Genomic DNA, 122,727 nt, shown 5'->3' with positions numbered 1-122,727 from the left:
CCGGGGTCCTTTAGCTCGGGAGCCCCTCCTAACACCCCAGCGAGCAGCATCAAAGACAATTCAGGCCCACGTGCGATCAGTGTCTCATCGGAACTTTCCCCGTGTGCTCAGTACGGTTTTTCCCCACCAGAGCTGCTTCTGAGTCATTCCAGGCCATCAATATGATGGCAAAGATCTCTGCAGCACAATCAGGGGGATTGTTTTCCAAGGGGCAATCAAAGTTTTAGAACGACAACCGTCCGGCCCCGAGACTTGAGTTCTTTTCTGTGCTTAAAATGGATGTTGAACAGTACAAACAGGCAGTTTTCCCAACAAAAAAATAAAATAAACAAGGGAGGGGCAGCAAATATGTGGAGGAGGGAGAGGCTCCTTTCTCCTTTTAAACTATTTCCCCACCTTCTGGAGGAAAATAAGCCATTATCTTTGGTGTATTCCAGCAATTTTGTGTAGCAGTTAAGAAGAGCTCTAATTTGGAGAGATGGGTTTGATTCCCCACTCCCCCTCCACATGCAGCCAGCTGAGTGACTTTGGACTAGTCACAGTTCTCTACAGAGCAGTTCTCTCACAGCTCTCTCAGCCCCACCTCCCTCACAGGGTATCTGTTGTGGGGAGAAGAAGGGAAAGGGGTTTGTAAGCCACTTTGGGAATCCTTCAGGTAGTGAAAAGAGGGGTATAAAACACCCAGCTCTTCTTCTTTCCCTTAATATGGGTGAAAAGGGAACTGGGGTATTCAGAAAAACTGCATTGTCTCTCCCTCTCTCACACTTGCAGCTGCTTTTTAAAAATATAATAAGGCGAATTTGGAATGGGGTGCCTTTATAACTGGAGCACCACTGGAGGTCACCTGTGCTTTGCCTTGTGCATGCGCACATGCGTTAGCGCACACAATCATGTCCCATGTCATTGTCTGAGGAGATCTGGTTCATCTGGGTTATCTGAGTCGGTGCCATCAAATCACAGCCAATCGGACTGCCTGAATGCAAAAGGCTTCCTTGGGAAGGACAGTCGACCCACCCCCCTCCCCCTCCTGCTTCACGCACACTTTATGTGTTGTTGACACATGATAGAACCTAAGCCAGGGGTAGTCAAACTGCGGCCCTCCAGATGTCCATGGACTACAATTCCCAGGAGCCCCCTGCCAGCAAACGCTGGCAGGGGGCTCCTGGGAATTGTAGTCCATGGACATCTGGAGGGCCGCAGTTTGACTACCCCTGACCTAAGCCCTGCCTCTCTCCCCCCTCCTCTCAGAAGGTCGTTCATGCATCCATCTTTCCTTGCAGTCAGTCAGAAATGGCAGGAAGCCTCACGCAAGCTGGAGAAATGGTCTGAAAGCCCTCATGGGGGCAGTTCCCTCCCTGCTCCTCGCTCTCTGCTCAACCTGACACACGGAAGGGCAGGAAACAAATGCTGTGCACAGGGAATTTTCGCTCTGGAGCAAGGGGAAGGCTTTGTCCTACGTGACCCATGCAGCAGTGGTTCTCTCTCAGGGCCGGTAGCTTATTGAGTTTAATTCACCAAACAGAGCCAGGGGGTTACGTGTGTATGTCCTGTCAAGTGTGTGTATGGGGTCTGTTTCTCCCCCCTCCCCCATTTCTGGCTTCCCACACGCTCAACTTGCGATTGATCTTCTTGAGTCGATCCACAAGCACTGGAATTGGTTTATGGCACAATCCGAGCCCATGTCTTCTCTCCCTCCTTCCCGAATTATGAAGAGTTGGTTCTTATATGCTGCTTTTCTCTACCTGAAGGAGTCTCAAAGTGGCTTACGGTTGCCTTCCCTTCCTTTTCCCCACAAGAGACACCCTGTGGGGTGGGTGAGGCTGAGAGAGCCCTAGTATTTCTGCTTGGTCAGAACAGCTCTGTCAGTGCTGAGGCCAGCCCAGGGTCACCTAGCGGGCTGCATGTGGGGGAGGAGTGGGGAATCAAACCCAGCTGGCCAGATTAGAAGTCCGCACTCCTAACCACCACACCAAGCTGACTCTATATGTGTCCCATGGACTATGAATTGGATGCACCAAAGTCCCTTTAGAACAGCTGGAGCAGACCTCTTCCTTATCCATTGTCCTCAGCCCGGGGCCCAATGTTTCCCCCCACCCCACCGAAACACCGAGGGCCGTAAACAGACAGCAAAAGGCTTGTAGCTAAAGTCTAAGTGACTCACAGTCTGAACCGCCATCGGCAGCTGCACTGATGAACACCCCAAACCACCTTCCTCTTGCTCGGGAGTTTCTTTGCAAGGTCCCAAGCGTCCATCTGTGCCTGAAGCCTTTGGGGAACAGAATTGTGCCACCTTGGCTCAGGCAAGGGGGATCCTCGCGGAGGCGTCTGGGGGTTTAGCTCTGGGGAGAGAGGCCCTTGCATGACATCCTCCAGCAGGAGGCATCCTGTGGGTTCCAGGGGGACAGCCGCAATCCTTCCCCCTCCACGACCGCCAGGTGCTGGTTCCCGAGGTAAAGGTGGAAGCCTCGGGGGGTTGGATTTGAGGTCGACAAGGGATGCCCCCCCCCCGAGCACCAGTGCTGCACATGCATGCACACACACACATACACACACAGACTCACACAGACTCACACGCACACACTTACAACCCTCAACCGCTTGGGGTTCTATCACAGCTTGAGTCTCTTTCCGGGGTGTCTGCTCTGCAGGGCTGCTCCCGTCCGGGGAGGGGAGGGTCTCCGGAGAGCCCCGAAGCTCCTCCTCAGGCCCCTGTCCCACCGCGCCCAACCCAGCCACATCCGCCGTTCCCAGAGAGGCAAGTCCTTAGCGAGAAGTCGAGACTTCCTTTTTCTACCGAGGAGAGAGAGGTGGGCTTGGTGGACCTTTAGGCACGCAGGCTTCAGTGGAGGTAGGTGGGCTGGTTCCATCGGTACCACGACCTGTTCACAGGGCCAAAAAGAGATGGGGGAGGGGGGACAGGGGAGATGGAAAAGTTGATTTCTTGTCTCTGTTGCACGAGATAGAAGAAGAAGAGCCGCTTTTCACTGCTTGAAGCGGCTTACAATCACCTTCCTTTTCCTCTCCCCTGTGAGATAGATGGGGGCAAGAGAGCTCTGAAAGAACTGCTCTGCAAGGACAGCTCTAACAGAACCATGACTAGCCCAAGGTCATCCAGCTGGCTGCACATGGAGGCGCAGGGAATCAAGCCTGGCTCACCAGATTAGAAGCCGCCCCTCTTAACCGCTAAACCACGCTAGGAAGGTGTCATGGGCTAGTGCTGGGTGGTACTTAGAGAGACCAAAGGGACTCCTGGCTCCAAATCCTTGCATAGCCCTAACGCTTCCTGATTGGCCGTTAGTGAGTCAGTCTCTCTCACCGCCACAGAGATGGACAAACTTTTATCGAAAAGAGCTCGGTCTCTCAATCTATTTTCCTAATTCTGTCTGTCACCCAAGAAGCACAGGGGTTAAGAGGCTGAATTTCCTTACTTGGATCCTGCCTCTGGCATCAATTTTTTAGGCAGCCAGGACCAAGCTGGGCCCTCCGCTGGCAATATCAGAAGAAAGCCCTGCCTTACAAGCTCGTCGTGAGGATGTCAAGGAAACAAGGGTGGAATTTGATACACAAATGCCCATGATACCTGGTTCTGTATTTTCGGGCAGGCTGAGACCCCCCCCCCTCCCTCAGCCCTTCCCTCATGCAGTTTTACCCAGAAGAGTTGAAACTGGTCGAATTGATGGCAGCTTTGGCATTATTCTGGGCCAGGCCTGGGCTGCTGGCGTGCAGTCCGGAGCCGGGGGATGAAGGCCGGCTGGAGTTGCCGGGAGAGCAGGAAGACGACACTGCGGGAGACAGAAAACACACCGTCAAAAAGAGGACGGCACAACACCGCAAACTCAGGTTGCCAACCTCTGGGGAGTGAAAGCTTAAGGGGGTGGCAGGTGACAGTGGGTGAGCGAGAGGGTTGTGAGTGTCCTGCATAGTGCAGGGGGTTGGACTAGATGGCCCAGGAGGTCCAACTCTATGACTCTATGGTTCTATGAGTGCCTGGGGACCTCCTGCTATCCCAACTGGTTTCCAGGTGACAGAGACCAGCTCACCTGGAAAAAAGGACCACTTCGGAAGGAAGGAGGGCTTTGCAGTATTCTCCCCTACTGAAGTCTCTCCCCTTTCCAAATTCCACTCTCTTCAGGCTCCATCCCCCAAATCCCCAATTATTTATTTCCCAACCTGGAGCTTTCAACCCAGACTACAGCCCCCCCCCCACTCCAGATTTCGTTAGGAATGCTTCCAGGGCTGGCTTAGCTGTTCATGGGAGGGGAAGGGCAGCAACTGACTTTCTGGCCGAACTCACCTGCCCCGTGCATGGTGCTGTGGACAGGTGTGACAGAGAGGGGACCCAGCGATCCTGAGGTAGAAATCTGGAAGGCAAAAGAAACCAAAAGAGGATCTTATTGTTGGAGGGAGCGACTCTGTATGCCTGGACATTGGGGGGCACCACATCACTCTTGGTGTGTCTGGGTGTTCTCTCCTTGAATGGGATGTCTCTCTTTGTGGTAACCCCTTCTCCTTCTTTTCTTTTGTCCTCTCACCATTTTGACATAGCCTTTCACAGAGGCATTCGCTGGCAGGGGCTCCTGGGAATTGTAGTCCATGGACATCTGGAGGGCCGCAGTTTGACTACCCCTGCTCTAAACCTTCAATAGGTGTTATTTCCTTGAAGGGGGTGCTTCTCTTTGTCTTAATCCAGGAGCTGCCCTCTGACCTTTCCTCTCTCTTTTTCCCCTTTCCCTCTCCTTCTCTCTGAATGGCCTTCCCTGGAGACACAGGTCTCTGCTGGTCACTCCTGTAGAGACAGTGCCCTCAAATCCCACACACGGGATGCTGGACAAGCTGGCCACTTGTGAGAGGGAAAGTCTTCTTTAGATTCGGTTTCTCTCTCTCCTTTTGGCTGCAGCCTGAGTGTGAGCTGGGCCTACTGGAATAGGTGCAAGTGCATCTCTCTTTTTGCAAAATGCTTCTTGGGAGAGCTGTTTACTGTGTCCAGCATCCTGCTTCTACGACTGGGCCAGACGCTATTAACCAATAATCCCACTGATCTGGGGACAGAAGGTTTGCCTTGCTTGGCAGGTACCTCTGGCTCCTCAGAGTAAGAGGCAACAGTCCGCTCTTGTGCCAAATCAGGCTGAATCCACAGTCCAAAAAAGCTCTCCATTGTTCGCTTCACCTTGTTTGTCAGCACAGGAGAGAAGCGTATGGAGAAATCTCTTCGGCTGCCATGGGCGCATGACTGGAGGTCCCAGCGCAACCCATGCACTGAAGTGAATGGCATATGTGAAGGTGCTTGTGGGAAATCTTTTATTTTTAACTGGCAGAGATTGGATTTCATGCACGGTACAGCAGCACACCTGGGCGTGCCCTGAGCAGTCCACTCAACGGGGAGTGATGCCCAATCAGGCCAGTTTTGGCAATTAGTGTCTGGCTAGGAAACACCTTTTTGAAAATTGCCAGTTTGTGATTCATGCTTGACATTCTCCACCTTTGAGGCACGAAGGGAATGGCCTGGATCGCCGGGAGCAGCAGGGGAGTGGCTGTAGAGAAAGGCAGTTCCCCTGACTTCCCCCTCTATATTAGGGCTGCCGGCTGTGCTGGGAAATCCCTGGTGATTTGGAGGTGGAGCTTAGGGAGGGTGGATTCGGGAGGGGTGGGACGTCGTGGAGTCCACCCTCCAGAGTAAGTGATTCTCCTCCTGGGGGACAGGTCTGTGCAGTCTGGTGATCAGTTGTAATTCCGGCCCCACGTGGAGCTGGGAAATACCGGGAGTATTTGGGGGCGGGGCCTGAGGAGAATCCACCTTGCAATGCAGCCATTTTCTACACCTGCAGGGATGCCAGGCCCCAGGTGTATCCGGGGATCCCCTGGAGTTACAGCTTATCTCCAGACCAAAGAGTTCCCATGGAGAAAATGGCTGCTTGGGAGCAGCTCCACTGAAGCCCCTCCCTGCCCGAAATCCCGCCCTCTCCCAGCTCTACCGCCAAAATCTCTGGGGGTTTCCCAACCCAGAGCTGCCCCCCTTATCTCTGCTCTGTGGTCCCTGGAACAGTTTCCTGAATGGGTGGAAATTAGTTAATTTTGGGGTTCAGTTCCCCCCTGCCCCCTTTTCTCCAGCTACGGATCCTTCACCCTCAGCAAGTCGTTTGCAGAGACAAGCAGTGGTTAGCTGACGTTCCTAACTAGGGTGCCAAGGACAGGGCCTGTCTCCTTCTGCCCGAGAGGAGTGCTCCTTTCCCCCACCCAGCCACCGGCTCCCTGTCCCACCCAGAGAGAAAAGAGATGTCACACGGTTGCCGGTTGGCCCAGCCGCTCTTACCAGCCTGGAGTTGTAGAGGGGCGATTTGATGGGGGAGGGCATCGGGCAGCTGATGCGCTTCTCCTTCTGCCGCCGGTTGCAGAACCAGACCCGCACCACTTCCTTCTCCATGGACAGCTGCTCAGCGATCATCGAGATCTCCTCGGAGCTGGGCTTGGGGTTCTGCGGGAGAGGAAGGCCGCGGTGAGGAAAGCCACCCGAGTGGCAAAGCAGCCTCGAAAGGATGAAGCAGTTCTTAGCTCCTAGTCTAAGAAAAACCCACTGGGGTGTGACGGGGCCATCGACGAGCACGGCTAACTCCGGAACACGTGACTTTAAACACGTCTGCAAATGGCCTTGCAAGGCCAGATGAGGGGAAGGGGGGTGTTATAGAGAAAGATTTTAATAATAATTTTTAAAAAACAACTTTTTAACCTTATTTGGGCAGGTTGACCCGCCCTCTCCCCAAGTACCCAATGATGGGCCTGGAGGGGGTGGGGAGGGGAGGGGCCCTGGCCATTTAAACCTTTGCCACCTGAGGCTCTTCTCATTCCTGGGGGGCGTGGCAAAGAGGCATGGCCAGCTGACATCACTTCCTGGAACCTCACAGCCTAAAAACTATTCCAGTGCTACCTCCATGGTCAAAAGATTGAAAAAGGCTCAGTTAGACAGTTAGGGCTTTCTCTCTCCTCTCTCTTTCCAGAGTCATTTCTCTTCCCAGTAAAGTTACTTATTCTTGAAGGAGCAGGTGCTGCATCCTCACGTTGCATATTTAGACTCAGCCAACACCCATTTTGCTCCATGGGGCAAGAGTGAACCGTTTTCCTTACGTCTTGGAAGCGTTTCTCCAGAGTGGAGCGAATGTTGGTCTCGATGCTGGTGCGTTTCTTTCTCTTGCGCCCAAACATTTCGCTCACGGATGGGTAAGAGGTGGGGGTGTTCACAGATGAGTCTAAAGGGGAGGATTCTGTGGGTGGGGAGATAAAGAGAGAGGGAAAGAACCAGTCAGAGGAAAGGCTGGGGAGGAGGCAAAACTCAAGGGAGAATCTGAAGACACTCTTGAGTCATCTGTAGCCACATGGAGACCTGGTCAGTGCTTCCCAGCAAGCAACATACAACGTGTACCAGAATTGTCCGTAAGAGGACAAGATTCTTTGGCAGAGTAATCCTCTGAATCAAGGATCCAGGAGGCAACAGTAGGCCTCTGTGCCCTGCTGCTGACTGTCCAGAGGAACTGGGTGGCCCCTGCGTGAGACAGGATGCTGGACTAGAGGGACCCTCCCTGGTCTGATCCAGCAGGGCTCCTCTGAGGTTCTTATCAGGGGAACGCCTTGGCCTCTCTGGCTTGTTATTGAACCTGCCGAAGAAATGCTTGGCCCCTGCGCGAGACAGAATGCTGGACTAGATGGTGCCCCAAGAGAAGGACCTTGTCTCTTACTCTCAGCCTTCAGAGGGGACTACAAGAAAGTTTTAGGGATAGATCGGCCAGTGCCCAAGCATCCTCCTTATCGCTGCTTTTATTGCTGACTGCTTTAATGTGTAGAACTTCCTTCCTTCCTTCCTTCCTTCCTTCCTTCCTTCCTTCCTTCCTTCCTTCCTTCCTTCCCACTTTTTAATATTCCTCTATCGCACACATGGCCAAAGCTGTCCTTCTTTTACTTTGGGGGGAATGTGCAGAAGGCTATCCCCCTCTAGTGGCTGACAGGGGTGTTACAGTTTATGGCGGTTCTCTCCTTTTCACCATCATCTGCAGCCAAGACGGGGATGGATGTGGAGATGGGGGGGGGGGGGGCGATTAAAAGTCAGACAGACTACTGAATCCCGGGAGTGAAACAGCCCCCCGCCTTATTCTAGATCAGCCCCCCGGTCAGCCCACCTGCGTCGCTCAGCCATTTCTCCAGCAGCGGCTTTAACTTGCACATGTTCTTGAAGCTCAGGTTGAGGGCCTCGAAGCGAGAAATGGTGGTCTGGCTGAAATCATTGCCGTACAGCTTACCCATGGCCAGGCCCACATCACCCTGGAGAAGACAAGAGGAGTTATTGAGAGAGAGACAGAGACAGAGACAGAGACAGAGACAGAGACAGAGAGAGAGAGAGAGAGAGAGAGAGAGACAGAGACAGAGAGAGACAGAGAGAGACAGAGACAGAGACAGAGACAGAGAAAGCAAACACTGGAGAGAACTATAAAATCAGGGTCCAGTGGCACCTTTAAGACCAACAAAGATTTATTCAAGGCGTGAGCTTTCGAGTGCAAGCACTCTTCCTCAGAGAGGACTGGTGGGCTCTGTCACATGTCCCTGATTTCTAGGACACTTAGATCTGGCTTGAGTCAAATGTGTGATTTGCGTGGAGAGCCAGTTCACAACTGCACCACTGTACATTGGGCGAGCGTAGAGTCTGCTGGGAGACAGTTTGCGCTGCACTGAGGGTCCGGCCTCAATACATCCCCATTTGCTTGGAAAAGAGCAACCAGTTTTAGTGGCCTTCCCTGAGCCCCAGACCCTCAGCTGAGGGGGCTCAAAGCTCCAGCCCTCCCACAGAATTATCCAAGCTTGCATGTACAACTGAAATGAAGGCACTTTTCTCCCATGAAGCCCTGCCTCTGTTTTTCTCTCCTTCCTATGTTGGATGCTTCAGGCAAGTGTTGGTTTGCAAACTCCTCGGGGCAGGGACCTGCTTTCTTGTTCTCTGCAGAGCATCATGGGCATGGATAGCATAATAAGTCTCCCCCCCAGTTGAGGTTCTTTGTAGGCCTACAGCCACGCTGACGTTTAAGGATGCTTGCCCTTACCTGGGTGAACCCCAGTTTGATTCGCCTCTGTTTGAAAGTCTTGGCAAACTTCTCCAGCTCTTCCAGGTCATTGGCTTCATCTGTCGCTGCGGAGGATGGCAAGTGTTTGGCAACTTGTAAATGTTGAGGGACCTCCAGGTGGGGCTCTAAGGACGAGCTGGGGTGTCCGGGACGTCCCACGGCCTGTTAAAATACAACCCGGTGCAGAATCTTCAGTACTAGACACCTGCAGAGACACTGGAATGTCTCACGTCTAAGTGAAGGTCTCACAGCAGCCTGCTCAGACATACGTCCTTACATGGGACCCAACAGATCTACCACTTTCTCTGGTTTCATTCTCACGATCTCTCCAAATTGAATCAGAAATCAGATTCAGGGTAGCAAGGTCTGTTCTTTGAAACCCTTGCTGTGATATATAAATAAATGGCCACTATTCTGTTACAGGCCAGTCAGTCTAGGATCGGGGCCAAGCAAATTAGCAGAAACTGTAAGCAAAGACAAAGGAAGGACATGGAAGGACAAAACCTGCTCAGCATGGCTTCTGCAAAGGAAAGTCCTACCTCACCAACCTTTCAGCATGTTGGCAACGGTGGGCGGGTAGACGTTATATACCTGGACAGGAATAAACAGCTTTCAAAGGAGTTTAGGTAGGAGAGAATTTGGGCTCTTTCAAACTAGAACTATTGCTGTTTCAATCCACTTTGGTTACTGTTTGCAAGTGGATTTTGACATCTCACACAGTAAAGCCCAGTTGTAAAGGGCAGGAAGGGGTCATTATTTTGGGTGTGTGTGTGTGTGGGGGGGAAGTGACAGCCCTCTCCAGAGCTCTCCCCATTTTGAATGGGCCGGGCCTGTCTCATTCATTCATTCATTCATTCATTCATTCATTCATTCATTCATTCATTCATTCATTCATTCATTCATTCATTCATTCAATGCAGTTATTTCCTACACTCCTACACTTATATATTGCTCTACCCTTTTTACAGTGGGCTCTGGGCAGTTCACGGACCTATTTATTATAACATCCATGGTATAATTACAATGAAAACATGCATGATCAATTCAATCATTAAAATAATAATAAACATTCCTCAATCAGTTTTCCAGCAAATGGTTTTACCCGATGGCTCCATCTGTAAATGCTAAACTTAGGAAGGGTCATCCCCTATTACTGCACAAGGCCTAGGGAAAGAGGTCAGCCAAGTGGAGGAGGAGGAGGAGGAGGAGGAGGAGGAGGAAAGGGCTGTGAAGGCCCAGGGGAATTGTGAGCGACCCTGCAGGTGGCCTGCCGTGGCCTGCCTCTGCCTCCACTCCCTTAACGGACCCCCATTCCAATACTGACCAAGGCCAACCCTGCTTAACCTCCGCTTCTGAGATCTGAGGAGATCTGATTAGTCCCTGAGCAACGATGCTTAGGATCCCACAAAGCTGATGCTTGCATTTCACGGCTCTAAACCTTGCGGGTGGACATGAGATGCTGGGGAACTGAAGAAAGGACATTTTTAAAAATCCAGCCAGTCCCGATTGGACCAGGGGTGGGAGAGAGGCAGGTCTTGCCACTTTTCTCGTCTTTTGTGTTCAGCTTGGCTCTGCGAGGACGCAGCCCCAGGGGTCAGGTTCCCATGATCCTTCCCAGTGGAATATCTCATCTCGTTCCAAATCTGGCCCTGCTGCGAGTGTAGTGCTACGGCCTGTGCCTGCGTCCTCCTTTCAAAGCCCTCAGTTCCTTAAACAAAGAAAGGCAGGGGTGGTTCCAGAAAGCTTTGGGCACTGAACGGGAGCCGAAATGAATTGTGCTGAGCAAAACATTCCGCAAAATTCTCCTGTGGGAATTATGGATTCCAAAATTGTTTCCAGAGGCTCAAGTATTTAATATCGGTAAGGTGGGTGGGGCTGAGAGAGCTCTGAGAGAACTGGGATTGGTCCAAGGTCACCCAGCTGGCTGTATGTAGAGGGGTAGGGATCCAAGCCTGGCTCTCCAGATTAGGGGCTGCTTCTCTTTAATCACTGCACCGCACTCGCTTGAAACTCATTATTATTTAAGGCACGTGTTGGAGGAAAACAAACTGACTCAACCACTGGAAATACACAGAGGTAAGGCAGAAATACGGGAGGGGTCGTCCCCAAACTGATTCCAATGCTTGTGGACCAACAGCCAAGAAAACCAGGAGTAGGTTGATGGTGTGGAGAAGCCCTCTGCCATTAAACTGAAAGTCTGGATCAGGGGTAGTCAAACTGCGGCCCTCCAGATGTCCATGGACTACAATTCCCAGGAGCCCCTGCCAGCAATGCTGGCAGGGGCTCCTGGGAATTGTAGTCCATGGTCATCTGGAGGGCCGCAGTTTGACTACCCCTGGGATGGTGCCTAGCCAAGAGGTCAGTTACCTGAGAGGCTAAACCGTGTCCGTGTTGTGGAAGGAGGAGTCCGCTCTGTTGCTGCTGGAAGGAGAGAAGATTTGACTGCAGAACTGCAAAAGAAAGAGAGAAAGGAGACGATATTTCAGTCTCCACAAAATGATGTAAACCACAGAAAGAGAGTCCTGCTGATGGCTTTTGCGGTGCCACCGTCACCTGGGCCCCCTCTGGCAGGCACATTCCTCTCTGAAGTGCACACCTGCATGTGTGAATGGGCTGCCCCAGTCAAACACCCATCAGCAGAGCAAGGATGCAAACCAGGCTCTCCCAAATCTCATGGGGCACTATGCCCCAGTCAGTTATCTTGGACCATTCACTCTGTCTCACACTCTAGCCTACCTCACAGGGGCGGTGCAAGGAGCAAAATGGAGTAGAAAAATAGAATTGTTATTGCAGCTGTGAACTGTTACCCGGCTCTGGCCCCGGCTGTTCACAAATAGGAAAGTATCACAGAATGTGGAGCAATGACTAGAGATGATATGCAAATAGGATTAATTACATAGCCTAAAAAACACCTGTCTTCGTTCTGTCTCATTATGCATTCCCGGATGGGGGCTTTGGCTGCCTTCAACAGCAAGGATAATGTCATAGTATTGGGACAGGCGCTTCAGCGTGAAGTCAGACAACCTGTCAAAAGGGAAGCCACGGCAAGCTTCGTTCTTTGTACAATAGGTGTGCAAACAACAAATTGAACACGGGGGGCAGTTGTCAGTCTTCTGCCTCCCTCCCTCCCTCCCTCCCTCCCTCCCTCCCTTCTTATTTATTTATTTATTCTCTAAACATCTATCCCACCCTGTCTCAGGTGACGCAGGGCAGATTACAACATATTTTAAATTGCATTCACTACTCAAACACAACCTGAAACTGGATTGGCATTAAAATTCCAAAATAAATTAAGTTCTAATATTGCTCATAAAATCTTAGCCTGGGGGTGGGGAGGGAATGAGGAAAGTTTCCCCAGGAGAGTCGTGAGCGTGGGTCGGGAGGTCTCAGAGATCTTATATTAGCATCGTAGACTTGGCAGAACAGCTTGGCGGAACTGTCTTTTGTCCATGCCCTGACTTTGTGGGCAAACCTCAGAATTTCTTGGCTGCCTGAAAGAAGGGGACTATTATCTGATAAAATGACATTTTCCATCGGATCCCTTTCAATTGATTTTGTCATCCTAAAAAAATATATTCCTAGGTGTTGCTTATTTTACTGGCTGCTTTGTGTATTTTGCATTTTGTCAACCAACCTAAAACGTGCTATCCCCCAGTGGACACCCAGCAGGCCAGCAGCAAAGAAGCTCTACCTCAGCCTCCAATGTCCCGCCCTTGAACCTGCCTCCCTCTCCTTTCTTCCAGGGATGGGAATTTCCTTTTTTAAAAGGCAAACTGCCTGGAGCAACGAATAGGCGGAGAAGCGTGCAGGCGATGCCAGAAACAAAAGAATTCTTTTTCAAAGCTGAAACACAAAGCTTGCCTTTCTAAAGTCTGTTCTCCCCACCCCCCCAAAAAAAATCAGGAGTGAGATTAATGTTTAAAATGATCAAAAGACTCGTGATTCCATAAGGGATGACATTCAAAAAGCATTATGCATCTATGATTCTCTGCATAGGCGTTCAAACGGAGAACTATGAATTAAAATATATACATATTAGCGGGCATTGTGGGACCTTTAAAACATGGAGAAAAGGGATTGGCTGCCTGGATTGATTGACAGGCAGAAGAGAGTTGCGTCTAAAGCACATTGCTCTCTTCCATCATGTCAAGCAGCGCTTGTGGAGGGTGAAAAGTGCAAAAAGGCAGCAGACAAAAGTGACACAGTGAAAAGGAGAGGAGGGGCTGGGAGGCATGATACGATTTAGCACTACACCATTCAGCTGGCGTAACACCATTTTTACTGATGTGCAGAAATTCCCATAGTTTCAGTTGGGATTAGAGGTCAGTACTAGCAATAATAGGTTTAAATTACAGGTAGGGAGAGATGGCAGGATACTGGGGGAAGCATTTTAACTACCAGGGCAGTTCAGGATTGAACTGTTGTGGGGGGGGGGGGATGTAAGCCTCTTCGCCCACTGGGGAGAAAGACAGGGTATAAATAAAGGAAGCAAATCGCTTGCTGATAGGATCTTTCCCTGCTTGTTCTTTCTCATTCTGATGCAAAAGAGCCTAATCTTTCATTTGTTCCTTTATATCTAACCTGGAAAAACCTGGGGGGGAAAAACCCGACATGGGTTTGCAGAACAGTGAAATTCCTTGTGTTCATTCTAGACCAGGGGTAGTCAAACTGCGGCCCTCCAGATGTCAATGGACTACAATTCCCAGAAGCCCCTGCCAGCAAATGCTGGCAGGGGCTTCTGGGAATTGTAGTCTATGGACATCTGGAGGGCCGCAGTTTGACTACCCCTGGTCTAGACGGATCGTACTTGGGAGGTGGGCTGCAGGTTGCTGAGTTCAAACGTTGCTGATGGCACCCACCGAGGCAAGGGAGTGTTTCAGTCTAGTTATTGAGAACTGAGTCATCCAACGATCACATTATTGCACCGCTCCTCATTTCCTGATCTTAGCAACGCATTAGCTGTGTAATCCTGGTTCCACCGCCTTTGACGACTTCAGCAAAATCCTCACTTCACCCTGTACGTCATGTCTCCACAGGGCTGGGGCTGGGTACTGTTCCTTCTGCGAGACACCTTGCAAATTAGGGCCCCCATATGGAAATGTAATTAAGCGCACAAGCCTTTTAGTGGGTCACACCAGGCTCAGACGGCTCCCGTCGACGCATAATATCTTTGCAACATTCAGCAAGATAGGATCTAAATGAGGCAGACGAAATTAGTCAAGCGGTTTCACCTGCTACCTGCAGGGTGGGCGGTAGGCTCCCTGCAGGGAATCCTTCCCGGAATTCAAGGGGGGAGGGGGGAGGAGAGGGGATGTTGTGTGGTTTTCTTAACAGGTTGATAAAAATTCCTCTGCAAGGAAAGGAGATTTAGGGAAGACACAGTTTTGTGTGACTCCAGGAATGAGAGCAGGCAGTCTCGAAATGAACTTTGGCCTAGATTAGTGATAAACCTATTTCACTAGACTCAACCCGCTTGTAAAAAACCTCCCAGTTTTAAAAGATGGAAAACATAAGCAGTCATGGAGCTTATACAACGACGAAGGGAGGAGAGCCACTCAAGTCCTGCTAAGATGGCTACCGGAGAGTAGCCGTGGTTGAGGCCAGCTTTATTTCTCTGGGGCCGGGGACCCTCAGCAGGTTGAAGCTGCCTGAGCTTAAAGTTCTTTGGAGAGTGTAGGGAAGGAGGCTGTTATTCTTATCGAGATTTATAAGTCGCGCCTCTCGGGCCCATCCTCTTGGGGTGGCATACAACATTGAAGATAAAAACCAATAAAACGTGTAAACACAATAAAATACAATTAAGTGACTAAAGTTAGCAATAAATATCCTACGCTGAGTCACTGCTATTAATTCCCCTTAAAAGGGAGAATGGAGGAGGGGGCCCCAAACTGTTAGGGGCCCTATGTTGTTCTGTTGTTCTGGGCCTCAACCGTATGCCTGGGGGAAGAGTTCTGTCTTGCAAGCTCTGTGGAACTGTGCTAGCCCTGTCAGGGCCCTGATGTTCTCTGGGAGCTCATTCCACCGGGGATGACCAGCTGGTTGGCCTCCTCCCTCTAGAGGTAGGGATAGGATTTGGGTTGATGGTCTATTGTATTTGTATTTTTGTCCATTTTAATAGGGTTTTTAATGGTTTTTTTTAAAACTAAGGTGACCAGATTTTAACATTGGTAAAGCGGGACACCATTGACCAAGGGGGGTTCTTGATTAAAATTTGGTCTATATGGAGCAACATACATTTGCATAGAATGCATAGAATGCAAAAATAGTATTGTAATATATATTTTAAAAATTTCAACATAAGTACAATTTGCCAAAAGTGGGACAATCTGGTCACCTTATTTTTAACTGGACATCTGTAACCCACCACGAGCGTATTTGGAAGTGGTGGGTAATAACTAACTAACTAACTAACTAACTAACTAACTAACTAACTAACTAACTAACTAACTAACTAACTATAATAATAATAGTAATAATAGTAATAATAAATAAATAAATAAATAAATAAATAAACAAATAATAATAATAATTGTTGACTGCAGCATTTTCCGGGGGACATATTCAGACATGCAGTCCCTTAGATAGTCAGATCCCAGACCACGGATGGCCTTAAAAGTTCAAAAAATACAGGGGCCCCAGCCTGTTTAGGGCCTTAAACGTAACAGGCAAAACCTGATCCAGTGCAGGTGGGAGAGCACAGGTGTAATATGAGCTTTCCTTGGGGCTCTTGTCAGGAGCTGAGCATCTGGACCAGCTGCAGTTTCCAGAGCAGCCTCAAGGGGAGCCCTGCACAGAGCGAGTTACAGAAGTCAAGTCGGATGCAAAATAGTGCTTGCACTCGAAAGCTCACGCCTTGAATAAATCTTTGTTGGTCTTAAAACTGATTTTATTGTGCAGAAAAATGAGTTATCCATGTGGCAGGCCCACATAAGAGATTTGCGCAGAGTCTTCTCTTCTCTGAGGATCCATGAGACACAGTCCCTGGCACCTCCAGCCAAAGGGTCTCAGGCTTTGGAGCAGAACCAGAAACCTTTACCTGCAATTTTGTCTCTGGGAGAGCTGCTCTCAGTCAAATGGTGGGCTAGAGAGATCAATGGACGGACTCAGCTTAAAGCGACTCCCTATGTTCCTCAGAGAGAGAGAGAGAGAGAGAGAGAGAGGAGAGAGAGAGAGAGAGAGAGAGAGAGAGAGAGAGAGAGAGAGAGAGAGAGAGAGAGGCGCATTCACCTTACCTTGTTGTCCTGTTGGGGCTTGAGAAAGCAGGAAGAGGGGGACGGATTGCATGTGGCCAGGGACCTGCACCAATTGCTGTAAGGTGTGAAGAGAACTCATGTCCTGGAGGAAAAGAAAGGGGGGGGGCGGACTTGTCAAGAAGAAGAGTTGGGTTTTTTGGCCTGCTTTTCACTGCCTGGAGGGGCCTCTTGATGGCTGACAATGGCCTTCCCTTCCTCTCCCCACAACAGACACCCTGTGAAGCAGGTGAGGCTGAGCGAGCTCTGTCAGGACTGCTCTGTGAGAACTGCACTATCTATCAGGGCTGTGACTGGCTCAAAGTTACGCAGCAGGCTGTATGTGGAAGAGTGGGAATCAAACCCGGCTTGCCAGATTAGAAGCTGTTGCTAACCACTACACCAAGCAGAGTAGGAGCTCCTTGAGCTGGAGGTGACAGAGGCATTGTGTGTGTGTGTGTGTGGGGGGGGCTCCTAAGGGCACAGCGTTATTATTCTCATCATAATTATTGCTGTTAATTTATTTCTACGGTGCCAATAAAGTGCATGTTGCTTTACGGAGCATAAGTTGGCAGGTCACAGCCCCAAGGAAGATGCAATATGAAATTCCAGAGCAACCGGACAAGAAAGGAGGCCATGACAGTTACATGCGCTTCAGCGGAGCTCCTGTTGAAGAGGAGAAGTCCGACTCTAACTACAGTCCTTAAGATTTGTGAGGTCATGTTCCTGTTTGCCAGGATCACTCTTTATGCTTCAGCTCTCCAAGATAACCTACCCCTGAAAAGGACTTCCTGTTTGTGTGGAGGGGGGGGGGAGGAATTGGCTCTGTGCCAGTGTGCGTGAAACGAGGAGTGACGTCATGACAGTGCGACACTCTAGAATTCAGCTTTGCGTCCTGGAAGTGACATCACACCATGTTGGAGCACCAAACTGCTTCTTCCCCTTCCCTGCAGTCTCCCACCTGCTACAGGGGGGGGGGCAACACTGAGTTGGCATTCTCACTGGGGAGGGAGCCTCAGTACTCAAACATAGGTTAGGGTAGGGAGGTCATTCCCCTTAAGAGATGTCCTTAAGAGATCTCCAGGTGACAGAGATTCATTCACCTGGGGAGGGGGGGGAATGGCTGTTTGGGAAGGTGGGCTCTATAGCTTTATGCCCCAAACTCCGCCGTCCTGAGGCTCCACCCCCTCACGTAAATACCCAGGTATTTCCCAACCCAGGTAATTTTGCAGGGGAGGTTTTCCCCATTCTTCATGCCTCCCTTCCTTGCCGGATGTCCACGCAGGCCTCCGCCTCTTACCCCAGCGATCTGCCCTCCAGGCATCATCGAGGGCCCTTGCACTAGGTGGCTCGGCCGGGAAGAGAGGGAGCTCTGCAAGGAGTCACCGAGGTCTTCCGTCTTGATCTGCAAAGGAAAGGGCAGCGTCGTCAACACCAGCGGACCTCAGGCAGGCAGGCCGGCCGCTGCGGGGAACAGCGTTCTGAGGCTGGCAGCTGCCAAGCCTGGACTTGACCCACCGGGGACAGATCCAGTCGCCTCTCCTTCCAAGTGCTGCTCATTTCTAGGCAGCAGCAATGGAAAACCGACAGCCAAACGCTTGTCAACAGGGACGAGAGGTGAAACCTTTGCGCAGAAATCGTAATTTTCACGTTCATTTTAGGGAAGCTTGGATGCTTTAGGATGCTTAGGGCTAATCCTGCGTTGAGCAGGGGGTTGGACTAGATGGCCTGTATGGCCCCTTCCAACTCTATGATTCTGTGATTCTATGATTCTAAGCTTGAATGGGCACGCTGTGCATATTTTGCCTGTCCTGAGGTAGCTGGAGTTGGGAACTGCTTCCAGCCCTAGTAGACCATGCAGAATGAGGCAGACTCATTCAGAGGTAGCTTCCCATTTAGGGATGCCAGCCTCCAGGTGGGGTATGGGGATCGCCCGGTTTTACAGCTCATCTCCAGGTGACAGAGATCAGTTCCCCTGGAGAAAACAGGTGGTGGCATTACACTCTATTGAGGTCCCTCCCCGCCCCAAATCCCTCCTACTCCTGGCTCCACCCCCAAAGTCTCCAGGTATTTCCCAACCCAAAGCTGGCAACCGTAGCAACTCAACTTCCTCAATGGTTTCCCATCCAGTGCTAAACAGGCTTGATTTAGGTTAGCTTCTAACGTTAGCCTGTGGCCTTCCAGGCCAATAATTAAATGAAAAAAAAATAATTATACCATTAATAAAAGCAATTATCAAACTGTTAAAAACTGTAAGTCTTGATGCGTTAAACTAACGGTAAGAAGCATCAGCTGTAATGGATTTTAAAAATGCATAAAACGTGTTTATTTATTTAGGATATTTTGATCCTGCTTTTCTCCCAAAGGGAAACCAAAGTTGTGTCCAAAAACTGGACTTCAAATTGACAAAAGGCACAACATGCAAAAAGGCGAAATGCAAAAAAGTGAGCAAGACATCTTTCTGAAGCAGGACCTTCTGCAAGCCTGCAAGGAACTGCAGAAGGGGAGACAGTTTGGGGTCCCCGCCATTACCCAATTCCGTCTTCTAGGACTACAGAAGCTCTCAGGGACTGGAACAAGCTAATCCTCCCCCCCTCCTTCAATTGGGCCTCAGCTTTTCTCAACATTTGGTGCCTCCTAGACCACACTCAGTGGTGTAGTGGTAAAGAGCAGCGGATTTCCCCCTCTTCCCCATGTGGACCCCATGTGGGTGACCTTGGCAGTTCCCCCAAGGAACTCTTCGGGTTATGACACCAAGGCAAGTGGTGGCAAACCACGTCTGAACGTCTCTAGTCTGGCGGCCGGACAATCCCCAGATCTCCTGGCTCCACGACACATGTTCTATGACTAATAAATGGTCTTTGGAGGAGAGGCCACCAGAAATAACAGGGTTGCGTGACGCAGAGGCAAGGGAATGGCAAGCCATCTCTGAGTGTCTCCTGCCTTGAGAACCGCATGCTTTTTTTTTTACAATTTTTTTTTTTTTGCACAATGGGGAGTGTGTGGTGAACCTTACTTCGGTTGTGGGTGGCCCAGCTGTGTGGCTGCAATGGCTAGTAACATAAATAACATCTCCTAAACACCACAAAGCCAAGGGAAGGATTTTCCTAACAATCATCTACTTCAGGGGTAGTCAAACTGCGGCCCTCCAGATGTCCATGGACTACAATTCCCAGGAGCCCCCTGCCAGCGAATGCTGGCAGGGGGCTCCTGGGAATTGTAGTTCATGGACATCTGGAGGGCCGCAGTTTGACAACCCCTGATCTATTTGAATGATGAAAAAAAATGATGAAAAAAAATCTACCAAACCTCTCTTATCGACCACTTCAACACTTCAAAGGTATATGTTAATACTAAACAAGATTTTTAAAAAAGGTCTTATATTTTTACCTTCTGAACCTTAATGGTTGACATCTTTGGAGGCTGCCCCCAAATTTTGCCAAAGGAGAACAAACAAACGGCCACTGAGCGGTAGGAGAATCAAACCAAAAGGACAAAACCCTGCGTTGAGGCTCCCAAACAAATGGTGGTTAATGTAATTATTTATTCAAAACAACAGCTGAAAAACCACGCCGGTTGAATTGGTTATTCGGTTATCTTCCTTGGCAGCTACTCCTCAAAAGTCATCACAATCCATTTCAAAGCAAGATCCAATACTGTAGTATTCTGGAGGTTCTGGTCCCTATAAAGTGACTTCTAGTCTAACCCAATTTTTCCCAGCAAACGTCTTGCAGCTAAGATAAAAGTTCTGTTTCTCTCAGTCGCCCCCATTCCTTTCGATCCTGGAATTTGGTGCCCCCAATGCCCTACGTGGGCATCTTTCCAGCCAATGTAGAAGTCAGAAATACAATCTGGCTGGCATTACTGTACAAAACCCTTCTGATCATTTTCCGCTAAGGGAGGGTTCCAATCAACTAAAGAATGGGCCAAAGGCACCCCACGATTCTACCAGGGAGGCTAAGCAGGTCTGCAAGCCGCTTGGACAGGAAGTGATGAAGAGGATCAACAGATGGACGGACGGACGGACATACCGGGTTCAAAGGAGAGCTGCCATTGGGTTTGGAGACAGAACTGGGAATTACCGGGTCAGGGTCCAGCGGCTGGTCGACAACATTGGGGGTCCTGTCAAGGAAGATGTGCACCGTTCCCATCCCGACCCAGGCACCCTATCTGTTTGCCCCACAGTCTTTGATGATAATGGTGACTAATGATCGTTTATTCTCCTGGCAAAAGAACAGAGCAAACTCAAAAACCACAAACCGCTTGCCCAGGGCAAAAAGAAGATCAGAGGAGTTTCGCAAGCGCTGGATTGCCCCCCCCCCCCCTTTGCTGACACCAGGCTTCACAGCAAACATTTGATGATCCCTCCCCCTCCAGCTTTTCTTTCTTTCTTTCTTTCTTTCTTTCTTTCTTTCTTTCTTTCTTTCTTTCTTTCTTTCTTTCTTTCTTTCTTTCTTTCTTTCTTTCTTTCTTTCTTTCTTTCTCTCTCTCTCTCTCTCTCTCTCTCTCTCTCTCTCTCTCTCTCTCTCCTCCCTCCCTCCCTCCCTCCCTCCCCCTTAGTCCTTCCTTCCTTCCTTCCTTCCTTCCTTCCTTCCTTCCTTCCTTCCTTCCTTCCTTCCTTCCTTCCTTCCTGAAGAGAGGGATATAAAATGGCCCTCTATCTTTGGTGAATACAAAAAAGGTTGTTGGTAAATCCTTGCAGGTTTCTCCCGCTCTGTTGCACCCTTTAAACCAACCTTCCCCATTCATTATTAATTAATCTAAGAGAAAAGCTTCCCCAGAAATCTGCAATTGGTAAAATTCATTAGAAAAGGTAATGTTGCAGATAACAAGCTAAGAGTTGTTTCTGAAAAGCATGAGGTTTCCCCATTTCAAAAACGTGTCTTCATTATCTGTCCTCCATAAGATCCCCCCCCCCTGCCTGAACCCCATTTTGCACTGCTTTTTTCTTACCTCGGGATGTTTAAATGTCAGGAGTTTGGAGAATTTTTACAGTGTCCAGAATGGAAAATTAGATGCACAAATGACTGTCCCAACCCTGATGAGAGAACGTATGCAAACTCTGGAGTGGTGATGGGACACAGGAGATGCGTACACATACCTTTCAGGTGTGTGCTAGGGGGCCACCTCAGGTGAATAGTGTCATCCCATGCAGCTTCCCAGTGAACCTAACTCACTGACTCGCATGTATGTTCAGGTTCTGCTCCGGAAATCCTATTTCTACTTGCTGAAGAGCTCTGCTAAGCCTGAAAGCTTACATTTTTGAAGCACTGGAATTTACTGGATAAAATGCAAATGCTCCTTGAACTCCCTCGCATCTCTCTAAAACCTTTCGTTGAAATTTGTCTTCCAGCCAGAAGGGGGAGATGGGAAGCTTCTGAGTCTTCCGATATTAATTTACCGGCGTGTCTGTGTTCATTTAGAAAAGGGAGTTTACATACGAGACGAAACACAAACAGCAGAGGTTGAGAGAGAGAGAGAGAGAGAGAGAGAGAGAGAGAGAGAAGACACCACGAAATGTCAGCTGGAAGATTCCTCATGGGGCAGGTCCTACCCACGGACACGAGGCACTGACCAAAGACCCAGCAAGTTTCCTCAGAAAAAAAAAACAGAACAACATCTCCATCTTGTGGAGGGGTACAGTATCATCTTGCTTTGCTAAAAATTCTAGCTTCTTTTTTGGGGGGAGGAAATCATGATGCCCTCCATGTCACCAGGGCTTCCAGGATGTTTGTTGAAATGGACAACATGCAAAGGATCACCCAACAGGCTAAACAAGGACAAGTCAGACCTTTAACCCACCCTCCCCGCCCAAACTCCAACACCCGCTGAGCTCTGTTTGAGAACCGACTTACAAACTGCCAATTGCTCTCGCTTTGTAGCCACAGCGCTCGAAGACCCAGGGAGCTGCTGGAGGATTCATGTGTCCTTGTCTAACCCAGATCTGGAGTTGCAATCCCAAACAGCTTCCAAGACTTGAGAAAAGAGAGGCTGAGTCCAGGACAAATGCCCCTCTTTGCCTGGGAACTGTACGATCCTGATCGGCAATGAGGGTGGAAAGTCCTCAAGCAATTTCCAAACTGAAATCAATTTTTGCTCCTGCCAAAACACAAGGGTTTGGACACGGGCCAAGCACAAAAGGGGTGTGTTGCTGCACCCTAGCTCTAAACAACATGAGAACATGAAGTAGGGTAGGGTTGGCAAAAAGAAAAAAGAAAAAAAGAAGAGCTGCTTCCCAGTTTTGGCTTTTTAAAATTCCTTTCACCGAGCCATCTCCCTGCCTGCAATCCCAAGTTCTTAAAAATTCCATGAGGAAAATGAGAACTGACACCCAACCAAAGCATGGTGGTAACTCCCAAGGGAATGTCATTCCCCTGCACCTGGTTTCTAGGACTTCTGCCCTCCTTCCCATACAAATGGCTCATTATCACTTGGAAAGGCAACCAATAAACAGCTGTCTCCAGAGCCAACCTTTCACAAAGCCCCAGCTGCATACGCAGATCCAGAATAAAACTGTATGCAAATGCCGGGAACAAAACCCAAAATACCATTCAGCTTCCGGGGGTTTTGCCTGACTTATTGCCAATCAACATGGGGTGTGCAGGAACTGGAGATAGTTCCTTTTAGATCCTTGTGTTTTCAGTTCTTGGAAGGAAAGAAGGCATGTTTTGGGGGGGAAATCCTGAAATTGACAAAATTATTTCTGAAACTGACTAGAGCAGCCGCAAAGCCCCCTTTTTGATTGTCAAGGTCAAGTGGATGCTCTGCTGTATTATCAACCACTGTGGGAAGTGGGAGAGTAGCCACCCTCCAACATCCCCCTGCTTCATTGCCTCTTTTCCTCCCACCCCTCTTCCAGAACTTGTCAAGGGGCTTCTCGAAGATCTATCAGAGAAGCAAACTTTGTCATTTCTTTCCCCACCCTCCAGCAGTTCAAGACTAGCAATATTCTAATAAGGCTGGACTCATGCTGCTAATTTTGAAAAAGTAAAATAACCCCGAGTGACCATCAGACGGTACAGAGTAAGAAGAATGAGCTCAATGTGACCTTGGGGCGGGAAAAAAAGGTGTGTTTATGCTTTAGAACAGGGGTGGTCAAACTGTGGCCCTCCAGATGTCCATGGAGTACAAGTCCCATGAGCTCCTGGGAATTGTAGTCCATGGCCATCTGGAGGGTCACAGTTTGACCACCCCTGCTTTAAATGCTCTTGAGCTCAGAAGCAAAACAATGGGAAAACAGATACAAAACCACTCTCAGAAAACCCAGGGAAACGGCAACCAGAAAGCAAAATGACTGGTGAAGAGGGAAAAATGAATGCAGAATGAACAAGAAAACCCAACAGAGATGCATGGCAAAAGCAAAGGCCCATGCATAACAGGCTCAGGGACATTCTGGAAAGGAACAAGGGTGATGGAAACAGGGCCAGCTCCCTCTTTTCTGGAGGAGGCTCATATGCTTGCCTCCCTACAGAAGCAGGAGAAGCTACAGAATAGTTTTCCCCCTCCTGTCTCTGCCATTCCAACAGGAGCTGATACTAGCCCATGCCGACCCCAACAGGGCTTTTACGGTAAAAGTGGATTCTTCGGATGTAGCCATGGGGGCGGTGATCCTACAGGAGGGTGAGGATGGGCGTCTGCACCCCCTTGCCTACATTTCCAAAAAATTCTCCGGGCCAGAGAAGAACTGGGCGATCTGGGAAAAAGAGGTAGCAGCTGTGAAGCTCACGTTTACTACATGGTGGAATTGGCTGGAAGGGTCCGCCCTCCCCTTTGTCATTTGGACTGACCTGAGAGGGGCTGATCCTGACAATGTGCTGCACCTGTGGAATTTCTTGCCATCCTGCAGCTCTTCCAGTTGCAGAGCATTTATCAAACAGGCGGTAGAAATTTTGGGGATGGGGACCGTAGTGAGAAGGACTGAGCCCCTTAACACCTATCACACTTCCCATGAGGGTCAAGACAGGCCGGTAACTTTGACAAATGATTACAAACCGAAAGCTGTGGACTCAGGTGCGGGTCTCCCAACTCCTGCCCAACCATCCGGCATTTCCCAGCATCACTACAAAAAGACCATGGGGCATCCCAGTAACTGCCTCAACCCATTTCTTGATTGAAATGAGCCTTCACAAATACGGAAGAAACCGTCTTCCTTCATCGGTCTCTTTGGGAATCACTGCTAGGGACAGAGCCCAGGCTAGCTGGTCAGGTGGCCAACTTGTGAGTTGCAAAATGGGTGGGGCCAGTGTGGTTTGAATGGGCGAAGGGGCAGAGCCTGGTGAATTTCAGACGGGTCGGGGTGGTGCAAGAAGGGTAGATCCAAGCGTGTAGTCAATTGAAAAGAAATGATCACCCTTCCCTGACACAAAAAACGTGGTTTATTTTTTTTAATGGATGATGCTAACCAAAAAGGCAATTTCCTGGCAGTTAGCCAGCTTACGAGTTGGCCCTGCTTTCTGACCCAGCGATCCTCTTCTTATGTTTTTCAGTTCTTCAAAAACGCCACATTTCTCTTCCCTTTAAGTCATCTGGGAGCTCCGCAGAAGAGAACACAGAGACACTTCCAGATATCAGTACCCGCACACACTTGGGAATCTGGCAATTGGTAAAAGGCGAGGTGTGTACAAGAATACGGTGTTCTCCCACTAACCCTCTAGATGTACAAATCCCACAGGCTTTCAACATACCCCTCATTATGTCTTTTTAGATTCTGTGTTCTCAAGAATCTCATCATCATCGTGAGAATGGATCTTCAGGAGGCCAGGCAATCAGAGAAGCAGGTAGTTGCTCGAACTGAGGAGCTCGGCTGGAATCCAGTGGGACCTTGTTTGACCCAGCAACCTCTGATTTCTGCTGGGCTGGAAGATGTAGTAACCCTCTCCAGCCATCTGCAATGGGGGCACTGTGGCACTGCAAGTCTATGGTGGCTGCTTGCTGCAGTGGGAGATGGAGAAGGTGTCTCAGCTCCTACGGGTGACCTTTTGGGGACATATGATCGGCCCCCAGTGCTAGACACACCTGGGTTGTGAATTGGTGCCGAAGTCTCCACTTCAGGATTGCTAGTGCTCTTAAAAATGTAAAGGTAAAGGTATCCCCTGTGCAAGCACCGGGTCATGTCTGACCCTTGGGGCGACATCCTCTAGCGTTTTCATGGCAGACTCAATACAGGGTGGTTTGCCAGTGCCTTCCCTAGTCATTACCCCCCCCCCCCCCCCAGCAAGCTGGGCACTCATTTTACCGACCTCGGAAGAATGGAAGGTTGAGTCAACCCTGAGCCGGCTGCTGGGATCGAACTCCCAGCCTCATGGGCAGAGCTTCAGACTGCATGTCTGCTGCCTCACCCTGTGCCACAAGAGACTCATGCGCCACAAGAGACTCATAGTGCCTTTAAGAAGGTTTTAAATGGGGGTCAATGGTCTCAAATGGGGGCCAAGCGTATGTCCCAAGAAGACCATGTATATGGTAATTTGGGGGCTCAAGCCCCTGTTGTTCTTACTCAGAGGTAAATGGAGTTTCCATTTCACTTGCTTGGCTAAAATCAGGGTCATAGAATCATAGAATAATAATTATGATTCTAACCCTATCACCCATCCACTGTAACCTGCTGCCCCCTTGAACCTTCACAGAATCAGCCTCTCCATCAGATGGCTATCCAGCCTCTGCTTCCTAAAAATCTCCAAAGTTGGGGAACCCACCACCTCCCGAGGAAGCCTGATCCACTGAGAAACCGCTCTGTCAGGAACTTCTTCCGGAGGCTAAGATGGAATTTCTTTTCAATTAATTTCATCCCTTTGGTTCTGGTCCGTCCCTCTGGGGCAAGAGAGAACAACTCTGCTCCATCCTCTCCATGGCAGCCTTTTAAATACATGAAGATGGCTCTCAGATCCCCTCTCAGCCGCCTCCTCTCCAGGCTAAACAGACCAAGCTCCCCCTATATATCCCTTCCCTATGAATATGTATCCCTTCCCTATCCTGTTTTTTAAAAAGTCGTCCAAATTAGTCACTATCATTGCAAACTTTATAAGCTAAGTCATGTGCTATGTCAGTGGTAGTCAAACTGCGGCTCTCCAGATATCCATGGACTACAATTCCCAGAAGCCCCTGCCAGCATTCGCTGGCAGGGGCTTCTGGGAATTGTAGTCCATGGACATCTGGAGGGCCGCAGTTTGACTACCCCTGTGTTATGTAAAGGCCTGGTCTGGATCTCCTACCAAACCAAGTTATTAGCAGAAAACCACATCCTCCACGTCCCTTTCTCTCTCCTCATGTCTCTTTCTTTCTGTGCCCTTTCTAAAAAAAATTCAGCAGGCCCCGTGGCTCCCGAGGGCACCACATTGGGGAATTGTCTTACCACTCATTCAGTTTCATGTAGAGAGATTGCAGGGCCACTCGAGTTAAAGGGGTGTACAAGTAATTGGGTTCAGGTCTATAAAACAACCCCCCAAATCTCCAAAGGTAAGGTTCTCAGGCCCCCTTGGCTACTGGCAGGGCATGGGGGGAGAGGGTGGCCAGATCTCGGGTGGGAGGGATTCTCAGAGTGCCATGAAGCCGACCCTCCACATAACCCATTTCCTCCAGGGATCCGATTGCTGTCGTGTGATGGAGAAAGTGAGCAGAGATCAGCTCCCTCTGTCACCCTGACAGTGGAATGATGGGTATCTCACCTCAGCCCCATGGGGGGAAAAAAACCACACCGTTCAGCAACAAAAGGTGGGTGACGGAAGGTGATCAAAGCTCTCCTGCCCGGTTGCCTAACTCGTTTGGGGAAGGTGTTTCATAAACATTTCACAAGACGGGAGAATGATGAAGAGAGAACATCTCCCAACCTGCCTGCAATTATTGCTCGAGTAATAGAGAGATGGTAGGAATAGCCATAAGAGCGCTAATAATAAAAAAAGAGAGAGGGAGAGAGAGAGAAACAGCAAGTCTGTTCTGGAACCGATCTAGACCCATTTGGCTGGCGTTCTAGCAACTGTACCGCTGCCGCCTGGGAAGAATCTCAGCCATGCTCAAAGGGATCGGGGCCACTTAGCGTCAGGAGGCCCAGGTCGTGAGTGTGGCAGAAGACACACCAATGGAGGAGGCGATAATCAGATGCAGAGACGCATGCCTCCCCGACCTGTCAAGCCCAGCAGAACATCTTCTTCTGCTCTCCTACTCACAAGTGACTCTTCTTGCCTAACATCGCTGCAAACTAATCTCCCACAAAAGCCCTGCTGGGTCTTCCTGGAGCCACTTTCTGACTGGGCCTCCCTTAGGGAGGCCAGCCTCCAGGTGGGTTCCTCAATGTGTTCCACAATTGTCATAGTAGTAGTCGTAGTATCACACTGGCAAAATGCTCATAATGGTCTGGGGATTTCATAAAGTGCCCGCTTTATGGGCACTTTATGACATCCCCAGACGATTATGAGCATAGTAGTAGATTACTACTATGACAATATATTGGAAGAGCAACCACTGACGAAGATAGAACAGAAAGCGGGTCACTTAACCGAGGATCCCGTTTTGGTTGACTCTTTATGTTTGATCATATGTTGGACCACTTAGACTTTATGTCGTAACCTTTTCACCTATAAACAGAGAAGACCACTATATCATTGTGCCTCGCGATTTCCTTTTTTCTTCTGAGCCTCCAGGTGGGGCCTGGGGATCCCCTGAAATTACAGCTCAGCTCCAGGCTACAGAGATCAGTTCCCCTGGAGAAATGGGATGATTGGGAGGGTGGGCTCTGTTGGCATCAGACTCCATTGAGGTCCTCCTCAGGCTCCATCCCCAAATCTCTAGCATTTTCCCCAACCAGGATCTGGCAATTGTACCCTTTTCTCCATCCCCTGTCAGGTACCTGGCAACCTGTCTCTCCGACTCTCATACCACTGGACTTTTGCCCAGGCTTGGATCTGACATTTCTCTCAACAATGTCCTCCCCTTTCCCCAGCTTCCTTGAATTGTCCTTGAAGGATCTTCATGCTTGACCTCTCCTGCAGGCCTTATTTCCCCAGGATACCCTTACTCATCACTTTGGCTTGGCGGCACGCATCACCTTCAACTCCCCACCCCCCAAAGGTCTGCTCTTTTTCAGCCTCCATACATTTCCTCTGCTGGTTGCCTGCTGGTTGCTCTCTGGTAGCTAGCATTAAATAGGTTAGTGAATCCATTTGATGCAATTCCTCAACTCGCACTTTAAAATCGAGGATGTAGCTGGCCGGTTACTGCCCAGATGCTGGATGTTGGCGACATCGTATGGAGGAGCCAGAATATAACAACTACATTAGGTAAGCATTTCACTACATTTAATGGGTGCGGAAATGCCCTTAGATTCAAGCCTAATAGCATCTTTGAGACCAACAATGATTTATTCAAGGCATGAGCTTTCGAGTGCATGCACTTTAGTCCTGACTATGCCTTCGTTGTAGATGCTTTCATGTTTCTTAAATAAAGAAACTTTCATTCTTTGAGATTCCTTATTTAGAAATCAAAGTTTCTCACAGTTTCTACTTCTAAAGTGCATTGGAAGTGCATTGCTGTTGTATACCACCCTGAGACACTAGGGAGGGTGGGATATAAATTTAATAATAATAATAATAATAATCCAATGTGTGCATAGTAGGCTAGACTCTCTAGTGTCCTTTCCACCCACTCCACCCTCAAGCAACTCACAATCTAGCAGAAGCCAAGATGTTATGGGGAGCTTTAGATTACTCACACTATCAAGTCAAGCCACATGTTGCAATAGCTTTTCCCCTGGCAGGTCTGTCAACTTCCAGGCAAGGCCTGACGATCTCTCAGAATTAAAACTGACCTCATCTAAGAGAGATGAATTCCCCTGGAGAAAAAGGTTGCTTTGAAGGGTGAAGCCTCGAAGTCCTTCCCCTCTCCAAACCCTCCCCTCCCTAGGCTCTGCATCCCAAATCCCCAGGCGTTTCCCAAACCTATTGGCAGCCTTGCCTTCTGCTCACTGGGAAATTCTACCCTAACCCCAAATGTGGCAATTCTTGGGATCCCTATGCTAAGCAAGACTTAGCAAGGGGCTGGTAATGTCCATGGGAGAGCTGTGTGCATGGATCTAGTCATGCAGACTGGATTGCCTACAAGCCTCCACTGGAATCAATGAGATGTTCTCCCTCTTTTGCATCTCTTTATTTCTCCTGCTTCCTGTATTTCAAAAGGGATTTGGAATCCTCCCTCCATGCACACACAACCCCCTTCGGGGAAAGGAAGACTCTTAACCTGCGTGCCCAGCAAGCTGACAAGAGTTGTACAGGAAGAGGTTTGCTGGATGAGATGAGATAAATCCCCCAAATCCTCTCCACGTTCCATCCATCCCCCCACAGAAGCTTCCACTCTTATAGGCATCATAAAATAAAACATAATCATTGCTCGTAAATAAGAACAGCCTTGCAATTACTATAATTATGTCCCTTGGCTTGCGCAAACAACCAAGCTTAAGAGTTGGACAAAATGCATAAAATCAGGGACAAGATGGGCAAGCACTGACTCCCCCAGTAGCCTCACAAGGGATACACACCCTCCCAGGGGTGGCCAAACTGTGGCTCTCCAGGCTGGCAAGGGCTCATGGGAATTGTAGTCCACGGACATCTGGAGGGCCACAGTTTGGCCACCCCTCTAGGAACTCAATGGCTAAAGGGAATGTTCTCTCAGGGGCAAGAGCCAACCACAAAACACCTTGTCTTTGCTCTTGTGGTGAATAAACTCTGGGCAGGACCAAATGCAATTTGTGCCCCGCAAGACAGAAACATGCAGCAGCTTCCCATAGTCCCAGATTCTGACTATTAAACGGCTACAATGAAGACGAACAAACCACGCGCTTGGCAGCTTCTGGCTCTGCAGGTGGATTTCATCAAAACCAAGATGGCAACTAATCAGTATAGCAATTAAAACAAATTAATAGAGGAACCAATCAAGGACCAGCAACAAAGACTGCGACATGCCAGACCAGTGACGCATCACCCGAGCAGAACATCTGGGACAGATCAATGGCGGGGAAAGATCAATGATTCTTCAATGGTTTTTCTTGAAGAAGAAAAAGAGTTGGCTTTTTGGAAGGCGTTTCAAAGCAGCTTACAAATCCTTTTCCCCTTCTCTCCCCACAATGGACACCCCGTGAGGGGCTGAGAGAGTTCTAGGAGAACTGCATTGTGAGAACTGCTCTAACAGGACTGTGATCAGTCCAAAGTCACCCAGCCGGCTGCATGTGGAGGAACAGGGATTCAAACCCGGCTCTTCAGGTTAGAAGAACCATTCACAAGTATTCTTATTTTTGGTCACCCTCTGGGCTAGATGTCCTTCAGGGCTCAGGCATTGGGACAAGGTTGCCATCTTCTGGGTGAGGCCTGGAGATTTCCCAGAACTGTAGCCGATCTCCAGAAAACAGAAATTATTTCCCCTGGGGAAAAGGGCTGCTTTGGAGGGTAGGCCTCCCCAAAGCCCACCCCGCTTAAGTTGGTTTTGGCCATGCAATTTTCTTCAAGAGGGAGATGCAAGGAAATATTCCTTCTTCCCCCTGGAAGATGCCATCACCATAGAGTTGCCAACTCGAGATTTGGGGGTGGAGCTTGGGAAGGGAACTGTCTAGCGAGGGGAGGAAATTCTATGGCAATGCTCTTCCACGGTGTCCTCCTTGAAGCTGCCATTTTCTCCAGAGGGACTGATCATGGCAATGCCTGGAAAACTACCTGGAGGATGGCAACCTTACATCCTCATCTAATCTAATGCCAGGCCCTGTTTTGGAGGGTGATTCAATTTGGTGGGATGTGGGCTCCTGACAATCATGGCTAAGAAATGGGGAATGCCCCTCCCTCTAGGGAAAAAAAACCTGCAAATCCCCAAATACCTTGATATTCTTAGTAGGGATGCTGGCCTCCCGAGATCCTAGCAATGAATCTTCTGAGCAGGATCCACCAACTTCGCCTCCCAATTTTGCCCAACATGAAGTCTAGTTGCCCCTGAGCACTGTGCATCCTGGCTTTGTGAAAGGAGGCCAGGCCAGGCGAGGCTCTTTCATCGGCCTGCCCTCCGCACCCTCACCAACAGCCTCTCTTTCCCCTGTCCCTCTTTCCACACCTTGGTGCTGCCAGTCCCTACCCTACCCTCCCCTATCAAATTCAGGTTTCTCACCTTTCAGCTTGTCAGAGCCACACCCCTTCCCACTCTGCTTTCTTATCTCTCCCCTCCCCTCCCTCCCTGATCCTGCCTGCCTCCTCCTTGTTCCCTTTTTAGGGTCCTCGTTTTCCTCTCTGGCTCCAAAGTGCTTCGCCTAACCCTAACCCACCCCACAACGACTGACTGAAATAAAGGAATGAAAGGGAGAGGGCTCAGGAGGACAAGGAGATGGTTCTTGATAAACGCCACCCTCTCCTCCCCGGGTAGAACTCAAGTCACAGTGATATGGGGCGGTAGGGTTGGAGGATCGGGAGCCAACGGGAACTCAGGAGATCTTTGCCAAGGGAATTGGTTGCCTTGTGCAAGCCCTGCCTTAGATGGGAATTTTCGTTGGCACTACCAGGTCTCTGAGAACTGCAGATTAGTAGCAACTGGCTCAAGGAATTGGTGCCAGCAAAACAAGAATGTGTTGTCAGGCTAAAATAAGACTCCATGATGCAGCTGGAAGAGCTCTTCTGTGCAGATGGATGCGAAGGACCTCAATAGACAGGCCTTTGCCTCAGGCCTTGGAGAGCTGCTATCCATCCAGCGGGCTGCCGGAGCGAGGGTACGAGGCCTCTTCCCATAGCCCCGTCTGCAGTTTCCACATTTTGGGAATGGAGGGCTGGCAGTTTGTCTTCTGAGCAAGAAGCCAATGCTGGGTCCAGAGAAGCCCAACCGGGGAAGAGAAAAAGCCTTCAGAAGGCAGAGAAAGTGAAACTGGGACTGTTTCCTGGAGGGATGGAGAGGGAAAGAGGCAGGAGAAAGATCTGATGCAGCGCTGAAGGGAACGAAAGAGGATGGCAAAAGAAACCCCTCCAGGGTGGCAAGCCCAGATCTGGCGGAATTAAAATCGGCTGGCTTCCAGATGCGCACCCAAGAGGATTAATTAAACCAACACATGCTTAGTCCTCAGAGCCTTCAAAGGGGCTCCAAGGGACAGGGATGCATGTCAGGAGGTGGAAACCCTGCCATGATCCGGTCCGTTTGACAAGGCCTTATTCTGCAAAAAGAACAGTCGGCACCATACTGGGAGCGGGGGAAGTGCTCTTGCAATTGGGTGCTTCAGGAGGAATCCCAGAGATGGGGAGGTGGGGTTTGTGTCTCCTCAATGCCAGGACGGGGGACCGCCTGCCCACTCCCTAGAGCTCTATGGGGCAAGATTGGTGAATGCAATAGGCAGGGTAACTAAGACCTCTTCAGATTCGGCACCCAGGCAGTGCCATTCCGGAATCAGTGTAGTATGCATGATATCTCTTCTGTTGCATAATTTGTTTTACATCTGTCTCAGACACAGATGCGCTGCCTGCCAACCAGTGGATCCTAAGGAGATATTTAAAACAGTATAATAGTTAGAAAAGCCACAGACCTAGGCGGATCATGAAAGGGAGGGCAAGCAAAGTTGAGCCAGGGCTTGGCTCTCGTTTTCTTTTCATGCATGCTGGGGGGGGGATGGGATCTGATTACCTCTGGGGTCAGGAAGGAATTCTCCTGCAGGCCAAGTTAGCCAGGGAAATGTGGTGGTGGGGGGGAGGGAGGTAGCGGTGAATTTCTGCATTGTGCAATTGGTTGGACTAGATGACCCTGGAGAGCCCCCCAGCTCTGCTTTTCTGTCTCTAAAACAAATCCAACCCCTGTGCTATTTAGCATAGTTCTGGTTTTACTAGTCATAAGCTGGGGGCAGAGAGGAAAGAAGGGTGCTGATCTTTGCCCCAGTACTTATTCAGTTAACCTCCTGGCTCCAAAGATTTCCATAGCTTTTGCCTAATAGTGTTCCTCCCATACCTCTGCACCCATAAAACCTTTAAACCCGCTTCCTTTTTTTAACCAGAATGCACAAGACATAATTAACCAGCGGAACTCATTGCCACAGGATGGCTACTGGCTTTGGCAGCTTTAAAGGGGGATTAGACGAATTCACGGAGGAGACGGCTGTTTGGCACAAAGGCTAAATGGAACTTCCATGTTCTGGGGCAGTATACCTCTGACTATAGGTTGCTGCAAGCCTTCCAAGACCACTGTGGGAAACAGGAGGCAGGTATATGTGCCACAGGTCTCATCCAGCAGGGCTCTTGGGTAAGTTGTTCAGGGAGCTATCCAGAAAAAGGAGCCCCAGAACCACACTTCTGCAAAGAATAACCCTGAATCTCTCACGGATTTTGTGAGACGTACATATCGATCATGTGCACTGGAGCGCACAAAAGGAGAAGATGCTTCCCTTGAGGAATAGTTCAGCAAAAGGCCTTCCCATCCCTAAATCAAAGAGGACTTTCTAAAGGCAGTGCCTGCAAACCCTCTGGCTGGGAGGTGCCCATCTCTCTGAAAACAAACAAGGCCGACGCAACCTCGCAGCCCTGGCGGCACTGCGGCTGCACGCATGCCCTGCTCGCTGGTTAATCTAGACTAGATATGGTCTGCTCGTTCCCTTTTCGCTAGGGTTGCCAGGCAATGCCAGCAGCGGTGTGACAACTCTTCTGGAAAAACCCAGAAGCCATGTCCGGCATCTCTAGGAATGGCCGGAAACTCTGGTAAAACCAAAAATGTAGGGAGTTCAGCGATTGCGAGAGAGGGGTGAGATCACTTCCGGGGCTTCCCCCGGAAGTGATGTCACGCCATTGGCCCAGCAGCTATTTAATATATTTTTTTCTCCCAGCTGGAGGCGGAAATCAGGACCTGCCACTCCCTGCTTACTGCAGTCCAGTGTTCCCCTTCTTTCCCCCCCCATCTTTTTCATCGGTCTGATCCCTGATTATCTTTTTTGCTTAAATTGCAAATGCACTGCCAGCTCCCCACATGTGGACCGACAAAAGTCTAGGGAAGCTGCCCAGGGCTGCCCTCTTTAATTCCCTCCTCCCTCCTTTGCATTGAAGCCCCTTCCATTCTCGGCCTAGCACAGCCTCTCTCAACTTCTTTACCCTCGAGAAACCCCAGAAACATTCTTCAGGCTTCAAGAAACCCCAGACCCATCATTGGCCACTGTGGGAGGGGAGGATGGGTCACATCATCATCATCAATATATATAAAAGGTAAAGGTATCCCCTGTGCAGGCATCAGGTCATGTCTGACCTTTGGGGTGATGCCCTCTAGCATTTTCATGGCAGACTCAATACGGGGTGGTTTTGCCATTTCCTTCCCCAGTCATTTTACCAACCTCGAAAGGATGGAAGGCTGAGTCAACCTTGCTGGGATTGAACTCCCAGCCTCATGGTCAGAGCTTCAGAAAGCATGTCGGCTGCCTCATCACCCTGCACCACAATTTGACCCTTGTTAGTTCCTGTAAGTCAGAGAGAAGTCTTTTTCTCTTTGCAGCAAAATAAATCACCCACCAATTCTCTTTTCAAAATGTCCTTTGCATAAGAACAATATGGTGATCATGGGGGGGGGGGAGGAAGAAGTCCAAGGTCACTGTGCAGAGGCCCTTGGCTCACAATCTAGCCCCGTGCTGTTCCCTGACCAACTGCTGCCCTCTGCTTTCCGGCTCAAATACCAGCCCCGGGTGCCCCTGGCTTGGGGGATATCCTGATCCACCTGCAGTTATACACCTCCCCCCCCCCCCCGCCCCTGGGCCCTGACATGCAGCTCCAAAAGATGGATTTGCCCCACTCAGGACATGTGTGGAGCCTCTGAAGTCAGATTGGCACAAGCAACTCTGCATCTGGACTCAGGAGAAAGTCCCTGGAGGGGTTTCAGAGTGTGTTGTGTGTGTGCGTGCATTTTTTTTCTTTTTAAAGAGAGAGAGAGAGCTATACCTGTTTGTAGAGGCATCTGTTCTCTCCCCTGGCAGGTAGTTCCCACACGCTGCACACACAACCCCCCCCCCCCCCTTGCAGTCCAAAACCACCCTCACACGACGGGAGAAGATGTATTCTTCCCTGTTTACATCTCTCGTGGGGAGAACAAGCAGGAACAAGCACCGGGGCGATTGGCAAAGAGGTGAAATTTGATGTACATCGGCAGGGATCTCCAATCGCTCTCTCTGTGCTCTGCCACACCTTTCTCTTGGCTCCCAAACACGCAAGTTCCCGCCATCCGTTCGGAGCTGATGGGAAGAATCTTCCAGAATAGCAACATCTTCTTCTCAGCCCTTCCTCCCAATGACAGATTGATCTCTCCGCCGCGGGCCTGGAACTGACAGCGCCGAATAGCTAGATGTCAGGACGAGGCTGGAACCCTGGCCAGCCTCTGAGCTCTTCCTATCCCGGTGACCTCAGCCCTCGCCTTAATTTCCCCTCTGGACGCCAGCAGGAAAAACCTCGAACGACAGCTCGCCCCATTGAGTAAAGGAGGAAATAGTCATGGTGATTCATGTCCTCCTTCCGGGACTACAGCGTGCAGGATCTGGACAGGCCCGACCAGGAAAGAAGGTTGAGGCCTTTGCCTCAGGAGGAAGATTCTGGGGGAGCATTAAAAAGCTGCTTTACATTTTTTTTGTCTCCAGAAATTTAGGCTCTAGGTGAGACTTGGGCATCACCTTGAATTTCGGCTCATCTCCAGACTACAGAGATCAGTTGGAGAGAAATGGAGGCCTCGGAGGGTGGGCTCTCTTGCCTTGTACCCCACTGAAGTCGTTGTCCTTCCCAGGGTGTGCCCCCAAATCTTCAGAGGTTTCCCAACCTGGATTTGGCAGCCCCATCCTGCATCCCCTGCTGGTGGTGGGGGAGACCTGGGTACTCTAGAGCGCGTTGGTTATGGGTGCCGTGGGCTGCAGCATATCACAGGCCCTTCTTTGCATCAGAGCAGGCCTTGAACCCGCGGCCTTGAGTGTAACAGCCTGAAGGTTACACAGCACGACACCCCTAGCTAGAAAAACAGAGCTGCTGAAAAACAAGACTGGGCTGTAGGATCCGTCACCACATCAGGGAAGCGGGGGACGGGCGTGTGACTGGCCCTGCCCTCTAAACTACCAGGTTGGGTCACGTTCTTCGGGCTGCGTGTTTTCCTGGCCACAGCCAGCGCAGCCTTGTGGCTAAGAAGCCGAGGGACAAAACAGGGCCAGCCCTGTAATGAGGCAAGGTGTGGCGGTGGCCTCCGGTGGCAGCTGGCGGTGGGCGGCAGCCACCCCCCACCCCCCACTACAGCCTCACCCTTGGCTCCCTCTGCATATGGACACCTGTTGCTTCAAGAAGAAGAAGAAGAAGAGGAGAAGGGCTGGTTTTGGGTGACTTTCTTTTTACTACCCGAAGGAGTCTTACAAGCGGCTTATAATCACCTACCCGTCTTCTCCCAGACTCGGACACCCTGGGAGGTAGGTGAAGCTGAGAGAGCTCTGAGAGAAGAGCTGTAAGAGGACTGTGCCTGGCCTGAGGTCACCCAGCTGGCTGCCTGTGAAGGAGGAGTGAGGAATCAAACCCAGTTCTCCAGATTTGAGGTGATGGCTCTTAACGGTTTCAGGCGGAAGTGATTGTCCCAGTCATTGGGGGAAATAACCCAGAGCTGAACGGGATCAGGTGAATCAACCCCGCAATGCAGTTTTTCTGAGCGGACCATGTTCTGTTGCAGAGAAGGCAACGTGAAGCTGGTTTTTATACCCTCTTTTTCACTGCCCAGAGGAATCTCAAAGCTGCTTCCAGTCACCTTTCCTTCCCCTCCCCACAACAGATACTCTATGAGGTAGGTGAGGCTGAGAAAGCCCTGAGATTACTGCTCGGTCAGAACTGAAGTATCAGGATTGTGACTGGCCCAAGGTCACCCAGTTGGCTGCATGTGGAAGAGTGGGAATCAAACCCGGCTCTTCTTTCTCCAGAAGGGAAACTAATAAGACCAATCAGGGACCTTTACAAAGGAGCTGTCACGGTCAAATATCCACATCAACAACTCAACCCCCCACCCTCAAACAAAGTTCTACAAAAGAAGAAAGCTGCTTTTGCCAAGGGAGGAGGAACAAGGGCAGCTTTCCTAGGGTGGGGTGGGGGACTACCAGTGGCTCACCACCACCATCAGGAAGGTCTCACCCCCCCCCCCCCCAACTTTGGACAGCAGGGCAGACAGCAAAGGGTACGAACTGAATGTGCAGGTGGGTTCACCCGGTAGGAGCTCAGAGCCTTATCAAGAACATCTCCCGTGGATATTTTCTTTGCTAACGACATCTGTCAAAGGGAGTCAAGGCCAGTGCAGGTGTGTTTCTTGACAAACACTTGCTTATCTCCAAGGCAGACATGAGTCAACGCATGGATACATGTCGAGATGGGAACACCAAAGGCATGAACAAAAGCATCATTGACAGTGAATCTCAGCCAGAGGAATGGGCTCACTTCTTGGAAGATGCTCGGGTGGAAAAATCCAGATTGGGATCGATTTCAGTTCCCCCCACCCTAGCTGTGCCAAGAAGAGTGAGGACCGAGTCTTACACGGGGGGGGGGGGAGCAGACAGCGGGGGCTGCTGTCTGCATGTCCATCAGCAACTTAATTGGGTGTACATGTGGGGATATGAAGAAGTAACGTTATAATACATCCTCAATCTCATCCTGACCTGAGTGTAGTCTCCGTGGGGCTTTTTACCCAGTCCAAGTTTGAATGAATCCCTCCCGTCTACACTGAATTCAATTTGCATTTTTTATTTTGGGTGCTTTTAATTTCCCCTCTGCAACAAGAGGCAAATCTCTGCTGAGAGAAGTTAGGGCTTCTGGAGCGCAGTCACTTTAAGGGAAGCCTTGCAACTGGGAATCAGGAAGTCTTTGAACTGAAGCCCTGGCCAATCAGGGGAGACTTCTTTGCCACAGTGTTGGAGGCAGAGTTATTTCGCAAAGAGCAGAGATCTACACATTTACTCATGGCCGATAGGGGTGTCAAATCCCCCCTGGACACCGATAGTCCGATGGGGGGGGGTTAGGATTGTCAATTGTACAATGGGGGGGGGGGTTAGGATTGTCAGATCTAGGTTGACACTGTGACTGGCCCAAGACCACCCAGCCAGCTGCATGTTGATGAGTGGGGAATGAAACCCAGCTCTCCAGATTGGAATCTGCCACTCTAAATCATGACACTATACTGGTCTACCCTGTGTTGAATTGTGGCAGAGTCATATGGCAAATAAAAGTTTTTCTGAACTGTGCCCTTTATATTGGACGGGGGGATGTTTTACTCCCCCCCCCCCCATAACTCCATGCACTTAGAAAACTAGCATGTCAGGAAGAAGGGTACATACACCATTGCCCTAATGCACAGGGAGGGTTTTTTTTTAATTGAAAGAATTTGCACACATAACATCCAGCTTGGAGCCTCAAGTGCATTCCAGGAAAAGCCTCACCACCTGATTCAGCGGCTTGTATCAACGGGTTTCCTTTCTGTTGATGATAGATAAATCAGCAGCCGCATTATCGGGATGGTTCTTCTGGGATGGGCTCCACTGCCTTGTAGCAGTGACTCAGATCCCATGTTTGCCACGTAGATTTATTTACTGATTGATCGGAAGTATTGGGCACATAATGCATTTTTTAAAAATGCTGTCAAAGAAAGCTTGTGTGTGTGGGGGGGGGGGGAGGTTAAGCCATTTTAAAAGAGATAAATGCATTAAATGGTGAAGGAAGGTCCCCAGTAGGCACGCGGTTAGAATTTTGGCTCTCCTTTTTCTGTCCTGCTGTTGCATTTGCTACCAGATTCTTTTTTAAATAAGTGTTCATGTTAGATCAAAGATTTTTAAAAATCCGGTAAGGTATATGCTGATTGTGGTCTTTGGTTGCTCTTCAAGGTGTGGCTGGGGATCTCCCAGATTGGGGGGGGGGGGTGGTGGACCCTGGGAAGGGCAGGGCTTGGGGAGGAGAGGGGAGGGGCTTCAATGGGATAAAATGTCAGTCCATCTTCCAAAGCAGCCCTTTCCCCCAGGTGAATTGACCTCTGTTGCCTGGAGACAGGATGTAATCTCAGGAGATCTTCAACTATCACCTGTAAATTGCTTGTATGCCCTCTCCCCCATGCCATTATACAGCCCCTCCCCATTTTATCAATACATGGGATGCCACTAAAAAGCACTCCTTCTCCCCACAGGCTATTTGAAGCTGGGAAGGCCTCTTCCTCTCTGTGTGTGCCATGGCTGGGCATACCAGGGGGCAGAGTTCCTGGCATGGGGCCCACAACACTACATTGGTTGTGCAGACTCAAGAAGTATCCAGAGGAAGGAGTGATTTAACCTGGATGCCGCACACTGTCGATGGGAGCCAGCCAGTGTGTCTGTCTCATGCGAATGCTGGCAGAAGGGGGGGAAATTGCTCTGGTTCCCCAGGTGTCAGGAGCTCTTCTGCCTGGCATTTGGTTGAGGTTGACCCAAACTAGCATCTTCCACTGGGCCCCCGAGCCTCTCTCCCATGAATTTCAAACATCTTGAACTGGCCAGTTATGGGTCCAGCAGGATGCTGCGATTATGAATTTACTGTTCTGACAGGTTATGACTGTTCTATTGTTATTTATGGTGATCGATTTTCTCTGTATTCTTCCTGTTCCTCTATGTTTCATGCGAACCACCCTGAGCTCCATGGGAGGGTGGCATATAAACAAACAAACAAACAAACAAACAAACAAATAAATAAAATGACGTTCAGATCACACAAGCACTGTACATGGGCAAGTAAAAGCCTTCGAATTCACAGTCTTACCTGTCTGTTGAAATCCAGGCCGTTTCGGTCATTTCCTAGAAGAGAGTGAAAAAATGCAAAACTTTAATTAGGGCTAGATCAAGAAAAACGCACAGGGGATTTGTGAGGGCTAGATCAAGATAAGAGGTCGCCATATTAGTCCCTCGGTGGCAGTAGAAAGGAGCAAGAGTCTGGGAGCAGCTTAAAGACACACAAAATTTGTGGCAGGGTTTAAGGTGCTCCCAAACGCTTGCTCTTAATTAGGGCTGTTATTTTAGCAACTCTGGTGTTGGTAAAGGAATAGGGACCATGTTGGTAAAGGAATAGGGACCATGTTGGTAAAGGAATAGGGACCATGGCCTGCTCTACACCTTCTAAGATAGGGGTGACCAAACTGCAGCTCTTCTGATGCCCATGGACTACAGTTACCATGAGCCTCTGCTAGCAGCGGCTCATGATAATTGTAGTCCATGGACTTTGGAAGAACCACAATTTGGAGTGCCCCCCCCTCCCTGATCTAAGGTACCATGTTTAAATGAACACACATGAAGCTGCCTGAGTCAGACCATGGTGTTTTCCCCCCCAAGTTTGGGTCAGCTTGCTTTTAGGTTTCTGTTGCCTGAGCCCTTTTGCACCGTTCATTGGATGCTCCATCCTGTTGACCACACTTGATTTACTCCAGGGGTCTCGAACCTCTTTGAGTCCCTGGGCACCTTTGGAGTCCTCACACAGGGCGGTGGGTGCAACCACAGAATGGCTGCCCCAGGAGATGGAGCCATGCACACAGGGGAAGAGGGGTCCACTGGGAAAGAAGAATGGGGAGAATGAAAACAGCCCTGTGGGGGCAGATGCACCTGAAATGTTATTTGCAACTGCACAGCCCATTGGATCTCCAGTGACCAATCAGGAGCCTTGCTTGGTGAGAGCCCTAGGTGGCCCCACCCACTTTCCAAAACATGGTGCCCATGGCCACTGTGTTGGGGACCCAAACTTACTTCCTGTAATCGGCCTTGAGTGGGACCGAGAAAGGCAGGCGACAAATAAACAACCTCCCTTTCTAAGCTACTAGTGTTTGGATCCGCAGCCAGCGTGGTGTGTGTGTGTGTTTTTAGGGGGGCAGTGGAGCTTGAAATGAAGTTGGAATCGGCTTTCACTTGTCCTTCCACTCTTTTGTCCACATGACGGAAGCAAAGTTGCAGAGGTACCGCCAGGGCCAGACTCTGGAGCAGAAGTCCAAGAAGTCCCCAGCTCGTAGGCTCAGTGTGGGAGTCCCACAAGGAAGACGGTAGCTGTATAATAATTACAATATAATAACTTTTATTTGTGTAATAAAGTTGATCTTTGAAGCGGACAGAATCATAGAGGTGGAAGGATCCCTCTGAGGTAAGGGGTAGTCAAACTGCGGCCCTCCAGATGTCCATGGACTACAACTCCCATGAGCCCCTGCCAGCAAACGCTGGCAGGGGCTCATGGGAGTTGTAGTCCATGGACATCTGGAGGGCCGCAGGTTAACTGTCCTGTTGCCAGTTTCTTAACTATCTTCTAATGAAATCTCATTCCCGAGTGGGAGATAAATAATTATTATTTATCCGTTCCGCTTTGGAGAACAAGAGAGTTCACATTTCTTATCTCGCTGACTCTCATAGCAAAACCTGCAAGCTAGGGGAGGCAGGTTCCAGCGAAGCGTTACGGACTCCTCCTGTCAGTTGGCGCACGGGATGAGAACTTTGTGCCACACGTGCTACGCAGGGAGAAGAGGCAAGAGCCATGCCTGATGTTTTTGCATCTCCAGGCTGTCCCAGGATGGCAGGTGCGGGCTCCGTGGTAAAAACCACCCTGCTTGTAGGGGTATTTTTATTTATCTATTTATTTCTTAAATTTATAGACCGCCGTTCCCAGCTGGGCTCACGGTGGTTCACAAGTAATAAAAGAATAAAAGTACAATAAAACCCCATAATTTCCCTCATAAAATACTATTCATTCCAATTAATACCAAAACCACTAACTGGCCACCTCACGAGAAGGAAGGACTCCCTGGAGAAGAGCCTAATGCTGGGAGCGATCGAGGGCAAAAGAAGAAGGGGACGACAGAGAACGAGGCGGCTGGATGGAGTAACCGAAGCACTCGGTGCGAACTTAAATGGACTCTGGGGAATGGTGGAGGACAGGAAGGCCTGGAGGATCATTGTCCATGGGGTCGCGATGGGTCGGAGACCCACACATTGGCCACCCCTGCCCTAATGTTTTAAAAAATCTCCCTGCGTGCAATAATCTGGTAGCTCACGGAGAACCATTTTGCTTTGGCCTAGCCCTGTGAAGCTAGTTTCTAAAATGCAAGGAGCTTTTCTTTTCTTTATTTAAAAAAAGGGGGAAATCGTTAAAGCTACGACGCCTCTTCCCTGCAATCTGAAGTTGGTACAGTCCACAATCCGACCTCCTCAGTCCAACCAACGTAAGCGTGGGTAGGCGTGCGACCTCAAAGCAAACAGTAATTATTACATCACATTTTTAACATAACACCACTGTTCTCTTGCCGTTTATCTAACTCTTTAACTGGGAGCCTTCTGAATAAAAAGCAAGGGTGCATAATGCAAAGACCGGAGCATGGGCGGTTTCTGTGTCCAAGGAGATATTTTGGAGCCCCATCCTGCTATGCGCTGGGCAAAGGCTGTGCATACCAAAAACCCTGGCCTCTGTCCATTGAATTGATCTGAGGCAAGCCAGGACAAGACGAGGGAGAAGAGACAGGCAGAGGAGGGTGGGAAAAGATTACCATCGGCACCTTTTGCACAACTCCCATGTATCCTGAAGATAGGGTTTTGTTTTTGAAAAAGAAACCCTGTCAACAACGTTTTGCATTGACAAACAAAGAGGGGGCCGGATTCTGAAATGCCCTGCACCTGGCGCTCCCAGATTGCAAAACAAGCGCTAACCGTTGTTTTGGTAAGGCGCCTCCGGAAACCTGCTCAAGAGGAATGGAACCAGAGCTAGGAATCCTCAGCGATGCTCCCCGGGATCTTTGGTGCGCTCGGGAGAACTTCCCATCGCGTTCAGCCCTCCCCAGCAGTTTGGTGCAACAGGACGGCAGCAGGCTGGAAAAGAGCCAAGTCCACAAGGTGATAAGGGAAGACGCCCTTGAGCACCAGCACAATCGCCACATGCAGGCCGTGCATGCATTGCACACTCCGAGCATGGAACAATGAGGCTGAACCAGTAGCATTTGCCAGTGTGCAGGCAGCCTTGAGACGGTGGCACACCGGAAGTCTGAGCTGTCTGTGACTCTTTTGAAACGCAAAATAGGTTCTGCAATAGTGTGATAACACTGCAGTCTTTAGCATAGAACAAGGATGTGCTGGTGTGCCTTCAGCAGTCTGTTTATTTCTGTCTAGCCTGCCGTCCTTGCCTTGGAGTGTCAGACTAGGATCTGGGAGAGCCAGGTTCGAATCCTCCTCTGCCATGGAAGCATGGCGGGTGACTTTGGGGCCAGTCACACACACCCAGCCTGGCCTACTTCACAGGGTTGTTGTGAGGATAAAATGGAGGATGAATAGGAGATGTCAGCCATTTTTGGCTCCCTGCTTGAGAGGACTGCAGAGTATAAATGGAATCTTATTTATTTATGTATGTATTTATTTATTGTATGGCGGACTTACACGCCGGAAGCATTTAATAATATATGTGGCCAAGTAGGTGCAACGGTTATGCAGACAGATTGGGCCCTCCCCCTAAATACTAACATCTAAGTTTTCAATCCACTCCATCACAGTTGGGGACAGTTCAGGGAGCTCCGTCACATCTCCTTCGAAAGCACGATGTTCACACCCCTGGGTCAAATGGAAAATAGTTTGACGCACTGCATCACAACTGCAAGCAGAGCCTTGTTCCATTTCAACAGCTGGTCTGCACAACTGCCCAAGCCTGTTCGTATTCTACTAGCCGTCTTCCGTACTTTAGATGGTGAGTCAAGTGCAAATAAATAAATAGGCGAAAAGCTGCCTATGAAACATGGGACGGGAGTGTATCCCTCCCCTTCATAAACACTCCTGGAAGGGAGCACTTCCCCACTCACCCAAAAACTGTGCACCTTACACATGAACACTGACACTGATAAAGCAGCCTTCTTCTGAGTCAGATACCCGGAGCTATCAAGCCCCCTGGCTCTCGGGGGGGGGGAGGGTCTCAGGCAGAGAGATCTTCCACTCCACCTGGGGACTGAATGCGAGTCCTTCTGCATTCTAAGTGGAGGCTCTTCTACCGAGCCACGGCTCTTGCCTCTAGATTGGGGACTGCAAGATGGCAGAGCTAAGCTATTTGTTTGCCCCCACTCTTCAGTTCTTTGCTGCATCACAGCTTTGGCCTGGTACCACTGTGCATCATGGCTCAACTAGGAGGGAGGGAGGAGGGGTGGTTTGTCAGGCAAGGGGTGGGTGGGATGGCCAGTGCAATCGCTGTGGTGTTGATCCTTCTGTGCCAGCGTGACCTTGGGAAAGGAGGGGGTAGGTGGGGGCATTATCAGCAGCAAGTGGCATGGGGACAGGGTGTGAGGGGGTGCCACCCTTGCCAGTTTTCAGGCTCACCACACCTTTCCCCCACCCTCATGCAGTCACCCACAGGACACCCGTGCATTCTGGAAGGCTGCAATCCCACAGAAGTGTCTGAAACCGCAGAGGCCTTTCGGGGGTCTTTTGAAAAACAAGAGTCGCTATAGAGCTGTAGCGCTGTGAGCTCTAGCAACGAGGGACATCTTTAAAAGCCCTCCAGCGCTGCAGCAGGAAAAACAGCAACTATAGAGGGCCGGGGACAGGAAAAGGGCACTGATGTCGGCGGGGACTTTGCAGATTTACCCTTTGGCATCCAGATTTATTTATTTATTTATATTTATAAACCGCCTTCCCCTGAGGCTTAGGGCAGTTTACATAGAACGTAGAGCAATACAAGGACCTTAGTTTTTCCGTAACGTATAGATAACTACAACAATAACAATATTAAAATAACTGTAACAAAGGTAACAATGCAAACAGGACTAGGGGCAGAATGAATAAGTGGATTTCTGGGTGGGAGGGTGGGAGGGTGGGAGGGAGCAGGGGACCTGGGGATATTCCTGGTTTCGCTCGGCCTCAGCCAAATGCCTGCCGGAAGAGCTCCCTTTTGCAGGCCCCGCAGAACTGTTTTAGATGAGAAAGCCGTACTCCCCAAAAGGTCAGACCAAAGCTGGAATGGAAAAGACACGAGGAAGACATGAGAGGTGCATGGGATGCCTGAAGCAAGCAAGCCAACAAACAACAACAAGAATCCTGCTCCAGTTTGAAGATACTGGAATGAAATGCAAGGGAATATGCCAAATATATTTAAATCCCCCCCTTTCAAGGATCTGGTTTGTTTCCCAGCCCACCGTACGCTACTGATTCTTTAGGATGGAAGTAATCACAACATCACCGATTGCTAAATTTTTCTACTGTGTCATCAAGCTTAATAGATAGACAATTACATGCTTTAGCTGCACGGTTGCATCAGTAGCTACTGCTCCTATTCCTTGTCATTATTAGTGGCTGTTTTTGTCGCGGCTGCTGTTGCTCAAGAGTCCAGGGGTAGTCAAACTGCGGCCCTCCAGACTGCCCATGGACTACAATTCCCATGAGCCCCTGCCAGTGTTCGCTGGCAGGGGCTCATGGGAATTGTAGTCCATGGACATCTGGAGGGCCACAGTTTGACTACCCCTGCTCAAGACCATAGTCGTAACAGCAGAGAAGAAAAGAAAGGGGATCGCTACAATGCACAGACCGCTATTCCCATAATTCAACACCACGAGTGTGAACATGAGCAACCAGTGAGATGGATTAAAATTTAAATGTCCCACAGAAGCCCAGGGTATTTATGTATTCATTTATTTATAGTTTTATTTATATGCCGCCCCTCTCTGGAGGGACTAGGGACGGCTTACACCAGTCAAGAAAAACCCATACAAAAGTAAAGTTAAAATACAAATGAAACCAGTAAAACCTAACTTCAACGCTCCTAAGGGGTTTGATCGCTTTAGGGCTCATGGGTTTTATATAGGGGGCTTTTATGGGTTTTTTTATGTTTGTAAGCTGCTGCGGGTCTTTGGAAAGTGGCAGGATATAAGCTCAATAAATAAATAAATAATGAACAATTAAATAAATAATTCAACCCAGCTCTGAAGATGTCCAGTTACTGGCCAGACTCAGAGTGAAGGATAATAGGGGTTCAGCTTGCTTGGGGGCCTCTTGGGTGGTCGTGGTGATCCCTGACCACAACCAAATGCCTGGTGCAAGAATGCTGTCTTACAAGCCCGCTGGAACTTGGAAAGCTGATGGCATTTCATCCCACCAGGTGGGAGCCAGGGCTGAAAAGACCCTGGCACTGGTCAAGGCCAATTGCATCTCTCGGGGCTAGAGATCGCCAGCCAGGAGTGGCTGAATGAAGAGCCTTTGGGGGATGTATTTGGAGAGGCCGTTCCTCAGGTACACAGGTCTCAGACTGTGCAGGTTCTTAACGGTTAAGATCAGCATCTTAAACCTGATCCAGAATTCAGCTGGCAACCACTGCGGCTGTTGTACAGGCACTCTCCGTGTGGTCCTTGAAGGGAGCCGAGCAGCAGCATTCTGGGCCAGCTGCAACTTCCAGGTCAAGGATATGGGAAGGCCCATGTAGAATGAGTTACAGTAGTCTATCCTGGAGGTGACCGTTGTGTGGATGTTATTAAGAACATTGCCTGACAAATTACCAAAAGACGTGGGGGAGATATTTGAATATATAGTTGACAGCAGCTACAATTATTTATGCAGCAAAATGGAAATCAGACATCCATCCAAGCTTAGAAGAATGAGGAAATAAACTTGCAGATTAGCTGGTAATGGCAAAATGAACATCATATCTGAAAAAAATATATCAATTTTGAAATTTGAGGAGCGTATTATGAAAGGAGATAAATTTAGAATGCGAAGCAATCTAAAATGGTATATAAATTCATAGCAATGTTACAGAATGAGAACAAAAATTGAATACAAATGAAGAAAGTATTGGGATTCAAATAATATTTTTAAATTTCTGATTCTCTGTTTGATTGTGAGATGTATAATGGTTTCTTTTCTGGGTCATAGTTAATATGTTATAGCTGATGTCTAGAGGTGATGAGGTGTGTAATATGGAATAGCAATGAAAATGAATAATATAGTGGTAAAAGAGACTACTTATAACTTTTGGAAGTTGGAGTATCTGTAGTGGGGGGTTATTGTAAAAATTATGATGAGAAAGAAATTAGGGAGAATTTTTTTTGCTTGTCTGTTTTATATACCCTGAATTGTAGAGTAATTTTTTAATAACATGATTTGCAACATATAACCCTTTTTGTATCCCTTTTAGATTTCTTTTTCTTTCAGAACTAAAAATAATAATTTCCCCCCAAAAAACTCCACCCCAAAACAAACGAATTCTGCTCTGGTTGGATGCCAAAATGAAAACAAACAAACATTGGGTTTAAAAGCAACCCAAATTCTAATTGCTTTCAAGAGGGAAAATTTCAAAACTGAACCGTCCAAAATGATTGCCATTTCTTCCTGCAGACTAACAGCTGCGTAGCCTAGCAGGCAGGTGCCGGGGCCAAAATCTATATTTACCCCACCTCTAAGATGCTTTGCACACACACAAAATATTATTGCAACTTGGGCAAAACTTTTCGCCTCCTTTGAGCCCCAGCAAAAATTTCCCCGAGGGAAAAATACAAATTAATAACGCTGCTCTGTTTTTCCTTATCCAGCACCTGCAGCTGCATTCTTCTATTTACCAAATCTATCGATGGACTGGCCATTTAATTTATAGGGAAATTTCCTGGGGGGGCCACTCCCCTGATGGGCCACCAGCAGTCCTGAGCAAGCCAGGCCAAGCCCCGGCAGCTCTGCCCAGCCCTCGGGGGCCATGTGGCTCAGACTCCGTTTAAGCATATGTATGGGAACGAAACCAAGAAGAATCTGAAAGTCAATTTCCCCTGACGAAGCTGCGCACGAAACATGCCAGGGTTGTTCGGTTATTCAAGATTCCTTCCCTTCTGCATCTGTTGTTTCATCTTCTCTGTTTTGCCTCACTTTTCTCGTCACACCCCCTTATTGGCAGAGCCAGTGGCTTTTCCTGTGGTCATGTATGGATGCGAAATCTGAACCTTAAGGGAGAGTATGCATGCAGATCTTTATTACGGTATACAGCAGAAGAGTACAAACGGGAAAAATACAGCATGTATCTGCCAAAGTATACCACTCAAGTACAACCAGGTCTGTGCGTATGCAAGTAAATTATTTAGTAGTGAGATTTATGACAAAAATTAGAACTAAAATCGAAATTGTCAAGAGCGAAGTAAGAATGGGCTTTTGGCCAGTTAAACAGTTCCCTGTGCCCTGTTTTTCAGGTGGGTTCTGTTTCCTTTCCATGTTCCCACCTCACTGGATTGGGCCCACTCCCCAGCATGCTGCGCAGCCACCAGCGCGGCTGGATCCCAGCGATGCGCCAGAGGGAGCGTTCGCTTCCCTCCCCCGCGGGACTGGCAGCCAGCAGGCATGGCCCGACTTTGCAAACTTGGCACTCACTCTGCGACTTCGCCTGGAGAGGTTTCTCTGGGGAGGGGGGGGGCAAGGCAGAGAGAGAAACCTGCAGCAGTTCCAGGAAGAAATTTTGTTTTGTTGCTCCTCAGTCCCCTCCCCAGAAGTTCTTGCGTATCGTTCAAAAAACAAATTAAACGAAGACTACCAGCCGTGGCAGATACTTATAAACAGCCTCCCCTCCTATAGGGAATACCCAGCACTACACTTCTCATCCACGCAGCTCCCCACGGTTGGCCCTACAACAGCACGTCCCCCTCTTCCCAACGACTCTCAGCATATCTCAATAATTAGGTTTCTAGTCCTCATGGCAGATGAACATGCTGGGAGAAAAAAACTCACACACACCAGTCTATTCAGTGACAAAGGATGTCATTCTCCAGGTGTCCGTTACTATGTTTGCCCATGCTGAGTTGAACCCAGATTGTTATTTCTGTAAAGCCCTTGCCTCTGTCCAACATTTTCATTGTGTTGTATAGGAAGGCATAGCCCATCCTCTACTCATATAGGTGGTCTTGCAAGTCCCATTTCATTGCCTGACGAAACGTGCAGTGCGGCACATGAAAGCTTGCGCACTGAATAAAACCTAGTAGGTCTTAAAGGTGCCATTGGGCTCAAACCTTGTTCTCCTATGGGAATGAATATTGATCACACGGCCAGCACAGGGCTGGGAGTGGTGTGGTTTAGGAATTCCCTGAAGGAAAACTCCAGAGCCCCTGGAAGGCCTGCCACCCACGTGCACGCCCCACTGGCTGGGAAGAGATCCTGATTCAGTCCCTCCCAAAGTCTTGGACGGGAAAACTCATGGAAAACGCACCCTGAAAGCTAGCCGGTATGATGAAACACAGCCCGGAGCCCCATACCTTTCCTAGCAACAGAGGTACATCAGAGATGCACAGCTGTTCTTAGCAGGGTTGCCGGCCTCCAGATAAGGTCTGGAGAGGGCTGTCAACCTCCAGGTGGTAGCTGGAGACCTCCTGGGATTAGAACCTGTTGCCAGCCAGATTAGGCCATTTCCTCCAGCACCCTGTTTCCAAGAGTGGCGATTTAGAACCTTCCGGAGAACCCTCAAAACAAAGTGTGAAGGCTTCCTGGGCCCAGCACAGGACTCAGAGGTACACTGCCTCTGAATAGGAAGGTTCACTTTCATCACCACTCACAGTCACTCCTATTGTCTTTCATGAATGTGTTGAGTCTTTTAATGACCTCCAAACCCCCCCCCCCCCCACACACACACACACACAGCGCCGTGCCGGCAACCATCCCTGCATTTCATAGGGGCAAATTCCACCGGTGAATAATTTATGATGCGAAAAGAATAGTTTCTCCAGCCTGCTCTGAACTTGCTGCCAATTATCCTCTCTCAGCTTTTTAGTATAATGAGGGATTTGAGTGAAATTAATTGCCAGGAGGATAAGAAGCAAATGATAGGAATTTAGACAACTTATAATAACTTAATTTCCTCTGCACAGGAAACTTATTTTAAATAGATAAAGAGAGTGCGGGGGACAAGGGAGATTCTTCGGGTTCCAACGAAATGCCCAGGGGGACCCGGAATCCTTTGAGGAATGGCAGCATGAGGGTAAAGGCCCATTTCATAGAAGAAGAAGAAGAAGAAGAAGAAGAAGAAGAAGAAGAAGAAGAAGAAGAAGAAGAAGAAGAAGAAGAAGAAGAAGAAGAAGAAGAAGCCCAGAGGCCTGTAATGCAGCTAAGATGACCCTCCTTCATCCCAAGGAGTCTCAGCTTCCAGCCTCCTTCGATTCAACTCCCCATAATGGGCACCTTGTGGGGCAGATGGGGCTGAGAGTCCTGAGAGAATGGTCCAAGTTTACTCAGTAAGCTTCATGTGTAGAAGTGGAGAATCAAATTGGGCTATCCAGATTAGAGTCTGCCACTCTTAACCACTGCACCATGCTGGCTCCTGGATCCCAGAACCTAAGCAGGGTGGATACTTGGATGGAAGACCACCAAGGAAGACTCTGCAGAAGGAGGCAGTGGCCAACCAAGGCCTTGGAACCCCTTTCCTGGGGTCACTGTAAGTTGTTTAGGACTTGATGGCTCCTATGTGCAGGGAGGGACTGTGACTCAGTGGAAGCGCCTCTGATTGGTACACAGAAGGCCCCAGGGTCAGTCCGCAGAATCGCCAGTTGAAAGGATCCGTTTAGAGGAGAAGAGGAATGCCCCCCAAGCCACTGCCAGTCTGACAATATGGACATTGGTGGACCACTGGTCTGATTCAGTGTATTCCTGTGCATGTGCAGTCGCTTCACTTATAATGAGGACTAGAAACATCATGGCAAAACAGCAATTACCAACCCTGTTTCCAAAAGGGGGACAAAGCACTCTATTTGCTCCCTTTTAGTCTGCCTTGCTTGCCGATCAGCTCAGAAACAAGGGGTTATGGGAGTCTACCTGCCGCTCTGTGAGCTCAGCTCACAGAACAACGCCAAACAGCTCCACAACGAGAAAACTGCCTGACAGCCAAAGCCATAACAAATGAGTAATGCCTCTTAATTGCCTCGCCAGGGAAGGCTCGGTTTTATTAAGGCGGGGAGATAAAAGTAATTTAATATTATTTCCCTCTTTATAAAACCACTGATCAAAAGATAGAGAGGGAGACACTGCTGAAGGTTCTGGAAAGGGGGTCTGTGTTTGTGGTGCCCAGCATGGCGAGAAACAGTTCTGGCTTCCATGCTCTGGGCACCTTTGGGCCACATCTTTTGTTATCGATAAAAGCGATCCTCTTCCCTGGAGTGACAGAATGTATTTCGTACATGACCCAGTGCTAAAGGGGAGTCACAGAAGGGTTGCTTTTGTGGATGACCCCAAATACTTCAGAATAGTAACAATCTGAGTTTTGTACACAAGGGGCTCTAGAAGGGGCACACCCAGGGTGGCCAGGCTCCCAGAGAGCTCCCGGAATGACGACGAATCTCCAAATAACAAAGGTTAATTCCTCTTGAGAAAATGGCTCCTTTGGGGGGTGGACTGAAGTCAGTCCTCTCCTAAGCCGCACCCTGCCCAAGCTCCGACCCTCCAAACCTCACTGAATTTCACAGCCTAGTCTCATCAGTCTCAGGGAATGGAGGACAATACGGGAAGCGAAGGTCAGTATCAGTAAGGGCAGAGTGATGCATAGCAAGGAAATGGCTCTGCTGACATCCACGCCAGTGTGAGCCAAACTGGTGGTGATTGCCTAAGTGTGTCAGAATAGGATCTGGGTTCGAATCCCCACTCATGCCATGGAAGCTCTCCAGGTGAACTTGGGTCCTCTCAGCCTACCCCACCGGGTTGTTGTGAGGAACTGATTTCTGTTGTCTGGAGATGACCTGTCATTCCAGGAAATCCCTAGTCCCCACCTGGAGGCAGGCATCCCTGCAACATAAAGATAAAGGTAAAGGTATCCCCTGTGCAAGCACCAGGTCATGTCTGACCCTTGGGGTGACGCCCTCCAGCGTTTTCATGGCAGACTCAACACGGGGTGGTTTGCCAGTGCCTTCCCCAGTCATTACTGTTTACCCCCCAGCAAGCTGGGTACTCATTTTACCGACCTCAGAAGGATGGAAGGCTAAGTCAACCTTGAGCCGGCTGCTGGGATTGAACTCCCAGCCTCATGGGCAGAGCTTTCAGACTGCATGTCTGCTGCCTCACCACTCTGTGCCACAAGAGGCTGCAACATACTGCGTGGCTAGGAAGGAATACAGTCTCTGACCCTATTCAGCATATTATATATAGATTGATTGTCCTCTGTTCTCGGCACAGGGAAGGCACAGTGCTAGACCAGACCCAGATGATAACAACTTACCCAATTTACCTCCCAATCATTGTTAACCATGCCAGAGATTGCAGTTATTAGTCATTAGGAAAGGGGTTTTATATCTATTATCACTATCTTCATGGTAATTGTAATGGCAATTTTCAGGGACTTCATGATTGTTTTATGGGGTGTTTCAAACTGTTATGACGTTTTATTGTTCACCACCGGAAGCCGGCTTGCTGGGAGTGGCGGTCTATAAATTGAATAAAGAAATAAAAATCATTAAATAACTATTCTGCCCATATCTAAGTGGAAGCCTCATCCAAAAGATCGGATTGGTCAGATTGATAAAGATGTCCTTATGGCCGATTTTTTTGTTTTGTCTACAGTTCTCAAATTAAAAATTATGGGCGTATTAAGATTGTTTTCTCTCCGTTTCCTTGGTTCTTAACCTGTTTTTATGCCCAACAAGGCATTGTATTGTACAGAAAGGAATACAGCAAAATGACCCTTGAAAAGATTGGCAAACTCTTGAATGGATTATTAAAAAACCAGGTCTCCATTGGCAACTGGTGAACAGGACAGGCCGTGAACAGTAGTTCTTGGAGTGTCCCTGTTTTAAGAGTTCTTCAGGGAGATTCACATCCCGTTCCCTGCAGGCCTCACTAATTACCAGTTTGGGCTGTGAGTTGAAGAATGAGACCTGGATGGGGTAAACAGGGATGACTTGCATGCCGGTTTCTTAATTGCCTCAGCATTGAACGGTATGGAATAACTTTAAACAAAGTGCCCAGCTGCCAAATTCTCACAAATTGCTGATAAGCTAGTATGAGTCTGCAGCTGGATGCCACTTCAGATGCATGTGAAGGGCAGGATTACACAATTTAAGGAATCCTAGCACAGTGGCAAGGGATGCCAGGCTCCAGGTGAGGCCTGGGTATCACATCTCACCTCCAGACAATAGAGATCAGTTTCCCTGGAGAAAAGGGATACTTTAGAGCAGCCTTTCCCAACTTTTTTACCATAGAGAAATCCCAGGAATATCCTTCAGGCTCTGAGTAACCCCAGAAGTGACTCCATCCTGTAGAATATGGCTGGGAAGCAAAGCTGTGGACACGCCCACCAGGGCCCCTCCCCTTCCCACCCCCTCCAGGCCTATCATTGGCCATAGGTGGAGGGCGGGGAGGTTGTCATGACCATATATGGTCATATCATTGTATATAAATATATTATATATTGTATATTTTATAATTTTAATTTTATAATTATAATTCTATAATTTATATGATACACACACACACACACACACACACACACATATATATATATATATATATACCACGTTGTGATGTTCTATTGAAACTTTTATAATGTTATAGAATATTGTAATGTTCTATATAAAGTTATAATGTTCCATGTAAACCGCCCAGAGCAGTAAAGAATGGATGGCACAAAAATCCAAATAAATAAATAAATAAATAAATAAATAAATAAATAAATAAATAAATAAATAAATAAATAAATAAATAAATAAATAAATATTACAAATGAATTCATTCCCACCCATTCAGGAAACCCTTCCAGGGCCACCGAGAAACCCCCGGGCTTCACGAAGCCCTGGCTGAGAAAGATTCCTTTGGAGGTTGGGTTTAAGGACAACCCGGAGCTGGCAGCCCTACCGCACAGGGAACATTGGCCCATCTTATAGGGTTGCTAAATTTGGGCAGAGACATTCCTGGAGCTTTGTGGGCTTTGGAAGCTGGGAAGAGCAGTGTTTGGGGATGGGAAGGCGTTCAGTAGGACATCATGCTATTAAGCCTCCTCTGCAGAGCAGCCGTTTTCTCTGGAGATCTGCCATCATTTCAGAAGATCTCCCGGTCGGCTTAGCGGATTCCACAGACAGCAACGGTCACAAACTAGGAAAGACTAGAGCACATCAAGCCGGATTCATCTCTGGGAGGCAAAATCCCGACACGCCGGCTCACTCACTTGTCCATATCACGCGATCCAGCCCAATGCAGAGAGCCATTATGTCCGGACTGGCCGGTGGTAAAAGGAAACCGGGATGACCAAGAACATGGTGGTTAGATACAATCGACGTGGACCCTGGCCAGAGCATTATACAACTAAAACAAGCAGTGCAAGATCAAAAAACGTGGCAGCAGCTGACCCATGGGATCGGCAAGAGTCAGACACGACTGAATGGCTAACATCATTGTCCCTGACCATGGTGGGAAACTCCTGGAGATTTGGGGATTGGGAGGACAGGGACCTCAGTGGGGTACAAGGCCATAGACCCCACCCGCCCAAGCATCACTATTCTCCAGGGGGACGGATCACTGTAGCTTGAAACCCTGGGGGATCCACTGGAATCCCTGTCTCCAGGCCCTAATGGGAGTTGGGCAACCCTCCCCAAGGAAAGGTCTAGGCTCCTGCTCTTCTCTGTGCTGTGCCAGTTTATTGTGTGTAGGGATTTTTAAATATATGTGTGTGAGGATTCACAATGTGCTTAGGGCTGATCCTGCGTTGAGCAGGGGGTTGGACTAGATGGCCTTTATGGGCCCTTCCAACTCTATGATTCTGTGATTCTGTGATTCAGGTCTTCAATACACACCTGGGCATTTTGCTCATCATTCTTTGTCAAGCTCAGCCTTTGTCACCTGGGCTCCGTCCCCCACCTTCTTCTCCCCTCGGTCACCCTCATTTGAAATTCAAATTCTGCCCCTCTCTTCTGCGCTCTCCCTCCCAACCGCCTGCCGGGGAGTCCGGCCGTAGGGAAATTTGGCTGGCCCCACTCCGGGCTCTGCTATGGAAATCTTTCACTTTATGCAAATCCTCTGCAGGCCCCGTCACCATAGCAACCACGGCAGCTCCAAAAGTCTGCTGCCCGGGCCTTGTTCCAGGCCTGGGTTGATAGTGAGTTTGCGTTGGCTTAGGGGGCCGGGAAGCAGGGATGCCAACCTCCAGGTGGGACCTGGGGATCTCCTGGAATTACAGACGGCAGAGATCAGCCCCACTGGAGACAAAAAAGATGCTTGGGAGGTAGACTTTGTGGCATTACATCCCGAAAAAACGGGAAAAGTCTGACAAAAACCAAATAGTATGCCAAAAAAAAAGAAAACTTGATACCAAAGACCCCGTATAATCCTACTGAAATAATTGTCCTTTAACAAGTACACAAAATCTAAATAAGTACAAAAGTGTTCAAATAAGCCAACATACAACCAAAGTAAAGAACTGTTCAAATATCTGAATATTGGGCCTGAACGTTTATTTACATGCTCTTTAGCATATTTAGATTTTTGTCTTCTGACCAACCGGGATGGCCCCGGCTAGGTTGATCTCACAAAACAGGATCGGGCCTGGTTCATACTAGGAGGGTTGATCACCAAGGGGATCCAGGGTCGCAACATGGAGTTAGCCCACGGCCAACCGCCTCTGAGCATCCCTTGCCTTGAAATCCGTCTGAGGCTGCCATAAGTCAGCTGCAAATTATCAGCGCTTTCCACCTTACAAAATTTATACCTTACTTTTCCACTCCGATCATAATAGAGATACACCTTACAAGACCACTAAAACTAAGCATAAAGACAAAGCTAAAAGACACCTGCAAAACCTCAAAACCACAATTAAAAGACCGGGCAGGAAGGAGCGGTCACTGATGGAACGCAGATGAAACAAGAATGCTTTCACCCACTGGAACCAGATGGCACCGGAACGGAACAGGTGAGTCTCTTTGGGTCAAGAGCGCCAATGTTTTGGTGCCATGAGTGGAAAGACCCTTTCCAAGGTTGTGACCTGCCTAATTTGGGGAGGCAGGGGGGCACGAGAAGCAGGGACTTGGCTAGGGTTCCTACTCCAGGTTGGGAAATTCCAGGAGATTTCGGGCATGGGTGCTGGAGAGAGCAGGGTGGTGGTGGTAGGGAACCACAGTGGGGTCAAATGCTATACAGCCACCCTCCAAGTAGCCATTTTCTCCAGGGGAACTAAACTCTGTCGCCTGGAGATCAGCCCTATAGCAGGTTATCTTCTGGTCCCACCGGGAGGCTGGCAACCCTACGATGGGTGACACCTTAAGATCTGGGGTATTAAAGGACAATTATTATGTTAGGCTAATGGAGGTTTACTAGGTCCTCAACATTTTTTTTTTTTTTGCCTTACTACGCAGCCAGGAAACCAGCCAGAGAGTTTTCTGGAAGAGGCACACATGTTGGCCTGTGGAGAGCTCTATAAAATAATGCCTGGCAGAGCGATCCCCCCCCCCATCCTCTCCCAGAATGCTAGCTTGGAGGGATGTGCAATTAAGTTTACAGCTAGTGAATTCTGGTCAGCCAAATGACAGCACTTCTCCCAAAAACATGTAGTGTGGTCCAGTCGTTCGGGTACTGGACAATGATTTTGGAGCCCCAGGTTCAAATTCCAATCCGCCATGCAAACCTACCTCAGAGGGTTGTTGTGAGGACAAAATGGAGGAGAGGAGAAAGAAGTAAGCCATTTTGGATCCCAGTGGGGAGAAAGGTGGGGTATAAATGAAATAAGCGAGACTCAGTGCCACAGGATGTAGAGATGGCCACTTGCAGGGCTGTTTTAAAAAGCACTAGGCAAGTTCATTGCGGACCCGTCTAAAATGGCTAATGGTTATGATGGCTAAATGGAACATCCATGTTCAGAGGCAGTGTACATGAGCAACCAGTTAGACACTGTGAGAAACCAGCTTCTGTGCTAGACAGCCTGATCCAGCAAGATGTTTCTTATCTTCTAACGTAGTATAAACAAGCTGCTGGTACTTGTCCCTGAAAAATGGTTGGTTCTATTTTGTTTTGTGCCAGTGATTTTATTATTAGTGCAAGCTGTTAAAGTGGTCATGCTTCAGAGTTTCCCTCCACCCAAGCCCTTATTCGAGGTATGGGTGATGAGGTTTAATTGTATGTAATATAATTTAATCCGCATTGTTCTCCAATCTCATTTCTGCTTTATCGTATTATGGCAGTTCATTTTTCTATAATAGCGCTGGTTGTATGCATTATAATGCTTTCAGAGGCTCAGATTACACAGAGAATGGCAGGCTGTAAAGGAAGGAAGGAAACTAATGGAGAAATGAAGGGGACCTAACACTTGAGATCATACACACGCAGTTATAAATGCACAAGCAGTGATTGACCAACCAAACCCAACAACATCCATAGATCCCCTTCAGACATCATAGAATCATAGAATCATAGAGTTGGAAGGGGCCATACAGGCCATCTAGTCCAACCCCCTGTTCAACGCAGGATCAGCCCTAAGTATCCTAAAGCATCCAAGAAAAGTGTGTATCCAACCTTTGCTTGAAGAAACCAGTCTGACCTCTCTGGGAGCCTATCTAAGTTATCGTTCCCGTTATATTGTTAAGATTCAGAACCACTGTTGAATTATTGTTGACTAGATTTAAAGCCCGTTGTACTTTTAAATACAACGGGAGCTAGAAAGGGGGGAGGGGGGGAAGGAGGCCTTTTGGGCCGGGGGAAAGGCCTTCACCCCGGGCCTAGAAGGACACCCACGGCTCATCTCCAGGCGACAGAGATCGATTCCCCTGGAGAAAATGGCTGCTTTGGAGGGGGGACTCCATATCATTGTATACTGAGGTCCCTCCTGGCCCCAAATCCTCCCTGACTCCAGACTCCACCCCCAAAGTCTCCCAGTGTCTCCCAACCCAGAGCTGGCACCCCTAGACCCACCTGGTTTATGATCACCCTTTTCTATTTTAAAATCAAAGCAGGATGGATTATTGCAACAATAAACATAGCAGCTGAAAGATCACAGATACCCATAGTTAGAGGCGTGTTCTTAAGGTTGGGAAACACCGAAAGATTTGGAGGGTGGATCCTGAGGAGGGTGAGGTTGGGACAGGGGAGGGTCTTTTGTGGGGCATAAGGCCGTAGATTTCAACTGTAGAGTTTTTTTTAGGATTGCTCAGTACCCTCTGGATACCTATGGGGGGAGGGGTAAGGAGTAAGGTTGCCAGATCCAGGTTGGGAAACTATGAGATTTGGGGGTAGAGCCTGGGGAGGGGAGGGACCTTAGTGGGGTGCAAGCAGGCCACAGGTGTGATGATATTACTTCCTGTACAACACCCACAACCCCAGCCTAGTCCTCAAAATCTCCAGGTATTTCCCAGCCCCAAGCTGGCAACCTGAGGGCTTCTGTCCTGTGTGCTACCGGTCATTCCCCCCCACGGACCAACTGATCAATGGCTGGAGGGAGCAAGGCTTGGCAGTGGGTGACCCCCACCTCCACTCAGGTGACCCTGGAGGTCCCTTCCCAACTCTGTGATTCTATGATTCTTCAGTTCTGGCTAGGATTGCAACAGTTTCCCACCTGCCCAGTGGAACAGGGCGGGGAGGGAAGAGGATCCCAGTGCCTCCAGCCATGTGGTTACTGGCAGTTGCCTTTGAAGTGCTTCCCCATTTGGTTGCTTGATGTTTTTGTTCCAGGAGGGCGGGGCCTTCCCCTCGCTTCCCCATATCAAAGGGAAGTTGCTCAGCGAGGTGCGAGCCTTGTTGTTCTGATCGGGGCAGATAGAGCCAGGCTCTGCGGAGCACAAACAGAGATAAGGTCTCGGGCCTACACAGCGTCACGTATCAGATCAGGAGGGGCTAGACCGGCAGGGTCTCCCATTGCAAGCCGTTTTCTGCAAGAGGTGGTGGCCGAAAACCAGTGGGTGGGTCTCCCCTGGTCTGTGGAAGGGGGAGAGGGCTGTTCAATTCACCAAGTGGGGGCATCGCACCCTTGCTCCTAAATAATATCTGAGCATTTGGCAGAAGGGCTGATGCTGGCTCTTTCTCCATTCCCCCCAGCCTGGGAGAATGGAGAGTTGCACCAGGTGAAGAGGAAGACAGAGAAGAAAAATGGAGAGAATAGAGGTGGAAAAGGAAGACTCACACCTTGAAGGAATGTCAGACTCCAGTTGCGACCTGGGACCCCCCCCACCCCCCCTCTCAGGATTACATTGCACCTGCAGACTACAGAGATTAGTTCTCCTGGAGATGCTTTGGATGGTGGCCTCTATGGCCTTGTAACCCTCTGAGATCCCCAACTTACACAGACTTCATCTCCAGATCTTTAGGAGCTTCCCGAGCATAAATCGGTATCCTTATCTCTGTCGGTCCACTCCCATGCCTTACGCCTCCCAGGAGGGAGGAAGAACATGCCAGAGCACCTCCTGTCCAGCACAGAACAACAACCAGATGTGCTATGAGTAGGCTCCGGCATGCATGTGCCAAAGGCCTTCCCAGCTGGAAGGAGGATTCTCTGGCGGTCTACTCCGTTGATGTTCCACCCCTTCTCAAACCCTGCCCTTCTCCGGCTCTACCCTCAAAATCTCCAGGTATTTCCCAACTCAGAGCTGGCAACCTGAGGGCTTCCATCCTGTATCCACTTCTCTAAAAGGGGGATCCCTGCTAAGGATCAAGCCGTCAATGGACAGCAACCTTGGAAAACATGTCATGCAAATGGACACTCCTATTAGAAGTTTGGATGTTCTCAGATTTATTACTCAAGGAAGAGACAAGAGGAAGCAATAAGCTTTGGTCTGAAAGCTCTGCTTCTTTAACTCTCAACAGGCAACTGTGCTCTGCATGGGCTTTGATGTGCATGCTTTGATTTCTGTTGTTTGGGAGAAAATCAAGGTATAAATCATAGAGGTGGATGGAGCCTCCGGGGTCATCTAGTCCAACCCCCTACAGAATGCAGGAAATTCCCAACTACCTGCCCACTCAGTGGCCCCAATTCTGTGCCCAGATAATGTCATCTCCCCATATTTTCAATAGATACATAAGTAATCTAAGAGCATAAGAACTTCAGAAGAGCCTTCCTGGATCAGTTCAGTGGTCCATCTAGTCCAGCCTCCTTCCTCACACAGGGGCCAACCAGTTTCTCTGGAGGGTCAACAGTAGGGCAGAGAGGCTGAGGCCTTCCCCTGACAAGAACACCAGAAGAGCCTTTGCTGGATCACACCAGTGGCCTATCTAGTCTGACTTAATTGAAAAGAAGAGATTCGGGTTTTTTGCACACCGATGCTAGAAGAAAACCGTCCTGGCCTTCAAGCAGCCGGCTGCAAGACAAGGCTTATCCCCACTGAGGTTTTTGGACCCATTTAGCAACCAGCTAGATTGGCACCTCTTCTCCCTCCCAGCCCCTGGAGCACAGAAAGCTGGTTGGATCAGCACCCCCCCCCCTCCACACACACACACCTCACCTTGGAATCTTTCCACTTGCTGAAATACCTCTGGCAGGTGGCTAGCTTTAAAGACGTGCTTGACACCCGTTCAAGAGGGTGTCCAGGGCTTGGGATTTAATTAAATTGGGCTTTGAAATGATTCCTGATGAAAGAGTTCCAGCAGCCGAGCTTCCAACGAGCTCTCTCTGGTGTCTTTGTGAGCTAACCTACTTGCGCAGGTGGCCCCAAGAGCAGGACCGGGCTGCACACCTGGGCAGAGGCTGGCCGAGGAGAGGAGTCGGGCTACCCCTCCGTGTGTCTCTCTTGCTCTAGCCCAGTTGCCCGTTGCCCAGCTCAGCAGAGATGCCAACCTCCAGGTGGGATCTGGGGATGCCTCAGCATTTCAACTGATCTCCAGAGCTCAGTTGCCCTGGATACTCTGGATGGTGGGATCCGTGGCATTGTACCCCCGTGAGATCCCTGATCTTCTCAGGCCCCACTCCCAAATCTCTAGCACCTTCCTAACCAGGAGCTGGCAAACTTACTACCCCACAGCCCATTAGAAGTGGGGAGTGGGCGGGGGGCTGGCAACTTTATAGCTCAGTTGGCCCAAACTCAAGGCTTCCCCTGCAGGGGAAACAGTTGGGATATTCTTGGAAATTTGTGGGCAGTTCCTGGAGAGGGCAGAGAGAGAGAGAGATCAGACTCATAGAACTGGGGTTCCCAGCCTCTGCTTTGGCCTGGAGGTTTCCCAAAGTAGCAAACTACAGGTGCCAGTTTCCTGTTTGCTTTGGAGGGTGGAATCTGGGGAACTGCACCCCATGGAGGTTCCTCCCCACCCCAGGCCCCTTCCCAGGATCCACAATTCCATCTTCCAGGGAAACTATCTCTATAGTCTGTAGAGAAGCTGTAATGCAAAAGGAATTTACTAGCCTGGAATTGGCAACCCTAGATGCAGCACCAGAGAGGCCAAGCTGCTCTTTTCTCCATGCGAACTGATTTCCCTGCAGCAAACCCGCCCGGTGTCTACAGGAGTATCTCCTCCGTAAACTCCGCTGAGGTTGTTTCTCTCCCAAACCTTGCCCTCCCTAGGTACCACCCTCAAATCTCAAGGAATCCCCCAGCACAAAGGTGGGAGTCCTCTGTGATGCGGTCATCCACTCTGAGGTTGCATGCAGCGGCGAAGTTACAGAAGCCCAAGTCAATGGGTAAATACAAACAGGACATGAGTCGGGGCAAAGGAAGCCAATTCAGAGTGAGGGCGTTCCAGGAGGATTCACAGGGCCCTGCCTTGGAATGTAGGGCAGCTTTGGAGCCCTTGTAGATGGATTCCCGTCAGCCCCGTTGTTCTTTTCTGCCTAGCCCCGAGGTAATGATTCCCATTAATGTCGAGGGCTGCGGTAATGCTTCGTAGGCTCCTCTAAGGGGGATGTGTTTCCAATCATGGTGTCTTTCAGGAAGACGGCAGGTGTCGAAACATGGAACGTTTAATACTTCATTTCCCAAAAGAGATTAAGGGTGGCGGTGGTGGTGGGGAACCCTTTCCAGGAAGTTCCGGGGAAACAACGTCCTTGTTATTTATTAACAGGCTGACATGGCTTTCTTTGGAAACTCACACCAGGCACACAAGTACGAAGCATGACCGCCGGAAGAGGAGACGTGGAATCTTTCAGTTGGTGGGGAGAAGCCATTGTGTGTTACAGGAGAGAGTCAGTCATGGGCAGCCATCTCTGAGGGGACACATTTGAGAGGGTTCAGAGGAGAGCGGCGAGAATGATCCAGGGCCCATGAGGAGAGGCCGAGGGACTTGGGAATGTTCAGCCTGAGAGGGGACAGGATGGCCCTGTTGGAGTCTTTGGAAGGTGGTCACTTAGAGGAGGGCAGGGAAAGGTTCCTGTGGGCAGCAGAGGAGAGGACTTGCAGTCACGGCTTGACATTAAGTGTAGAATGATATTGGCTAGAGAGCAGGAAATCCTTTTTTCACAATTGGAGTAGTTCAGTTTCAGCAGGGGAATCGACTGCCTCAGGAGGCGGGGAGCTCCTCCTTACTGGCCGTCTTCAAGCAGTGGCTGGACAGATACTCATTCCAGATGCTCGAGGCTGATCCTGCACTGAGCAGTGGGTTGGACTGGACGGCTCCTTCCAGCTCTAGGGTTCTATGAGTCTATACCTGCTCCAGGGTCCCTGAAGTAGAGACTGGCATATGGTGACCATCACACTCTGCTCTGTTGCCTGCATTTGGAGCAAGCCCGGTTTCGAGTGTTTGTATGAGACCTGGCCAATCCAGAGGCTTCAAAACTGCTGGACAATCACAGGGACTAATGTAGCACACTTTTGTCCCATTCTGTACCTAAAGAAGGCTCTCAGGCCTGAGCACACATAGTTTGTGGTAGGTAGGAGGGGTGTAGCTGGATGAGGGTGCGGTTTAGAAAGGGGAGGGGACACAGCGGGGTATAATGCCAAAGCATCCACCCTTCAAAGCAGCCTTTTTCTCCAGAGTAACTTATCTCTGCAGCTTGGAAATCAATGATTTGATAGTAATCTTTGCAGTGGGTGATTGGGAATAATATTATGAAGCCCAAGAAGAATATTTATTTATTTTATTGATATTTATTTAATTTATATGCCACCCTCATTAGCAGCTCAAGAATAAGCTTTCCATAAGTAATAAAAAGGAGGCAATATTCTTTTTGGGAGTCATGGGGTTTTCTGTGGGCTGAGCATTTTAACGTGGAAGAAGTTGTATTATTATTATTATTATTATTATTATTATTATTAATTTCCCACCTTTCCTGACAGGCTCGAGGTGGGCCACAGCAGGTGCTTAGATGCCCTGATAACGAAAAGGCATTATTTTGAACACTGCCTACCCCCAGAGAGATTTCTTTCTCCTCATTCCATTCTGCCAAAAAATAGTTTTAACTGATAGACTCTGTGGACCACTGTTGCACTGCAGCTTGGGTTGTATAGTGCTTGAGAATACCAAAGAATCCAAAAGCTTGCAAACTTATGTTTGTTCATGAGGTACATTCGATGGAGGAAATTTATAACATGCATGATGTCAGACTGAAAGACACATATGGATTTGCATTTTTTAAAACAGCAACTATGCAGGTGTCACGCAGACTGCATGGAAACATCACAACCATCCTGGACAAACGCACAGCAAATCCAGCAAAAGTCAGATGCATGACTTTTCTGATCAATTATATATAAGTAACAGATACTTGCTATTCCGCACAATCTGTGACTTTTTGGCACTCATGAAACACAAAAGTGAGCTAATCCTGTCTTGGAATTCTCTCAGAGTCCATGAGCAACTTTAAGACCAACAAAGATTTATTCAAGGCGTGAGCTTTCGAGTGCTTGCTACTGGATTCTGATTTTATTGTGCTACTTCAGACCAATACAGCTACTCATTTGAATCTATCGGAATTCTCTGTGCAAGTTCCACGGAGAACCATCGCTAGCACCTAGCTTTTGGTTTAGACAGCAAAATATTTTACCCCCCCCCCCCCCCCGTCCAAGCGGCTATGGAAACTTCACGTCTGTAGGGAGAAACAGCCATGCAATAAAAATACCTTTGAACTTAATAACCCACAAGGGTTTTCCCCCAGTTCTTGGTTTCTGGAGCGAAGGGAAGGACTAATTTGAGCCCTATTAGCACACTTTTAAAGTGTCAGGATGATCTCACCTGTCTAGAGGTCTCTGACATGTTAAGATGGCAAACAGCAAAAGCATCACAGCTAGGACTTCCAGGGAATTGTAGTCCATGGACATCTGGAGGGCCGCAGTTTGACTACCCCTGCTCAAGACTGTCCCTCTGCCCAAAGGGAAAGAGATGTCATTCACTAGAACCTGTACGTCTTTCTTGAGTGCCCTCTCCTTCTCTCCAGAATCCACTCTGCACTTTGGACACAAACTGCTCGCAATCCAGTGTGGCGAGGACAGCCACAGCGGGCTTCCTGCCCACTCTTCAACCTCTCTCCAGCAAATGTCCTCTCGGAGCCAATTTGCGGGTGCCGGGAAAACGACACCCAGACCATCAGCCTGCTCTTACCAGGCTCTGCATGACTGCCGTCATTGTGCGCTTCTGCGGAGTCTGCTACGTCGCCGCTCATCTTGAGATCTGAAAGCGAGACACACGCTGGTTTTAATAGCAGGTCACAATCTCCGGCCCATGTGTCTTCCACTCAACAGCCTCAGTGAGCGTGCTATTCTAATAAGCCATCAGACTTTCAAATTCCCAGTTCCTACACGGCCACACTGTGGAATATTCATGCATTCAGGCAGCAGGCCGTTCCTCCCGCTGCCTGGGACTCTCCGCTCTCTTCCGCTCCCTTCCGCTCCGTTTGAGTCCTCCCCGGTGTCTTCTTAAGTCATCTCCCAGGCTGCAGCTCAGGAAGGAAGGAAGGAGATGTGGAAAGCAGAAACCAAAAGGAAAGGCCAAGGTCTTTCTTGAAGATCTTTCCCTCTTGAAGTTGGAGCCGGGAAAAGGACCGCTACGTAATTCCACCTTCCTCTTAACCCCCGTCCCCTATCCCCCCGACCAAATTCACAGCCAGGAAGGCCAATGTCGACTAATGTCTAGTTGCTGCCCAGCCGTGGTTCAATTTACCGGAGATGGTGAGCCTACCCAAATTAGGATGCATGAATCACACTGCACAAGGCTAGGACCCCACACTCAAGGGCTTTGCGATCCACTCGGACTCACCGGTGGGGAAAGCAAAGCTTTACAGGATTGCTAAAGTTGGCTCTTGCCCACCCTCCCTCGGTCACTGAAAAAAGATCTAGTAGGAAATGGTGGCTGCATAATACCTCTGTTCTAACAATCTGCACATGCATAGCCCTCCTCTCAACAATTCTTAGAACTGCCTTGCACAGTAGGCCAGTCGAATTCTGCCCGAACGTTTTGTCTCGTACAGGGTTTCCCTAAATTATCCAGCCCTTTCGCCTCATTGGGCCTGTGAATGGCCGGTGTTATTCACTAATATTAGAAGCCATGACGGGGAAAGAACTGGATGCCTGAAGTCATTCCCCCAGGACAGTATTGGATCAAAGGACCTTTCAGCTCAGGACTCAACCTCGTTACTGCTGAACAACAAAGAAGCCAGAATAATGGAAGAGATCTCCCATTCGCCGTTTGCTCATCTTTTCCTAGATTATTTCCGTTACATTTTGATTTCCAGCCTGCCAAGCAAACCAACCAACCTCCTTCCCTTTATCCAAAAACATTTTGCCAACCGGTCGGCATTTTTGCTTAGAATTTTGAACAATTTACCCGGAGAATGACAGTCCCTGTCACCACAGTTCAGGACCCCAAGTCTTCACCAGAGTGAGCCGGCAATTAATTTGGAGTCCTGTGTTCCTTCTCGCGGTGCTCCCATAACTCTTTGCATTAAGAGAGGCCAAGCAAAGAATCAAGAAGGGAAAGAGCATTTAAATAGACCTGGGTACCCCCTCCCTGTGGCAAAAGCACTCTTAACTCTTTATAACCTAATTGGGAGGGAGAAATGTTTTTAAAAGCAATTTGCATAAGCTTCCAGTAGCCAATTCCGCTTTTCTTTTTTTTTCTTTTTTCTTTTTTTTGGTACTGGAAGGCAATTTGCATCAGTTAATAACACTTTTATAATGCTCCATGCCTGTTCTCTGCGGTCTGGCCAGGTGAGTTGTCCCTGTTAAAGAGACATTGCTTGGAACCCTGCAAAGGTTGCATTGTTTAATGGTCATTTGTGCAAAAACAAAAGACAACGGTGCCATTTTTCCATAGGATGTGCACAAGGAGGCCAGAAGGCCTTGGAGAAGGACAGAAGCTTCAAGGCTTAAGGAATCAAGGCTGACAAAGAGACCTGAAAGAAGGAGACAGATTTTGTATCCAAGGCAAAAAGAGTAACCACAGTGAAATGTAGTCATGTGAACAAAGTTTGAGCCCAGTGGCACCTTTCAGACCAATGAAGTTTTATTCCAGATAAGCCTTTTGGTGCTTAAAGGGACCATTGGACGTAAACTTTGTTGACATGTACATATCTGGAGATATCTAGAATTGTGCATGCACACAAAAGCTCATATCTTGAAGTAGTAGTAGCAGCAAGTTTATTATGGGATTACACCAGAGCAATGAGAAGAAAAGACGAAATACACCAAAGTAATACAGGAGAAGGAGAATACAACAGATACCTGTTATAAATTACGGCGTAATACCGAGGAAAAACAAATGGTTTAAAAACAGATTAATGGTTTAACAATAGAAAGCATGTTAAAACTGAAATCTAAACTTTTCTGGAAAATATCTAAAACCTGAACTTGCCCAATTTAATAGATCTGACAACAGATATAAATAAACTAGGCGCCAAGCCTGTTGCATTCAGGAATATAACGGGCATTAGATTAGGGGGATGGGGTGGAAGAACTCTGCAGATTGCCTCCCCCCAGGACCTGGAAAGGCTGCAGGCAGCTGTTATGGAAATCACCAGCAGGGGCAGCTCTCATGTGGCAGGGATCTGCAGCCTCCAAGCCTCAGGGGGAAGTGGAAGGAAGAGGGGCTGGTCGGGAATGGGGGACGGAAGGCGATTGGCTGGCCGCTGGACAGACAGGCAAGCCGGTTGGAGGAGGAGGCACTCAGGGGCGGGACAGCTATCCAGAGTGGGTGTTAAACACTGAGTGGCATTTAAGCCATGAGACACGCTTCTCCTCCAAGGCCTTACCAGAAATATATTGTGTGGAACAGATTCTTAGTTCACAAGGCGCACCCAGCTAGTTCCACGAACTCTAAGAACTCTAAGACAGAAACTGGCTTCTGATTCCTGGTGATTTGACTGACAGTAGTTTGTTAATTATGGCTGTGTGGTTGGCAGCCATTGGCCTTGGCATTCCTATCACCAAAGGAAGAATAAACTTGGCCTTAAACTTGCTAAATCTTCTATTTGTCCCGAGTTACAAGGACATAGTCTTCTATAACAGGGTATCTGTTTATACTTCCCAGAAGGTAACACCATATACCTTGCCAAAGTAAAAGCTCTCTCAGCCTCACTTCCTGTCTGGTGTGGGGAGAGGAAAGGGAACGCAACTGGAAGCCCCTTTGAGATTCCTCCAGGTAGAGAAAAGCGGCATAGAAGAACCAGCTCTTCTTCTTCTTCCGTAATATCAGGGCTCTCTCAGCCTCACGCACCTCGCAGGGTGTCTGTTGTGGGGAGAGGAAAGGGAAGGTGACAGTATGCTGCTTTGAGACTCCTTCAAGTAGAGAAAAGCGGCATATATGAACCACCTCTTCTTCTTCTCCAACTTATTTCCAGGGTGAAGAGAGATGGGACAGGAGAAGGAACATATCTTGAATAAACCTTGGCTGGTCCTCAAGGAGCCCCTGGACTTCAACTTTGCTCTGTTGCTTCAGACCAACCCGGCGACCAACCTGAATCAATACAGGTGAGTTGACCTTCATACTCCTGCCAGTCTCATGAAAGGCTCTGCCTGGGTCAGGCCAGGACTGGAACACTAAGGGTTGTGATGGGGAGGCAGGCCATGGCAAACTGGCAAATCCTCGGATTTCCTGACGCCATAACACCCGCCATCCGATAAAGAAATAACAAAAGGGCAGCCATACCAATACAGGACCAGAACTATCAATGAGAACTGCTACTCTGATTATGATCTCTCAGACAGGATGAGGCGGGAGTTCCTGGCTTGCTAATCAGTTCTCCCTAACTTCCGTGCCTGGCAGGCATTTATTGATTTCATTTGTATCCCTCTCTTCCACCAAGGGACTCAGGGCAGCATGCCTGGTTCTCCTCTTTCCCCCCTCTGTCCTCACCACAGCCCTGTAAGGTAACTTAGGCTGAAAGGGAGGGACTGTCAAGGTTACCCAGAAAGCTTCTACTGCAGAACGGGGATTCAGACCCGGCTTCTCCAGACTGCAGGCCAATGCTCTACTGCATTTTGCTGGCGCTCATTCTGTGCACATGATATCTAACACAAAAGCATCTACCGCTAAAAATTCAGAGAGTCATAGAATAATAGAAAGGACCTTGTGGGTCATCTAGTCCAGCCCCCTGCACTATGCAGGACACTCACACCCCTCTCGCTCATCCACTGTCACCTGCCACCCCCTTTGCCTTCACAGAATCAGCCTCTCCGTCAGATGGTTATCCAGCCTCTGTTTCAAAATCTCCAAAGATGGAGAACCCACCACCTCCCGAGGAAGCCTGTTCCACTGAGAAACCACTCTGTCAGGAACTTCTTCTGGTTGTTGAGTCGGAATTCCTTTTGAATTAATTTCATCCCATTGGTTTTGGTTCATTAGTTTTCCAGAAGTCACAAGACTTTTGAAAAAGGGATGACCTACCCGGTCCTCTAACGGCCCGTGACTCTGCGGGGCAATTTGCACAGGACTGTGGATCGCGCGTACCTCGCAGTGCTGAGGGGCGATTCGTATAAACGAGCAAGCTTGAAACCCAGCCACTGCACTTGTGGGCTCCGGCAATTGCATGCTCTCCGAACGGCCTGGCCCTGCTGCAGAACACGCCGCCTTGGCAGGGATTCCTCCTCTATTGCCAGCCTGCCAGTTGTAATTAAATTGGATGAAACATCAAAGAACCATCGGCGTATTGCAGAGACTAGAGCAGGGGTAGTCAAACTGCGCCCCTCCAGATGTCTGTGGACTACAATTCCCAGGAGCCCCTGCCAGCAAAAGCTGGCAGGGGCTCCTGGGAATTGTAGTCCACGGACATCTGGAGGGCCGCAGTTTGACTACGCCTGGACTAGAGTAACAGGGGCATCCTATGGCGCCGATCCAGCCTCCCCTCGTAGGATTCATGGTGTGAAAAACATCTTCAGACTCGACACTTTCAAGCCCAGGGGCTTGCTTTGCTGGCCGTGTGGCTTAGGAAACAGATTTGGCAGTAGCCAAAATCCCCTGGAAAGGTGGTTTCTACTCGGGTTGTGCACAACGGCGGCCGAATCGGCCGTTCCAGGAGGATTCAGACGCCGCCACGCACAACCCTAGTTCCTACTTCTGCCACGTGACATTGGTGGGAAACTTATTTGTTTTGCCGAAGGTCAGAATTTCCCCGGCTGTCTCTGCCGGAGCCCGAATGCCTTGTGAAGCCACCTGGGCTGGCTTCATCAAGTGAACCCGAGCGAGCCACGGATCGGGCCTCCAAGCAATTGCATAAGCCAGCTGGTTTCATTGCCACACGGAGCCGGTTTCACCTTCCAGGTTTCCCACACAACATCCTCCCTGCAGCTGGACAGTGCAAGAAAAATTCACTCCCCAGTCAAAGAAAATTCCTGGGGATCTCCAGGTGCCACCTGGAGGATGGCAACTCAGGGGGGGTCATTCTAAAGTACAATAAAGATCGCCAAAAACTACTGATCTGAATTCTGATCCTGGCTAGGAGGATAAGTGCTGGCCCGGGGTGGGGTGTCCCTCATATCGATGCCAAACTCACTTGGAGGTAAGCATATTGGCCTACCTTACAGGGTTATTGTGGAGGATTCCAAGATAATGTGCATACAAAACATTTTAGACACTGCAAGTTTCTGGCAGGTTGGGAAACTCCTAGAGATGTGGAGGTAGAACATGGGGAGGAAAGGGGCCTCAGTGGGATGCAACGGCAGAACGGCCACTCCCCAAAACACCCATTTTGTTTAGGTAGACTGCTCTTTGCAGTCTGGAGATGAGCTTCCTGGGGGATCCCCTGGCCAAGCCTAGAGGCTGGCATCCCTATTCTGCCCCCATAACCTCCAGGAATTTCATGATCTGGAGCTAGCAGTGCTAACGGTCCGGCTGAAAGTCTGGTAGGAGAGCCCTTGGCTCCTCGTCCCAAGGAGGACAAACGGACTGAGCCGGCCCTGAAGCAGTCATGCAGCGGAAAGCACAACTATATAGCTGTCTACCACGACGAAGCCAGCCCGTTTGGCCACTTTGTGGTGTATCCCTTTCCGCCCTCAACAGCCGGCCAGCCGGTTTGTGCAAGATAATGATGCCTCCCAGGACCCTAAAGTGCATCCGGTGTCTTGAGGCTCTCTAATTCATTCCATATGTCTTATCTGTCATGTCTGTGTGTTTTAAACCATGCTTCTCTTCCAAGGAGAGCAGAACAAGAGGCATGGCTCTCCCACTGCAGCCTCCCAACAACTCTGGATTGGGAAACACCTGGAGATTTAGGAGGGGGTGAAGCCAGGGGAGGGCAGGGAGGGGGAGGGGACCCCATTGGTATAGCATGCCCTGCCCCTCCCTGCCCTCCCCTGGCTTCACCCCCTCCTAAATCTCCAGGTATTTCCCAATCTGCAGATCAAGGCAGACTGCCTTATCTCATCTGGAGATGGGTTGGAATTCGGGAAGATCTCCAGGTACCGCCTGGAAGCTGGCCACCCGAGAAGTTGGTCAGGTTGGGAAAAAGTCACAGGCCCAGTGTGAGCTTCAAGTCCCAGCGGAGATTTGAACCCAGGTCTCTTTGTGAGTGTCAGTGCTTCCAAGAACCACCATCCCCTGCCCTTTGAGTGGCAGGGCGGACCTCAGAAGGCTGCCCGTTAGCATGCAGGCTAGGAATTGGAGAAAGAAAGAGACCCGTGAATAGAGATCAGTTCCACGTTGTATAATTAGCAGGGTCAGAAGAAGTCCTGCCCAGGCCCCAAACCAGGGGTAGTCAACCTGTGGTCCTCCAGATGTCCATGGACTACAATTCCCATGAGCCCCTGCCAGCAAATGCTGGCAGGGGCTCATGGGAATTGTAGTCCATGGACATCAGGAGGACCACAGGTTGACTACCGCTGCCCTAAACTATGATATACTAAGAACAAAGTTTGAGTCCATGGGTGCCTTTTGGAGTGTGTGTGACTGGGACATGGGGGACCAAGGTTCAAGTCAAGTATTTAAAAGGCTCCCCAGCTGTGGAGGAGGTGCGGGGAATCAAGCCCGGCTCGCCGGATTAGAGGCCACTGCTCTTAACCATTCCACCACACTGGTTCTCAAGAGGAACAATATCTATTTTCAATTTGCTTTGCAATAAATACATTTGCATTTTTGTATACCGGTTAATATCCATTAATTTTAAATTTGACTTAAAGAATCTTGGGGACTAGGTATTTATATTTTCTTAACCTTTTAGGTACTTAATTCAAGCCCTCGCTCTGCCAGGGACGCTCACTGGGTGACTTCGGGCCAGTCCCGTACTCTCAGCCGACCCACTTCACAGGGTTGTTGTGAGGAGAAAACAGAGGGAAGGAGAAAGATGTAAGAGGATGATCTGAAAGACCCGAGTTCAGATCCCAACTCTTCCCTGGAAGCTTGCTAGGTGGCCATGGGTCAGCCACAGACTCTCAGCCCAACCTCCCTGGCAGGGTTGTTGTGAGAGAACAAATGGAGGAGAGTGGATGTAAGTCACTGGGGTCACCATTGAGGAGGAAGTAAATTAGCCAACAAACAAACTTACAAACAAGCAGGCGGAATTGGTACCTGTAGATATGAATGTGTCACATCTCAAGTAGGAAGACAACTCTATTAAAGTTCTTGATCTTCAGATAGTAAATTAAGCAACCCATCAAAAAGCCAGGCAAACCCCAAGAAAACCACCCAAGAAGAAGAAAAGCTGGTTTTTATACCCAGCTTTCCCCTATCTGAAGGAGTCTCAAAATGGTTTAGAAATACCTTTCCCTTCCTTCCCCCACAACAGACACCCTGAGAAAGTTCTGAGAGAAAGTTCTGAGAGAACTGCTCTGGGAGAACAGCTCTAAGAAAACTGTGCCTGGCCTGAGGTCACCCAGCTGGCTGCAGGGGGAGGAGTGAGGAATCTCCAGAGTAGAGACTGCTGCTCTTTAACCACTATGCCACTTTACACATGACACCTTACCAAAGCACACCCCATCCCCTTTCCTTGGAAGCATCGCTAATGACGCTAGACCATGTTTTTAGTGGGGGAAATGGCAGGTAATGCTGTCCTCCGTGGGCAGAGTATAAGTGGATCTGAAAAACTGATAAATAGAAGGGGGAGTGGCCCACCGCTGAATGCGTAAGTCCTGGCATGCAACATTAAGCCACCTGTGCATGTGAGGCATGCTCTGTTTGCTCTCTGAATTTGTGGTTTTGAATGGGGAGTAAAGCATGATGCATGATGGGTGATAAAGTATGTGGGGCATGCCGCATTGGGACAGCCCTCAGTCTCTCAGGTGGGTCAGGGTCTGGAACACACAGTGATGATGGGCAGCAGGGGGAATCCTAGAATCACAGCGATGGAAGGAACCTCCTGGGTCATCTAGTCCACCCCCGTGGAATGCAGGGAATTCACTACTACATGGCCACCCACAGGGACCACAATTCATAGAATCATAGAGTTGGAAGGTACCTCCTGGGTCATCTAGTCCAACCCCCTGCACTATGCAGGACACTCACAACCCTCTCGCTCATCCACTGTCACCTGCCACCCCCTTGAGCCTGCAAAAAATCAGCCTCTCCGTCAGATGGCTGTCCAGCCTCTGTTTAAAAATTTCAAAAGATGGAGAACCCACCACCTCCCGAGGAAGCCTGTTCCACTGAGAAACCGCTCTGCTCCATCCTCTCCATGGCAGCCGTTTAAATACTTGAAGATGGTGATCAGATCCCCTCTCAGTCGTCTCCTCTCCAGGTTCAACAGACCAAGCTCCCCGAACCTTTCCTCCTACCTCTTGGTCTCCAAACCCCTCACCATCTTTGTTGCCCTCCTCTGGACGCGCTCCAGTTGGTCTACATTCCATGCCCAGATGATGCCCCCACCAAACCAGAATCCCTGGCCAGTTTTTCCTGGAAGAAATTCACTTCCTGATCCCAGAGTGGCGATTGGTCCTCCCCTCCCCAAATGTATGTTCATACAGACTAAAGGATGTTAAATTTGGTAGCGGGAGAAAAATCACTCGGCGCATGCCCCAAGGCCCTCTTCTTCTTGAACAGATCAAACACAAGTTTCAGCTCTGGCTACAAGACCTTTCTCCAAATGGAAACTAGCCAACCTGCCTTTGCCCCTCCGTGTCCGTCTGCCTCTGAGCTCCTGTTTGGCTTTAGATTTGTTTGGCAGGACAAGAGAAGAGACAGATCTGTTTCTCAACCCCAGGGAAGAGGCAGCAGAAGAACCAGGGGGTAGAAGTTCCTTCCACGGTTGCTCCTCTCTCTGCCTGGGTTGGTTCTGGGGTAAGAGGCAGAAGCAACTTATCTTGAGAGACCAAAGTGAGCACCTCCGTTCCTCATCCGCTTGAGGAAAGAGCTTTTTGTATTGACACTGGATGCATTTCCCTGAGACCACTTTGTTATGTTTATGAGAGACTCTTTCCTTTCTAGCAGGTGGGACCCCCATAGTAGAAGACTTAGCCAAGGCTTAGCTCCAGAATACCCCCTTTCCCCTCTATGCAAGAGCTCCTGAGCATGTACAAAGAGAAAACACTTTTTAACTTCATTTATAGCTCTGGGGATGGCTGAGGCTGGCTAGCCCTTGGAAGCTAAGCAAGGTCATCTCTGGTTAGTACCTGAGTGGGAGACTCAGCTATGACTTGATGGCCCCAAAATATAATAATTTCCCATTTATACCCCAAACCATTTTATTTTGTTTTCACTGAAACGTTTTGTTGGCCAGCATTTTATTTTGCAGAGCTTAAGGCAGCTAAAAAATCTAAATAAAGTTCATTATTCCTATATCAAATCTTTTCCCTCCTGTCTTTTATCCTCACAACCACCCCTGCGAGGTAGGCTAGGTGGAAAGTGTGTCGCTGGCCCGAGGTCACTTGGAAAAGGAGAATGGGGAACGGAGACCAAGTTTTCCCTAACTCAATTGCAGGTCCTCAGGCAAGAGGGTGGAACGGTTGCTGGGTCAATGGTCCTGACTCCCAGGCTGTGGCAGCTTTCTGTGTGTCCTACAGCTGCCTCCCTCTTCTGCCGCTGGAGCTGTCAATTCCCCGACTGAATCCAATCTCATGTTCCTTGTTCTAGATATCGCCCACGGTCACATCTGCCCATGAAATGGGAGGACAACAGAGCAAACAGGTAAAAGTGAACCGACAGCTCCAAGCACTTTTCCCGGGCCTTTCCAAAACTGAAATCAGGTGTCTAGAGAACAAGAGTCCCCATCGCCGGAGGTCTTACCTGTGTGCATCATGTCCAGATTCACCATCCTGCTCGCTGAAAGGTAACCGCACCCTGGCCAGCCCCCGCCCAAACTGGTGCCCTGTGGGGCTGCCAGCTTCCCGCTCCTCGGCAGCCAAAATCCTCCTTCCAGCTGCCTCTCCCGCCAGCTGCTCCTAACACCTCTGTCTCTGCAATGCCGGTTGCCACATTGGGGCAGGTGAGCACATTACTGGGACCGCGCCCCCTCACCCTTCACGTCCCGGGCAGGCAGCCCTGACACCCGGAGAGGAGGAGGCTGGCCGGTGGCCCATGCAAAGCGGCCCATTTGCATGTCAGCAACACCCCAATTCAGGCCGGTTGGCAGGAGGGAGGCGTGGCAAGACCCGTGGGGAGGCAGCCAGCAACGCCCCCCCCCTGCACTCACACCTGAGCCTTGCTCAGGGGACACACCTTGTAGCACCTGCCTGCGTGGTCGCTGCCAGGATGGGGCTGAAAATTAAAGGCAAGAGAGAAGGAGCATCAGGCCTTATTCATCTCCTCTAGGAAACGTGTGTGGCTTCCCTTCCACCTGGGAAGAAGAAGAACCAGGGCCAAAGCACCTGTCCGGACATGCGGAGAGAAGCCCTTGGAGCACAGAAAGGAAGAATTCGCCTTCCTCTGTGGCTCATCTTTGAGGCAGGGCTTTTGATCTTCAAAGAGCCATGGCAGGCAGGCAGGCAGGCAGGCAGGCCAGGGCCCTGTTTGGATCCCCCCAATCCAGGCAGGTGCGGGAGACCAGGCCAGGCCTCCCCTGCACCCGCTTGGCTCTGCATGGCACGGAGGCCTGCTTGCGATGTCGGGGTGACTCATCGCAAGCGATAGGGATCAGCACAGATGGGGAAACTCCAGCCCTGAGAGACAGGGAGGGAGGGAGACAAGGACTTGTCCCAGTAGACGGGGCGGCTCGGTGGCGGTGGAAGGAGACAGCTTTTGGACTGGGCTGGCCGACAGCCCAGCCGCCCCCAAGCCTTGATGCTCCAAAAGGAGGGCCCTTTGTCCCTTTGCACACACCCCACTTGGCTTTCTCCCTGTCATCACTTGGGGCTTTTGTATCAGACCTCACTAACCACGTCATTCATGTGCCAATGGAGGTTCTCGGCAAAACATTGACACATGCGCAAGAGGCTCTGTTGGGCCTGCCATGCTCCGGCATTCTTCCGCCAGCATTTAGCAGCCAGACACTTCCCGGAAGCCGACCCGCAAACAGGATGGCTGCCCCCTTGTCCCTTGCCCCCAGCGCTGGCATTCACAGCTCAACTGCTCCTGTACGGAGAGATTCCATCCAGCTGTCGTGGGTAACAGCCCTTCTCCACGAATGAGTCTCAGCCTTTTTCAAAGCCACCTGTGCTCTGAGCCATCCCTGCAGACACATTAATGTGCACAAAGCTGCCTTATGCCAAATCAGTCCATCAGAGTCAGTATTGTCCACTCAAAATGCCGAGTGCTCTCTGGCGTCTCAGGCCTTTCCCATTCCTCACGACCTCGTTTTAACTGGAGATGCTGGGGATTGAACCTGAGGCCTTCTGGTGGCCAAGCAGAAGCTCTTCCACTGAGCCACGGCCCCACCCCGCCTCTTGCATTCTGGAAGATCGGGATGCATTGTACAAAGGGAAACTTTCTTGAGCCAGCCCTGCAACTCTTTCCAAATCCAAGAGGCTGTCTGGGTTAGCCAAAGCTCTTGATTCAGGCAGGCAGGTGGGCCATGAATTTCCAGGGAAAGGCCCTTGGTCAAGGCATACAGTCAAAGCAGGGTGACGGGGAGGGGAGAGGTTTAAGGGGGGGGGAGCAAGCAGGACAGGGTGGGGAAGCAGGTTACGGCTGGTGCTCAGTCTAAGAGGGAGCTGTCAGGAGCGGTATGCAAATTATGCAAAGCAGGTCATCTGCATGAACTTTATGCAAATCTGCCCTGACCCTTCTTTGCTGAAATCTGAGAAGTGGCTCTCTTCCCCCCCCCCCCACTCCAATTACACTGGGCTGCCCTGGGCTGCCCTCCTCCAGGCACCTCCATCAAAGTTTGGTAAAGCTCCTTAAAAGAGCCTCAGGAAATCCAAAGCAGAAGAGACCAAGGTCGGTATTCTCCAATGGCCTGAGAAACGCCTTTGCTAGACGTCTGCAGCCGAAGCAGCAACCCCGGAGCTCCATTCTGCTGCACAGCAATCGGTGGCTGGCAAAATCGCAGCCTACGCATGCACAGTCTGAGTCCAATTGGTCCCCTGGACACCGGCAAGGCTTTGTTCCAGGTGCGAGCTTTTGCGTGCATGCGCACGTCTTCAGACAACAAAATGGAAATCGCTGGACTACATAGATAAGGAGAGGCTAAATTAGCGGTAAATCAGTCAACGGCATCATGAAAATATCCAACGAACGTGCAAGCCAATTTGAGAGCCTTGCTAGAATATCGGGCGGAGTGAATAAGGTTCTCATGCCTCAGCCCTTCGGTTCAGCTCCAGTTCCAAAAACATAATAGAGGGAATAAAAACGTCCAGATTAGCGATGAACGGCAGGTGCATTTCCAGGTGCAGAGCAGCGTAATTTAAAAGACCTGTTACATGCCCGGAGTTACGATCTTGCTCACTATTGCACGTGTGCCAGAAAGAAACCACATGCAGAGCGATCACTTGGGGTCTGTTCACACATTCAGTTGCGCATTCCAAGGCAGGCCCTTCAAGGGATGCTGTGTGAGCCATGGACGCATGGAAGCTGGATATGTACACAGGCTCCAACGCACTGGAAGAGCACCGAGTTCGATGCGGAATAGAAGTGCTGACTTGTCCTACGACATGTTCACACCTGTGAGGGATTGCTGATCACTGCGGCCATTCATTGGTGGATTACACAGAGGGAGTCGATACGATCTCAGGAGGGGGCATCCATGAACCATGCAAGGGTTTAGGGCAGGGGTAGTCAAACTGTGGCCCTCAGATGTCCATGGACTACAATTCCCAGGATTGTAACATTGGTAAAGTGGGACACCATTGACGGGGGGGGGGGGGAGGTTCTGGATTAAAAATTTGCTCTATATGGAGCAACAAACATTTTCATAGAGCACATAGAACAGAAAAATAGTATTGTAATATAATTAATATTTAATATCAATAATTAATATAATTGTAATATATATATATATATATATATATATATATATATATATATATATATATATATATATATATATATATATATATATATATATATATATATATATATATATATAAATTTCAACATAAGTACAATTGGCCAGGTGCCCCCAGGTGTCCCTCCAAAAGTGGGACAATTGGGTCACCTTAGGCTAGGACCTCATGCTTCCTCCAGGCGCCCTTGTTCAGTTCCGTGCTGGTGCCTGCCGGCTTTTCCATCGGCTGGATATGGAATCCTTCCCTCCCCGTTAAAAGGGGACCTTCTGGAGCTGCTGCCTGAGGGGCCCAAGGGCCACTTGTACACGGAAGGGCTCAAGACACCAACTAACCGAATGCGCCGCAGGGCCAGGTGCCTGACAAGCTCCATCCGGGTCCTGCAGCCTGGTGGCTTTTGCCCGCGAGGGCCAGTCGCCGTCATACGGTGGACCGAATAGCAAGGTGCACTGCGCCCCCTAGTGGCCCTTCGTGGAGTCTCCCTCGTGTGCACAAAACGAAACGGCAGCCCCAGCAGGTGTATGGCAAACTGTGCGGAGGGGGGGGGGGCTCTCAAGGCAAGAGTCGGTCAGAGGTGGTTGGCCATTGCTTGCCTCTTTGTCACGACCCTGGATTTCCTTGCAGGTCTCCCATCCAAATACTATCCAGGGATGACACAGATCAGGCTAGCGTGGGCTATTCCGGTGAAATGGACTCTAACTTTCAGGGGGGGGGGAGCATGTCTCTTTTTAATTTTAGTTTTAGTATTTCCAGCTTCTGGTCCTGTCCTACATTTGCTTTCTGTCTCTTTATATACACTCTGCCCCCCCCCCCCACTTCTTCCTCTGTTCTATTTTCTGAAATCACACATTTATTCATTTACACCATTTGGCATTCACACAGGTATGCTGCTCCTGTACGGAGAGGTTCCCTTGAGCTACCATGGCTAGCGGCTGTTCTCTGTGAACCAAGCGGCTTGATGCTGAATCACACCTGCTGATCCTTCAAGGTCCGTTCTCCTCATGTGCAGCACCATTATCCTCCTCGCTCATACAACAACCCTGTGAGGTAGGCAGTAGGTAAGGGGTGAGACGTTGTGTGCTGTGCACATTTCTAAACACATCGCTCAGGCAGCAGCGGCCATCGTAGCTCAAGGATCTTCACCGTGGGACTGAAGAGAAGTCGTGGCCTCAGCCATTTTGTGGCCAGCTCCACCCCTTGTGGCAGCCATTTTGTAGTGCCCATTTTGCGGCTGGGCCCACCCTGTGTCACATTCCAACGTTGCCTGCAGGCTGGAAAAGGCCAGGGATTCCTGATGCAGAGCTCTGGGAAGCTGTGACTCAGTGGGAGAAGAACTACTGTGCGAACAGAAAGTCTCGGGTTCAGTTCCTGGCATCTGCAGCGAAAGGGTCTGAAGCAGCAGGTGTTTTTTTGCCTGCAACTGAGTCAGAGCAGACAGTCTGTGCGCTCGATAGACCAACGGCCTGACTCACTCTGAGGCGGCTTCTTGTGAGTAATTCCCCCCCCCCCCAGATTGTACCCATTTGGCGTTTTCCCGGCACTGTTTTGTGGCTCCAATCTCTTGCCCTGGGCTAAGACAGAGCCCACGCACCCAAAACCCCCTCCAGCATTTGGCAGAACAGGACAGGTACGCTTGCTCACACTGTACGGAGAAGGAAGTCCCAGGAGGCAGCGTCAGCCCCGAGCAGTTTCGGCACAGCCTGGGTGCTTCTACTGGCAACGCACGGCTGAGATTTACGGCTCTGCGCATTCTGGTTTGGAAGGAAAAGCACCGTCGTGGTCTGAGCCTCTCCGTTGTAATTACCAAACATTAACAGTGCCAGAATCTACTTAAAAAAACAAAACACCTGTACACCTTTGCAGGGTCCAGCTTCAAAAGATAACCGAACACCACCACATAGACACGCACAGATAGTGACAGGTACGTCAGCCCAGATTTTAGGTGGGCAACTTGCACATTCCAGCTACCTACACACACAAGGGGAAAAGAGCCGGAGAAACCGGCAAGAAAACGGACATTGTGGGGGAAATACGGTCCACTGCTTCCCCCTTGTGGACCCAGCACATGAGTGACATTTATCAAGAGTGGGGGAACAGATCCGGGGCCTCCGTTTTTGCACTAGAAGGCAACATGGGCAAACAACAGTGGGACGTACAGAATCCAAGACTAATCCAAAAAAGGAAAACAGGGAAAAGCAAGCTCTGCTGATAAAAATCCAGATAACAAAAATAGCAAAATACCTATATTAAAATGCCCCAGGCTCGACTTGAAATGACTAACGCTGATGATTGAGCCAATGGGATGAAATTAATGCAAAAGAAATTCTATCTAAACATAAGTTTAGGAAGAAGTTCCTGACAGTTAGAGTGGTTTCTTGTTTTAGGTTCTTGTTTATAGGACGTATTCCTCCAGCAGGAATGTTGGCCCATGGTAAAGTCTGTCATTCAGACCCCTCAGGTTGTTAATTCTACATGTGCACACTAGAGAATAAACATTTTATTTTTGTTTTATCTGTTGTAGCTCGACCCTTTTGACACACATGGGAAGATTTATTTCCTCTTTTGTGCTTTTCCATTCCTTGGCTCCATCGCCCACCCAAAGGAAGACTGCAACCAAGAAATCAGGAGGAGATTTGAAGGACAGCCACAAAGGAGGGTAAGGATGCATCTGTTGTCGAGATAATTCATGTGGTGGATTTGGTCTCCGTGGGTGTGCCGGGATGTGCAAGTTGGACAGTGCAGAAAGTTGACAGGACAAAAGTGGATTCATTGCAATGCGGTGCCAGAGAAAGGTTTTACAAGAGACTGTGGACCACCAAAAAAGGTAAACCAGCGGGTTCTCCATTGAATCCAGCCTGAACTCTCTCTAGGAGCTTATTACATTACTGATTGTACATGGCATGTGTGTTATATAGCCAGGAGGTCACTATAAATGTTTAACACATTTAAAAAAATCTATAAACATTAATTAACTCCCAACCATCCAGGGCTGTCAAGAAACCCCAGGGTTTCATGAAACCCTTGTTGACAAAGCCTGACGTAAGCACACAAATTGTGTAGCTGTCACTTGATGTGTATTGGCTTTATAATAAAAAATGGGTTGTGGCTTTCTTGGGAGAACATCTGTTTTGCATACAGAAGGTCCCGGGTTCAATCCCTGGCATTTCCAGTTAAAAACATCAGGGAGCTGACCCGGAGGGACTGATTCAGTATGAGGTCATTTCCTGTGGCCCGGTTAATTCCAGAAATTCTTTGCAGTCTAATCTTGCTTGCTTGCGCCAAGAATGAAAAATAGTTGACTGCGCCAATAAAGATGGAGACGAGGAAGCAAAGGCTGTTTTCTGCTCGGAAATGCAATGGCCAGCGGTTATTTAGCTCTCGCGTTAAATTGGAATCCCCATGTCCCTTGGAAGGCAAAGAGAGCAGGCAAAGGGGACATTATTAGAAGTGGAGAGTAATTTCACGTGACCCCGCCTGGTACAGCCAAATAGCTAGGGAGAGGGTGATCTTCTCAGCTTGTTCTGTACCCCACTTTTACTCCACACTTTTCCAAAGGAGCTCTGGCAGCATGAATGATTTCTCACCCCCATTTTATCCTCAAATCGACCCTGTAAGGTAGACAGAGAGCTTCGTGGTTAAGTAGGAATTTGAACCTACCTGATTCCCCTCCAATTCTCTAGCCCAGGGGTAGTCAACCGGAGGTCCTCCAGATGTTCATGGACTACAATTCCCACGAGCCCCTGCCAGCGTTTGCTGGCAGGGGCTCATGGGAATTGTAGTCCATGAACATCTGGAGGACCTCCGGTTGACTACCCCTGGGCTAGCCACTTCTTATTCATGTTGAGAAATTTACAGGGCCCCAATAAGAATAGCATCACGTGTGAAAACTCATGGGTACAAACAGAGAAAGGAGACACCCAGGAGAGGATGCATTTTTTAAAAAATCAATTTATTCATCTTACACGTGATAAATAATCTTTCTTTTTCAAAAATAGCTTTCCATTCAAGTTTTTAATCCGTTTCACTTCATATGGCAATTAAAAACCAACCAACCTACCTTCCAAAAGCCCCTCCTTCTCCTTGGAGAGAAATGTACAAAAATAGTTTTTGGACAAAAAAAATTAAGAATACAATTATTTTTTTGAAATGCAATGCCGGCTGTATTGACATCTCTGTCACCTGGAATGTCCAGAGTAATATGTGATAAGGCACTTTTTTTTGTGGGGGGGGGGGGAGGATGAAAAGAGCAGAGTTGTCACAAGAGGGCCATGGTCCAAGGTGTTTGGCCTCATTGCTCCTGGAGGGCCAACAGCTGGCCCTCAGCCAACCCTCTGCAACATGGACAAGGGGGTGGACCACGCATGGACCAGGGACAAGGCATGGACCAAGCTGGTAACAGGGCAGGCAAAGCCATCCCCTGCCACAGCGCTATTGGCTGGGGGCTGATCAAACTGCTGCAGAAGAATCAGACCCCCCCCCCCCACTCCAGTGCCTATGGTGGATACCTGGATGGGCCCACCCTGAGCCCTTGGTTCTGGGTCTTCGAGGCAATTCGCAAAACCAGCAGCTGGCTTCTTCTCTGCAGCCAAACCCTGAAGCCTTTCAAGGCAGAGCAACGGGTAGGAACCAGACAGGCAAAGCTTTCCCCATTGCGGTATGCTGGGAAAGGCCCCACCGGCTGGATTTTGGCCTGCCCAAAGACACAAAGTGCAGCAGGATTTTAAAAAGGCACTGATGACCCCTGCAAATATATATATATATATATATATATATATATATTTTGCTACACCTCCTAAAATTTCAGTTGGCTTTTTGCTCTCTTTCTGTCTAGCAGAAAGAGCATTTTGTCAGAAATGCTGGAAGGTCCCAGGTTCGATTCTCTGATGCTCAGCGGGATGACGGAAAGAACCAGCAGCAATAGGCAGTGACGGCTTTGAAAAGCATCTTGGTTAAGTGTCGCTTCTCTGATCTGATGAAAGGGTGGACTATGAGCCTTGTGGCTCGATTAACGCAGAACCGCCAAGGCCACCCCTTCCCCCGTTTTATAGACTGAGATTGCGGAGACAGAAGAGCAGGGAAAGTTTTCCCCACCGAAGGCAAGAGACCATTTTGGCACATGGGTGATGAGTCCAAAGAGCGAGAGCTTGTCGGCCTCTTGGCAAGCCCTGTACATGTGGGGCCTCTCCCCTCAACCGCTTGGCATGTAGAAGGTCCCCTCAGCATCTTCTGTTCAAAGACCTCATGCAGGAGACGGTGGAAAGGGCTTTTTTCAGCCGGAGGCCCTGGAGCAGGGGTAGACAAACTGCGGCCCTCCAGTTGTCCATGGACTACAATTCCCAGGAGCCCCTGCCAGCAAACGCAGCTCTGGAGTTGCAGCGCAATTCAGGATCCTGCCACCTTGCTTTTTCACCTTTGCTTCCACTCCAGTTGTGTCACATGACGATGACTCGTCTCACGTTGGCTCCCTGTCTCCCTCTAGAGGCTGATTCCAGTAGCGACCTGAGGGTCTCCAATGTCCTCCAAAGGCTGAGCATCCAGTCTCCCAAGTGGCCGAAAGGCACAGAGAGGGTTGTACTGGAGGAAATTTGTTACCCTACAACATGGCCTCCAGCTTTGGTGGCCTCTCTCTGGTAGGCGTGCTACAAAAGGCTTGCCATCTGCTTTCTCTACAAAAAGCAGCAGCAGCGTCTGGCGACTTTTAATGTTTGGTAGCCCAGAAACTCAAAAGTCAAGAACAGTTGATGCCCAGAAGGTTTGGGGCTGGCTCAGGGACCTTCAAGGATTCCTGTGCAGTTCAAGTGCATACATTTCACACTTCTTTCTTGGTTTCTGAGCCAACGGCACACTCTGTGAGCCCTCAGGAGGCACAGCGTAGGGCACCAAGAAGCCAGGCTCATTTGCACCAAGCCTTCATGAAAATGAGAACCCCGGGTCTTCCCCACCCCTTTTCCTCCTGTCCGGGCAGCCATCTTGCTTGTGCAATCCAGAGATATGTGGAGGCACCAGAGAAGTGCACCAAAATGGCCACCCAGGCCCCCTGCTAAGTGGTCTCTTCATCCCACAGGCAAAGCTGCTTCTGTGGCACGTAGTAGTCAAAGGTGTAGCCCTTTTGGCAGCTGCGGATGCCGCACTTGTACGAGGAGACTTTCCCGGCGGCGTCACGGCTCTTGCAGTACTTGAGCATGCAAGGGTACCACTCGATGCTCAACGAGTAGCTGCAAATGCAGGCCTTCCAGCGGTCTGAGCAGAGGCGGCAGCGCTGCAAGTCGGGCAGGTCGGCCGACTGGGGCAGGACCTCAAACATGGAGCCATCCACTCCTGCAAGAAGGAAAAGGCAGAAAGGGAAAATCACTACCATCCTCATTTCTCCGGCTGCGTTTGGCTCCCCTCCCCACTCTGGGCTTCCCCAATCAAGTACAGAACACTTTCTGTTTCAGTTGGGGGTGGGGTGGGGGGACAGAGGAAGACCCGAGTTCAAATCAAGCTGAATTCAGCAGGATCCACAACGGAAAACACAAAGTAAGTGCAGAATCAGCCCATGTTTATCTCCTCCAAATTGTCCTGCTCCTTTCCTTCTGTTGCCATAACCCTTCACCCACCATTTTTGTTGGCTTTTCTCCCTCCCTCCCACAAACTTTGAGCATGGTATAGGGATGCTACATCCCCCAGTGCGGGAATCCCTGCTTCCAGCTTCCCTGGAGAAAAAGCTTTAAAATGGCTGTCAAGCTGATGATGTGATGTCACTTCCAGAAAAAAAACAAAAACAAAACAGAAGTGATGTCATACCTCTGTGGTAAGACCACAGAGCACTGGGTGATTCCTAGAGAAGAATCAGGTCACTTCTTGGGGAAATCATGGAGTTATCTATGATTTCTAGAGACGATGAATGGGAAAAGTTGAGAATGACATCATGCTGTTGCTGCTGAATTTCCTGACCACGTCTCCCAGTAGTTGCTAGGCCTGAACTGGAAGCCCTAGCATGTTACCAGTCTTCTACATACTAAGAACGTGACAAGCCAAGTTGGAAGAATAGTAGGAGACACATTTGCAAAACAAAATCAGAATCCAATGGCACCTTCAAGATCAACAAAGATTTATTCAAGGCGGGAGCTTATTCAAGCTCCCGCCTTGAATAAATCTCTGTTGGTCTTAAAGGTGCCATTGGACTCTGATTTTTGTTGCACTACTTCAGACCAACTTGAATCTACATTTGCAAAAGAACAGGAGGGAGCAGGAACATGCAGACTTGAGCAATGGGATTGACAGCTGGAATCCACGAGCGACTATGCCGACAGAGTCGGCACCCTGACCTTTTTCCAGCCAGAACCTCACGTCCTCTTCTCGAGTGTAAATGGCTTCCTTGGCCTCTGAGCAGACGTTGTGGATGTGTGAGCTCAGCTGAGCCCCTTTGCTGAAGTTGACGGCCACGTCCATGCTCAGATGCTCGAGGGCACGCACCTCCTCTGCCTGCCGCACCGTCCGGGGGTTTTTCTGCCAGGGGAAAATGCACAGAAAGAGCTAAGTGTCTGGGAGGCTTTCATGGTGCCGGGATGGTTTCCAGTCGTTTACTGATAATGCAAGTGAGTCAAAAAGTGACTCCTAAGTCAGCTAAATAAATAAACAAACAGGTATGGCCTGCTCTTGGACCCCTCCCCCACAAATAATGGTTGGAAGTTGACTTAATTAATTAATTATATTTAATCTCCCGCTGTATGGGGTTTTAATATTATCTCCTCTTTGTTTTCATGCCAGCCTCCTTGATTTTCCCAAATGAACAACGGTTCATCCTTCCTCTGGATAGCACACTACCCAATGATGTAAGGATCCAAGGACGAATTATCATAGAATCCTAGAATCATAGAGTTGGAAGGGGCCATACAGGCCATCTAGTCCAACCCCCCGCTCTACGCAGGATCAGCCCTAAGCATCCTAAAGCATCCAAATTAAAAAGCGTGTGAGTGATTGGCTAAAGAGGAAGCTGTCATTCAAATGCATGGACTTAAGCAAATAAGCAGCACATAACAAACATTGCATTGGCTGATTAAGCCAGTGAGGGCCTTTCCTTCCCAACTGCATATTAATTTTAAAGTGTTCCTCAGCAAATACAAATTGGGCTTCTTGCCACTCAATGGCATTCTGCAGCCCCCACGCTAACAGGGGCTTGAACCTGTCCCATACAAGCAGAGGCAACCTCAAGGAAACCGCCTCACCTGTCGCAGTTTGGCCATGGACTCGCTAGGGATAATCTCATTGCGGTGCAGGCGGGTGAGAAAGCAGAGGGCTTGGAATTGGCTCTGCCCTCTCTCCAGTTCCCCAAGGATCAGGGCCCGGAAGATTTTCACCTCCTAAGAGAAAGGAAGAAAAGGAGAGTCACACCAGGGTCTCTGGCTTAGTTCTGTTGCAAAGCGTCAGATGGGGAAGCCCATCCGCTACGCTCTTTGCTCAGAAGCTTTGCCGGCACAGTGAACGGAAGCGCTGCATCTGTTGCACCTCTGCCTGATGTACAACGCTTCAAATGCTGGCACCTAGGGGAAGAAAAAACTCAAAAAGAGGGGCCTGAATTCTACCTCCTGCACCTGCCATTTTGCACACTTGAAAACAGCCCAGGGAGACCCTATTTGACCCCCCCCCCCAACTTACATGCTCAAATGACCCCACACAAGCTTCCTCAACAAGGGTGGCTCTTCCACTGAGCCAGCAGCCTCTCCCCGACTGGGGGAAGAACACATCCTGGGAAGAGAAAGCTGCCGGAACTGGCTACTCTTTCCTAGAAAGCTAGAAAGTCGCTGGCTGCAAATGCTGAAATCACATTGCCATGACGAGGCCTCAGCCAAGGATTCCATCCTGCCCCCGCTGTTATCCCTCTGCGGCCGCCAAAGTACCGCTGACACTTGGCTCATCTGTGTTGACCCACCCCTCTCTTGGGGATGACCTTGGAGGCAGTCTGCACATTCTGTAGCTGACTCACCGTCTGCCCCTCCCACGGGTCACAGGACAGAGGAAACAACTGGACAGCTGTCAGGGCAGCTGCAAACTGCACCCTGAGGGGCAGGATTGAACTGGACACAGGAATCCAGCTGGAACAGAACCAGGCAAGTGGGGAAACCGAGGGCGACAGAGCATGCGCATGGGTATACCCAGATCCTTTCACAAGCCTGCAGCTATCTTCGAGGCATCGGGCTGAAGCACAGCATGCCCTGTAGCTACCATTGCCATCTTTCCCATGGGATTGCTCCACCCATCATGTTTCCAGACCTCATGTGCTGCAAGGAGAAGCCTGGACATGTGCAGACCATGTCTCAAGGAGTCTCGGAAACAAGAAGGCCAAAGGAGGCTGTGTATGTACAGTGTGTACAAGGACACCTCTTTAGACAATAGCATCCACATTCCTGGCATGGAGCAGAGATTCAAAAGCTAACAGGCAGGTCTATACCTGCAAGGAGCCTACCGTCAAGATGTTGACAGTGAGGAAGAGAAGGGTGAAAACAAGGGGGAAGGAAGGGAAGAATGCAAGAAAATGCACTTTGGCTGGGGCTGCAGGGGGTGTCTGTGTGTGTGTATGTGGGGGTGGGAGATGACCCAAGGCGTTAAACCAAAACATTTGACACCATTCAGCCTGCAAAAGCAACATGCTCAGCTATGGCCAGCCAGATCTGCGGGGCTTTTAACAGAGCGGACCAGCACAAAACGGTTCTTCAAACTCACTGCTGCATTGAGCTTATTGTCAGCAGGATCCTATTTCATGCCATGTTTGTAGCCGTGGATCAGGTGCCGTGAAAGACCCCTTGCCTGAGACCCCTGCTGCCGGTCTGAGTAGACAAGACAGACCTTGATGGACCAAAGATCGGACTCAGGAGAAGGCAGTTTTGCGTGTTCCCATCCCATACATAGGTTATTTGAACATCCAACGCTCTGCCAGCTCTTTTCCTGCTTGTCCCTCCCATATTTAAGTAATGGGAAACTATGGTTATCTCTATGCTTGTACATAGAACTGCACGTGTGCTTCAGAATCTGAGTCTCAGAGCCGTAAACAAGCTCACATGCAGAAGGGGAAGGCCTTTTCAGTTGTTTGCGCCAGACACTGTGCACTCAAAGATGTACTGCCCCTCCACATGGAGGTTTCATTGCTAGGACTGCTCTCCATCAAGGCTGCAATTGGCCTTCTGTGCTAGATGGGGTTCCTACCAGAAGCCGGGCAGAAAGCCCCAACCTGCAGGCCCTGCAGAATTGGACTAGTTCCGGCAGGGCCCAAACATCTTCTGGGAGCTTGTTCCACCAGGTGGGGACCAGGACAGAAAATGTCCTGGCCCTGGTTGAGGCCAGGTGTACTTTCTTGGGACAGGGACCACCTGCTGGTTAGTATTAGTAGAGTGAAGCACTCTTCTGGGGGTGTAGATGCAGAGGTGGTCTCTCAGATGGAGCTCTGGGTTCTAATCCTCTCTTTGCCATGCAGTTCACTAGGCGGACTCCGGCCAGGGGCTCTACCCTACCAGGCGGGGTCGCTGTGAGGCTACAACGAGGATGGAAGCAGCCTGCATGTCAAGCGGAGTTCAACAGGGGAAAAGTCTTTGGCAAAGACTCAGAGCCACTCAGACAACCTGAGCCTCTGAGCCGTAAAACTGCCTGCTCAGCTCCATCAGGAAGCCTCCCTTTTATGACGGCCCCCGTCCCCTGCCAAAGCCAGGACTTTATCTAAACGAGCTGCCAGCCGCTGGGTGTGTTGATTCGGAGGTGGGGGCCCGGGGCCTGCCGCTCAAAGGTCTCACGCAGAGGGGCAGGGTCACATGGTTGCAAAACCTCGGAGAGCAACCCCCACCCCACCCCAATTGGAGCGAAAGACCCCTTCTTCCACCCGGAGCATTCACCCCACTGCGGCAAATCTTGGCTTATTTCAGGGGGGAGGTCCTAATGATAATGATAAGGGGGAAGAGGATGGGGCACCATCTCACAGTAGCCCTTCACCGAGCTTTCACGGCCAGAGATGCTTAGGGCTGATCCTGCGTAGAGCAGGGGGTTGGACTAGATGGCCAGTATGGCCCCTTCCAACTCTATGATTCTATGAGACGTACAGAGGGGGCTGGCCCTTGACTGCCTCTGCAGAGCAACCCTGGGATTCCTTGGGGGTCTCCCACCCCAGGCACTGACCATGCCCCCTGTTAAATCCATGGCTCAGGGACCAAGACACTGGGAATTCATTTCGGCTCTTTACTGACCCCACCTCTAAGGTACAAGAGACTGAAACAGAATGGAATCCCCCCCCCCAAAAAAAAGCACAAACATATATACAACAGAGCACAATGGTAGATTTCCATCGGTATGTGCTATTGCTCAACTTCACTTTGAACTGACTGGATCTGGCAGCCGGGATCCAGCCGTGCGCTGGCCAATCGTGGCAGCAGGATTACGATCCTGCCTCGGACCTCCGGTTCAGGTGCTCAGCAGGTCTCCTTATTCAATGCCTGGCTTCTGAGATCTGGCTAGTCTGGGCTTCTCGGCTGTGATGACGTCTTTACCAGAAACTTATATTGCTTTTATGGTTGTGAATCTGCCAAGGAAGCAAAGGGGCTGGAAGGAGACTGCATAACCCCAGCTGAACTCCCCAGAGCTTGGAAGCTTAGTGGAGTCAGCCATGGCCATGATTTGGATGGGAGACCAGCAAGTCGGTCAAGAGTTGCCACACAGAGGCAGGTGATGGCCAAACGCCTCTGCTTTGCATAGCAGGCCGTGCGGGTGAGGGGGCCCCAAGTTGGCTGTGGCTCTTTCTGAAAAAGGAGTAGATGTTGGTTTTTATACTCCACTTTTCACTGCCCGAAGAAGTCTCAAGGCTTACAATCGCCTTCTCTCCCTTTCCCCACAGCAGACACCCTGTGAGAGAGCTCAGTCAGAACTGATTTGAAAGAACAGCTCTAAGAGGACCGGGACTAGCCCAAGGTCACTCAGTTTGCAGCATGTGGAGCCGGAGTGGAGAAGCAAATCTGGCTCTCCAGAAAGGAGATGCCAGCGGCACATTTAAAAATCTGTCATAAGGAGGGGGGGAAAAACCTTGTTTCTCCTTGCATCCCCACTTCCTGCATTTCCTTCCAGCAAAAGCCAGGTGACTCAGGTCTGACTCAGCGGACAAAGGCCACTGGGGGTGCCCAAAGATTCCCATGAAATTTCCCCCACATGGCGACAAGTTTCGGCATGACATCAGTGCTTCTGCAGAAGTTCTGTCCGGCCTTGGCTCAGAGGCGCTCCAGTTTAAGGCTCCACAAAGGCTCTGGGACATCCGGCTCTGGACAGGGACAAAAGCTCAGATCCCAACTAACGTTTCAGAAAGGGCGACAGATTCAGCACCGTTAAGCCAAACGGAGCACTGAAATGGCCTGCAGCCACAGCAAGGAGGTGGACGCGCCCCGCAGGCAGCCCAAAATGGCAGCAAGAGATCTGTTTTGCTCACACCTCTCAGTGGCCAGCCTAAAATGACCATAGGCCGAACTCCGAAACTGGACAGAGGTCCCTGAAACATTCGGGGAAGCCTCTCCCGTGAACCTTGGTCTGAGAGGCATGAACCGGAGCATTTTGGAGGGGAAATTTGGTTTGTGCTCCTCCCTAGTCATTAATTCATAGAATCGCTATAAGTCAGCCGGGATCTGGTGCCACTACATACCCAAAGGATCCTCTTTTACCACTCAAAGGGTCCTCTTTGACCTCAGAGCCACCCCAGTGTGCTGACCTAGGGTCATCCTACCGTATGTATCAAAAGCCATCCTGTACTTTTGGTCCAGCTAAAACATCTAAGGCAAGAGCTTGCAGGGGCAAGGAAAACAGGCAAGGAACGCTAAGGAAGAGACGTAGGCAGAGTAATACACATCTCCTTGGAACACCACCAAGAGGTGTTCCATAAAAGGAGCAAAATCCTACAAGCAGGCTTCTAACATTTACTTCATTGCCCACAGTCAGAAAAGGAATAACCCCCCAACACGGATCTCTCTCTGCAATCTGCATCTCAGCCCCTTCTTCATGGCACTCTCTACATAGCGACGAGGACCAGATGCAAGCAAAAAACTCAAAGCATTAAGGCAGGGGTAGTCAAACTGTGGCCCTCCAGATGTCCATGGACTACAATTCCCAGGAGCCCCTGCCAGCATTTGCTGGCAGGGGCTCCTGGGAATTGTAGTCCATGGACATCTGGAGGGCCACAGTTTGACTACCCCTGCATTAAGGTTTACAAGTGTGAGGGAGTAGGGACAGCCCTAGAGATCGGGCATCTCCCCTCTCCCCATGACTCCCCATTTTCCAAGCTTCTAGGTCGCTGTGACCTCCCCCCCCCCCCAGCTTTTCCACCCATCAAACCTCTTCCGTGCTTGCTTTAAAAAAGTGATTAATTAAAATGTGCCATGCTTCCGGCTTGCATTGCTGCACCACAGGAAAATAAAAGCCGGACTCTGCCCTCGTTTGCCCTCGAGACCAGCCGGCAGGAAATGTACATTCTTTAACAGTGCCATAAATTTGCTAATGTTTAATGCAAGTGAGCTATTTCTAGAGCAAAGCCAATGGGCAGCTGAGTAAGCATAGAACTTGTAGTTAGGGTTTGCAGCCCTGTGCTGGCAGTCCCCAAGACCATTTTGGGGGCGGAACATCAAACAGTCTACTCTAGGAATTTCTCCACTTTCTATGGCCTTTACCATGGAGTCTGGGAGAATTCCTAGAATGTCACAGATGCCATTATACCACTTCTAGGCCCTCTTCAGGAGGTAATGACACAACGTCTGTATCATCATGCCTACTCTTTCTTCCGGTGTTGGGAGTGAAGCACAGAAGTAGAAGGCTGCTACTTGCAGTACCTGTCCAGGTAACGGGGGGGGGGGGGGGCGGAGTCCAGTCAGGCTTTAAATGGGTCACCTCTGGTTTGTAGAGACAGCCGGAGAACCAATTGCTATGGGTTTTCCCAACTCTGCCCTATGATACACTGAGAAAAAAGCTCTGGAGATCTGATCCAGATTAGCCCATGAAGGGGTTGGGACCAGTAAGGCATTCCAGATAATTATTTCCTATGGGAACTTGCCTTCCCTTCATTTCCCTGGTAGTGCATTCATATACCTTCCGGAGTTTCCATGGCTTTTCTTCAATCTTTCCCAAACCTGTTTTCTGTGAAGTTTATGGAAAGATTGCCGCAAAGCCCGGACGTCTGGTACATCCATGGGAAAGGTCAGAATTTTCCAACCCTCCTGCAGCTATTTCCTCTGCACCGACCACCTCCTGAGCTGTGATCATCCCCTGCCAATTCAGAAATCCTGCTTTGTTTAAACAGACAGCGGGTATCCATTTAGCATAGCCATCTGTGTACTACTTTCTCTGAATTTCTTACTTTCACTTAACAAAATCTGCAGACTCTTGGGGTGGAGATATAAGCCTTTCTTCTTATATCTCCACAATGAAAAGGACCAGAGACTCGGGTGCAGACAAAACTTTCCCCCTTATACCTCTGCAGTGAAAATAGCCAGAGAATTACTCCCTACCCCACTCCAAAAAAAAAGCAAACTGGGAATTCACAGAAAATTATAGACTGTTACAGTGTTATGGCACTAAAAAAAAAAGTACTGTAAAGCCCAGCTGATTTGGGAGGGTTCTGGTGGTCCGCCGGAGCTGAAAAACCAGCCAGGTGGAAACCACTGTGCTGAATTGGCAAAACCAATGAACCTATCCTAGCTGCTCGCAGTGTAACAGCATCGCAGGATACAGAGAGGATGTCCAAATCAGAAGCTCACAGAGAAACAACAATATTGAGAGACTTAAAAGTGCTTCAAGCACTGCAGAGCACAGAGCGCATTTGCTGGCAGGTGCTCATGGGAATTGTAGTCCATGGACATCTGGAGGACCACAGGTTGACTACCCCTGCTCTAGGGCAGAAACACAGGCAGGAAAGAGGTGTTGATTCTGGCTCTGGGCACACCACCAAGAGGTGCTTCAGGGCCTGTAACTGGTCAAGCACCGATGACTCTTGGACCCACCTTGGTCCGCAGCCCATGAGCTACCCCCACCGCTTCAGGTTTCATTTCTCCTCCTGCGGGATGAGAAAAGAGGGGGCCAACACAATGTAAACAGAGGGCAGGAACAGCGGGTGGCACAAATTCTTTCGGTTTCCCTTCTTGAAAGCTGAGCCGGGCAGCTCAGAGCGCTGCTCCGAAAACAGGCCAATGTCACTCATGATCCACTCAAGATTCACACGGATCTGCGAACACAAAGGCAGATTCACACAACTCCACATTCCCTGTGGAATTCCATACTGAATTCCACCCTGGGAGGACAGGGGCTAGCAGAAGGTCATAACTTCCAGTACGTGGGAGGGGGAAGATGAAATCTTCCTAATCTTAGACATTGTTGCCATCTTCCGGTTGAAAAATTCCTGGAGATTGGGGGGGGGGGGGTGTGCATGGACCTCAGCTGAGTATATTGATAAATTAGGGAGTCCCCCAAACACTCTTAGAATGAACATGGGAGGGACTAGATGGGGCACTTGCCCAGTTATGGGGTTTCTGATAGACAGCACATTAAAAGGCATCCTGTTAAACTGACAAAGGGAACTCCCTATCCCCCCCCCCAATTTTTTTTAAAGAAGACCAGAACTTGAGGGCATTCAGTGAGGCTGATGGGCAGCAGATACAGGACATACAAAGGGAAATACTTCTTTACACAACAAGGGAATAAAACGTGGAGTTCATTTCAGGAATAACTGGCTTTAGAAGGGGATTTGGTAGTTCAGGGAGGATAAGCCAATAGTCACGGTGACTGAGGGGAACCTCCACATTCAGGGGCACTCTTCCTCTGTATCCCAGAGTCAGGGGACAACATCAGGGGAAGGCCTCAGCCTCCCTGTCCTCTTCATTGGACACCCAGAGAAACTGGATGGCAACTGTATGAGACAGGAGGCTGGGCGAGATGGACCTTCACTGGTCTGATCCAGCAGGGCTCTTTTCCTATATCCTGCAGGTGAAGGGATAACTCCCCATCAGATACAGCCAGATAGAGCCCCAAGGCCAATGGGCAGATTCTAATCTGGGAATACCAGATAACCACCATTGCCTCTAAACCAGGGGTAGTCAACCTGTGGTCCTCCAGATGTTCATGGACTACAATTCCCAAGAGCCCCTGCCAGCGTTTGCAGGGGCAGGGGCTCATGGGAATTGTAGTCCATGAACATCTGGAGGACCACAGGTTAACTACCCCTGCTCTAAACTAGAACCCAGGCAGCAAAAGCAGCCGCCTGTATTCGGATCTCCCCAGCTAACCCATCTTCCGGCTACCTTCCTGAGATCCTCTCTTGCCAGTTCTTTACAGCCTTCAGCTCTCTGCCGATTCCTGGGCTCTTCTCATTGGTGCTGAAGCTGCCATATCAAAAGCAGCATGAAAGAGACTTCTGCAGCCATCACTCCCCCGCCCCATTGAGAAAGGAAGGAGGGGGGAAGATGGAAAGAACACACATCTGGAAATGCAATTATTCACTTCAACCATCTCCTGATCCAGCTTCCCAAGAATTCCCCACCCCCACCCCAAGAGAAGGAATTTCGGACTGCAGCATCTTCTTACAAAGGTCCCACTCTGCCAGAGAAGCATATCCAAGCGAATTAACACAGCCCAAGTGCTCACTCACATCTGGGGATTGGAGGGCCTGCAGCTTTAAGCCCTTGCATTGAAAAGAACATGGCTGCAGTCCAGAGAATCACACACAGAGTCCCACATGCTCTGCAGCACTGTGTGCTTTTCATAAACCGAAGTACCCCACCCCGGGATCCAGATCAAACAGCTTGCAAAACTTGGAGGGGGAGGGGGCTTCAAAAGCTGGTCGATATATGGAAAAAAGGGAGGGGGTGAGTGCAAAAATAATTCCATATGTGAGATTAAGGATAGAGCTAAAAGCTCTGGATTCTGGCCACCTCATTTCTGGGTGTCCCACCTGGTCTCCTCTGCTCCTTGCTGGAGTCCTCAGGGGCCACATGTGCACTTTAGCACATGCAGCCAGAGCGTATATTCGAGATCTCGCATAACTAAAGCCATATTAACGGCTTAGGAACCTCAGAAGTACTTTGCGCAATTAGAACTGTGGCATCCCACCCTTTCAGACCTGGGGCCCACTGAGCTGCAAGCACACCACAGGAAACCATGCGTCCATCAGAGACCCATGACTTTTTCACATGTCGTGAATAATGCACATTCAACACATTTTGCAACTGGGTTTTACAGTTAGACACAGCAAAAGCTACTTGCCAACACTTGCCAAAGTGCATTGAAAGGGGCCAGGAAATGCTGAGCACGCCCGACATGAGGTTCTACCAGATCAGACCACCGGACCATCTGTCTCATTGGACTGGCAGCATTCTCCGGCGGTTCTTTTATATTGCCTTCTGCCTGGTTATTTTAGCTAGACAAGCACCAGGAGATCCCTGGTTTCTCTGCAGCAGGTCCTTCCAGGAGTTCAAACCTTGCTAGCTGTCTTGGGGCTTCCGGCCTAGCAGCAGAAGCTCTGCAGTCTACCTGCTGGTACCGATCCGTGCGTTAAAGATTATGACGTTAGACTACAGTTCAACTTAGTCGGGGTGCAAAGGCACAATGCTAAAGGCCATCAATCTGCAAGGAGAAACGGTGGCTCAGAGATAAACTATCCCCTTGGCAAGCAGAAGGTCCCAAGTTCAAGCCCCAGCATCTCCAGTTAAAGGATCCGGCAGTGGGTGATGTGAAAGACCTTTGCCCAAAACCCTGGAGAGCTAGATGAACGTCCTGGATGGACCACAGGCCTGATTCAGAAGAAAGTTTTGCCCTCTGTGCCTTTTGTGCCTGAAAGTTTTGCCCTCTGTGCCTGATTCAGAAGAAACTTTTGCCCTCTGTGCCTTTTTGTTTGCTAAACTTCCACCAGCCAAGGAGTAATTCATTCTGCCTCATCTATTTGCAAACGGCACCAGTCCTGACCGGACAGCGTGGAACTTTGCCCGAGTCCCTCCCGGCCCCCAGTGCACCAACCCCCAACGTCTCCTGCCATTGTCAGTCCTTGCCACCTGCATAAGAGACTGCCACCCTTGAGGACTCCAGGCTTGGCCAGGAGAAAGTGGTGGCATGGATGTTTGCTTGCAGGAATTCTACCGGTGCCCTCTGCCCCACAGGGAGGTGCTACCTGAGATAAGAATTCCCAGAGAAAGTCCAGCATGCTGCAAAACAAAGGATCGTTGTCTTCCAGGAGCAAAACGTTGGCCGTTCAGGGTCTCTCTACCAACTTCTCTCCCATGAAGCCTCTCTCCACATGTTCTGGAACCTTTGCACCCTGCAGAGGGCCTGTGCCATGTGGGGAGGGGCGATCGGGCCTGGGGGGTCTTCATGTTCAACCACATATGCAGAGAAAGTCTAGGATGCCCCCCTCCCATTCTCCTGCAGCTGTGCATTGCTAAGCGGGCCCACAGCAAGATGCTGGGGGTGTTGAAACAGAATCGGATGCGTTCACCAGTCGGTAGCCCTGACCTAAGGGACGCAAGCTGAACGGCCGCAATTTGTTTAGCACAACATCCAACTTGTGCAGTGGGTGTCCCCTGGAATACAGGCAATTCTGTCTTGGAGGTGGACCCCCGTCCCTCCCCCCCCCATCCTCACAGCCTTCCCTGGCATAGAGCGGTTGCAGAGGTAGACTTGGGGGATTTGCTCGCTGGACATAATACGGAGTCCCCACTAGCCTCTCCCCTCCCCCACATCCTCGTGGGGGAAGGGGGCACATGTGCGCATGTGGGGAGTCTGTTTGCAGCAAAGCCGAGCATGATGCGCCACCCCCCTCCTCCAGCCTCCGGGGAGGGAGAAGGGGAGGGGGCTTCCCACGTCTCGCCAAGGGGGGAGGAGGATGAAGCAATTCCACCCAGCCCTCCACAAACCCACTGATCATCTTGCTAGGGGCCCCCCTCCCCCCTTCTCATTCCAGAAACCAGAGTCCCAGAGTCTCTGCGCATGCTGACCAACCGGGCTCCCTCCCTTCCCTTCCCCGCCCCTCCCTCCCTCCCTCCCACCCACCCTGCTGGCCCCTCTCTCTCCCCCATGAGAAGATATCAGCGTCCAGAGTTCCCAGGCCAGGGCTCTTTGATCAGCTCCATCCCAGTGGATAATGTAGGCCACGCAAAACACACCAGGGATTAATCCCAGCCAGGGCTACAGGCAGCAGCCGGTTCAGAAGGGGGGATTGGCAGCCCCCTCCCCCCTCCCCATCACAACCAGGGACAATGCCCTGTAAAACAACCCCCCCCACACACACACACACACATATTGCCTCATGCTGTATCAAAACCCCTGGGCCACCAGGGTCTACCTGGCAGCAGCTGTCCAGGGTCCCAGGCAGAGGTCTTTCCTATCACTTACCACCTGAGTGTTTTACCTGGAGAAGCTGAGGTTTGAACCTGGGACCGTCTGCATGCCAAGCAGAGGTCTGCCATTGGGCCGCAGCCTCTCCGCTTTGGCACTATGAGCTTAAGAAGGTTCAGAAGTGTGCACACCTGTGCCAGGCAAATCCTAGCCAGGTGCTGCCTTTTGCAAGAGGGCTCATGTCAAAGGCCTCTGGAGAACCTCAAGAGATTGTCACTGACCCTTCGCATACAGAGGGCCACTTGACCCTTGCATGCCCAGCAACTGACCACTTACCCCTTCACACCAAGGGCACCTCTGGCCCAGCACCTTGTTTCCAGCAGTGGCCTGCCATATAGATCCAGATAGTGAAAACATGCCCTTATGGTCAGTGAATGGCATCGAAAGGGCCACAGCCATTGTACATGGAGGCTCTATTTCCCTCCTACGGCTAATACCAGCCATTGCTGTAATTCCATCAATTGACCTAATGCGTTTTAAGCTGACCGCCCGCGATCACCATCGGGCAGGGAATGCAAGAAGTTAAAGTCACGTGGCGTGAAAACCTCTTCCTTTGCTTTTAGTTCCTTCATTTGTCCCGGGACTTTCTTTCCAGCATCTGACCTCTGTCCCCTCTTCTTCCTTTTAGCCTCAGGACAACCCAAGCGGAGGCAATGTGTCTGGCCCCAGGTCTACGACTTCTCTGCTCCAAATCTCCAGGAATTTCCACACCGGTGTGACCTCCCCCCAAAGTTATGAAAAGAGGCGACTGAAAATTTGGGATTCAGAATCCCAGCAGCTCCCTGCTCACAATGGCACTTTTACTCAACACAATGTTGACAGTTAATACAGGTGCCCTGCTCTTTGTGACAGTTGCGCAAAAATCAATGTGCGAGCATGGGGAATCGTACAGATTGCAACATTCAAGCTCAAAGAAAACTGGCAGATTTAAACTTCTCTAATGTGTGAGGACTTTTCTGCCCTCTCATAGAATCAAGGAATAACAGAGTTGGAAGGGACCTCGTGGGGTCATCTAGTCCAACCCCCTGCACTATGCAGGACACTCACATCCCTATTGCTCACCCACTGTCACCTACCACCCCCGTGAACCTTCACAGAATCAGCCTCTCCGTCAGATGGCTCTCCAGCCTCTGCTTTAAAATCTCCAAAGATTTCCTCTCTTTCTCCCCACGCCATTCAGCTTCTATCACGGCCTGTTTCCCCCCCATCCACACAGACCCCAAACACCCACCCTTTTCTGCAAAGCTGGGCCGGCTGGCCCCTTGGCAGCCATTTCAGAACTCCCCTACAGGATTTATCCTTACAACCCCCCTGTAAAGTAGTCTAGGGCAGGGGTGGTCAAACTGCGGCCCTCCAGATGTCCATGGACTACAATTCCCAGAAGCCCCTGCCAGCATTTGCTGGCAGGGGCTTCTGGGAATTGTAGTCCATGGACATCTGGAGGGCCGCAGTTTGACCACCCCGGGTCTAGGGGGACAGCGATTGGCAAGCCGTGAACCTGTAACCGTGACAACCTGTTTGTACAGCCAATGCGGCACGACCTATGGCCCGGAACACCCTCCGCCTCCCTAGGAGCAATTGCCACAGACCCATGATTTGGGGGTGGAGAATTTTTTAAAAGGCACTTCTGACCTGGCACTTGGTGCCTGAGAACAGCCTGAGAACACCCACTCGGAAGCAGCGGAATGATGCACCCAAGGTTCTGGACAAGTAATAAAACTAAGTACATGCCCATGGGATGGGCAACCTGACCGGCCCCGCCTGCCTTGCTCCTGTCCGATCTGGGAAGTTAAGCAGGATCAGCCCCGGTTGGTCCTTGGACGGGTTCCTCTGCACAGACAGGCAATGGCCAACCGCCCCTGTTGGCCTCTTGCCTGCAAAACCCCACCGGGTTTCCCTAAATTGGCTGTGACTGAACGGAGATCAAGGCTGTGCACATTTGAGCTGACCAAATGAAAGGTGCATCTTCTTGGGAGCAAGATCACACAGGTCTTGCCTCTTTGCTCCCCTCCAGGGGTTAATCCCCCACCCCTGAACGGGCCATCTGTCCTGGCCAGCACGGTGCTGTGGACAGACAAAGGTCTACACGAGGGGTCTGAGTCCAGTCCAGAGGTCCTCCAGAGCCTGAACTGCCTGTGGCCAGACAAGAGAAGAGGTGGAGCTTCTCCATCCCAGCAACCACGTGGGGAGAAGTGTTGTCAAGATCACTTATGAAGCCCTGGGTTCAAAACCCACTCAGTCATCAAGCTCTGGCTGTCAACCTAGCCCACCTCACAGGGCTGTCCTGAGATCCTCGAGAGGATGGCCACAGAAGCAAACCCTCTTCCTCACTACTTGATGGGGTCTCTTCCCCACCCCCGCCCTTTTCACTCATTCCCAGGCGCTCTCCCCCTAGCCTACCCGGCAGGGTCGTTGTGCTGCCCTCTCCCTCCCGGGCGCGCTCCCCCGCCGCGCACCTGCTTGAAGTCGGCCGTCAGGCTGAGGAGGGTCCCGTCGCCCTTGCGGAGCTCCAGGCTTACGCAGTCGGCGCCGCTGTCCGCCTGCAGGCTCTCCTCCGTCACCTGCCCGTCGGGCAGCCGCACTCGCACCCGCAGCTCCGACGGCGGCGGCGGCGCCCCTCCGGCCCCGCGGCCCCCCGGCCCCAGCCCCGGCCAGCAGCACAGCAGCAGCAGCGCCAGCCGGCCCAGCCCCGCCACCGCCACGCCCGCCCCGCGCATCCCCCGACGGCCCTGGGCAGCCCCCGCGCCCCACTGCGCCGCGGACTTCGACGGCGGCTGCTCTTGCTGCTCTTGCTGCTCTCTTGCTGCTGCTGCTGCTGCTGCTGCAGGCTGGCTGGCTGGCTGGCCGCCCTCCTTCGCTGGCCCCGCCGCCTGCCTCGCCTCGCCTCTCCCCTCCCCTCCTGCGCCGGCCCCCCGGCTCCCGCCCGCTCCCGGCCCGCTCCTTTGCAGGCAGGGCCCCCGTCACTTCCTCCGGCTCGCCGACACCCACGGCGCCCCGCCGGGGCCGGCCTTAAAGCGGCAGCCAGACGCCCGCGCCCTGGAAAGGAAAGGGGCCGGCCGGCCAGCCCAGCTGCGCCCCGGCCCGGCCGAAGGGCTCGCAGGCAGTCCCGCGCAGGAGGGAGGGAGGGAGGGAGGGAGGAGGGAAGGGAGGCAAAGTTGAAGAAAGTTCCGTCGCGGGACGCGCAGCCGCGTGCACGCGCGCCCCTGCCCCTGGATCGCGCGGCTGGAACCGGGTCGGACGGACGGCGCGGGCTGCGCGCACGGAGGGCGACGCCGCCAACCTGCTCGGCCTGGAAGGGGCCGCTGGACTCGAACCGCGCGCCGCTCCCATCCTGGAGCAGGGTCCGCCTTGGGCCAGCATTGGGATCCCCGCTTTGGCCGCTGCGCCCGTCATTGGCTGCGCTTTGTTTACTCTCCCCCCCTCCCTCCACCCCCTCTCCTCAGCTTGTGCCCACTACCGCCGGGTGAGGCGGGGTTGGCTGAGAGTGCCTGGCCATTGGAAACGGCTGCTCATCCCTCCAATGGCCATGCGCAGGAAGCCCCTTGGCATGGCACAGGGACTTCTTCCCCCTGGAAAGCAGGCTCAGGGACCGAAATGCAAGCCTGGGGGATGAAAATGCCCCAGTGGGTCGGGTGGCCCTTCTGGCTGTGCACCAGGGTGTCTTTCCCTCGCCTCCCTGCCCTGCTGGCGGGTGCCCCCCTGACACCAGCAGAGCTACAGGGGACTGGTTGCCAGGGGACCTCCAGGGCCTTAGCAGCAGAGGCAGTGCAAATGCCATCCCCTTAGGCAGCCAGCCTATGAAGTGATCCGTCTAGTCCAGCATCCTGTCTGGCACAGGGGCCATGGCTCAGGGGTAGGGTCTGTGCAGAAGGTCCCAGGTTCAGTCCCCGGCATCTCCACTGAAAAGGAGCAGGCAGGAGGTGATGGGAAAGACCCTGGAGAGCAGCTGCCAGCCTGAGTAGGCAATGTTGCATTTGATGGACCAAGGGAGAAGGCAGCTTCCTGTGTTCATTTACTCTGGAAGGCCGAGCACAGGCCTAGGGGCCGAGGCCTTCTCTTGATGTTTCCTCCTGACGCTGGGGTCCAGAGGTTGACTGCCTCGGACTGTGGAGGCTCTCTTTGGTGGCTAGGGCTCGTGGCCACGGATAGACCTGCCCTCCTCCCCCTGTCTTTGTCTCAGGGTATTGTTCGTGTGCCCCTGGCCATGTAAGGGAGGTAGCAACATGCCGTGCAAATTCTCCCCCCCCCCCCAGTCACGAGTGTGTTCCTGATGCATTTCAAGCGAACGGGAACACAAAACAGGAGGAGACAACAGGAGCCAGGAGGCTTTCTCTAAGCATGTCTCATTCCAGGAAGCAAACGGCATCTGGGCAAACCACAGGGGCCGGGCCTGAGCGGTGGAACTAAAGCTTCGCAGGCACGATCTCCAGTTCAGTCCTTTCCTGCTGTCTCCAGTTAAAAGGATCTCAGGCAGGGAGGGGGGAGCCTCCTGCCAGACAGTTGGAGCCCCCTTGCTCCTGGGCCCCAGGGACACATAGCTTGGTCCAGCATGAGGTGGTTCTCACATGTCCACCACCTGGAGAGGCGGGGGTCTCCAGACCAGGAACCACACATTGTCCAGAAAGCCAGCGTCAATCTTTGGAGAGCCTGTGGAAGCTCCATGGACACAGGAGAGGGAGGGAGAGGTTGAGCCGGGTTCCTTGCTGGACAGGTCAATGCCACGGGTCCATCGAACTTGTCCTGTGCATCATGTTTGGGGAACCCCAGCTGACCTGGGTGTGAAGTTCAAAGGGGGCTTCCTGTTGGATCATCTTCCTGAAGGTTTCTAGGCCCCCGCCTGGAAGTTGGTAACCCAGCTGCCTGCCAATGGGTATAAAGGGCAATTCAAGAAACAACACAACCCTGGCTATAATGGTTTATTCAGCCCAGATCTGGGCCATCTTTCAGATCTCAAAGTGCACTTCCAGGATCGCTTTATATACGTTCGTTGGCCCTTGATGTCGTATAAATGTAAAATCATTAATGTAGAGCCAGGAAGTTTAAAACAAGGCCGTGGCTTCTACTCTCTTAATGTCAGAGATTTTAATTAGGGGCTGTGGGCAGGTCATTCCGTTGGCACCATCAAAGGGTTCTTTTTTCTTCTATGGACCCCCTTTGCCCCCCCCCCCCAAGGTGATGGAGGCTGCAAATTTGCAACCTCTGAGAAAATTCCCTTCTCTCTCTCTCTCTCTCTCTCTCTCTCTCACACACACACACACACACACACACATGTCCCAATCTATTTGCTTGTCAAGAGGATTCTCTGTGTGTGAGGAATTTTTCTCTAGCAGGTGCCAACTCACCCATCCCAAAATGCTTCAGTGTAGGCAAACATTTGTCATTTGAGTGGACTGCCCATATCAGCAAAACCAGCAGGGGTAATCAAACTGTGGTCCTCCAGATGTCCATGGACTACAATTCCCATGAGCCCCTGCCAGCGAATGCTGGCAGGGGCTCATGGGAATTGTAGTCCATGGACATCTGGAGGACCGCAGTTTGACTACCCCTGAACAAAGCCATTGTGCGTATAGAGGGGCTATTCTGGGCTGCCCTGATCCGCATCTCAGCAGCTAAGCAGAGCTGGCTCTGGTCAAGACTTGTATGGAAACCTCCCAGGACACCAAGGACTGCCATGCAGAAGAGCCAAGCTATGGCAAAACCCCTCTGTTAGTCACTTGACTAGAAAGCCCTGTCGGGACTTGATGGCCCTTCCCGCCACTAATCTGGACTTGAACCCAGGGCTGAGATTTCGGGTGGCAAGCTGTCGGGTGGGAAATTCCTGAAGACTGGGGCGTGGAGCTTGGCCAACTCAGTTCTGGGGAGCAAAGGGGCCACAGTAAGTCACCTCTTCCACATCAGCCATGTCCTCCGGGGGACCTGACCTCTGTCCTCTGTAGATGAGCTGCTTTTCTAAGAGATCTCCAGACATCTCCTGGAGAATGGCAACTCCATATGGTCACAACACCCTATGCAATCCTTATCCCCCCCCCCCCCGTTTTTGTGAAGAACCCTGTGCAGCCGTGGCTGGCCTCCTGAAACTCAATCGCTGTTTGCACCGGTGAGAGTGAAATTCTCACTTTTGTTTGCTCTGCTCTGCCTTGTGTTTTGGGACACTCTCTCTCTACATCTGGATTCAACTACTGAATAGCGGTCTTTCTCTTGCAGGGGAACGTGGCTCCCTCACCCCCCCCCCCCCCCCGCTTGAGCTGTGTGATTCAAAGCCCCTGTCGGAAGGGAGAGGAGAGATCTGTTCGCCTGCCTTTCCCCCAAACAGCCCAAGCTGCTGGCAGTCTGTTTATTTGATGGCAAATACTTCCAGCATTCCAGAGGGGGAGGGCCAGGAGGCCATAAAGAGGCCCCGACTCTTCTGAAACAGCAAATCACATTCATATGATACCTAAATGGCTCCTTTTCTCCTTGAATGGAGTAAGGGCTAATCCTGCTTCCCTTCTAGAGAAAATAGGAAGGCCATGTCTGTGACGGGACTGCCAAACTCCAGGTCAGGCCTGGAGATCTCCCAGAACGACAGTGGAGTAAGGATTTCAGTTTCCAGGTGCCGATGGGAGATCTCCTGGCACGACAAATGGTCACCAGGTTACAGAGATCCCTTCCCCTGGAGAAAAGGGCCACTTGGAAAGGTGGGCATGACTGAGGTTTCTCCCCCCTACCCAAGTTCCAGCCCCTCCAAATCTACAGGTCTGTCTCAGTCCAGAAGTGGCAGCCTGCCAGTTCCCTGGGAGAAATATCTGGAGGATGCACTCAGCTGGTCACTCTACCTCCAAGGCAGCTGCTTCTTCCAGGGGACCTGACCTCTGGATTCTGGGGATCAGCTGTATTTCTGGGAGATCTCCAGACATCTCCTGGAAGCTGGGGGCTGCCCAATCTCAACCTCCTATGCAAGGGTTTTATCTCTTTCCTTTTAATGGATCCGCCATGGAGAACCCTGTGCAGCCCGACCGCTGTTTGCATCAAAGAAAGTGACATTCTCACTTTTGTTTGCTACCTTGAGTTTTGGGACACTCGTATGCTGTCGAGGCCCTTCCCCTCTCAAAATCCCACCCTCCCCAGGCCTGGCCCTGAAATCTCCAGGAGTATCCCAACGTGGAGTTGGCAAGCCCAACTAATAAACACTAATAAACACATCTAGGCAAAGAATCCTCCCTTCTTGTGGGTTACCAACTGTTCAAAGTGGCTTTGCTCATGTGCATTTAACTCCACAGATATCGCCTGGTGCAAGCCAGACCCGAGAGAGAGCTTTGCCTAACAGCAGACTTAGGAACACGGTCAGTAAAGAAGTTGGCAACTGTCCCCCCCCCCCCCCAATTTCTGAAACAGGGTCCTTCAGAGGACTTCCTCTTTATAGTGGTATTTTCAGCCCCTGTGAATCTTAAGCAAATTTCATTTCCTCTTCAAGCTGCCAAGATCAGCTAAAACCCGTTTGAGCTTTGAAACAGACAAAAATGGATTTCCTCCAATTTTACATGATCTCTGTCGGAGGGAAGAGGGAGGCTCAACCTCTCCAAATAAGAAAGGTTCCAATTTTTATAAAGCCTTGTAGATGTGGATTCCTTCCATCCAAAATCCCCATCCTTCTTTTGTGTGTGTGTGTGTGTGTGTGTTTCCCTCCCCCTGATTTCTCCCCAGTCCTTTTAATTAAAAAAAAATCCTGGGATAAGGCAGCTGAACTGGTAGGAAATGAGCTTTTATCAGGAATTAGCTTTCCAATTGTTCCATTCCAATTAAGCCAATTATCAACTCTCCTCAGATAATGATCCAGATGTTGTTCGGCCTGCATGAAGCTGCCTTGTACAGGACCACTGGTCCTTGAAGGTCAGCATTGTCTCCTTAGTGGCTTTCCCAGTCCTCAGGGTGAGGTCTTTCCTATCTTCCAGGACCTCATCTTTTCAACTGGAGATGATGGGGACCTTCTGCATGTGAACCAAAGGGTCTTCCACTGAGCTGTAGCTAAACCCCACATGACTCTCTCCCCTGCCTTTGGTTCACCAATCTAAGATTCCAAAAAACATCAGTTGTAAGGTTGGATCCAGTCTGCTTTTCCACTCAGTCTCACCCAATTCCTTCCTTCTTGCAGCTGCATGCATTGGGATTTTTTGCATTTACATAAACAAAAGCAAAAAGTATCTCATATGATAAAAATATGTTTTCCCCCTTCAGAAAAGTCACTTAATGGAGCAAAGACTGCTGTTTTTCTTTCATCCCCAAAGGATCAAATTCAGCCAATGAAAATGGTCCAGCAGTCTGTGTACAGTGGCTTCATAAAAACCTGCTGTTTAAATCCACAGTGAGATATTCCGGTCACAATGAAATGTAATATCAAATCCATCACTAGAGGGAGCCAAACATATGCAGAACAGAACACCCCCCCTCCCCAAGCAACAAGAATACACAAGCAAGGGAAATAAAAATGCAGAAAACACATGGAGAAGAACTAGCCATGTTTTGTATTTTTTGAAAATGTGTTGATTTAGTGGGCTGGGCTTGAAACTGGCTGCAAGCTAGCTATTGGCTGTGTGGCCACGGTGTCATAGAATGTTCACCGGCACTCTAATTTCCCCGGGGGTGGGGGAACGGATGATCTGAAAAACAACGCAGAAAACCTGGATGAGTTTATTTGAGGGAGCAAAAGGTCTACACAAGTGGTTAAAAAATACATGATTAATCAGATGTTTTGCACCAAATCGACCATGTCCTGGCAATGTATATCAAATGCACAAATCCCTTGTAATTACTGTAATGGTGTCCATGATATCGCTAGAGTTGTTATGAGGTACAAACAACCCCCGCAGTTGTTTGGCACCAAGATGTTCAGGCACCAATACCAATGTTCAGGGACCCATACCACTTGCTTTAGCACTGGCCCCGACCATAAACCTGGCAGAAGAGCTCCGTTTTGCAGGCCCTACAGAAAGCTCTCTGAGGGTCCACAGCTCCTCTGGGAGCTCATTCCACCAAGTAGGGGACAGGATCGAAAAGGACCAGGCCCTGGTCGAGGCCAGGTGAGCCTCCCTAGGGCCAGGAACAGTCAACAAGTTGGTGCCTGCAGAGTGCAAGGCCCTGAAATGGACATAGGGCAGAAGATGGTCCCTCAGATATGTGGGTCCCAGACCTTTAATTCTGTAAAGGTAAAGGTAAAGGTATCCCCTGTGCAAGCACCGAGTCATGTCTGACCCTTGGGGGGACGCCCTCCTGCGTTTTCATGGCAGACTCAATACGGGGTGGTTTGCCAGTGCCTTCCCCAGTCATTACCGTTTACCCCCCAGCAGCAAGCTGGGTACTCATTTTACCGACCTCGGAAGGATGGAAGGCTGAGTCAACCTTGAGCCGGCTGCTGGGATTGAACTCCCAGCCTCATGGGCAAAGCTTTCAGACGGCTGCCTTACCACTCTGCGCCACAAGAGGCTCATTAATTCTGACTCTTATCTAAAAACAGGTTCCAAATCTTGCTGTTCCAAACCTTGCTCTCCAGCCCTCCGCTGGAAGCAGCCTAATCGCCTGTTTGGAAGATCTGGTTTTCTTCTTCACTAACATGTGTGAATTTGGAATAAGGGCACTGAAACCAGCTCAGGATCAAGCTCCATGGAAAGAAGGGCAAGGCTCCTGCCTTGAGCTGGCTGGGAAATTTAAAACCTAGACGGCTCTGGTGCGTCTGCAGCATTAATGGCACATTAACTGACAGATCTTTAATAGAACCTGGGCAGGCATCTAATCCATGCAAGATGAGCCCAAATTTCTATTAATCTTAGTGGAGGTCTTTGGTGCCTACAGGGGTATAAATCTCATTAAAGTGATATTCATCTAAACAAAGTCATATGCCATGCAACCAGCAAGCATGATAAGCAGGCTAAGGGCAGGAAATGCAAGCACAGTTCAGCCCCCATAAATATAACGGAAACAAACCATGGGGGGGGGTTTATAATGCAAGCTATCTGGAGCGACGTCAACGCAACAAAAGAGCAATATAAACTCCATCAGAGTGATTTATAAAACGGACATTTTGAAAAGAAAGCCAATGGAACAGAGGAGGGAGAGGCAACGGATGCATACTTTTAAGGGCCATTAAAAAATCCGCAATTGGAATGGAGGGAATATGCCAATGACCCAGTTCCGGCCTGAGAAACACCTGGAGATTTGGGGGGGGGGGGAGACTGGTGAGGGCAGGGTTTTGGGAGGCGAGGGACCTCAGCAGCGTACAAAGCCCCACATCCCACCTTCCCAAGGAGCCCTGTTCTCCTGGGGAGTGAATTTCGGTCATTTGGGGATCAACTGTAATTCTGGGAGATCTTCAGGAGCAGCCTGCAGGTTGGCAACTTTAGGGGGTGTTGTAAAGCTCACAACAGCTCTAGCCAAGAGTTTGCATAGAAGGCCTGGGAGTTTGCATAGAAGGCCTCCATTGCTGGTTGTCCGAGCTCTTGGAATTCAGGGTTAACTGTACCTGGGCATGGAGGTTCCATTTTAACGAGATGATAGCCACTGGCTGGTTTCTCCTCGTGTGAGCTTGCCCCACACCCTCCTTTAAAGCAATCTCAGTATGTGGCGTTTGTGAGTTAGGTGCGCTATGAAATATAGCTTCTTGGTGTCTTTTCCAAGTTCCGTCGGGTCACTCCCCAGGTTCCAGGGAGAAAAACAAATTTCTGCCTTTGTCAACCTCTGCCGCCACCCAGTTCTTTTGTCGTCTGTGAATTGTGGCCTTGACATTTGCATTTTGTGTATGATTCATGCACTGGAACAACGGTGTGTGGAACCAGTGGGTGGATTAGCAGCCGATGTACACTTGGGGGATTTAGGGTGGCCAAGTGTGGGTTGGAAAATCCCTGGAGTTTTGGAGATGGACCCTGGGGAGGGCAGGCCTTGAGGAGGGGCAGGGGCTCAGCATAAAACCCAGTCTGAAAAACATCCATTTTCTCCAGGTGAAAAGATCTCTTAATCTCTCAATACCAGTGGCAAGAGGCCACACCAGGGAAAGGACTGTGTGTATGTGTGTGTGTGTAGGGGGGGGGGGGGTGCATTAACCACTCATGAGAATAACATGATCGCACTGCAGACAGATTTTGCCCCAGCCAATCCCCAGCCACATGGGCCTTGGTGGCCCTGGGAAAGTGGCATATATGTAATGAATGAATGAATGAATGAATGAATGAATGAATGAATGAATGAATGAATGAATGAATGAAGAGTTGGTTTTCATGCTCTGCTTTCCACTGCCTGAAGGAATCCAAAAGTGGTTTCCAATCACTTTCCCTTTCCTCTCCCCTCACCAGACACCCTGTGAAGGTAGGTGGGGCTGAGAGAACCCTGATAATACTGCTTGGTCAGAACAGTTCTATCAGGGCTGTGACTAGCCCAAGGTCACCCAGGTGGCTGCACGTAGGGAGGAGCAGTGAATCAAACCAGGTTTGCCAGATTAGAAGCCGCCACTCCTAGCTATTACACCAAGCTGGCTCTCCAGGTCATAGGTGGTTCGGCAAGGAACATGGCCTGTCCTGAACCACTGAAGAGGATCCATCCACTTAAGACCATGGATGACTGCGCATATCGATGCTGTATCAACCAATGATAAAAGATCCATCCATCCATCTCCTCGGCAATGGCCAACCCCCACGCTTCTGCCGTCCTTGGAGCTGAGTCATTCTTTGCAAGTAGGCGGTCAGGGATGAAGGAAGTTTCCCAAGAAAAACGGCCAAGCCAGCAGCGTGAGAACACGGAAAGAAATAATATCTGGGAATCAGATCTCTGTTTCCTAGGAGTCTCAAGCTTCATGGGTGGATGGGGAACTCTGGACTCCAGCAAGAGGCTTGCGACAGAGCACCTGAACTCGGCCAACTGGCAGGGAACTTGCGTATGCAGGACGGATGAAGAAGGATGCTGAAAAGGGGTTTCATCTGCCAGTTCTCTTCTCCAAATTATTAATTCCCTAGGAAGGGGCCAAGAGGCCTGTGGCCCATCTCGTCCAGCATTCTGCCTCCCCTAGTGGGCAAACCCACTGCAATGGTACAGTCTCCGCAAGAGAGGACAGCTTCATCAGATAGCTACGATGGTAAAACAGAACCTCCATATTTGGAGGCAGTGTATCTCTGAATGTCCTTTGCTGGTTGGGGGGGGGGGGTCACCTCTGCATCCCTGCTGGTGGGCCTGTTGGGATATTGGCTCGGCCGCTGATGGGACAGTGGTCTTATCGGGCAGAGCTGTTTGGGTGTCTTTCCTCCGTCCTATTGAATATGGACTCTCCTTTTTAGCATGAGGGAGGGGTTTATTTATACTCTATCATAGCTGCATCTCTGCCAGTCTCTGGATCCCCCAAAATTATAGTTCCCCCCAAATTATAGAAAAGGGATGCTTTGGAGGCTGGACTCCATGGCCTTGTACCCCAGAAAAGTCCCTGCCCCCCCCCCAGGATCCCCCCCCTGCACACCTCCAGGAATTTCGCAGCCTGGATTTGGCAACCTCACCCCCCAGTATGGTATCGTGGTTAAAAGTGGTGGCCTCAAATCTGGTGAGCCAGGTTGGATTCCCCGTTCCTCCTCCACACAAAGCCTGCTGGGTTACTTTAGATCTGTTCTCGCAGAGCAGTTCTCACAGAGCTCTCACAGGGGGGTCTGTTGTGGGGAGAGGAAGGGAAAGCAACTAGAAGCTGCTTGGAGACTCCTTCGGGTAGAGAAAAGCAGGGTACAATAACCCAGCTCTAGTCTTCATTGCCAGGTCCAGCTTGGAAAACCACCTGACAATTTGGGACTGGGTCCTGGGGAGGACAGGGACCTCAGGGGAGTACAATGCTGCCGAGCCCACAACCCCAAGCATCCAGACCGTGGCTTTACTCAATCGATGGATAAAATAAAGAAGACAACACATGAGTGAATGAACTGTCTTTGTTTTGGCACCCCCACGCCCATCCTTTCTTTCTTCATTGCTGGGACCCCGTCCAGCCCGAAAACAAACCATGCTCTCCCTCCAGAGCCCCAGAGACACCCCTCATTCTCCCTCCCAGCCCAGCCCAGGCCAGGCCCAAGGACTTGGCTCAGCTCTGCTCGGGACGGAGCCAGGAGACTCTCTGTTCTCCATCGCCCTCCCCATGTGGCTCAGGCATCCGTGGCCCCGGCTGCTGATGTGGCAATCTGGAGCAGGAGGCAAAAGCCCTTCAGCATCACCGGCTGGGCCGGCCTTGGTGCCGACGCTCTGCCGGGGGATGGAGAAAACACAAGGACGGACGGAGAAGAAACCAAATCCTGCCAGGTTAAACCGCTCCCCCCGTCCGCGTGGGCAGATGGCCAGGAATAGCAGAAAGGTTTTGTAATGCTCTTTTCCTCTCCTGGTAATTTTTTCCAAGCCCCCTTTAAGTAAACATACAACCGAGCATGCCCCCTCTAACACCGTCATCCATGCCTTTAATCCTTCCCCAAGTGGGATTGCTCCCCTTCCCCCTTCCTGCGGTGTCAATCAAAGCCAGAAGCCATCTCAGAGTGATGGGGGGGGGGGAACCCAGGACCCCCTTAGGAGCCAGGGAGGTATTTATGGGATGCAGCTGTCCATTTGGGGTCAGTTTCACAGATTCCTGCAAAAGTTTCACAACAGTCTCAGGGGCCTCTTGCTTTACTGGGGAAAGAAAGCACCAGATATGCTTTTGTGATATTGTCCGGGGACCAATGCTTTCCCCTCCTCCAAAACTTGGCTTACGAACCAGGCTTTTAACCAGCTAAGGAGCCGATTCAAGGACTGGACCTAATGAGAATCACGCTTCGAAGGGCAGGCTTCTGTTTGCATAATGGTTCTGATGCACCCAAACGTGCCAGCTTCTTGGCATCATGGGGTTCCTAATTCCAGATGGAGAAATCCCTGAATCTCTTGGGGTGGAGCTTGGGGAGGGTGGGTGGGGGGGTTGGGACCTCAGTGGGGTATAATGCCACAATTCCACAGCACCCTCTGCAGCAACTGGTCTCTGTAGTCTGGAGATCAATGATCAGTCTGAGAGATCTCCAGGCAACCTGCTTTGGAATTGGATTGGTTTCCTGCCCCGACGGAGAAAGGAGACAGCACCTGGGACCTTTCATAACACACTAAGAGGATTACTGGACTGGGAGGTATGTGAGGTAAACACAGCCTTTCTCCTCTCATGCCCGGCACCTCCTTGGACTGGATCCAAGCCCTCTGTCTCTTCAGCACATGTGGAGCCCTGCATGGCAACATGACATTCTGGGCCTGAATCGGGGCTTGCCAGCTTCCAGGTGGCACCTGGAGATATCCTGGAACTGCAGTCGATCTCCAGACGACAGTCTGGCCCCAGTGAACCTGAGGGGTCACCTCTCTGCCTACACCCCTCAAAGAGCCTTACGTTCCGCCAGTTCCAACTTCCTGGTCATCCCAGGCCCCAAGGAAGCCCGCTTGGCCTCAACCAGGGCCAGAGCTTTCTCCATCCTGGTGGAATGAGCTTCCCGAGGAGATCAGGACCCTAGTGGAGCTTAAACAGTTCTGCAGCTGCCTCATCCTGGCCCATCCAAAAAGTCTGGCCTTGGCTCCCCAGGGTCTCAGGTCACAACACTCTTCAGTGGAAGATGCCCGAGACTTCCGCATGCAAAGCAAAGGTTCTTCCACTGAACTGCAAGGAAAAATATGTCTTTCAGTTAGTGCAACCCGCAAAGGGTTAGTGCAGGCCTGCCTGCCTGCCTGCCTCCCTCCGGCAAGGATCTGCAGTTAGCGGAAGAAAACTCTTTCCAAAAGAGACCCCAGGCTCCCAGCAGAGTCCTCCCCTGTGCCAGAAGAACTCCTTTTCAAGGCGGCCTTTTCTGCCCCGGCCCCCTTCCCCTTCCCCTCCCTCTGGAGCCTCTGCAGCTGGATTAGTGTGGCCGGGCTCATTCCTGGTTAATGAGAAACTCCTGTACTTTGTCCTCTGGGCGGGAGCAGCAGCCAATATTCACGGGAGGTCGTAGCAGCGGGATGCGGAGCTTCGGAAGGGGAGCAGGAGGAGGAGGGGGAAGAAAAGCAGAGCCCAGGAGGGATGGAGCCCAGCACTAAAAACCTGCCTGCAGCGCTTGGATGCTGCTTGGGCTGCCAACTCCCGGTAGAGAAATTCCAGGAGAGCTGGGGATGGAGCCTGCGGAGGCAGGGTTTAGAGAGGAGAGTGGCCTTGGTGGTGCAGGGTCGCCGCAGGCTTGCCAACCTCCAGGTGGTGGCTGGAGATCTCCTGGGGTTGCAGCTGATCTCCAGGCGACAGGGATCAGTTCACCTGGAGACAATGGCCACTTCGGGAGGTGTTATGACTCACAGAAGAAGAAGAAGAAGAAGAAGAAGAAGAAGAAGAAGAAGAAGAAGAAGAAGAAGAAGAAGAAGAAGAAGAAGAAGAAGAAGAAGAAGAAGAGATGGGCTTTTGTATCCCACTTGGTAGCCAGCGTGGTGTACTGGTTAAGAGCAGTGGCCTCTAATCTGGAGAACTAGATATGATTCCCCACTCCTTCACATGCAGCCAGCTGGGTGACCTTAGACCAGTTACAGTCCTCTTCTTGCAGAGCAGTTCACTTTGAGCTCTCTCAGCCCCACCTGCCTCACAGGATGTCTGTTGTGGGGAGAGGAAAGGAGAGGAAGAAAAAGCTGCTTTTGGACTCCTTTGGGTAGTGAATAGTGGGATATAAAAAACAACTCTTCTTCTTCTACCTGAAGGAAGTCTTCCCCTCCCCCGAATTCTTCCCATCTCTTCCCAGGATCAATTTACCCAAACTGCAGGTATTTCCTGTCGAAATTTTGGTTTGTACAACCTCGCAGGGACGCTCACAGATACTGAAGTGATGCATGATGGGAGAATTCTGTTTTTGTTAGCTTTGACAGTTAGTGGGGAGTCTCTCTGGTCATGTTTATAAGTCAGTCAGAAAATGTAAAATAATCTCTATCAAGAATGTCAAAAAGGAAACAGTGTCACAGAACCAACTGTGACTTGGAGAGCGTCCTACAGGGTCCATGTTTCTAAGATTCCCCCAAGGAGTGGTGCATGTGAATTTGGAGGGAGAAGGAGGAACCTGTGGGTTTGATGATGTTAGGCCGGGCTCATTAAAGCGCACGCAGCAGGAATAAACGTTATTTGTGTTTAAGGTGACACTAGACTGAGAGTCCGTGAAATTCTGACCACAAAATGGCTGCTGCAGGAGATGGAGTGGACCACAAAATGGCTGCCGCGGCTTAACTTCAGCCATGCAGTGAAGCAGCCATGCAGACACTGGTAGCAGCGTCAGCAACTGCAACCAAAGTAAGGTCTCCCAAAAGGCCTGAACAGCCAGTCAAATCACCAGTGGCCAATCAGAAGCCTGGCAAAGCCCCACCTGACTACGCCCACTTGGTGGGCACCAGGAAAGGTCTCAGGGAGGTCCCTTCTCCTCCCAAAGGCCAGGGACTCCTTCCCACAGTACCTCTCTGTTCGAAGAGAAGCAGCAAGAGAAAGAGGGAAAGTGCTTGGCGTGGGAAGTTCCTTCTAACCACTCAGCCTGGGAAGGAAATGGGCGTTTTGTCCAGCGGCTCCCAAAGACATGAGCCAGCCACAGGCTCAGCGCAGAGGGTCTCGTGCCCCCACCTACAGGTCCTGTTACAAAGAAGTTCCTCCGGACTGCACAGAAACAAGCATTGTTGCCAACCCTTTGCTCACGCATGCCCGAGATGGGAGTGGGAGAGCGGGAGGGAAGCGATGAAGCAGGCCTTTATCCGAGGAGGCCTTCCTCCAGCCCAGGCCGCCGTTTTCAGAAAAGCGGGGGGAAACACCCAAACAAAATGGGAAACGCTTTGTGTCAAAGGAGAAAGGGGGGTCTGCTGAATAGCTAAGGCCCAAGTTGTTTGTGGGAAAGTGGCCCTCCCCCCTGGTGAGACATGGAGATCCCCAGGAATTGCAAACCATCTCCAGATGACAGAAGAAGAAGAAGAGCTGGTTTTTATACCCCGCTTTACGCTGCCCAAAGGAGTCTACAAGCGGCCTACAACTGCCTCCTCTCCTTTCCCCACAACAGACACCTTGGGAGGTGTTTACTGCTCTGCAAGAACAGCTCTAACAGGGCTGTGACTAGCTGAAGGTCACCCTTCTTCTTCCTCCTCCTCCTCCTCCTCCTCCTCCTCCTTTATTTATTTAGATTTCCCTTGCAGCTCAGGGTGGTTTACAGAGAACGTAAATTGCGTAATGTAGGACAACATGGCTCAATAACTGGGTCATTAACAGTGTGGCAACGTAAACACTTGTTGTAACATCACATAAGTAACAACAAATGTTTGTTCACAGTGACAGTAAGCAGATGGCTGCACCCCCCCCACCTAAAGTTAGCATACCTGGATGGGAGGGGGCCTGCCCCTCAATTGCTCTACATGCGGCTGTTCCAAGCAGGCATGGTAGCTGCGGTTCCCTCCCTCCAGGTAGGGTCTGGAGGTCTCCTGGTGTTTCAGCTGATCTCCAGGCCACAGCGGTTAGATTCCCTGAAGAAAAAGAAGCTTTGGAGGGTGGACGCCATAGGATTACACCCTGCCAAGGTCCCTCCCCAAACCCTACTACCCCCAGCCTTCACCCCCAAACCCTCCTGGAATTTCTCAGGCAGATGCTGGCAACCCAGTGAGCTGCTGTGTATCTTCCTTGGCTTTTCCCGCCAGAGTCTGGGTCCACTTTGACCGCCTCACAGAGCTATAAGGCAAGCTTTGCTCTGTGGAGGGCCTTCCCCCCCTTTGACATGTTGTTTCCTCCCCCCCCCCCAGCCCTTGTGCAAAGGGGTGAAGGGCAGGTCAGGAGGGACAAAACCCATTGCTATGGAGACACCCATTCAAGGCAAGTTCAAAGGAAAGTGTTCCAGTTAAAGAAAACACCCTGGACCTTGGCCCAGCTGGATAGAGCCTCTTGTCAGACTGGAAAAGGACCAGCGGTTTTGTGCTGGGGGGCGGGGGAAAGGGGGGCATTTGCCAAAAGCAAGGAGGGCAGATGACTAGAATCTCCACTGGAGGAGTCCCGATTAAACCCAAAGCGAACAAGCATCTACTTTGCACAGCAAAAGGAAGCCACGCGGGCCCAGTACTGGAGTCCGATCCATTTTGCCCGCTGAACAGGTTCTAATGAGTCCTGGAGAGATTTGGAATGCAGGTGTCGGAATAGCAAGGCGGTGTGCGAAGAGGACTAAGTGGAAGAGGCAGGATCAGGGAGAAAAGCGGGGTATAAATTAAAATATATGCATAAAGCATTCAGCCTGCAACATGCATGAGTGACCTGGAGTGACTTTACCTTTCCCCCACAATATCAAGGAGTGGATATAACTCTCGATATTTGAAAACCCAGCATCAGTAAATGTGCAGATTTCTGCTTTTTGCGAATTAACTCCCTTCTCTGTGCCTCGTAGCAAAGCACTCTTCCCTAATTGGCCAGGGCGTCGGTTCAAAGACTTCCTGGTTCCCGGTTGCAAGGCTTCACTTAAAGTGACTGCGCTCCAGAAGCTCTAACTTCTCTCTGCAGACATTTGCCTCTTGGATTTATCCCCCCTCCTCTGCTGTCTCCAATCTTCCCGCCTCCCCCCTCCTGTCCAAGAAAAGAAAGAAAGAGGCTCCTGCAGCACTTGGCTCTCCCCCTCCCCTTCTGAGCTTCCCCAACTGAGTGCAGAACACTTTCTGTTTCAAGGGGGAGAGGGGGAGAGTTCAAATCGATCTGAATTCAGCGGGATCCGCAAGGGAATAAAGAAAGTAAGTGCCGATTCAGTCCAGGAGAGGTCTGTTGTGGTCTGCTGGGTTTGCAAGAGGCCTGAGGCCAGCAGGTGGTGCTCAAGAGCACGGAGCATAGCTGTCCCTCCTCCTATTCTGCTCCAACTTGAAATGCTAGGACTTCTCCAGCGTTCAGACTGCTGCCTGCAACAGCGAAAGTTGCCAGTCTCAGGTTGGGAAACTCCTGTAGATTTTAGGGGGCGGAGCCTGAGGTAGGTGTGGTCTGGGCACAATAGAGTCCACCCTCCAAAGCTGCCATTTTCTCAAGGGGGACTGATATCTGTTGCTTGGCGGTCAGTAATAGTGTGATATTGCCAGCTTTCCGCCTGGAGATTGGCAACTGCAGCAATGGTCCTAGGAATGCCAGGCTCCAGGTGGGACCCGGGGAGCTGCCAGAATTACTGCGCTCCTCCAGACTGGTTGTTTTCAGATTTCGTCAGAGAAGTGCTTAGGCATTCTTTAAGCGGACTTTGTTGGCGTCAGGGGCCATCGTGCTTACAGATATCTCACGGTGACCACGTCAGGTGGTCAAGGCAGGAGACCCACAAGAGATCCACAGCGGTGGCTTTCTTGGTGGTCTCCCATCCAAGGACTAGTGACCAGGGTGTGAGGAATTGGGCTAGCCTGGGCCGGTCAAGTGAGGCCTCCTGGAACCTCAGACTGGGACGGGGGTAGGGTGGCTCCTAAAGAACTGCTTTCTGTGCATGACCTTCTGGCTCAATTTGGACTGTCTCCAGCTGAGGGCTAAGAAGCAACAGTTCTTCTGGGAGCTCCTTTTCCTGCCTGAGATGCCAGGGATGGACGCCAGGGAGCTGCCATCTACTGAGTCAGACCCTTGGTATTATCTGCTCTGACTGGCAGCTGCTCTTCAGGGTCTCAGGGCCCCATTATGTCCTACCTGAGGCTTTTAACTGGGGATTGAACCTGGGACCTTCTGAATGACAAGCAGGGTTCCAACACTGAGCCACAGCAGACCCTCACCAGAATGCCCCCTTGGCTTGGGGAGGCTGCAGCCCGAGGAGGAAGACGGGGCGAGGGGTCTTTGGCAGCTCCTGTTTCCCCTTTGGAATCTCGTTCTGCTGCTGCTGCAGTGCAAAGACTTCAGGTGGGATGTTTTGTGGAGCCAAACTTGGAAAGAACCGACTTCTCCCATATAAGGAATCAAAGGGAATCTTCGAGGGCTGGAGAGCCCGGAGGCAATACGGAGCTGCTGGGAAAGAGCTGGCAACAGCTCTTGCAGCTCTCTCGTCCAACACACACAGGCAGAGAGAGAGAGAGAGAGAGAGAGAGAGAGAGAGAGAGAGAGAGAGAGAGAGAGAGAGAGAAATATTCCCAGGGCTCAGGAGCCACACACCCCATAACCTTAGGGAGGGACCCCATCATTCCCACCAGGTCTTCTTTTTGTCTCCCCCGTGATAACCTCCCAAGAGAAGCACATTCCTGAACAATGCAGCTCTCCTGTCCAGGCCTGCAGACCCTTGGGTTACCAACTCCATGTTGGGAAATTCCTGGAGATTTGGGGGCAAGGCCTGAGGAGAGCAGGGTTTATGGAGGGACGGGAGCTCAATGGGGTATGAGTTCACCCTCCAAAGCAGCCGTTTTCTCCAGGAGAGCTGATCCCTGCAGCCTGGAGGTCACTTGTAATTTCGGGAGCTCTCCAAGCGCTGCCTGGACAGGAGCACACAAAGCTGCCTACTACTGAATCAGTCCCTTGGTCCCCGCAAGTCATTACTGCCTACTCAGGCTGACAGCCGCTCTTCGGGGTCTCAGGCTGAGGCCTACCTGGAGATGCTGGGGATTGAACCAGGGACCTTCTGCAAGCCAAGCAAGCCCCTCCCCCACAACCCACCCCCCTCGTAAGTGTATATGTTACAGTTGTTAGAATCGGAAAGATCTCTATTGCGCATGATTTAGCTGCCACGATCATGCCACCAAAGAGGAGGATGGTGTGGGGAAAGAGAGGGGGGAAGATGGCACATGCTCCTGCCCCCCCTGCAATTAATATTGTTTTGGTGCACCCCCCCCTCCCCCCATGGACACTCCTTAGGCGCAGCTCTGAACCAGGATTAAGAAGCGTGTGGCCAAGGCAGTGTGAACAGAAACAGGGGAGAGGCGAGGCAGAAGAGCGTTTGGTTCCCGTAAGGGCGGAGAGGTGCTTGCCTGCAGGAACAGAGCCCTGTGGGAAGCGGGATTAAGTGAGCTGGCCAAGGACACCGGCGTGTGCAATAAAAGATGAATATCAGCCGGTGTTCTCTCGCATCCCTTTCATCTTCGCTTCTTTGACCTGGTAATCCATTCAGCCTTGGGGTTGTATTAGAGATTTCTCATGGGGAGGGGGGGTGGGGGTTCAATGAAAATTGCCACCAATGGCGAGCAGAGGTTTTGGCCTGAGCTACAAGCCTGATCTGATATTTGCACCAATAAAAACGCTCAAAGATTTGTTTGTGGCTCTCCCTGCTTTGGGTCTCACTGGGTTCTTTGCCGTCTCTCCCAAGCGGGACTGTGCTCTGTGCACTGATTTATACGTTTGTTTGTTTAAACAGAATCTTTCTCTCCCTTAATCATGTCTCTGCATTTCAGATTTCTTGCAGCCGCGTTGCCCTTTGGCAATTTCCGTTGAATTAAACTTGGCCTGGGAAGTCAGATTTTGGAACAGATCTGCAGTTCCTTTGCACATGTGGCAATGGTGAGGCAACGGCAGGAAATCGATCCACTAAATGAAACAGGAGCGAGGAAAGGGGGGAGGAGTTGGCTCCCGTGGGGCAGCAAAAACTTCGGAAAAGCCAGCGGCGGGCAAGGCCGTTGTGGAAAATCCATTGTGGATTGCGACGATCATCCCAGGCTTGCTTTCTAGCCAGGCCAAGAATTTTTTAGAAAGTAGAGGGGGCAGGTGAGACTTTGCCAGTAGCTTCTAATTGCTCTCTGGACATACAATGGGGCTCTGCAGATTTTTTAAAAATTACTTTGGCAGCATCCTAAGGAAATTCACTGTGCCTGAAGGTAGGCTGCAGCAACCATTTTGGGGCTGGCTCCACCTCCCGGGGCAGCCATTTTGGGGCTGGCTCCACCTCCCATGGCAGCCATTTTGGGGCTGTTCCCACTATGCTGTGTCAGAATTCCAAATGCAAATGCTGGCAGGGGCTCATGGGAATTGTAGTCCATGAACATCTGGAGGACCACAGGCTGACTACCCCTGCTTTAGTGGACACAATGAGGGATCAAAAAATGGGAGAGTTATCTGGAAGTTCTGCACTGAAAGCAGCACACACTGAAAAATTAACTGCGGTTTTGTGTAGAGATGTGCAGCTACAAATTAGGAAATTCCTGGTTCAAATCTGGCTTCTGCCACGGACTCACGAGGTGGTCTTGGCTGAGCCACGTGAGGAACAGGAACAAAAAGCTCTCTTCTCCTGCTGTGTTTTGCATGTGCCAATATCTCCATATTGAAAAGAAGGGGAGGAAATCTGCATATTTTAAGGACCCCTCCAAAAAATAAAATACAGTATACGTGGCAGATTAGACCAGTGCTGTTTAAAACCCTTCCATGACATCTGGGAGACATCTGGTGAGAAACGTCTTGTTCCTTACCCTTGAAGATGGGGGAGGAGACATCCTCCCCTCTGGAGCCCCGAAAACAGGGAGGCTGAATATTGAAATAACTTATTCAGTGACTGTGGGTTTTTTTTTGGGGGGGGTGGTGGTGAAGGAGACGCGTATTCCTCCCCTAGGCAGAGAGTGAGCATGTTGAATGATGCTGGACGGATTTCAGCATGTGTCGATTTCACAAACTGTCAATGAAAATGTGAAGACTGCATTTCCAGGTTCAACTGCTGCCCCTGGAAGCATCAATACTGATATCCCCTGCGTGCCCAGAGTTGGGTCCATCACGTTTTCCTGGGTTCTATTCCTGGGTGCTGTTCATTGTGCACCCCTCCCCCGCAAGGGGCCTTTGGGAACAAGACAGGATCATTTGGGGAGAAATTTGGATGGGGAAGCAGGGCTGTTCTGTGGTTCTAGCCTGGGCATCTCCAACCCCTGGAATGGTTTCACATCGAGGGTCTTGTGTAAGAACCTTGTCAGCTACTGTCCATGATCTTGGTGCCTCTGACAAGAACAAGATTAAATCAATTAAATAAATAAATCTTTTTAAATATATAACCCACCCTTCCAGATGCATCGAAGGGCTGACTCCATACAAAGTTGCCTCCTGCACCAAATATGCAGAATGGAGGAACGGAACAGGAACAAAAAGCTCTCTTCTCCGGCTGTGTTTTGCAAAGCGGACGGAGCAAGCCTGCTCGAATACCCCAGTGGTTCGGCTTTTCCCTTGCAGCCTAAGAGCCACATGCCAAGCGGAGAGCTGGATCATCTGGTGAGCTGTTCAGACATTCCCAGGTGAATCCGGATCTGCCCATTGGTTTGATTCATCTGCTTTCTCATGTGGCTGGAGTCCAGCTACCCACCCAGGCATGAGCTGCACTCCCTAATTTTTGTAATTGAGACTTACTATTAGCGTCTCGGTGTTTTTTTTGGTGTCTGCCCAGGAACCCTGCTCATTTTAGAAATCTGGAACCACCAGAAAGAACCAAAGCAAGGATGTCAGACAAGTATGATGCTATGCAGTCCACCCTCCGAGGAATTTAGTCACCTGGAGAGGAGCTGTAAAACTGGGGGATCCCCAGGTTGCTGATAATAGGTATTTATGACTTATGAAATTACTCATTGTACTACATTATTATTGTGGCAATCAGATAATAGTATAAATGTTTCTCTTGGTTTTCACAGAATTTGGGACTAACCCCAATTTGAGCTAATTGCCTATGAGAGGCAAGATTGATGGCCCAATATTTCCCCGCCCCTGCCCCAAAATGGTAGCCCGTGGAAGTGAGTTTCTCTGGACTTCTGTCACCAGGTTCCGAGAGCCCTAAGTTTAACCCGAAATGTGACACCTTTTCAGCACTGCTATGGCTCCTGGTGTCTTGTCCCTCCTGAAGGTTTAGATGCAACAACGAGGACATCTAGTGGCCAGTCGGGAATCTCTTGGCCTTCGAGGCAGATTTCCACCGTCTCTGTTCCACCGATACATCCGCCATGCTGCACTGTTACCTTTCCAAGCCCAGGGGCCTCGAAGAAGAAGAAGAAGAAGAAGAAGAAGAAGAAGAAGAAGAAGAAGAAGAAGAAGAAGAAGAAGAAGAAGAAGAAGAAGAAGAAGAAGAGCTTTATCTGTGATGTGGCCAGTCCAAGGTCACCCAGCTGGTTGCATGTGGGGGAGCGCGGAATCACTCTGACCCAGCCGTGAAAGGACAGCTGCAGCCTGGTTGCGGCAGGAAGTGGTTGCGGCAGGAAGTGGAGTCAGCCACTAAGTCAGCCACTAAGTCTCACACTCCCTGGGCTGCTGTGGTGGCAGCAGCTGCCAAAGAAACGGCTTTTAAAATCCGCACAGCCCATTCAATCTCCGGGGGCCCCTCGGAAACTCTGATGGATGAAACGTCCACCTGGCCCTCCCTGCCAAGAGAGGCACCAGCAGGCACTGTGGTGTTGGAGACCCCTCGGCAGGAGTAACAGGATGTCATTGGACTACAATGCGGCACCAGGCAGCGCTTAATAATGTTGTATGACGACACGGGCGGCAGATCCTTTGCCCCGAGGCTGCAGATCCTCCAAGTTTGGAGCGGTCGCTCTCTCTGCCAAACGAGGCATTATTTTATTTATCGAACGGATTGACGCAATCTGTCCTTGACCCCCTATTTGTTCAAAGCAGACTGCAACACACGCCTGCTCCAATTGCAGCCGGCATAACTTTATTTCCTGCCCCATGGATAAACCGGCCCTGACGCCAACCCTGTGGAGGAGGGCAGGTGAGAGCAGGGAAGAATGGATACGTAGATATGAAAAAGAAATATCCCCCAGAGATGAGAAAGGAGGAGTCTCCTGCCTATGTTCGTTGTCCTTTCACTTCACAGGAGAGTCAGAGCACTCCTGGTCTTGGGGCAAACGTTTCCCGCAGCACCAAAGAGCGCTGGCTTCTGAGAAGTGCCTGGCACGCCTTGTGAAAGCATGTGCTCCCTCATGTGCAAGGCTCTCACACAGCCAAACGGGAGGGAGGGGTGACATCATTCCCTTCGTTGTGGGATCCCTCGTTGGCCAGGACAGCTCCCGCGGCGAGTCGGAGAAGAAGGAAGCCGCTGCAGTTGGAAGAGTCAAAGACACCCAAACAGTATCAGGAAAGCAACTGCTTAATAGGAGTGTTTCGTCCAGGGAAGATCGCGATGCTTGTCAGGACAGGCCCGGCTGATACTCCTTAGCCTTGTTTTGAGGCTGGGCTTCGGCCTCAGGGTCTGCTTTGGCTTGGGGCTCTGGGGAATTTGGCCATCTTCATCTTGTTTGTTCCCCACAGACCCCAACCCCTCCAAGCAGAGGGACGGAGAGCCCCAGAGAAGAGACTGGGGGTCTGGGTGGAGCTACTCACATGGGGCTGCAAGCCCGGCCTTGCCTCCATGTAGGCCACGGATGCCCCGGGGCGAGCCCGGCGTGCCCTCCCTGGGCGTCAGCCAGCCCCATGACGCTACGCCGGGCTGCGTTTGGACTTGACGGAGCTTTCAAGTTAATTGCAAACGAGATGAACCGACGGCATCAGCTGACGTTCACACAGGGAGTCAGTGGACAGGGGCCAAAGCAAGCAAGCAACTGGGTGGCACTGCCAAAATCCAGAGGGAGGGGGGAAGTTTCCAAAACTT

General features: G+C 50.4%; 2 protein-coding genes and 1 long non-coding RNA gene across 3 annotated transcripts; 1 reads left to right on the top strand and 2 right to left on the bottom strand.

Moving 5' to 3' along the window:
* Nucleotides 1-1,258: 1,258 nt before the first annotated feature.
* POU2F3 (POU class 2 homeobox 3) lies at nt 1,259-55,112 on the bottom strand. Its single transcript, XM_077305454.1, has 12 exons — nt 55,034-55,112; nt 40,075-40,109; nt 17,631-17,735; nt 16,334-16,436; nt 11,469-11,551; nt 9,081-9,263; nt 8,166-8,307; nt 7,120-7,256; nt 6,311-6,472; nt 4,295-4,361; nt 3,650-3,782; nt 1,259-2,879 (listed from the first exon to the last, which is right to left on the bottom strand). Exons 3-12 carry the CDS (start codon nt 17,655-17,657, stop codon nt 2,840-2,842), a joined length of 1,077 nt encoding a protein of 358 aa, XP_077161569.1. The 5' UTR covers nt 17,658-17,735; nt 40,075-40,109; nt 55,034-55,112; the 3' UTR covers nt 1,259-2,839.
* Nucleotides 55,113-78,754: 23,642 nt separating this feature from the next.
* On the top strand, nt 78,755-98,117 carry LOC143822228 (uncharacterized). Its single transcript, XR_013226095.1, has 3 exons — nt 78,755-78,916; nt 80,391-80,525; nt 97,869-98,117. It is a non-coding gene; the product is annotated as an uncharacterized LOC143822228 (long non-coding RNA).
* OAF (out at first homolog) lies at nt 81,800-100,200 on the bottom strand. The gene is made up of 4 exons (XM_077307155.1): nt 99,697-100,200; nt 86,080-86,214; nt 85,180-85,360; nt 81,800-84,187 (listed from the first exon to the last, which is right to left on the bottom strand). The coding sequence occupies exons 1-4, from the start codon at nt 99,955-99,957 to the stop codon at nt 83,910-83,912; spliced, it is 855 nt and encodes a 284-aa protein (XP_077163270.1). The 5' UTR covers nt 99,958-100,200; the 3' UTR covers nt 81,800-83,909.
* Nucleotides 100,201-122,727: the final 22,527 nt, after the last annotated feature.

The sequence above is a fragment of the Paroedura picta genome, chromosome 12, assembly GCF_049243985.1.
Source record: "Paroedura picta isolate Pp20150507F chromosome 12, Ppicta_v3.0, whole genome shotgun sequence".
NCBI classification, from domain to species: Eukaryota; Metazoa; Chordata; class Lepidosauria; order Squamata; family Gekkonidae; genus Paroedura; species Paroedura picta.
This window is presented reverse-complemented; position numbering and strand designations above follow the sequence as displayed.

Bases quoted from the DNA above. Each gene is read 5' to 3' on its own strand.
- POU2F3 (XM_077305454.1), bottom strand. From the start codon at position 17,657: ATGATGCCTGGAGGGCAGATCGCTGGG. The intron at 11,552-16,333 runs GTAAGGTGAATG...TTTCTTTTGCAG, and splicing joins AGCCCCAACAGGACAACAAG to TTCTGCAGTCAAATCTTCTC. The intron at 6,473-7,119 runs GTAAGGAAAACG...CCTCTCCCGCAG, and splicing joins TGGAGAAACGCTTCCAAGAC to AACCCCAAGCCCAGCTCCGA.
- OAF (XM_077307155.1), bottom strand. From the start codon at position 99,957: ATGCGCGGGGCGGGCGTGGCGGTGGCGGGGCTGGGCCGGCTGGCGCTG. The intron at 86,215-99,696 runs GTGCGCGGCGGG...CCTTTCTCTTAG, and splicing joins TGACGGCCGACTTCAAGCAG to GAGGTGAAAATCTTCCGGGC. The intron at 84,188-85,179 runs GTCAGGGTGCCG...TCCTTCTTGCAG, and splicing joins GAGGTTCTGGCTGGAAAAAG to GAGTGGATGGCTCCATGTTT.